The sequence below is a fragment of the Etheostoma spectabile genome, chromosome 9 (assembly GCF_008692095.1).
Source record: "Etheostoma spectabile isolate EspeVRDwgs_2016 chromosome 9, UIUC_Espe_1.0, whole genome shotgun sequence".
Classification (NCBI taxonomy): domain Eukaryota; kingdom Metazoa; phylum Chordata; class Actinopteri; order Perciformes; family Percidae; genus Etheostoma; species Etheostoma spectabile.
Genome location: NC_045741.1, coordinates 35,325,606 through 35,469,784, shown reverse-complemented (window position 1 = coordinate 35,469,784; position 144,179 = coordinate 35,325,606). Strand labels below are relative to the sequence as shown.

The window sequence follows — 144,179 nt, the reverse complement described above, 5'->3', positions numbered from 1 at the left end:
GGTCCACCAGAAGATCCTTAAAAGCTACACATCATGCCGAGACCCAAAAAAATTCAGGAACAATTGAGAAAGAAAGTAATTGAGATCTATCAGTCTGGAAAGGGTTATAAAGCCATTTCCAAAGCTTTGGGAATCCAGCGAACCACAGTGAGAGCCATTATCCAAAAATGGCGAAGACATGGAACAGTGGTGAACCTTCCCAGGAGTGGCCGGCCGCCCAAAATTACCCCAAGAGCGCAGCGACGACTCATCCAAGAGGTCACAAAAGACCCCACAACAACGTCCAAAGAACTGCAAGCCTCACTTGCCTCAGTTAAGGTCAGCGTTCATGCCTCCACCATCAGGAAAAGACTGGGCATAAATGGCCTGCATGGCAGAGTTCCAAGGAGAAAACCACTGCTGAGCAAAAAGAACATCAAAGCTCGTCTTAATTTCTCCACAACACATCTTGATGATCCCCAAGACTTTTGGGACAACATTCTGTGGACCTATGAGGCAAAAGTGGAACTCTTTGGAAGGTGTGTGTCCAAGTATATCTGGCGTAGAAGGAACACTGCATTTCATAAAAAGAGCATTATACCAACAGTAAAATATGGTGGTGGTAGTGTGATGGTCTGGGGCTGTTTTGCTGCTTCAGGACCTGGAAGACTTGGCGTGATAAAAGGAACTATGAATTCTGCTGTCTACCAAGAGATCCTGAAGGAGAATGTCCGACCATCTGTTCGTGTATTCAAGCTGAAACGAACTTGGGTTCTGCAGCAGGACAATGATCCTAAACACACCAGCAAGTCCACCACCGAATGGCTGAAGAAAAAACAAAATGAAGACTTTGGAGTGGCCTAGCCAAAGTCCTGACCTGAATCCTATTGAGATGTTGTGGTATGACCTTAAAAGGCCGTTCATGCTCGAAAACCCTCTAATGTAACTGAATTAGGACAATTCTGCAAAGATGAGTGGGCCAAAGTTCCTCCAGGACGCTGTAAAAGCCTCATTGCACGTTATCGCAAACGCTTGGTTGCAGTTGTTGCTGCTAAGGGTGGCCCAACCAGTTATTAGGTTTAGGGGGCAATCACTTTTTCACACAGGGCCATGATGGGTTTGGATTTTTTTCACCTTTAATAATAACACCTTCATTTACAAATTGCATTTTGTGTTTACTTGTGTTGTCCTTGACTATTGTTTAAATTGGTTTGATGTTCCAAAACACCTAAGTGTGACAAACATGCAAAGGAACAGGAAATGAGGAAGGGGGCAAACACTTTTTCACACCACTGTAGTTGAAGTAAAAACAGTACTGGGTTGCACCTTGTGGCCGTGTTGGGTCCATGTTGGGGAGCATGGGATGTGGACCCGGTCCACCGCCTGGGGGCTGTCAAGGATTAAAAACAAAGACTCAGTGAAACGGCAGGTGTGTGTGTGTGTGTGTGTGTGTGTGTGTGTGAGAGAGAGAGAGAGAGAGAGAGATCTACCTGGTTTGCCATCCTGATGGGGGGACCTCTTGGGCCTCCAGCGAAGCGAGGAGACATGAAGGACTACAACAGAAACAACATTGCTCCATGAGATTTCAATTAACAAGTGACAAACATCTCTCAAAATGTAGCAGTACTATTGAAAATCTCAACAGCTTGTTTTTGCAAAAATATTGAAAGCAGCATAAAGCATAAAGCTGAGACGAATGCCAAAGCATGAATCATCAGCATGGAGAACCAGCGTTCCCAAATGACCGCAGAAAGCAAAAACAGAAAAAAAGGAGAGAAAGGGGGAGCGTTACCTGACTGTGAGGTCCCATCATACTGTTAGGGGGAGGAGGCTGAGGGTGAGGAGAGCCTTGGGGACCAGGAGGACCCTGTGGCATCGCACAAAATAAAGAGGCAAGGAAGGAGGGAGAGAGGGGAGGATAAGGCGAAGAGAGAAAGAGGGAGCAAATAGCAGAAGTGACAAAAGAGGGGCAGAGAGAGAAGCCGGGTTACTGCCGGGCAGAGGACAGTTGGAGTGCAAAAAAAACAAAGTGTGGCGCAAAAATGTACAAAAAATAAAACGCTGATTTCCAAGTAAAAAAAAAAAAAACTGAGCAGAAAAGAGCAAGCAAATGACTTGGCCTTGAGTGAGAGAAAGCCTTGCGTGAGAGAAAAGAGACCGAGAGATGGAGATGTGTGCTCTTTTGCCTGTCAATCAAGTCATCAAGAAGCCTGCTGCATGCAGCATGTTATCAGTGCCAATTTCCCTGAATTGCCAGTGTCAATTAAGCTCCATGCAATTAGCTTTATAACAACACTAAACACCGGCACTGTGTCGCTAATGTTGCTGATCAGACAGAGAGTGAGGGGTCTAATTGAGCCTCCTCCAATGGATTCTGATATGGAAAGTATTAGTGTGTCTATGTGAAAATGTCTTTCCTGATATTAACATCATCAAATGAGTCACGCCTTTGTGGCTTCCAGTACATAATAAGCTGGTGGGTTTGAGATTGGTCTAGTGGAGGCAGAGCAACACTGCAATTGTATGTCACCTCTTAAGAGTCTGTTCCACACAGTTGCCTGCCAAGAGTTTATCCTCACAAGATATTGATTTACAGTAGGTGCTGCACCTTTCGATTTCTCCATTAGGGAAAATGGCCAGGCCACGCCTGCCTGTTTACAGCACTGGCGGGGCCCAGGCAGACACAACGTCTATGATGTTTTCTACATGCTCACTGAGCAGAGTGGAGCAAAACAAAAAGACAGACACAAATGTGGAGACAGACATCTTCATCAGATATACAAAACCCTGACAGCATTTTAAAGAGCGGGAGTCTGCAGAAGTGCACCCAGCAAAATGACCAGTCCATTAAATAATTTGGCCATCCAAAGGATACCAACTTATGACAATTCTGATAATTTACTGTGAAGTGCTTTATCAAGCGAAAACAGCAAAGTGGGGCTGGAGTCTACATAATTGTACTCCTAACAGTAACAGACAGACAGCATCAGTGTGGTGATTGGCTGACCTGGAAAAAGCCGGGTGGCATGGGTCCACCTGGCATGCCCTCACCAGGGGGCATTCCTCCCATCACAGGACTGGGGGCTGCTGCTGCACTCTAAGAAAAAAAGAAGACCCAAAACAGAAACATTACAATTGTCGCACACCATAGGTAGACTAGTTAAGACAAACTGCAATCTCAGTACCTTTGTTGAACTTTAACATGCAGAAAAAAATGTTATTGTTGGTGATCTATTTTATCCCTTCATGACAGCGGTTCTCGGCACAGCTGGCCACAGGAGGAGCACATCTGAGGGATAGGAGGTTCTAACTCAGCTAAATCTGTGGTGGTTGTCAATCTGAATGAGTTAATGTGACCAGTCTTCTTGACCCTTGTCCAGTCTTGTGAATTAAGTAAGGTTACGTTCCATGCTATTGCTGTTTAAAACATTATTTAACGCACCCTAACGCATCTAAGAAAGAGAAAGAAACGAGAGTACCATCATGGATTGTTTAGACCTGCATCATTTGTTGGTCTGGGGGTCCTTTTTGAGGCGTCTGTGTCCTGCTGATCCCGGATCAGATAAGTATCAGTGGGATTCACTGAGTCAGTGCATTCAAAGTGCTGCTACACAGCAGGGGCTTGCTGAGCCGATTTCCTGCTCAAACCGCCGCCCTAATTCACTAATGTGCCATTTGCTTCGGTCGCACACTCCTAATTGACTGAGTTTTTCTTCCCTGTAGCTGAGGCAATCTGAGATGGGCTAATGTCTCTAGAGCTGTGGGGTTTAGATTCCAAAGAACAGCTACAGAACAGGAGAAGCTCCGTAAGTCCTATTTCTTAATGCACAGCTCACTCACATTATACTGTAGATGTACGCAAACAAGCAATGACTACTACAAGGATGGATGTAGCAGCACCCACACACACACACACAAAGCTCTACAGACATCACTGGGCAATAGCCAACACACTCCTTGGTATCGACTGCTCCCTCCCTAATTATATCTGCTCAGGCTGCCACTGCAGGGTCACTGTGAAATACCTCAGCAGGGAGAGAAGTGAGACCACAGAGAGAAGTCACATCTCATCAGGCCCAACCACCACTGGGACACAGACCCAGAGAGCATCTAAATCCAGCTTCTTTACTGAAATGTACTGCTATACATGTGTAGGAGAAGACATTTCCAGCAGATTTCAGTTAATCCGCGGACCACATTTGCACTCCACGTATGTCCTTGTCCATCTTGACCAGTTACACTCACCCAGCCCGTTCAAGTACAAATGATTGCTCTCAGAATTTGGTAAATCTGCGTGAATACATTTGAACTAAGATTCAACGTTAAATTAACTTCCACTCTTTAAATTACGATGCAGATGTGTCACACAATGCATACTTCTAGACCTGCCATGACTCAGTCTAATTCACAGCCTGCTGAGGACCTACTAAAAAGCTTTGGATTTTCTTTTAAAAATGGCTCACATACCCAGAAAACTATGAAACTTAGTCCCACTAAGGTGCAAGCAACACGTACGTGTTTAGTGACCTGACTGGTCTGTGTTGCTTTCTACCAAAGGTACAAGAAACAGTCATCGCTCAGTGATGACAGTTTGTACTTTTCTCCCAAGTTATTAATTTGTCTCCAATGTACTTCCTTTATTTTAGAACACTGAATGCATTTCAAACCACACAACACCACACACACAACACCACACACACACACCACACACACACACACACACACACCACACACACACACACACACACACACACACACACACACACCACACCACACACCCCCACCCCCCCCCCCCCCCTTGGGTAGGATTTTACCAGTATATCAATATGTATGATTTTCAACTTATCCATACACATTTATTCAATAGGTTTCTTATCTCTGCCTGACATGATGGAACATACTTGCCGACATCACATGGCTAGCGAAATAAAACCTACACACAATAACACCATCTGGTATCAAATTATTAATGAATATGTATCTTTTTGGCATTTAATCTGCTGTCAAAGTCAGCACCGTATTGGGTAGGAAGTCCAGCACTGCCTGGATCAAAATATAACCAAATCATCTGCATAAATAAAGCACTACCTGTTTTTGCAGGAATTGAACTGCCCAGGCAAGTCATCCCTATGCAAATCCTACAAGAATGAAGTCATCATTAGTACTGACTAGGAAGGAGAAAAAAAAAAAGTATTTTGGGTAGTAATATTTAGAACTCAATGAAGTACTTTGGGAAGGATACTAGCTAGAGCTCATGTTATCACTACTATTTTACTGTCTTATACTATTATACACTGTGTTGTGGTTTCTGACAGGAACTAAAAAGCACTGAGTTTGAGTCAGGGACAATGCCATGAACTGGGAAACCAGTAAAACAAGTTGCAAGAAGAGTAACAAGTTTTGATGAGAATGTTTAGATGCAAGTTTTGTGATCAGGTCCCCCTTGGCCTTATAACATCGAGCTTTAGTTTCAGACGCTTCTCGAGACGTTCCTGATTCTGAACTCCGTAAAGTCTATGTCGTCAAATAAACTTTTTGCCTTGCACCCTATCGCATTTACCATAAAGCTTCCGCCATTGCCTAATAATTTCAATGTTTACGTTATATACATTTAGTAGTGGCGGCCTGCTCAATGAGCGTATTATTTAAAGCTTGTGTCTAAAGATATCCATCCTCACTCTGATAACATGCAAATAGCATATAAAAGTAGTTCAACTTCAGAAAAAACATCAAACAACAACAAAAACATTCCAGATGCAACTGGAGGAAGAAGTCACTCCGTGTAGTAAAGGTTCATCACAGTTTATGGCTGGTCTAATACTAGAATGGTATATAAATGTCCATACAACCACACTGCCTGGTGCCTTTACAGTGAAACACTAACTGTGGTTGTTTTTTTGTTCCTCTACCCTTAAGTAGCCCATTCCTGGAATGAGGCCTGCAAAATAATAATGAAGTAAAACACAGCTGCATTTAAGGTATTGAGTCATAAAACGTCAACAATCTGCATAGCTTTGTAGAAGTCAGAAACAACGTGCATGGTGGGTTTCTAGGCATGTTATGTTAGATCGTGTCATGTCTTACTAAAGCACACAGCTGTGCTTGCTGGACTGTTCCAAACAGACTGCTGCTGCTTTCGGTCTGTCCATAGACTCTCTGGTACAGGAAAGGGGCAGATGTCTCAGCCCTGCCCCGGGCTATGAGGCTCTTGTCTGGGGCCTTCCATACAACTTCCCAGGGGACTTCTTTTCAGCCAGACTACCCCCCACCCATCATGATTCAGCATGTACACAAGCAATCCCAGCCGGACAAATTTCCCCTGAACTCTTGAATCACTGAAAGAGGTTACAAAAGGGCAAGAGTGGTGGTGGTTGTGCTTGTGCTTTTTTTCCAAAAACATAGAGAGAAGGGAACATATGGGGCAGAGAAAGGAGAGTGAGAGAGCAGGATGAGGATGAACAAGAGTTTAACCGAGGTAACTGTGAAAAAGCAATGATATACACTAAACACAGAGCAATACACAAAACAAAAGACTAAAAAGGAGTACAATATGTGGGGGGCAGACCACGCATCCGCCGGCCTCTGACCTAGCGTGCTCTTAACAGCCTCACTTCTTCCACTGGAAGCAACGCTCAAAAGAAACCAGCTCCTATGTTTAGCTTGTAAATGTTTAACCATCAATCAACATAATAAAACCCACTCTGGATCCTAACTGGATTCTCTCTCTCTCCCTCTCTCGTTACTTCTAGCAGGTCCCTTCCACTTCTCATCTCTCTCTGGTCCCTTCCACTTCTCATCTCTTTCCTCTCTTTCCACCCACCCCCTTCCTCTTTTTATTCCCTCAGCTCCTCTGTGGTGGTGGATGCTGGGCATATGCCACAATGCCACTCCCCTTTCCTTTTTCCAATCTGCCCCTCAGCTCCGTGACAGCCATCAATCAGCCACTGACGCCATGGTGACGGGGCCCCTCGGGGAGCGTTCGTCAAGCCCAGCGTGAATACGCCAGGGCTTTACGAGCGTGCGAGCTAACAGAGCAGCACTCACCTCCCCCACACCTAGACAAAAGCTAGGGTCCAAGGACATGTACTGTCCACGCACGCACACGCACGCACACACACGCACACACACACACATTTGCCTGACCCCAACATCCACATATGAACACAAGGTGAACCCATGTCAGAGGGAAGGGCAACCACAAGATGTCGGGAAAAGCTAACTGCACAAGAACTCTCAAAGCTCCCTGCCACAGCAGCAGCACACCTCCCAAACTGACGATTCACTGTTCCCTCATTTGCTTAATGTTTTTCATGTTATGAAAATTGTCTCAGTCCACCACGAGCTGCAATCTAGCTTTTGTGTTGTTTAATCTTTCCAATCAGTCGTAGGATGTCTCCTCATTATAACACAATACCATTCCCCCCCCCTAAAACAGATGCAGAGTTCTGACATCTGTGACACTTGTACAATTTAAGATACAATCACACAATACAAAAACATCCAAAGACATTGCAATCAATGCCCATGCTCTGTTCATTAATGCACTCATTTATCTGTATGAGAATAATAAGGAATGTGGTTATTGAAAAGGGCAGAACAACGCTGTAGCCTCTCTCTTGGCTCCCAGGTCACCTGCTAGATCAGGAGGCCTGTTACCCTGACAACCCTATCTGCCAAGAGCAGGACCAACATCTCCGTTTTAACCCCTTCCTGTCAGATACATCAACAAACTACATACAAACTGGGCTTTGTCTCCATCATCTTGAGGGGACTCTGTAACCTTTAATGTCTTTTCCTTGGCTGTGCTTGAACAGCAGAAGGCAGTGACCAGCAGTTTGCACTTTTTTTGATCTTCTTGAGGCTCTTTTTGAATGCTGACTCAAAGTGTGTGTGTGTGTGGGGGGGGGATGCAGCACTGTCTAAAATGGCATAATTATCACAATGCAAAACACCCACACCATGCAAATATGGAAGTGCTATCATAAGAGGAGCAATGTGCTACCAAATGATGGCTTTGTCCAAAGCGATATTTAATAGATTTTAGATCTGAGACTGCCTTTACAGTTCTTCAGTTTCAGACTCATTAGGGTTATGTCACTGCGAGATAGTATGTTTCAATACTTGAACTAGCACACATCAGGGCAGCTGGAGGTTCAAAGTCTTGGAAGTTGTGCCGAAAACACAGCAGTTTCTTTTTTGTCTTCACAGCTGAAGCAAGGAGCTTGAGCGTGGCATGGATAGGGGGAGTGCGCTCGCAGGTCTGACTCAGAACATGCTGATATCAGCATCATTTTCCCAGAAGCCTATAAAGCTCACTGTTGGACGCATCATTCGACCCACCGACAGGGCAAGATGACCGATCGTAAATTCAGGAGAAGAAAATAAAAAAAAAGATACTGTCCCAAATTGCATTAGGTAGTTAAATACAGCTATAAAAAAGGTGCAGTAGGCAAAATAAACATAAAAAAGTGCAAAACATATTGAATAAAGCAGAAAATTGCAAAAAAACAGAGAGGTACAATTTCAGAGTAAATCATGATCATTCTTCAAGCTAAAAGGGCATCACATTAACCTGAATCTGTATCATTCTTGAAGGAGAATGTGGGAGATTGTCAGGACTTGAGTGTTGAGAAACAGAGATTACGAGTACTTTGCACTGATAAGTCCAACAACAAAAAAACTCCTGCGCAACGCGAGTTGGAAGCCCATTATTTACACCACTTCTCAGCCTTGACAGCAAGGTTGCGATCTTCTTTAGCAGAAGACGGAGCAATATGTGCAACAGTTCCCATGTAAGCACTACTCACGTAATCATGGAAGGCTTTTGCTTCACTGGAGTGGTCACATGTCTCTCTCCTCTCCGGTGCAGCACAATACAAGTCCCAGAAAACACTGTGGACAAGACAGGTCATGAAGCGAACAAAAAACCACAAACAACCCCTGGACATGTTTACAGGGAGACGAGAACATTATCACTTACCACCACCAGGAATGTAGGAATCCAGGGGGTTCTCCGAGCGTTATGTTTTTCTCCCATCGTATCTAGGAAAGGGGGGGGGGGTTCAGTAATTATCTATAGCTGTCAATCAAAAACATTTTAATATTGTGGCTCCAATAAGAACATATACACAATTTACGTAAAAGTGTTTAAATATTAAAAAAAGGATATAATTGTATGGCTGAACTTTTGCCCAAATGTTCACATACCTCTGATAAAAAGGTCTGTGCAGACTTCTGTGCTCCTATATGCAACAAATACTCATAGACGTACAGAGCCAACCTGAGTGAAAAATAACAAATAAATGTGGTGTTTAAATTTTTAAAACAAACATGGCAAACTGGCAAAAAATAAACGTCAAACAGCAGATTCAAATCTTCTTCAACGGGCACTCTCAGTGACTAGAGTCGGGCACAGGCCCTCTGAACAATGGCTGCCAAACAGCCGATGCCAAAATGCTGGAAAATTTAAATGGGGACTGTGCAACCAAGCCAAAACCAGTGTAAGATTCACTACAATGAGAAGGCTAAAATAAAGTGCTAACGAAACAGTTTAATTTAACGTCGTGTTGTGAAACGTAAATAAAATAAATAAATGAAATAAAGCATACCACCAGCCTGCTGTGTATTAGCTAGGGTACAGTATCCTGGTGGCACTGATGGGGCTGAGGGAAATTAAAACGGAGTCTAACCAGAGCGCAACAGAGAAACCAATGTACTGTGTAGCAAGACGGTGTTATTGTTTTCTGCTCTCCGTGCTCTCGACAGAATAACCGCAAAAATATGAGACAACCAACGGTCAAAACCCAACCAAACTGAACAAAACGCCAAAAAGATAGCAGAAACACCTCAGGGGAGGAATGGCGAGCAGACGAGGCGGTTCATTCAATTCCATTCTCGGTAGGAGGAAATCGCCTCTCGCTAGTCCGTCCAGCGAACAACAGAGAGCAAGAGGGACCAACTTACGAGGCAAAATACCCAATAATAAACGTTTCTGAGCTTACTTTTCACGTGCTTGGCCGTCCGACGGCACCGGGGTGCCTTTGCCTTTGGGGAACATGTTTTGTGTGGGTGGACGACCGCCTTCTCTTCCTTTTTTTCCGCTATTTCATCTGTCAGATCATCGCGGCCGCGACCCTCTAGCACTCCAACCGCACTCCTCCTCAACCCGACGACTCAACCGAGCCTGGTCCGGGGCGAAGAGGCGGGGCCAGGCCTGATTGATGCAGCCCACAGCCAATGAGAGTACGCGATTAGCCTTAAGGTCTGCCTCGTCGTGCTTTCAGTTTGCTGTTTCGACGTTGATAGCTGCGATGTCGATAAGTGTAATTTAATAAAGATTAGTTAATGGTTCCCCTGTTGATTCGGACCCGTGAAGTGTTAATGAACTATTCTAGTAATTAACCAAAAATGGTTTGTTTTCCTTCGAAATTAATATTCTACAATAAAAGAAATGTAAAGAGTGTATTCGAAACATTTGTAATATAAAAGAAGACCCCTGTAAGTGTTTTCTGTTTTCCGGAGGTTAAAGGCAACGTTTATTTCGTCCGACCCTCCAGTCCATTCTATTTATAACAGTGTTCATTTCATTACATCATTCCGTAAACCTGGCTCCAAAACAAAAAAAGGCCATTGTATATTATATTGACTTTTTCATTAATATCAACTTATAGGTATATAACAATCAGGTTTGGCTTCATCCGAACGAGAAAAAGGTGATGATTTGGGATAGAATAATTTAATTCATTCATTTCATTCAATTAGAAAATGTAAAGATACACAGCAAATTAAAAAAGATATATAGGGCTTCTCAAAAGAGCTCATATATCTAATATTTTATATTATAAAGAAGATTTAATGGAGTTTCACTTTTCAAAAGTCACTTGTGTATGGAAGAAATTAAAATGCCCTATTCCTATTGAAGCAAAAACACTGTTTACAGTCATTCTAGTAAGCTATCCATAAAAGTTTGTATGGTTGTTTTATTTGATTGTAGTTCCTAAGCAGCCTCTAGCCCCTGCTGAACATGAGGTAACTACAGTTCCACCTTAAAAATGTGGCCGTGTGTAACCACATCCAGGGGCTGGTCTCTCTCTCCCTCTCTCTGTCTCTGTCTCGGTCTATGTCTCTCTCCCTCCCTCCAGCGGTAGCGTGTGTTCGCATGTGTGTGTTTATAAAGTTGTTGAGGAGTGGGGGGGAAATGAAAAGAGGTCCGGTTTGCAGGCTGCTGTTAGTCAGCCGTGTCAATGTTTTGTAGCCGACGGTTTATTGGCACTTGAATGTCTTTATCGTCATTCCACCATCAGCAGTGACTTGGATATTTGGTAAGCCATTTTATTTGGTTATTTCGGGGTGACGTTGTTGTGCATACGTTTACTGCTACGACTTGTTTTGCTGAATGAACAGCAGTGTTCTATATTTATAGTCCGCCTCATGTGTTCTTATCATTATGCAACAGAAGTTAATGATGAATGTTGCGGTATGTCTAATTTTACTTGAAGTCTACTTGAAGTCATTTTAAAGGTCACCGAAGCTCCTGACACTTAGGAAAGACAGGTGACCACCGCGCCCCACTGGAGCGACAGTTATGGGCAAACAACGCATAGTTTCCATGAATACCTCATTTAAGCCGCATGCCTTAAAATAGTTGGCATGTGCTTTGAAATAGTGTTAATGATTTAGCGGATTAAACATGTTCTAATAAGACAAGTCCCATGCTACATTTTCAAAAACACTGCATGAAAAATTACTTAATTTAAACAGCTGAGAGGCATTTCATGTTATATAGTTGCAATTACATAAATCCGTTTTTCCCCCTTATCCTTGGGTTGGGGGACAAATTCCTCAGACGACATACTGAGTTACAGATTATTTTAAAGCGTCTTATGATGCAGCAAGGGTCCAAACGGAGTCCAGAACAAAGTCTGGAAACTTCAGTCTTTTGGAAGTTGTGCCTCTGACTCAACACTTTGTTGTTACTGCTGTAAGATGTGGGTGGGAACAGCTGTGTTGCTGACCCCCTGAACCACAAAATGGATAGTTTATGTCAGATGAAAGTGTCCAAGAATGAATCCCAAACATCTGATTTTCATCAGCTATCCAAGAAACACTTCTAAACCTGGAACTGGTAATTATACATCAGGACATGTTCTAGGTTTGAAGCCAAGGAATCAGTAAACCTGCCCCTGTTTTACTCCCTATGGTCTACAGCTGATATAACCAACTGTCTGGACAGCATCACTTTCATTGACTTTCATGGGTCAAATTTGACCCGAGGACAAGAGGAGGGTTACTCCTCTTTGACCCGTTTACAAAAACTTTCTATATCAGAACTTTTACAAAAGAACGTTGAAAAGAGTGACAAATTTTGAATCAAACAACAATAACGCAGTGAAAAAAAATCCACAAAAACATTATTCTTTTAAATGCTGAAAAAGTGACCAAACAAATCTGAAAAAGTGACAAAAAAACATCAAAAACATCGGAAAAAAGTGACAAAACAATTGTTAAAAAAATGACTAAAACATAATTAAAAGTAACGTATAAAAAGTGACAAAAAATTGAATAAAACTGACAAAAACGTTGAGAAAAGTGTAGAAAAAGAACAACATAAAGTTGCGGGTCAACGGGAAAACAACACAAAGGTTAAGAGACGCAGGTTCTAATCATATTTGTATAATGTTGGTGATGTGGTAACCATTTGGTTTACATTTGGATCACGTGTAATGATTAGATTCAACTTAAGTTTGTGAGTCCAAATCAAAGTGGGCAGTGTCTTGGTTTTACTGTAACAACTCCTGTTTTCCTGTCCGTGTAGTTGCGAGTTATGACGTCAGAGGGGCAATATGCAGACACCATGCAGGACCTGTTCATTGAGGAGAGTGATGAAGTGTACAGAAACCCCACTGAAGTGAAGATGAGTCAGATTGTGCTACCATGCCACGCCAATCACTGTGGCGAGCTGAGTGTCGGACAGCTACTGAAGTGGATGGACTCCACTGCCTGCTTGTCAGGTAGGAAAAACATCAGAAAACCTCTCCCTTTTCCTTTCTGTACATCTAGAGGCACATAATTACACCTCATAAGCCTTCACTTTGCCTGATTTGCTGATGCTTTGTGACTTTGTGTTGCACTACTCAAATATTTTGGAATCTCTCCTCTCCCAGCTGAGAGACATGCAGGTTGCTCCTGTATCACCGCATCTGTTGACGACATCCATTTTGAACACACCATAGGGTAAGGTATTAACTAATGCTACTCTGCCAATGGGTACCGCCAACTGATTATTATTCAATTCAATTCAATTTTATTTATAGTATCAATTCATAACAAGAGTTATCTCAAGACACTTTACAGATAGACCACACTCCAGAATTTACAAGGACCCAACAGTTCTAATAGTTTCCTCCAGAGCAAGCACAGTGCGACAGTGGCGAGGAAAAACTGCCTTTTAGGCAGAAACCTCGGTCAGACCCAGGCTCTTGGTAGGCGGTGTCTGACGGGCCGGTTGGGGTTAGAATGAGAGTGGCAATAAAATAGAATAAATTAGTAGTTTGTAGAAGTTCTTTGTAGTAGTTCATGGCATAGCAGGACGCTGTGCGGCATTACAAGGCACAGCAGGACGTAGCAGGACGTTGCAGGACGTAGCAGGACGTAGCAGGGCACCGCAGTGTAGCAGTTGAACATGGCATCACAGAACGTGTAGCGGGACCATGGCGACAGCTGCTACCCTGATTTCGGAGCCTCTCTGATCCAAGGGAACATGCTGGTGAAAAAAGAACATAAGGACTCCGGGGAATGACTCCCCAGAAATAGGTTAGTAACAAGCATTTCTGGGACATGGATGCACATAAATGAAAAGATAGAAAGATAGAGGAGAGAGGAGCTCAGTGTATCAAAATAAGTCCCCAGCTGTCTAAAACTATTACAGCAAAACCAAGAGAGACGAGGTAAAGAGAGCTCCAGCCCGGCCGGGCCAGAACTCTCCCCAACCGGATCGGGCTGTATGCCAAGTCTCCCTTTAGTTCTATTATATTCTTGATTATATGATAGATAAATCTGAAAACTATGTGACTAACTACTACTCCCTAACAATATTCGATTCTATGCCCTAACTAGTGTATCAAAATAAGTCCCCAGCTGTCTAAAACAATTATTACAACAAAACCAAGAGAGACAAGGTAAAGAGAGCTCCAGCCCGGTCGGCCAGAACTCTCCCCAACCGGATCGGGCTGTATGCCAAGTCTCCCTTTAGTTATATTATATGAAACTATGTGACTAACTACTACTCCCTAACAATATTCGATTCTATGCCCTAACTATAAGCTTTATCAAAAAGGAAAGTCTTAAGCCTACTCTTAAATGTGGAGACGGTGTCTGCCTCCCGAACCCAAACTGGAACCTGGTTCCACAGGAGAGGAGCCTGATAGCTGATTATGTCTCACAGCCGAGATGTCCTGATCGTGTTGATACTATCATCACTGCTCTGTGTTGATAGTAAAGATAAGCTTCTCTGTCTGTCTACTCCAGGGTGGGACAAGTCGTCAACATCATAGCAAAGGTCAACAGAGCCTTCACATCCAGTATGGAGGTTGGTGGGCATTGGTTTTGCTTTCAGCATAGTGAACATTTTACATGTCAGACAAATCAAATGCATGTGGTGATTCTTTTCATTTCAGGTGGGTATATTGGTGAATTGTGAGGACCTTTACACCGACAGGCAGTGGAAGGTTTGCCATGCCTTTGCTACTTTTGTCGCAAGACGAACTGAAGCTGGGAAGGTAAGGCACAATAACCCAAAATATGCATTCTACTGAAGGTAGTTCAACATCCTCTGAGTTTGTGTGTGCTATGTGTGCATAGGTGCAGCTAAAGCAGGTGCTTCCTCACACACAAATGGAGCAGATGGAGTACAGCCTGGCAGCGGAGCGGAGGAGGATGAGGCTCATCCATGCCGAGATCATTACAGACCTACTGAGCAGCAGCACAGCTCAACTGGGTACAGGGTGTCAACATAGAACTTTATAACACAGCACAATTGCACACAAGCACCATTTAAAATTGGATTGATTAAAGCTTCTTGTTTATGCGCTCTCACCAGGAGAATGCCAGGAGTACCAGGACGCTGTGCCCGCTGAGCGGACACGGGTGGAGAGTGTGGAGCTGGTGCTACCGCCGCATGCCAACCACCAAGTCAGCACCTTTGGGGGCCAGATCATGGCCTGGATGGAGAATGTGGCTACAATTGCAGCAAGGTATGTTCCTACTTGTCCAGTTTTCTTGCTAGACTTAAACTAGCTTTAAAGGAATAATTTGACATTTTGAGAAATATGCCCAATCGCTTGCTTTCTGTGTTATGTGAGAAGGGACGAAATCACACACACACACACACACACACACACACACACACACACACACACACACACACACACACACAGAACGTCGAAGGTGTGTTGCTTTTGATTCTCGACATGTGGCCGTTGTCAGAAGACAAATTTAGTTTCAAAAGAAGCTGGAGGCGGCAAAAAAAAAAACACTGGCTAACCCCCCGTCTGTCGCTAGCAATTACGCAGTGAATAGTGACGATTCTCTCGGACCAATCAGACCCTGCAGGTTTTCCCGTCACCTTTTGGTATTGCCTCAGCTCACCTGGAACCTCAACTGAGGTGATACTAAAAAAAGTTTGCAGGTACCAGGTACTTTTATTTTTGATGGGAAAACCAGAAAAGGCGAGTAAAGCCAAGACAAGTCAAGTAGGTACCATACGCCGTATGAGACTGCAGGAAGTCACTGCACCCGGCAGAGAAATAGACCCATACAAAAACCCTATAAAACCCCAAATAGTCTTTTTTACACTTCAGTATTTGAATGGATACAACAAATGAGATATATAAAATGGTAAATAGTGAGCTATAGAGATGCTGGTAGGTGGGTTTTGTTACCGCTCAGGCAAGCTGTTTCCTTCTGTTTCCAGTTTTTATGCCAGGCTAAGATAAACGGCTGCTGGCTGTAGCTTCATATTTAACCAGGAGATATGTGAGTTGTATCGATTTTCTTACCTAACTCTCAGCAAGAAAACAAATAAGTATATCCGTAGTATAATTCCTAACAAATGCTAGTATGCTCAGGCTATTTGTAATAAGACCAACGTTAAAAACAGCATCATGCAAACACCTTCTTCCTTTTTTCTACATGTTTTGATCTAGTCGCTTGTGTCACGCTCACCCAACCTTGAGGAGCATAGACATGTTCCATTTCCGTGGCCCGTCTCACATTGGTGACAGACTGGTGCTGAAAGCAATTGTAAACAATTCCTTCAAGCACAGGTGAGTCTACAAAGAATGAAGCAAATCACTGTCAACTCATCTAAAACAGACTTGAAATGTATCTCCGTAACCGAAACATGTACAAGTGTGTTTATACTGTAAATCTGTGTAAATGCACATTTTGTTCTGAACCCGCGTGCCTGCATACATGGTGTGTTCTAGCATGGAGGTAGGAGTGTGTGCTGAGGCCTACAAGGGTGGAGAACCTCTGCGCCATATAAATAGTGCCTTTATGACCTTTGAGGTTCTGGACAGTGACAGGAAGCCATGCATGCTGCCACGGATACGACCTGAGCCTGTGGTGAGTTAGTGTCCATAAAGTTTTTTCTGTTTCTATAAAGTATAGAGACAGAAAAGGATCATTTTTAGTGTCCAGTTCAAAAAGTAGGCATCCTTTTTATGAGGATTTTATCAAAGGGATTTGCCATGTTTTACAGGATGGAAAAAGACGATATCTAGAAGCTGTTGCCAGGAAGAAGATTCGCCTTGATAGGTTGGTATCTCCTCTTTAAACCATTTGCACTGATATATCAGAGGATATTGCACATGGGTAAATTATTGTCAGTGTAAATATTGCTTCATATGAAAGAAAATGTATTCGCGATCTCCCAACAGATTCACAACACCGTCATCTGCTCCTTTAAAGGTCCCATGGCATGAAAGTTTCACTTTATGAGCTTTTTTTAGTGAGTGGCTGGAAATGGTGATAGGTGTAAACCGAGCCCTGGGTATCCTGCTCTGCCTTTGAGAAAATGAAAGCTCAGATGGGATGATCTTGAATCTTCTTTTTATGACGTCATAAGGGGAAAGGTTGCCTCCACTTTCTCTGCTTTTCCCACCCAGAGAATTTGGCCCGCCCATAGGAAAGGTTTGCACCCTCCCCCCTTCCCTCTCCTCCTCAATAGCATTTAAAGCTACAGACACAGATATGGCACGTCCTAAGGAAAGCACATTGTGGGACTGGCTCTAGTGGCTGTAATTCTGCACCACGGCAGAATTTTGGGAAAGAGACTTTAGATATGGTATTAGGGTACCACTGCCTATATAAAAGCATCCAAAAAGCAGCATGTCATAGGACCTTCAACGACATTTATGATATTATTATGTTAGGAAGGGTATGTTTTGAGCCGAAAGTGGCTCTTTGTCAGGTATGAATGAGTCACTCATAGTGCATGGTTGCAGTATAAAGCACTGGAAGTAATACAGAACCAGTGTCATCATTGCTTCGTTTGTCCAGTGCTGTGCTGCAGAATCCATTGTTTACAATACTCTGCAGCAGCACATGACTTGGCAGAGCAGCATATCAGAGCTGAGCAGACTTTGGTGCAGAGTCTGTCAAGCATAATAAGTTCATTGTTCAACTGTAAAATACCCGGCCTCCAGGATAATCTTTATTCCACTATTTGATGACCAAATGTGTTGGATCATTGCAAGTACAAACAGCTTCGAATTATGATCAGGTTCTCAGGTCTTACTTTTGTCCCTGAATGTAAATCATCGTTCCCTACATGTTTACAGGAAATACATTATCTCCTGCAAGCAAACTGAAGTGCCTCTCTCTGTGCCCTGGGATCCAAGTAACCAGGTATTGCAGTTTCTGGGAAACAGATGCACACATGCTTAGTGAGGCGTATAAGATATTGCCGGCAGCTGTATTAAAAAGTTCAGGCAGTCCTTTTGTTTTCTAGATGTACCTGAGCTACAATAATGTATCAGCACTGAAACTAATGGATGCCAGGAACAACTGGGTATTAACGTTTGAGAAAAACAAGGTCAGTATTGTTTGTATTGTCATCCAAGATAAAGCTTGTTAAATAGATACAGCTGTTGTGATTCTATTGCATTCTGATCTGTATTATTTTGGACAAGCTGCATAGTCACAGTGGCTGCCCTGGAGGTAGGCCCATATTGCTTTAGTTAAAATGTGGAATATTGCAGAATAAGTTAGACAACTTGGTCTAAAGCTGCAACTTCAAACTTACATCTGCTCCGAAAGTCATTTTCAGAGATTTAGAGAATAAGACCTGAATATAGTACACCCTCAAAATATGTATAATTACCATATTTATAATCTCTCATGCACCCACCAGTTAATGTAGCAGTTTTGACAGCACTCAAACTCATTGTGTGCACATTATGATAGGAATAAATCCTATTTATAAACATAGAACCCATCTCCTTTTTGTGGATGTGCTCCATTGTTAGGTCAGACTGTACACACTGGAGGAAAACCACATGCTGTGTTTCAAGGTGGAGATGCACGTCAGCGTTCCGGCAGAGCAGACGTTCCACCTACTGTCAGACCTGAGCAGGAGAAAGGAGTGGGACCGACACTATGAGTTAGTATGAGTAACTGTATCTGGATCAGCAACTTCCAGTTAATCCAACAGCAGAATAAGCTTAAAGGATAATTCTAATGTTGTTCTATGTTATTCTTATTGTTAATAAATTACAAAAAATACATCCAAAACCCACTTGTTTCTACATAAGATGTAAATCCTTAAAACAATTGTCAAAAATATACAGTTCCATTTTTTTTTTAAAGGTTTAGTAATCTCCGAAAAGAGCAGGGCACTGTATTTTTTAGTAAACTTTACTGAAACAGGATGAAATATAATGTTTTTTTAAGGGACTATTTTCAGCCACGGATAAATACACATTTGGTTCTTAAGTAGGTGTTAACGTCAAGAGGACGATGTATAAATGAGATACACTCCAAAACTGCAGTGATTGTTTTCATGGTAATGATGGGACATGGCACCCGGTGCAATAGTGGGGTTTATTGATATTAACTGTGGAGGTCTATTGCACAGAGGAATAAGGATAAAACTAATTGTTGGTCTTTTTTATTGGATTTGTTTACAACAGGAGAAAACAAACACACACACACACACACACACACACACACACACAAAACCCATTGATAGCTCACACGGTGATGCTGCAGCAGTTACAGTATGTGGACTGGCAAACATAATTAATTCAAGAAGTTACAGAATTACTTATTTATCTTATTTATTAGTGACAGCAGCATGAGACGCCTATTTTAATATTTGCGTTTTATCAGATGCTCATTACTTTGTGGCCACTGCAGGGAGTGTGAGGTGATCAACCAAGCAGACGAGGATGACACCCTTTATCGTGTGGTTACACCGTCTGTCACTAAAGGTGGCAAAGGCCAGGACTTTATCTTGCTGGCATCCAGAAGAAAGCCATGTGACGCCAGGTATTGTAACACACCAAGCAATAAACATTTAGAAATTACCCTGCTCCTGTTGTCTTATGTGTTGTTTGTACCTTCACTGCTGTATTTTCTATACTATCCTGTGTGTTTCCTCATTTCCCTATTCCATCTAATTTTATATTTGTATGCCACTAGATATCGCATTTTTGCCTTCCGCTTGCTCTTTCATTAAGTCTCATGATGCTATACTTATTTGTCCCTCTCAGGGACCCATATCTGATCGCTTTGCGTTCTGTCACTTTGCCCACTCACCCTCCCACTGAGGACTCCACCCGGGGAGAGGTGCTTTCTGCTGGCTTCACAATCTGGGAAGAGTCCAGCACTGTTACCAAGGTTGGCCAAATGAGAAGGGAACACAGTTCAGCATGCGTGCTTGCTATGAGCACATTATTGCATCCTAACACTAACAATTCACATCTGCTAAAGTAACTCCATTACAAGATGAAGTGGTTTACTGCACCACATTGTGACCTGATGTGTTTTGTTTCAGATCACCTACTACAACCAGGCCACACCGGGTATCCTCCCCTACATCTCCACAGACATTGCTGGCCTCTCCTCCAGCTTTTCCAGCACGTTTTCTGCTTGTAGTCACTTCCTGGAGGCCAACAAGGACAGCCTGGCTGCTCTGCCACACTCTGCACAGTGACACATCAGTGCTGCCATGGTCTCCCTACCAGAGGACCAGTAGCATCGGTAGGAAAGATTCAGATCACTATCTTCATCCCATTTCACCTCTGTTGTGGATGTGCTGTTCTCTAAGAGCCCATAGTTGAATGTAAGTAGCCCACTCTGAGATTACAATGGTTTTTGCAATGAATTAGTTACTTTCTTTCACGTATTCAAACCTCAGTTCTCACTGTATAACTTTGTTCATTCTGGGCAAATTTCTCTTTTATAAGGGTGAAAATATAAAGAAACTTGCTGCTTTTTTTCAGCAAGATTAATAGGTACGAAGCAAGACTGCACAATGTTTCTCTTGGATTTTAGGCCTGTTACATTTTATTAGAGCTAATATATTGTGAAACACTCCATGCTAGTTTATGGATCAATGAATGAATCATATTTTGGTACCTTAGTAATCTATTATCCTTAGACAGCCATGTTTTTAAGGGTATTGCCAGTCTTTTAGTCTCAGCTGAGATGTTTCAATCAGCCTCTTAAAATTTAAGTTTCTACCTCCTAAATAAAGTTTTTAAGCTATTTGATGAAGACTTTAACTATGAGTAAGCCAGGATGTACAAATAGAGTGTAATGTTGCTGTTTTATTTTGAGAAAATGTATAGTTTTAGAGGACAACTCTTGCACTGATTGTATGATATGTTGATATTCAGTGGCCAAGTATCTCACATGTCGAGCTGTCTTCATTTGAACTGAAACAATAAAGACACCAGACCAGTGGATTATGCTCATTTGAGCTGTTGTGTTCGTGTTCACCTCCCTGACCCTGCATTCCTACCATTCCTTAACCATTTTTATGAAGAGAAAGCAAAACACAGCTGACCGCTGTATCCCACTGTAAGTTGGGATTTTAGTGTAATAGGGGGACAGGCCGGCAGAGGAGTACGATGGAGTCTTAGTGAAACAGAAAGCTTCTGATTGGTGTTTAAAGGAGATGCAGCTATGCTTGCTTTCCAGGTATTGTCTTTGTTCCATGATCATCCTGTTATGCTCACACTGCTTCCCGGACAGCAAAACAGGGAAGAGCATAAGCGAATGCATCCGTGCTGAAAAAAGTACTGTATGTGATTGTGATTAAAGTGTGAAATGTTAGTTAACGATGAACTAATTTCACATACCAGCCAGTTACTAATGACACCTGGGAAATGAATCAGTCCAAAGCCTCCTCTGGATGTGGGAATGATGTGTGTTGGCCTGCAGCTTGACACTCAATGCCAGTTCACACCCATCTGGAGGTCACTGAACAGCGCCTGGTGTGATGTGTGCTATTTATGTCCCCCCGAGGGCTGTCATCAGTGCCCACACCCAAGCCATCCTCCTTGTCCTCTGTTATAGAAATGCACCTGCCCATCCCCGCTGGCTGTAAACACTTTCAGAGCAACCTGCATCTAAGCTCCAAACGCTTCTGTCAGAGTGCTTTCTCCCTGTTGTTCTTGATGCTTTAGCTCCATAAGCTGGCTTACCAATTCATTTGGCTCATGGTCCACCTTCAACTTGTTGGCTGTCATCTGGGACTCGAGGCAGCCTTGTCTACAGAGCTCTGAGAGCCACAAACAGCCTCATGTTAGCTATGCTGGAAGGATGATGGGTCGGCTGTGGCTCAGTGGGAGAGCGGTTGCCTGCCAATCGGAAGGTTGGTGGTTCGATCCCTGGCCCTGCAGTCCCATGTCACAAGACACTGAACCCTGAGTTGCCCCCGGTGCTGTACATCGGAGTGTGAATGTGTGTGAGTGTTTATCTAATGAGCAGGTGGCACCTTGTACGGCAGCCTCGGCCACAGTGTATGAATGTGTGTGAATGGTGAATGTTTCCTGTAGATGTAAAAGCGCTTTGAGTAGTCGTTAAGACTGGAAAAGCGCTATATAAATACAGCACATTTACATGATGGGGGTGCTCCCGGTGTACAGTAACCTAAGAAAACAAATCATATGAAAATGAAATACTTCAAGTAGTAAGTATAGATATTTAATTATGTTTAATGAGAATCTGTTTTTTTCATCCTTTTTTTTTTTTAATGTGTTTTTTGCTTATGCTTATTAAAACCAACTGCTGATTACAGAGTATGTTGCATGTTGAAAAACAAACTATGACATTCCTGTCCAATCAGTATGGAAACGGACTCTAAAACTTGAATATATCCTTTTTTTTTGCTGACATTGTCTGAGCTCTTGTATACTCTTACATACCTGTCGTCTGCACATTCTATATTAACTGAACTTTGGCACATCCCTTGTTACTTGCTATCGCAGAGCTCCATTTGCATGTGAAAACAAGATAAAACACAGGACACATGCACACACAGCAAACCACAAAAACAAATATGACAGCAGTCTTAACATCCCTCAACACACAACTTATTTGTTTCTATATTAATTATTTGTTTATTTTGTATCATTGTTTATTATGTTTATGCACATCCACTAAGGCATTTTCTTGTAAGTGTTACTTACTTGGCAATAAATCCTTTTCTGATTCTGAGTAGCTGTAATTGTGTCTTTAACTTTGCTTTTTAGCAACACTGAGAAATGGTTTTTGGACATTGCCATAGATTGTTGTCATGGAGATTTAAGACCCATGGCACTTGCTTCTTCTTATAACACAGCCTCAGGAGTGTGGCTTGTGTGAAAGAGAATACAGTTGCAGCAATGTGCAATCTGATGTCATCAAGCCTCAGGATGTTCTCAGAGCAACTGATGCGTGATGAGATGTGAACAGTGACAGTCACACGTTGTTAAAAATAATACTTTTGTGTAAGAAAGTGCACCTTCTAATGATCACACTTGTTACCAATGGATAAGTTGGTGTATGCAACAGACAATAAGCCAAATTCTGAAAATTAATTATTTGCTGACTAGACCTGAGTCTTTGACATCAGGATGCATCTCTGGTAAAAAATAAAACCACAAAAACAACATTAGTACCTGTAAAATGAGCTCACTAGGCCGTAGCTACCACTGAGGGACACCAAAGTCAACACTTGGAATGATTGAAGTTCGCAGAAAATATCATTGCACCATTGAATGAACAAAAAGAAAATGGAAATTAAATAAGAAATGCTACCTCTACATTATTGTTGGTGGTTTGTAATCTTATTTCTTTGGTCAAATGTTTTTTTCCTTCTTCTTGCCACAACACAGAAAACAACAATAATACAGGCAGAACACTGTAAATAAGTTCAGTACATCTTTACATTAGAGGTCTATTCAATATCAATAAGAAATGTAAAATAAACCAGTAATACTAAAAGGACAAATAATTAAAATAAGTTAATTAAAATAATAATTTCACTCTCAAAATAGACTCCGATCTTCAGGAAAATACTTCTGGAGTTCTTTTCTTTCTGTGAACTGGAAGTAGAAAACTTTAATGATTAAACAGTTCAGGGTTAAGGAAGTCCACTAGAAGATGTATTCTTGCAACTCATCTGACAGATGTGTGTATTCTGTTTTAAAGATAAGCTAAACGTCTAATTGACGAATCTGGAACTGTTGAAATGTTTTAGGCCATTTTGATCAAACTGATATAATAAAAGTTCCTATTAAAATACTAAAACATCGACGAAATTATTGGTCATCTTTTGTTAAATCCTCAGCACGTGCTCTATCACTCCGCCTACGTTGTAAACACAGCGAACCACGTGACGGCACCCGGAAGTGAGAGACGGAAAGATTTGCTACACTGGGTTAACTCTCTCTGTGGTAACTACAACCGTTGTTATATCACTTACTTACTTATCACTTCTCTTATGTGGCCCTCCAACGACTATATTTAATCGGCAGTATGAGTCAGAAAAGTATCATGGAGTTACAAACTGCAACAAGAGAAAAACTGAGAAGATTTAACGCTCTGCGCGGTGAGTTTTAGATCTTGTCTGTCTCGTGGGACCGTTACAGTAGGGTTCCTCCTCCTGTGTTCAGCTTGTAATCATCATACCTGTATTTTTTTTAATTCCCTGTGTAAAGTGGCATGCTTTTTCTGTGCCTTCAGCTGAAGAAGTGCAGCCTGGTGAGTTTTGGGACGTGGTGGTTGTGACAGCTGCGGATGGGAGCCAGAGAGACGCGTACGAGCTGCAGATCAGAGAGAAGGTTGACAGAAAAGAGCTTCCGCTCGGGGTTCACTACCAGGTCTTCTCAGACCCGCCTGGATCGAAAATAGGTGGGTCAGCACTCACTCTCCACTTTCATCTTACTGTCCTCTGTTTATTGCAGAGGTGGATCAACAAAGCACAACATTATTATTATTATTATTATTATTATTACTACTGATTTGAATGACATTTTGTTTTCAAGGGAATGGGGGCTCCACTCTGTACGCACTGCAGCAGCTGAATGACATCTATGGGACGGCTCTGGGCAGGCTGAGAGTCATCCTCATCCATGCAGGTTTGAGATTTCAATGTCCCTTTGTTGATGGATGAGTACTTGTATACTATAAAAGTAGCGCTCTATAGACAGACACCAATTAAAACCAATTAACGCCCATGAACTGTTAAAGCCACTTGCCAGAATCAGATACCAGACAGCATTACTCCTCCTTAAAGAATAAGAAACTACTTTACTTTATCATGGGGCCTTTTAAATGTCATCACTGCTGCTTGACTCACACGTGACACAGTCCAAATCACAACACCACAGTCACTGTTGCTTTTTTTTTTTTTTTTTGCACATTTAAGAAAACCCAAAAAATAAAATGGGCCAACAGCACAGAGTCTAACATGAGGTCAAAGAGTGCACACTAACTCCCTACAAGTTTTAAATTCTCTATCTCCACTGGCACCTCTAGCAGGGGATCACCAGTAGGGCTGGGCAATAAATGGATATTATATCGACATCGGTATATGAGGCTTGATATTGTCTTACGTTTTGGAAATCGCAAAATCGTAGTATGACACCGGTGGTGTCTTTTCCTGATTTTAACGGCTGTATTACACTAAAGTCATCTCATTTTCGGATTTTTACCAGTCTGTTTTAGCCATTTTATTATTCGCCTTTACCCACTTAGTCATTGTATCCACATCATTGATGATTCTTTTTCAAAACTGTCATTGTTTAAATATTTTGTGAAAGAACCACAAGTCAATCCTACAGTATCGCGGCAATATCATTATGTTTGGTCAAAAATACCGTGATATTTGATTTTTCTCCATATCGCCCAGCTCTGATCATCTAATTAACCCTTCCATGTGATGTTTCCCACTTTAATATTTCTGTTCATATCCTTCCAGGCGGGTTGAGTCAGCGTCTGCCCAGTGCCAGCGCCCTGGGGAAGATCTTCACCGCCGTGCCGCTGGGTGACCCTCTCTACCAGATGCTGGAGCTCAAACTGGCCTTGTATGTGGATTTCCCATCCCAGATGAAGCCTGGTGTACTGGTGACCTGTGCAGATGACATAGAGCTCTACAGTATTGCAGAGGATAAGTGTGTAAGGTTTGACAAACCTGGCTTTACAGCTTTAGCCCACCCCTCCCCACTGTCTACTGGGACTACCCACGGAGTGTTTGTGCTGGATTCAAATGAAAAGTCTACTTACTCTGAAGTGGCGAACATTTCCTGCCTGCGCTTCTTGCACAAGCCGAGCATCAATAAGATGCGAGACAGTGGAGCCGTTTGCATAAGGCAGGGTGGTTGTTACTCTCTTTCTGACACAGAGTTTGTCTACACAGACAGCACCTATTATGTTGATTTTGATACTGCAAAGTCTCTTCTTAATCTGCTAAAGGAGTTGGGGCCCTTGGACTGCGAGGTAGACGCATATGGGGACATTCTCCAGGCACTCGGCCCTAAAGCCACCATAGATTACACCAGCAACACTGCAAATGTCACCAAAGAGGAGAGCAGTCTGCTGGAAATTCGCCAAAAGATCTTTCATCTTCTAAAAGGGACTCCGCTGAATGTCATTCTCCTGAACAACTCCAAGTTTTATCACATTGGGACTACATCGGAGTACCTCTTTCACCTTACTGAAGATGTGGCGCTGAGCAGTGAGCTGGGTCTCCTGTCATCTGCTTTCAGCGTACATATGAATGACACCACCTCCTCGCAATGCTGCGTCATGTACAGCATCCTTGATCCCAGTTGCTCTGTGGGAGCTGGTTCAGTGGTGGAGTACTCCAGGCTGGGAACAGGAGCTTCCGTAGGTGGCGGCTCCATTGTCAGCAGCTGCTGGGTCAGTGCAGGCCTCTCCGTGCCTGCTGGAGTCTTCATGCATTCTCTGTGTGTGAATTACAAGCACCAAACCAGGTTTGTAACTGTCGTCTTTGGGATTAGTGACAACTTGAAGCACAGCGTGGTGGCCCCTGCACATATGGAGGAGCTGAAGCTTTTTGGTCTCAGCCTGGCAGCTTGTCTGGCCCACTGGGGGCTGAAAAATGAAGTCCTGAGGTTCTCTGGGGATGCATCCAGCTGTAGTTTATGGAACGCTTGTTTGTTTCCTGTTTCCTCTGATCAAAAAAGCTCATTCTCACAGTCTCTGGAGATGCTGCAGGCCGCCCTGAGCGGCTCTACATTCATTTTACCCAAAGACACAAAGCTGATGTCTATGCAAGAGGCCTTACAGTATAAAAACCTGGAGGAGATGTTGAAGTTCAGGAAGGGACTATATGAAGACATCACACAGAGAAAACCCAACAATTGAAGGACTATAGGCTTTTTGTCAGCATTTAAGATATTGTTTTTTGTCATCTGATTTATTGTGGTACATGTCATAAAGTTCATCCTTGCATTTTTGTTGTCACAAGTTTCATTTTAGTCATTACCTCATTCCCAGCACTGCTCTACACACAGATGTGCCCATTACACAAAGGGCACATGTCTGCTGTAAAAAATGGCAGGAATATACTGAAATAAATATATATATCACCGTCACACACACACACACAGATCGGTTGTCATCGTTGTTTGGCATTCCACTCTGAGGTGTTTATTTTTAGCCCACAGCCATGATCCCCCTTTATCTGGACTTGGGCAATTGAGGCAGAGTGAGAGATTGTATTACTGCTTTACCAAACTGTACAGCACAATAGTACAAGAGAAGAGAGATCTTATCAATGGGAAATTACAAATCAAGACCGTCTCAGACGTGCACAGGTAATGGCTTGGTGTGTTTGTGATTGCATGGGAATATTATCAGTTACAGATGTATCCACAAGGACTGAGAACGAGGATTGAATTAAAGAAGAAAATCCTGGAGGGGTAAGAGTTACTGTTGGTTGTCATCACTCTATCACAAACAAGTTGTGCAAGCCTTTTTAGAAGTGTGACTGACAGTATAGTAGACCTCAAATACAGATGTTTGGACTCTAAAATATGAGTATTCCTGCATATTGGCAACAATAAGCAATGGGAATTCTATTATTAAATTATGTTTATGATGATGTTGTATGAAGACGAGTGGAAGAAGAAGGTGGGAGAGTCGTACTCCTTGATTGTTGAGAAGTTGGAAGATGATCTTCAGCTCAAGGACAGCGAGATCGTGAATCTCAAACTTGCATTCAGGTGACAAATACATTTTCTGTTTTTCAAACTAGAATTCAGCCATTGTGTAAACTGCATTTTATTGATCAAGCAGTGCTTTGTATGCCTGCGTTGTCTTCCTTTGGCTCACTTTTCTCTGTGTCAGTCGAGCGTCACTTCTCACAAGCAGGAGATGCTGGTTTTCTGTCTCTCAGCTCTGATGAAGCGTTTCAGAAAGTGAACTTGAGCTACCGAACAGAGAAGGGGCTGTCGCTGCTGCATCTCTGCTGCGTATGTGGAGGTATGCGTGACTACTGCAGTCTATTAATAACCCCACAAAATGTGGCAGTGGAACAGAGGATTACTACGAAAATGACTGACAGTATTGTCTGAAGATGACCTCTCTGCTGTCGGTCACATAACAGCAAAACAGTAGATTTGAAATAAATTGTGCATGAAGATGAAATATAAACCGTTAAAGTGAAGAAAGAAACATGAATGTGTCATTCACAATGAACATGAAGTTCTGTTGACAGAAATATTTTATCAGCACATAAAAACTACGTACTGTATTCGATACCAGGGAACAAGACACACATCTGCACCCTGATGCTCAAAGGCCTGCGCCCTTCCAGGCTGTCCAGGAATGGATTCACTGCGCTCCACCTGGCTGCTTATAAGGTGAAGAGAATTAATGTAAAGGGCAATAAATTCCAAATTGAAATATTTTCAGAATATGTTTCAATGAGCAATCTACATCTTTGTCTTGCTTGTGTTGTTATGTGGTGAACAGCCTTCCTACCACATGGTGGAGTGCAAGTACCAGGGGTGGGAGAAGTACTCAGCTCTTTTACTTAAGTAAAAGTAGCAATACCAAAGGCTATAAATACCCTGTTACAAGTAAAAGTCCTGCAATCAAAAGTTTACTTAAGTACACAAACACAAGCATCAAAACATACTTACAAGTACAAGTCATTATGCAGAGTGGCCTATTTCAGTATTATAGTAATAATAATAATTTGGATTATCATTATAGATCACTGACATTTTAACCCTGGCTTGTGAATCCCCTGCACCACAGGATAATGCTGAGCTGTTGACTGCGCTTCTCCACGGAGGGGCGGACGTGCAGCAGGTGGGCTACGGGGCCCTCACTGCTCTGCATGTCGCCACGTTGGCCGGCCACCATGAGGTGAGAGCTGGGCTTTTTTTGGTCTTTCATTACCGTGAGGGAAACTATCAATAGCTCTGGACTTTCCATTGCTTCTATAAATTGATAATGTGCCATTTCCCCCACCCACCAGGCAGCAGATATACTCCTGCAACATGGAGCTAATGTGAACGTTCAGGATGCTGTGTTTTTCACCCCTCTGCATATTGCTTGTTATAACAGCTATGAGCAGGTAAAGTGCTTTTATTTTAGCACCTATGCATTCCAAACTAAGAGAAACAAAACACCTATTTGTCATTATTATTATTATTATTAACACTTCTTGTCCAATTTACAAGTTTTCTCTCATCTCTCTCTGTCTTTCAGGTGGCAAAGCTTCTGCTGAAGTTTGGGGCAGATGTGAATGCGAGTGGTGAGGTAGGGGACCGGCCGCTGCACCTGGCTGCAGCCAAGGGTTTCCTCTGCATCATCAAGCTGCTGATGGGAGAAGGGAGCAAAGCCGACGGTGAGGCTTGAGTGTCCAAGAGTGCTTCCCCACGTTAAATTACCATTCACTTAAGTCTGTGTGGGAATGTAACCTTGCTGTTCTTCTCCCCAGTTAATGCCCAGGACAATGAAGATCACGCTCCTCTCCACTTCTGCGCCCGCTTCGGTCACCATGAGATTGTGCGCTTCCTCCTCCAGGGCAACTTTGATGTGCAGCCTCACTCTGTCAACATCTATGGGGACACACCATTACACTTGTAAGTGTTTTGCAGTATCCTTCGTTTAAGTTGTTTGGCAGAGGACACAACATGGAAATGAAATGCTGTATTGAATGTGTCATCAGGGCCTGCTATAATGGAAAATTTGAGGCAGTGAAGGAGATCATACAGCTTTCTGGCCTAGATAGTCTGTCAAAGGAGAACATATTCAGCGAGACGGTACTTCACAGGTACTGTCTCACGTGCTCTATGTATTTATAGTCTGATAAACACAAACGCTGATACATACAAATACTTTACATAGATGTAAAATGGTGTTTGGCACAATGTTATGTATTCTTTAACCTGTGATTCATGTTGCTCTGACTTGATAATGTCTTGTGTCACAGTGCATGCACCTATGGTAAAGACCTGGAGATGGTCAAGTTCTTGTTGAGCCAGAATGCTATAAGCATCAACAATCAGGGTAGAGATGGACACACAGGTGACTCTCCTTCAAAACTCCTCTAATGTGCCGGACCAGCTGTGTTTTTACTTAAAAATGTGTAATAAATGTCCCCGACTACTCTCTTTAGCTCTACACAGTGCCTGTTTTCACGGCCACATCCGCCTGGTGCAGTTCTTGCTGGACAGCGGGGCAGACATGAACGTGGTTGCCTGCGACCCCAGCAGGTCCAGTGGGGAAAAAGATGAGCAGACCTGCCTGATGTGGGCTTATGAAAAAGGTCTGTATGTTTATGATGAGCTGTCAGAAAAATATTGCATAAAAACTTATGTCCTTGTTTTTTTTTTCCTCAGGTCATGATGCCATTATCACCTTACTGAAACACTACACACGTCCAGATGACTCCCCCTGCAATGAGTACTCCCAGCCGGGAGGGGGTGAGTCCCACATCTCCACTAAAAAAATAAATAGTAATAATTACACAAGCCCTCCCATTACTCTGCTTGAACTTGTCGTCTCTCTTCCAGATGGGTCCTACGTTTCTGTCCCATCTCCTCTGGGAAAGATCAAAAGCATGACTAAAGGTAGTGAGGCGGAGTGAAGCAGAGCCGCTTTTCCCACACTTCACATCACTGACAGCTGATATGACAGCACACACACTGTCTGTTCCCAAGAGAAGGGGCTTAACTGATAACCTGGCTGATGTCCCTATCACTGAAACTACACATCTGTCTTTGTCTCTGTGTTAGTCATACTTGATGTCTTAGAAACTATCGATCTGAATTGGATGAAAACCATGTTTAAAGCTCATGAACATCAAGGGTAAAAAATGAAAAAAATTATAATGCCCCAAGGAGGGCACTGTATACATTTCTGGAACTAACACAGATTTGCCTTTATTTTAGGCACTGAAGGAGAAGCATCAGAGGCAAATTACAGTATTTCACATTAGCGGTAGTTATTCAAACGGTGGTGCACATGCCTTACACCTAATTAATGACTTACACTGAAGAAGATGATGACTCCATAACAATAAACCACTTCTTCTCTCAACTTATCTTTGTAGAATAACATTTCTGTAGCTCCTAGAGACTAAACAAATCTACATTATGATGCAACTACTAGTTGCATTAGAATCCATAGTGTTCATAATTCTACCCCAGTTTTATTAATATACCCTGACCATTATCTTAGTTATTTAATCTCAGTTCTAGCCATGCTTTTAGAATAATACTTTATATGAAAATAAAATGACTCTCTAATGTGCCTAGCGCGGATTAACCTGGGGAAGGCATTGAACTGATGATGCATTAAACTGCAGTGCTGTAAATCCTTCCATTGATGAAATCAAGTTTCCAAAAAATGTTGCGCTCTGATTTCAGAGAAGGCAGAAGTTCTCCTGCTCAGGGCCAGCCTCCCATCTCATTTCCATCTTCCGCTGTCTGAGCTGGAGTTTAATGAACTTATTGGATCAGGTAACTCTGTTCATACATTTTCCGTTTTCAGGGTTCAGATGAATAATCACATAACATACCATCAAATCTGTTTCACACTCAGGCTCCTTTGGAAGAGTCTACAGAGGCAAATGCAGAAACAAAGTTGTTGCCATCAAACGGTACTGCTCCACTTCTCCACAAAATACCCACATTTGTTTATATTTTGCATCCCATCCCCATGGGTAAGGTGAAACTGATGAGTTCTTCAACGTCCACTTTTGTTTGCAGCTATCGAGCCAACACGTACTGCTCTAAGTCAGACGTGGACATGTTCTGCAGAGAGGTCTCCATCCTCTGTCGCCTCAACCACCCCTGTATCATCCAGTTTATGGGTGCTTGTCTGGACGACCCCAGCCAGTTTGCCATCGTAACCCAGTACGTCTCTGGAGGCTCGTTGTTCTCTCTGCTGCACGAGCAGAAGAGGTGAGGAAGTGTGCGCTGCACACTTGAGCTTACACTATACTGTAGTCTGTAATAGGTGCCCATTGACCAGCAAATAAAAGTTTTTAAAAATAAAAAAGGAACATTATTTCTGGCAGAATAAAACTACTCTGGGCTAGGTAACTTTACCAGAAAGGCTCAAGATGCTGCAAATGTTAGTGTAATATGAAAACGGCTGGTGGATTTAAGAAAAAAAAATGTTTTGAATGAATCAAATTTGAACATAAGTATATGTCAGTGGCTTGTTGAACTTTAGATTGTCAGTTAATTTGCTATCCTGGACTGGGGTACATATTCATACCATTGGATAAAGCACTTATTGGACTTTAACTTATCATTGCGCGTACAATATTGAGCGTAGCTGTCCTCAATTTAGGTCATCCTGTTGGTGTCAGCTCCCGTTTTTCCTGCATCCACTGTGTGTGTTTTTGTGTGTGTATGTGTGTGTGTGTCAGTCGTGTGTTGAACTGACCGGCCACGCCCGCTGCAGAGAGCCGACAGGATTGAAACAACAGCCGCTTCAGCGACGTCAGAGTAAAAAAAAAATTACAACGTACATTAATGTTAAAATGTATACAGGTTGACAGGACGGTCTGACGTGTTTTGCACGGTCTTTCGCTGTACGTTTTGTTGGTAAATGTGAGATGTTCGAGTCACACACGTCTCGTCTTCATATCAGAAACAAGGAAATAAATCTGGCAACGCACTGTACATGTTTTTTGTCAACCCGTTCTCACTCCCGCTTGGACAGTGGCTCTGGGCGTCACATTAGGGCTTTCCCAAACGATTCTTTTTTAACGATTAATCTAGCGATTATTTTTTCACTTAGTTGACAAATCTAACAATTCATTTTTCAATTAGCGATGATTTTCCCATTGATCAATTAACAATTTACGCAGAACACATTTCAATCAAATCAAATCAAAGGTTAAAATCTCTATTTATTAAACTTGTTTGACACTGCACTGTTCAAATAAAATGAATTTTTAGTGCAACCTGAAGCCAGATGTAGGCGATCAATCCAGCAACAAAATGAAGTGGAATGGAATACACAACTAATACTTCAAGTAAACAGAGCAAGAGCAAAAAGAGTGGCCTGTATTTGCTTTATTTTAACAGTAGTAGGTGAAATAATGAGTAAGCTCTTGTTTAACATCCAAGCTCTTCTCCATTTAATAATTAGTAAAAATGTGCAATTTTAGCACTCAGATGTATCAAATAAATCCAACAAAAAACAACTTAACATTTCAAGTCACTTTCAGGAGGAATAAACAAATAAAATAAAAAAAAAAAAAACAGTAAAAAAAAATCGGAATCGAATCCCACCCCTAATTGCAATGCACTCCATCATAAATGTGTTTCTTCTGTTAAAACTTCTGTTATATTTAACAAACAAAGTTTAAAAAAAACAAGACGTTCATGCGGAGGTGGGTCAACATCAGGTCTGTTTAATTCTTCACACACTTTGACAGCGACTAGTGTCTCACGAGGGCATGTTTGCACAGCACAGCCGACTGTTTCAGGTCTCATTAACCTCCACGGAAGCGCCCCCTCGGCCGGGATCATCATTGATCCAGATGAAGTGTTCCGCTAACTGTGTGGCCAGGTGCTGTCTTTATTGACCATCCTATTGATCTGTGTAAAGTGCTGTGCTGTGTGATTGGCAGGGACCATTGATCTGCCACTAAGTGACTGCTGCTTTAATGATGTGTCGATGGACAGGCTCATCGACCTGCAGTCCAAGCTCATCATCGCCATCGACGTGGCCAAGGGCATGGAGTACCTGCACAACCTCACCCAGCCTATCATCCACAGGGACCTCAACAGGTGGGTGCCACAGCAGCAGCGTGTGTGGAGCAATGGTATTGGCAGGCTGAAATATCTAATACTAATAACACACATGATCCTTCCAGCCACAATATCCTGCTGTACGAGGACGGACACGCGGTGGTGGCTGATTTTGGAGGTAAGACACATTTTGCAGTGTACAAGAAAATTGAAGCAGCATTAGCCATTTTTTAAAAGAATAAATAACTTTTAAATTTGTAAAAATTGAATATGTATATATTTAGCAGTAAAACTCACCATAATCCACTCAGGAGTTTTGCTGCCACAGCCTTTCTCGGTCTGGTGCGACCAGTACGGCGGGGAACAAAAAAACCATACAGCATAGTATCACGATATTTTCCGTGACATCACTGTAACGACACACAAGTATAGATCTATTATTATATACAGTATGTGTTGGTCACTTTTTCTGCTTGACTATCCCATCTTGCAGCAATAAAATTGAAGTGAGATGAACAAATGTATCTTTTTAGATAAAACAGATGTTGACAAACGTTTCTTTTTAGGGACATCATTAGAAAACATTTGGAAGTTGGAAAAAAAGGTACTACATTACAATTTATCGCAGAATATTGCAATATGTTTAAAATCGCAATAATATCGTATCATTACAGAAGTATCGTGATAATATTGTATCGTGAGGCCTCTGGTGATTCCCACCCCTAATGACCAGTAGCTAACAGTAGAGTAACCCACCTATCCCCAGTGTAGTCAGGGGAATGTTTGTTAAATTAGTTAACGTAATTTACAATAAAGTTCTTTTAGCCACCTTAAATTATCTGTAACAACTACTATCAGGCTTGGTTTCCTCAACCCACTAAATAAATCCACTGTAATGGTTTTTAAGGAATTAGCATATGGCAATTAGATATATCACTTATTTAACAAACATACTAACTTTTAGCACCTCAGCTTGAAAAATTCTAGTTAAGAAAATAACCAAACATCACACTGTAATCACTTTTAGAGACAGTTAACATCCCATATTTACTTTTGAAAATGGCTAAATATATCAAATGAAATGAAATTTTTCCCTTTTCTTCAATATTGAGTTACAGCAAAACAATAATAATTTCCTTCAATTGGAAACAATTAATGTAAAACCATAATAATTATTCCCTTTAACTGTAAACACACACACACACACACACACACACACACCTTAAATCATATTCTAGTTCCCACTAACCCACAACATCACAACAAAGCACAGGCACTTAAGAAGATCTTGAACGTCGTCAAGGAAAATGGTTATTGTTGCCATGTTTTAGGTTGTAACAATAGGTCAGACCGAGAAAAAAACATTTGGAATATTATCGACTTCCAAAAGTTATTCAAAACCAGGGAGAGGAATGCCACAAGTTATCAGAGGAAAGGAAGTGCTTGTGGGTGGCAAAGCTCAAACTCACTCAGGCAGTGTAGATAGCAAACTCGGGGTCTCTGAAATGACAAAAACCCAATTGAGAGTCACTTGGCTAGACCTTGAGTATCACAATGATGTCCCACTGTTAAGGTTAAGTTGATTAAATATGTTATTTGGCCTTCACAACACAACGGTCATTAATGACTTGGTACTGTGTCTCCCTCACTCATCCACACACCATCTAGTTATTGGCCTCCTAACCTTTGTAGGATATAAGGTCTGCAGCTGTGTATGGGCTCGGTGAGAAAAGCAGGTAATTGACTATATCGGGATATGCGACTGAAGGAAGAATCATACAGAAAACGGGTCGTCATGGATCTAAGAAGAGGGAGCCAACGCGTAGGGGTCAGCACCGCCAACAAAATGTAATTTCTTGAAATATTGCACCTTTTCTTGTAGTCCAAGTCCTTCCCTATATGCCTTTGCATCTTGGATGCTTTTCTGTTGTTTAGACATGGATACATTCACTTAAAGTATCCAAAGTGCCCACTGTACTCTGTTCAGATGTTTACACCAAGTACCTCCAATATGGCCGCGCAGACTGCCCAGAACGTGACGTCGGTGAAAACCCTCAATAGCATTAACTCATGAATTTTCAGGTTCCCTTGTTGAAAACACTGGACTGGAGCCAATAGCGTTAGCTGGGCTAGACTATGATGGCTAAAGTCCATTCACTTTGCTAATGCAAAGAATGCAAACAACACACACCAGACACTTAGTGGGTAATGAGCAAGCAACACACGTGAATCTGCCCGATAAACTTTGAGTAGAAACATATTTAGCTGCTCGGAGAAGAAATGTAGACTGAATGTCTGGGCGAAGACTGGCAGATAGACAACTACATGCTTTTTACACAAACGTTCTCACACTTGTTTACTTCCTGTTTACCTGTGATCCCACCCACCTTAACCAATGAACCAATGGATGAGCAGTACTCTAATTCATGAACACTTCCTCTTACAACAATGAACTCTTCAAAATAAAACTATATATATATATATATATATATAATATATATATAATATATATATATATATATATATATATATAATCTGTCTTTTAAACATTTATCACACTGTACTTTTTAACCCTTTTATGAAATGACTTTTTAACTATATTTATAACAATACTTTGTGTTGGTTTTTAACTAAATCACATATGTAATCAAATACAGTACCTTTAGATGAACATCATATTTATGACGATGTCTAGTATTTTTTAACCTGGTTACATATAACTGACATCACTGAATTAGTTCCCTTCCTTCAGGAGTTTTCTTTACTTTTACTTTTGTTGTGCTTTTGGGGATTTACCATCGTTCCCCTGTGTCCCGTGTGTAGTTGTCACCTGTAACCATGGTGGCTGCTGTTCTGCAAACGTGTTTATAGCTTCACTTTATTGCAGCTTTAAAGCCATTGGCTTGCTTAAAAGAAAACAAAAAAACAGATAAAAAGGAATCAAGGAATGAAAAAATGTACTTCTTCTGCCCAGGTAGTTTTGTTCAATTTTCTATGTGCCATTACCATGCAGTTCAAAGAAAAGTTAACAGCATCAACTAGTTCAACTTTTCTACACTCAGTGGATTGTTTTAGTCTGGCGGCCATGTTTCTGTTGGTTTCACTTCTATTTGTTTCTGGCAATCAAAGATTCAATTAGATTAGCGGATCTTTGATCCAAGCTCAGTGTGAGTGAGCTTCGATCAAAGATCAACGAAATAACTCAAACTATCAGTGGATGTACATTATTTGTTTAATTGCATGTTCTCCTCTTCCTCTGCAGAATCTAGATTTCTACAATCTGTGGCCGAGGATAACATGACCAAGCAGCCGGGGGTCAGTGCTGTTTACTCTTTGATTTATGTAATGACGCACAAAACCTTTTGGAATGAGTTTTCCTCCAAAATACTCTCACGCCGAATGCAGCCTGCATGGCAGCAGAAGGCACTTTACATATGCTGTTCTTTTGCGGGAGTTCAAGCAAGACCTTCTGCTGGCACCTGCCATCAATTATCCACCAGCTTAAGAAAATTGCGTTAATGCAGATTTCGTCTCAATGCGCTGACTCACCACAACAAAGAGTGCTTGGCCTGCAGTTTTGGTTAAGTATGTTACATCTCTTGGGAACTGCCTGTTGTGAGAAACTACTTGCCGTTGCCGGGACGCAGTGTTGATGACAGTAATTGGACTTCATTTTTGTGTGTGTTATGATTTTTTAACTGTAATCACCGTGTGTGTGTGTCTATCTATGTGTGTGTTCGCACAGAACCTGCGTTGGATGGCTCCTGAGGTGTTTACCCAGTGTACTCGCTACTCTGTGAAGGCAGACATGTTCAGCTACGCCCTCTGTCTGTGGGAACTGCTTACTGGAGAAATTCCCTTTGCTCACTTAAAACCTGGTATTTCTTAATCTGTCATGGCATCGTCAATGGTTAAAGTGTGTGTGTGAAGATTGGAGTTCAAACTGAGGGGAGACCCCAGAGAACTCTGACATCAAACACCATTTTCACCTCAGCTATTTAGACATTTCCCAGCAGGAAAAGCACAGGTGTAAATAATAAAATGAGCACCTGATGTTTAAATTGCAGTAGCCTCAATTTCAGTTTCAGAGAATCCACCCAATATCACTCAAAACCACAAATGTCGACCTCACGGTGGAACTTGCAAGGAAAAGTCGGGGGATCACCAAGGTCTTTACGATTATTTGTAATCATCTGTCCACCTTGGGATGTCTCTATAAAATCTCTGGCAATCAGTGTTATAGTTTTTGTTGTTGAGATGGTGGGCCGACAGTCAGGCAGATTGACATTTCTGTCTGCTAGCATGACTAAAAGTTGTTTAGTAGTGTTTAAATTTTACAAAGACAAAATACATACAAGCTACTACAACAACAACAACAAAACAGGGCACAAACACAGAAGGCTGATTAGACTAAATTGAAGATGTACTCCTGTCCACAGCTGCTGCAGCAGCAGACATGGCCTACCATCACATCCGGCCTCCTGTTGGCTACTCCATCCCCAAACCCATCTCTGCTCTTCTGATGAGAGGCTGGAACGCCAGCCCAGAGGTAAATGACACAATTTCCCCTCTTCTTCAATTTTCATTTGAGCTCTGATTGTCAGAAATAGTCACTTCTATGAAACCATCCGATCACGATGGTTTTGCGGTATCCTATCATCTGCTGGCATGACCTGCGTGAGTTATATCTGAAAGCGGAGAACAAAGTGACACCAAGCAGGGTCCAGTTCACAATGTGAAAAAGGTTTAATGAGACACACACGAAAGAGAGAGTAGAAAGGTAAGAAAGAGGCTCCAGAGGAAAGAAGGAGTGGTTCAAGGTACCTTAACGCAGATAAATCTTCAGGAAAGAAAACCGTTTAGGATACCTGAAACAGCTTAAAACAGATGAGAGAGGCTTTGTTCAGAGTTTTTACAGAATGCATTGTAAAATATTCACAACATTCACTCAAATTCTCAATAAATGTACATTACATTTCATTCAATGGTACACTATGTGCTGCACTGTCCAGCATATACTCAACCAGGGATTGCTTGGCAGTTTCAATCTGTCAAATAATCTTACAAAAAGCATCATTTTAATGTCATTAGCTATTTAGACAGAGAGGTAACTGACGCTGAGTCGGCTACTCCTGTGTCCCCAGACGCTAGATTATTGCACGGCTAGCACACATGGCCTGGATGATCCTCCCTTAGTGCTGTGATGCTCATTACTGTATTAGCCAGTCATGAGTTTGTTCTTGGCCTCACTGAGACACATTAAAACCGAGCATGTTGGGATATTTCTCCCTCTGTGGTACGGCTCCTTCCTGTTTGCTCCCTCCCTCCCTAGGGGGAGGCTGTGATCATAATAGGACGTCACAAAGTTACACGTGTTTACAGTAACATGCATTTGGTAAAGCCTGAGAGAAGCAGATTTTTACAACACTGCTCTCAGATGTGTGACACCATCGGAGATTTGTAAGTGCTCCTACAGGAATAGGCTTATAAAAATCACCACATGCATGATCATAATGGCTTCTCGACCAGTAGGTTGCAATGTTTTTTAACAGAGCTTTCCATACTAAAAAAACAGTAGGGGGAAAAGTATTTACTAAGACCAAAACTGAAAGATCTTCAAAAGTTTGTCATGTGTTTTGATCTTTACTGTGTCGTCCTAGTAATCTTGTGTATTACAGCAGACCCTGGCCTCTCTCTGAGGATGTGGGGTATAATTGAACAGCTCCGGGGGGGCAGTGTTTGTTCTTTTACAGTGAGGCAAGAGATCTAAGGGAAAAGGACTGCTTTTGAAGTTCACCTTTGCTTCATGTGTCATGAGTGGGTGGACTGAAATGAGCACATTCAGGACAGTGTTTGAGAGAATACACGTCTGTTGTTGTGGGATACATGTGATGTGTTTGATTGGTCAGCATAAATGAGCAGAAATGAATTATATAGTGTTAGCTTTTTCTAATTTCAGGACAGGCCCGAGTTCTCTGAAGTGGTTTCCAACCTGGAGGAATGCTTGTGCAACGTCGAGGTATATCATATCTCACATTTTTTCTTCATCCTGTTTAACACTGCAGTGCATGGCATATATGTTGGTGTTTTGCGTGGCAGCTGATGTCTCCAGCCTCCAGTAACAGCAGTGGCTCCCTGTCGCCCTCCTCCTCCTCGGACTGTCTGCCCGGGCGAGGAGGACCCAGTCGGAGCCACGTGGCCGCCCTACGCTCACGTTTCGAGCTGGAGTACGCTCTCAACACTCGTGCCTACGCCTTCTGGACTCAGAGGTAAGAGAACTCAAGCACTTTTACAGACAGGTGAGGATGAAGAGGGGGAGAATACTGTACTGCACTACAGCCACATTCACACTCACCCAATAGCCCAACTATTAGTCGTAACAGAGTCTGGGTCAGGTTTTACTGTAATCAGATGAAGATGTTTGCACAAAGCTTTGAAAACCCTGCTGGTGTGTCTTCATAGTTGATCATCTTCATTGTGCATAGCAACCTTTCATTTTTTTTAGCTGAGTCTTGATCCATAGAAAATGTTTGTTGTCTCTGCAGCCAAATAAATGTGACAGCAAGCTTAATATATAGATGAGGTTTTTAACACATATTTATTTATTTATTCAAATGATTTGTATGGTTAATTGTCTTTATAATTAAGATGTGGAGGAGCCTTAAAAAAATCGCCTCAAAAAGTAGTTTAAAGTGCCCATTTTAGGAAAAAAAACCACTTTTTTCTGGGTGTTATTTTGTGTCTCTGGTGCTTCCACACGCACACAAACTCGGAAAAAAAAACTATCCATGCTGTTTTGAGTGAAATACAGGTTTCTCAATGTCCTCTGCCTTCAGTCTCTAGGTGAGCTGTTCAAAATTGGCACGGCTTTCTATGTCACTAGCCGAGATGAGATGGCTAACTAGCGCTAGCATGCTAGCTCGTTTTCAATGGTAAAACACTACTTACATGTCCTTGTTCTGCAGGTATTTCACGCAAAGTTGAAAGGGCGCCCTCTTTTAGAAGAAGTCTGCCGCCTAATCCTGCCTTGTACTACTGAAGTTGTAGAAACAAATGATGTGATCTTACCTAGCTACTGCGCATGTGCGCCTCCCAACAAAGATAGTAAAGAAGTGAGATGTCTAACTCTGGAGCTAAACAGAGACCCAAACACACAGGGAGAAAGCAGTAAAAATAAGCTGTTTTTTGAAAAGTTAAACCATTTAAACCTATTCCAGTACAAGCTCAAAATACAATTAGGAACCTGAAAATGAGTATAATATGGCAGCTTTAGAAAGCTTTAACCAAGACATCCGACGTTGTTTTCCACCAGGGGAAGTTTAATTGAATGTTTTTTGGCTTAAAACCCTAAGAGGAATTCCACAAACATCGTGTCTGGGCTTGCTCTAATTTGACCAGGCTTCATAGAAACGACTCCCTCTGAACAATTGTTGTGCCAGTAGCATGTAGACCAGTTAAGATACTGCAACGGTGAGGAGTGGAGTTGCTCGGATACCAAACAGGAAACAAAGGAAAGCAAATGCAATAAAACATGCATGGCATTCTGGCCGAGGAGGAAGGTCTCTAGATACCCGGCTTTCAGCCTCTGTGATATGTGTGTCTCTCTGTGTGTGTGTGTGAGCCTAGTAACAGTCACTATGAACCCAGAAATAGGAGGTGGGGTCAGTAATTTCCTGGTGCTCTATCAAAAGTTAGATAAGGCCTTTCTGTGTGTTTACAACCCAAATAAAAGTGTAAATTCATTCAGATTAGACTTTCACAGATCATGAATATAATGTACAAAATGCAACCTAAACTTTATTCAGATTCTGCCGCGTCAAACCCGTCATCAATTTTGTATACTGAACTCCTGCAGAGAAAGTGAGAGCAGCCTGGCATCAGGTCGGACATTGCATATTGAATTTCTCCAGCTTCTATCTGGCTGCATCTCATCCGTCTTTCTCCATGTAAACAAAGCTGTATATATTTCTGAACTAGTGTTGTTTTCGAGTGGATTCATTGGTAACGGCTGATTTGATTTTTCAGTGAGCGGCGTCGTGCATCTGGAGGTCTTTCATTGGAGGAACTCAGAAGGAACATGCAGTTTTCTCCTATCGATCGCAATGGTGTGTTGCAGAATGCATGCGCACTGATACTGTGTAGTGACAGTAATTGTTTTTGAAAGTAAAGCAGGTGTAGTTTAACACTTCATTCATTCTTCATTCTCCGGTTCTCAAAGTGTGACATCCTGTAGGCAAATTAAGTATCATCTTCAAATGTGCTTTTTACCTGAGATTATTGTTTCTTTGTGTCTCTGTTACATTTTAGCATTTTTAAGTCTACATGTTCATACCTTGCAAAACAAACTGTATATTCTGCTGGTGCTATTCTAAATTATTTTGACATCCCTACCCTATCTGTGGCAATCAGCTCAAAATACACAGACTCAGTAATTCCTAAAGCTGCTGCACACTGCTGTTTTTTTTTTTTAGCAAACATTTACATTACAGGAGGAAGGGTTGCATTTGTTAGGGACTAATTTCAGTGGCGGATAAATACACATTTGTTGCTCTAATGAGTATTTGTAACAGCAGGACAGTGTACATGGTAAGTTTGGGTTCATTTATTTTAATCAAGAATAATATAGAATTTCACCAACCTTGTCTTTTAAGTTGAGAGCAGTACTACTGTTGTTGTCAATGTTATTCATTATGAATGGAAGTGAATGAAATGACTCAAAGTTGTCATTGATTTGACTCTTTTCCAGGCTATGTGTCTGATCCCATGAGCACCATGAGATTCTGCTCCTCTTACAGCAGCAGCGGCAGCTTCGAGGACAGTAACTAACCCCTCTCTATTATTTCCTTATTATTTCAGACATTTGTTTTTGACAGTACATTTAAAGTAAAACTCCATCAATAGATGGTTGAAGTAGTTGATATTGCTAACCAACTTTCAAACAAACTATTTTGTTGTAGCATACTATAGTTGGATGAGTTGTTTATGAATACATTCTTAGTAGTTCCCAATATCTCTAGTCTTGTGTTAATTGATGTTATATGACTTTTTTTTTTTTAAAGCTTGTTTTGGTGTAAATACTGTATGTGGGACAAGCATAATTGTTTTTTGTGTACATGGTTTGATAAATAATAAATAATTCAATGTACACACATCTTCATTCAAGTAAAAAAACAAACAGAAAGTAGCTTTCCATCTAGTCTCGCTATATCTAGTCTAGTCTCGCTAGGCCCTCCTCCATAGCACTCTGAAGGAGGGTCTGGCTAATCCACATAGGATTAGGGGATGGGATGTTTAATGGCATTTCTTTAAACCAATCTGAATCGTCATGGGCGGTACTAAACTCCGCACAGAGCCGCTGCAAAATAGTCTGTCTTGATTTACCATGCAGAGATCTGAGGAGCAGTTAACCATAGTCCTCATTAATCCACCAAATTTAAAATTCCAACACAAAAACAGCGGAAGGAAACGGAGAATACATGCATCTGGCAGAATTTCCTGCAACACCAGAGCAATCCCCGAAGTGGAACGCAAAGGATAGAGACTACTTTCTATCTAACAGTTTTTAGTCACTAAAAGATATCAAATGAAAAGATGGAGGCTCACTAACCCACACGCCATAAAAATCATGTGAAAAGACAATACAAATAATGATTATGTATATTTCTTTTAATGAGAGGTAGTGTTAGCAGCAATGACACAACTCAGTGCCTAGATGTAACATTTCACATTGTTGCCACTGTTTTATTCGACTAATTGGTAGCCTAAGGATGAATTATTAACCACATTAGCTAAGGTTAGCATTCTTGTTGTTCAGCTGCATTATTGTCTAGATGTCATCTAAATAAATACTAAAACTGTCATTAAGACGACAATCCTGTGCAATTACAGAAGCCAAACTACTGTAACATCAGTGCAAATGTCAAATGTAGTTTACGGACAAACTGATAGCCCAACAACTATGAATTATTGAATCCCTTGTGAGCGTGAGTGGAAGAGTATCTGTTTACAGGTAATAGGTGATAGCCGCTGCACTTGATACCTCACACAAACTACGCCTCTTTGGTAACAACAATAGGAAGAGATGGTCTATTGTAAACATTTTATGCAGCAGTCAAAACTCCTCGTGCAGCTTCTTCTTTTTGGTGATTGAAGGATGAAGAGGATTTGAGAAGCCATTGTAATGTAAACACAGAAACCACAAGACACTTGAGGGCCTCTGTCAAAACAAAAAGTCATCTTGTATTCACTTTTGGGAAATTGACCAAAAGAAACAAACAAAATACATTTCCTGATCACTACAAATGTTTCTATTTCCTAATGTAGCTATCTGGCTGTCTAATTACGGTTTTCTTTTTTTAAATATTCACTTTTATACACGTTTTCATGTATACCAAAAAAGAAGCAAGTAAAGCAGCACTGTACCTTGGTGCTTCTCTGAAGTGTGCAGCTCTAATGTCCACTCTCTGTCCTCGCAGCAGTCAGCAAAGGATATGGACTTTGCGCAAACAGTGTTTCATCCACTGAGAAAGTGCTCAGTCGGTCTTTACTCAGAGTGTGTTTGATGTCTTGGATCAGCTGCATGTCTCTTCTGTCTCCGCTGATGCTCTCGTCTGACGGTTTGTGTTGGATGTCTTCATGGGGGGACTCCTTCTGGCTTCCGTCGTCTGACTTGGACGTCGTAAAATCAGTTATTTCTGTCACTTCTCGACTTTGTTCATTGCTGTTTGCCCATGTTTCTTCGGTATCTTTCGGTTCATCTAGTTTGGAGAGCCCCACTGGACTCGTCGTTTGCTCGTGCTGCTCTTCTGTTTTCAACGAGGGCAAGAGATCTTTCACATCTTCAACTGCTGTTTGTTTTTCGTTCAGCTCTGGACCTGCATCTGTAGTTTCCTCCTCAGTTTGGTTCTCATGGACACTCTCAGGTCTTCCGCTGGTTACGGAATGATGAGTATCGGTAATGCTTTCCACTTCGGTTATGGAAAAGTCAGTTTGCTTAGCGCTGTCCTGCATGAAACCCTCGTGCACCTTGTCTTCGTCTACAGATCCTGGGCTTCCTTTGTGCTCCTCTGACCTCGTGTCTTGCCCGTTCACAGACTCTTTATCGTTTTGTTCGCTCTCTTCTTTTGCTGTCATGATTTCTACCTCAGTCTCCTCCTCCACTTGCAGTGTGTCTTTCTCACACAGTTCACCATCTTCAGAGTGATTGCTTTCAAGGTTTAACACCACAGCTTCCTCTTTGCTTTTGTCCTTTGACTCATTGACATCTTTTGGCGTGAGCTCTTGTTCTGCATTTCCAGTCATCTTCGCCATCTGAAGTGAACTCTCTGATCTCGGCAGCTCTGTAGATTGCGTCACTTCTTCATTAGCGTCAGATACTTGAGCGTCTGAAGCAGATTCCTTTAAGTCTTCTAAAGGCTCAACAAACGTCTCAAAATACTTTGATGTTTGATGCATGGTTATCCAGTTTGTGACCAGATCTGTGTTGTCTTCTCTCGCTAAGGCCTCTGGCGTTGCTGTAACTACTGCAGCGCTCTCGTCTGTGTTATCAATGATTTGCGTGAGCTGTGACGCCTGCGCGTGAGGTTTGAGCAGCACACTCGCTCCTTCCTCCGAGGCCTTGCTCGCTTCCTCCGTGTCTGCTCCGTTTTCACCATCGGTAACAGAGAGCTCGGCAGCAGCAGCAGCATTTTCATCAACGTGGGGGTGTTTGTCAGTCTCAGCGTCAGATGGTGCAGTGGACTTGTCTAACTTGTGAGCTGTATGGTGTGAATCCACAGCTGTGGGTGTTATAGATTGTGCCTGATCCCCTGAAGAAGCAACTATCACCTCAGTGGCATTACTCTGGATGTTGTCACTCTTTTTAATCAAATCTAATTCTCTGTCTTCATGATCAGGGTCAGATAGGTTTCCTTTTTCATCTTGTTTGGTTTCCTCCCCGTCCTCTAATTTAAATTCCTCTTTTAATTCCCTACCAGCTGTCTTTGGCTCGGAGTAATTTTCAATGGATTCATTTTGCTTTTCCGCACTGTCATCCCCTTCCTTAGCGTCACTTTGTACCACATCAGTGTCAGGGGCCTCATCGACGTTGTTGTCCTCATGGTTTTCAGCCCCATCTTCAGAATCAACAGTCACTTCTTTTACCTCTGTGCTCTCTCCCGCTGCTGGCTCCTCTGTTGTTCTCTTGTCATCTTTGCCCTCAGTTTGAGCCTCTCCCTCATCCTCACACGTTTTGCTAGCTGCTACGGTAGAAATCTCTCCATTTTCAACATCAACTTCTCCCTTTTCACTGTAGTCACTTCCTCCTTCGGTTTCTTTCTCAACATCTTCAGCCTCCATCACGTTGCTTGGCGTCTCTTCAGCCGTTTTCGTCCCGTGTGCTACATCTGCTGCTTCACTGTCAGCGACATCCTCTGACTGAACAGTATTTTCATCAGGTATTTTCACGTCTTTATCCAAGTTTGCATCTGCACTTTTCTCAGATTCCTCTGTTATCTCAGATATTTCTTCTCCCCCTACAGTCTCATCAACTTTTCTCTCTTGACATTCTTCATCACCTTCATTCTTTGCAACAATCTCATCCTTGTCCTCATTCTGATCTTTCTCTTCCTGTTCCGCTTCATCATCCTTTTCTCCATCAGCAGCCGTTTCCACCTCATTAGTTTCATCAGTTGCGGCTCCGTTTTCTTCAGATTGTTGCTCGTCATTTTTATTACCAATGCTTTTGCTATCTTTGTTCCTCTCTGTATTGTCTGACTCGTCTGCCTTCTCTTCATTTGCAACATTATCTTCGTCACTGTGGGTTTTCTCAGCTTGTTCTTCATTTGCCTTTCCTTCAGTGTTTGAGACACTTTTAGTCAACTCTGAATTGCTGTCCTTGTTTTCCATACTTTCCGCCATCTTACTCTCATTCTCTTCCTCTTCTGTCTTATCTGTATCATCCTTTTTACTTTCCTCTCTATTTTCACCTTGTGTTTTATCATCTGGATTAGTTTGCTTTTCTTTCTCCTGACCTTCCTCCTCACATTTCTTTTCTACCTTATCCCCCATTTCCACAGGTGATGTGTCTGTCTCCTCTTTGCCTAGATCATCCCTTTCTTGTGGACTGTCATCTTTACCAGCCTCTACTGCTGACACTTCCACTTCTTTAACACCATCTTTACTGCTCTCATCTTTTGCATTTTCCTCACTTATATCTGCTGTTATATCTGCTGTTTTTTCAACGGTGGTGTCTCCGCTCCCCTCCATCGAGCTGCTTGAATTCTCTGCTGTGACTTCTGTCTCTGATGCTGCGTCTCTGTCCTCGCTGTCTTTTTGCTGCCTCTTTTCTTTGTCGGTTACAGGTGTCTCTTCACAGTTGAGGGCCTCTTTCTCCTCAGAGGGCTCTGCTTTCATCTCCATTGTCTCGCTTGCTGTCATCGCCTCTGCCTCCGCATCATCTGGGGATGCTGTCTCATCAGTGTTTTTATTCAGCTCCGATATTGATGACTCATCCTCCTCGCTGCTTTTTGCCTCTCGCCCAGTCTCGCCAGGCTGCGTGTCGACCTCTGCTGCAGTTTTCTCTTCGCTTTCTTTGTGTTCCTCTGCAGCCTCACCATCAGCAGATTTAGTTGCTGCATCTTCTTGAGGTTCTAAACTCTTGTCACCATCAGCCATTTCCTGTTCAGATACAGGATGCCGAGCTGCATCTGTATCTTCGGTGTCCTCTATTTTATCATTGTCTGTGTTTTTGTCTTCTTCTGATGCCGTCTTTTCATCACCATCTTCTATTTCCACCTTCTGATCTTGGGGCTCTTGTTGAGTTTTGTCATCCTGTCCTCTTGGTTCAGACATCTCTTCATGATCCTGTACCACTTCATCTTCACGAACATCTTCCTCACATTTTGTTTCCTTTACAAGTGTCTGTTGCTGTTCTGCATCTGCAAATACAATATAATTTTTTTTAGGAAAGTAAGTATTTTACTCTTGTGTAGTTTGTTGATTAGTTTGAATAAAAAATGAAAGTCAGGTACCCTTGCTGTCTTGATTAGACCATTTCTCGATGGACTCCTCCTCCTCAGTGGTGGTGTCGCTCAGTTCGGGCTCGGAGTTGCACTGGGACTCCTTCAGTATGGCTTCTGCCAGCTTCTCCTGCACAGATTTGGCTTGGGAGAGAAAAACAGACATGGCAGTGATACAAATTCATGTTTAAGCAAGCCCAGGATGAACTTTTGTGAGCCACTCATGGTAACAAATCAAAATGTTAAAAGGCTATGAATAAAGCAGTATTTGAACAACGCATGTGCAATGAGAAAACTGAGCCAATGAAGAAACAAACGGCAATGAACAAAATGTCTTTAATCTTACCGGGTGCAAACAACATGCAAGATGATAACATGCACAGAAAGAAAATTCAACACATCAACAAGCATGATTCAGTGAATAACCAAAATGAAAACACAAAGCACACTCTTAAAATACCTATTTTAAACCTATTTTATGTCACTTTAGGATGTCAATTTGAAACTCTAAATGATAAAAGATTAAAAGAAAGAAAGAAAATCACTGAACTTTGGCACCAAAGTGTTTTGTCATACATTTTAAGAAACAATTTGAAAACCCACAATTCCTGTTTTATCAACAATACATTTTCATGTATTAACATGTATGTTCCTTTTTTTTCAGAAAAAGAACGCTGTAACGTAGAACAGATGTGATTGTGTAGATTCTATACATTAACACTGACATGCTGTGTGATGCACTTTTGGGACTTTAGGTGTGTACAGCTTCCTCCTCCTTTTCTGATTGTATTTTCACCCCCGACAGGCTTTCCCATTGTTTTACGAACTATATTTTGAAATATCTATTCGTTCCATATCATTTTGCTTTAAGAACTATATTGTGCAGCTTTAAGACAGATACATAGAGTAAAAAGCAAACATAAGTTATAAAAGACTTTCTCTAAGCCTGAAAACATTTGTCAGGAGAGATACAAAATACAATTAAAATATCTAGGTGAGAATTTCTTATTAACATTCCAACATTTCGCAAACTCTTTTTGAATAAAATGGAACTTTTACATCCACAAAAGTGGATCAGACAGAAACACTTCACACACAAACAAAATTTAAAAAAAGGACAAAAATAAAATAAACACACAAGTTTTTCCAGTATCAAATTACAACAATGTCATAATATTACTTTAAATATCACAAACTGACATTATGGTACTGTGATACTGATTTAGTTGTTATCAGGGCTGTATTACTGTATTTACCTGCACACACACACAACACACACACCACATAAAGGGAATACAGCCCTGGTTGAGGTGACAGTGGAAAAACCTCCATGCAAGATGGACTAATCCATTTCTCTCTCAGGTGAAAGCTCCATAGTTGTATTTGTTGGTTTATACTCACCCCTCTCCTGTTCCAACTCCTGTTTGCTCTCATCTAGCATTTTCTCCACCTCCTTTTCTCCTAAGGTGTCTTCACTCTGTTTATTCTCATTCCCTGAGGAGATGCTGTAGTCTATCTCCGTGCTGTCCCCCGCACTGCCCTGTACCCCGGAGTCTTTTGGCGCCTCAGCCTCAGCCTCAGCCTCAGCGGCTTCTTCTTGATTTGGTTCATTGTTTTTTTCATCTGGTAGAACGGTAGTTTCCTCTTGATCGACCTCTTTAGGTTGCTCTGCTTTCTCGTCTTCTCGGGAGTCTTTGGTGGCTTCCGCATCACTCTCCTCCTGCTCGCTGCCTGAGAAGCTGGATCCTGAACGAGACTTCATGTCCTCTGTGCAAGAAAAATGGAGCATTTTAAATTCTTTAACAGAAAAGTGAGTTCCCAAACATCCAATTTATTTTGTAAATCAGAGATCTTCAACAGGGGGTACTGCAGGAGAGGGGGGCACCAAATTATTGTTTATTTAAACAAAATTTTTTAAATGTCTTAACATGAATCCAAGCCCCATTGATGATAGGCTTACTGGCCTATAGGTAAGGTAAAAACTAAGATAGCCACACAATCCTAAGAAGTCACTGTGCACAAGTATTTATTTTAAACATGATTTATAAAATTATGCTTATTAACAGCTTAGTATTCTATGCTCTAAAAAAGTACGCAGGACGCCCAACACATTGTTGTAGGCCCAGTTTAATATGGAACTTATTTTATACAATCTATGTAGTAGGGGGTCCCTGCTCCATCTCACCTTCAGTTAAGGGGTCCTTGGCTTAGAAATGCTGTAAATAAATAGAAGGAGCAGTTCCTTTCAGCATCTCATTGAAATCTAAGCTCCAGAGATCTGCTGCAATCAGTATTTGAATGCCCTCTAAAAGATACCGAGTGATTCTGTTTTGCTAAAAGAATGAGTAAATTATGTGATGAAATGCCACTTCACTCTTGTTATTTTTTTCTCTCGCAATACTTGAAAGATGTGTTCAAACAAGAGATTTCCCCCACCATCCTTCTCGTCGTCTTCAGTCTCAGAGGCGTCTCTCTCCTCTTTAACCTGCCTTTCAGTTCCACGGGATGGAGACGAGGATTTCTTTTCTTTTGCCCTGTCATCGTCTGCAGGGCCCTCGTCATCTGCTTCAAAGTCTTCCTCATAATCTGAGGAAGAAAGAAAATTCTTTGGGATACATTGTATGGAAAAGATCTGCAAAAGCTCTCGCTTAATGTATTTCTCCTTAGCGTAGTCATGTGTTCTTTGTCCTCAGATGTTCCAGTCATTATACCATCTCTGACTTTGTCCTCATCAGCAGTTTCTTTTTTGACTTGAGTCTTCACGTCCTGTGGTTGGCTGGTTTTACACTCAGAGTGGGATGAAGCATTGTCTCCAGTCCTCTCTGTCTCCATCTCAGCACCACCCTTTGGGCTTAAGACTGTCTCTTCTCTTCCTCCATCCTCTTTGACCCTCTTTGGTGGAGGGGTGGGCTTCTTGTCCAGTCCCATTGCTATGATGCACCTGAAATATATATATATCAGCATGATATACTGTATGAAGTTTAGCAGAATAGTTCAATTTTTGGGGGCTTTTGTGGCCTTTAATTAATAGGATGGCTTAAGGGGAAGAAGAGGGGGGAAGACATGCAGCAAAGGGCTGCAGGTTGGATTCGATCCCTGGCTGCTGCCAAGGACTCAGCCTACAAGGAGCACACTAAGGGTACTGAGCTAGAGGTCGACCCAGATGAGTTTGGTATTTTGACAGATTATAATCAAGTTAACATGGCGACGTCGTTAGCAAAGTTGTTGGCGAGTTGAGTGGTATCAATCTTCTCATCTAACTCTTTGTAAGAAAGCAAATAAGTATATTTCTTTGTTAAAAGGGTATAACATTTTCAGACTCACAATGGACCATTTTTTAAGAAAGGCTGTCTTTTTTTATTCCACACTTTTTTCCATGTCAAAACCTTGTGCCCACGTTACCAAAAATGCAACTCAACCGCTCACCGTTGAGTTGGAAAGTCAGGTGTGTTGTGTTAGAAGCGTCTAATGTAGCCTTGAGTTGCTAGCCTCAAGCAGAGATGAGCAGCAGGTTAGAGAGGTCTGGTAAGCTCACGTATTTCTAACTCTCTTTTTTCATTTTCAAACTAACCACAAAAGGACTTTGACAACATTTTTCACACATGCAGTACTACTCCCCAAGACATGTTAACAGACTTTGACGTGTACAAGAAATGGAGTTCCCCTTTAAAGACACAGTACGCCTTTAAAAGAAGACCTTACTTGTAGCATGGAGAGGCCCCCTCTACACCACAGAAGCCAAAGTGTCCGTGCCTGCCACCGAGTCTGGGGCCCTTTCTGTGTTTGAACTCGCAGCAGGAGCTCAGGCGCTCCACCTGCAGCCCGTTCAGATAGAAAGTCAAGCTGAAGGGGAAACCTCGGTGTCGCCTTGAAATGAACTGGAAAGTCTCTGAGGGAGAGATTGAGGACGAAGGTGTGAGGAAGAAACATTTTTAAGATTCAAGATCAAGATAGAACAACTCAAACCCATCTTAAATCCTGTGAGGTATTTTGACGTATTGCTACATGTGGTTCATGTAAATAATAATGATACAGAAATATTCTATAGACTGGGGGCCCTTTAATAGAGGTAGTTTGTTTCAGAAAGGCTATTTTACACACTTACGTTAAACGACCTCCCTCCCAAGATTTGCTCTTATTTGTGTACACAAACACCCATACAGTATCTAACAAACACAATCACAGATCATCACACTGACCTCCCTCGTGGAGCATTCCCTTGAAAACACACAGGTTCTCTCCTCCACAGTGTTGCTGAAACACTTTGACCTCATCCCTCATGTCGGTCAGGTCGTGGGAGAGATGCACTGTTTTGCCAAAGTAAATCATGTTCACACACACTCGGCTCTGGAGCACAGAACTCCTCAGCATGGGGGGGTCCTGGATGGGAAAAAGGGCAGGTTGGAGTTAGTTTGATATCAATTTGATCCAGTTTAGGAACTCTTTGTAATTTCTTTACTGATCTACACAGGTAGGTGTTATCTGGATGAAATTATCTATAATAATATATACTGCTTTTTACAATACAATATGTGACATAAAATATCGTCAGGATCCCTCTATGCTGTTCTGTATTTGAAAGTTTAGACATTTTTTTTTAGACATTAGACAGAAAGATTTATGAAAGACACACACAAAGACATAATAGAACCTCTTCCTGTGAGGTGCACCGCCTAGAAATTGTAAATGGTGTTTCTAGTTAACCCAAAGGGGCTACAGCTTGTAAGTTTGTTGTGGAAGGTTTTGTTGCCAGGAAAAACATAAAGAGAGATAAAGACCTCAACGAGGTCAGCTCCGCTGGAGGCGGTGGTAGGACGCAGTCTGCGGCCTCGGAGCGTGCTGCTGAGAGGGACCTTTACCACCCTGTCTTTCCTCTTTGTGGCTGGAGGCACCGGGGTGACAAAGTTGTTGATGACTGGGAGGCAATAGGGTGAGATACCACGGTAGGGCTCCATTGTGGTCAAACGTCTCCGGGACTCTTTGTCCATCTGGAAGAGAAGTTAAAGGAGAATTCCGGTCGATTCCAACACGTAGGTCTGTTGTTTGTGAATTTGAAGTGCTGTCAGTAGAGAAAAACAAAACCAATCAGTGCTGCCTACACCGTGTTTCCCTCCTGCTAGAGTTAGCACCCAACAGGCTTAAACAGGGCACGTTTTAAACGTGTTTTTAACCTCTAAACATGTTCAAAATGTAATTAAAAGTGCCTAACCAAGTGATTCCTTCCAAGTGAACACAGTGAATCTGACTGCTGTAGATGTAAAAGAAATGCATAAAAGTTGTGTTAATTCAGCTGTGTTTAGTTCCTGTGTTGCGACGGCAGTTAGAGTGCTTAGGGACCGTCTACAAACTACAATACAGAAAAGAGATAATATATAGAGATTCACAGTGTTCACTCGGAAGGAATCACTTCACATGGGTAGGCACTTTTAATGACATTTTGAACATGTTTAGAGAATAACAACACATTTGAAACTTGCCCTGTTTAAGCCTCTTGGGTGCTAATGCTAGAAGGAGGATAACACGCTGTAGGCAGCATCGACTGTTTCATTTATTCTCTCTACTGACAGCACTCCAGATTTACAAACAACAGAGCTACGTGTTGGAAACTCCCCGATGTAAGCAGATTTGATTAGCGCATGATGGAAATCATTTCAAAACTGTTTTAGCTATCTATGGTTGTTTGATTTCTAACATTAGCTCAAAACGCCATTCCAGTGACAGCCTTTGTTGTGTTTGATTGCTAGCTTGTAGCCAGGAGTGAACGAACTTTGTTAAGTAGGTCCATTTTTACTGTATTGACAAAAGAGAAGTCTCATTAGCATCTTGTATGCTACTTGTCGCAAAAGATGAATGTGCAACTCAAATCTGCACTCAACTTACATTGGGGAGTGACAGAATGGACGGGAATTCTCCCTTAACAAAGTCACATTGTCACACTGATGAACTATTATGTTTATTTCTATGATTGTAGTCTCTAATGAATGTGAATAAAGGTAAACAATATTGCTATCTTATAATATATAGCTATATTGCTATCACTATAGTTTAAAACCAAAAGAAAATGTGATTTTCTCTGTAAGGAAAAACAGTCTCTCTAAATAAGTAGGCACATGAATGAGTGAATGAATGAAGGTGTCTCATGTGTCGCGGCCTCACAGTGCAGTTGAGCAGCTGGTCGTTCTCATTGGAGGACTCGGGGAGTCTGTAAGGGGAGCTGCGTCTGAGCGAAGCTGTGGTGCTGTTACTGTGGATCGGCTTCAGACGCGCCGGCCTCTGCATTGTCCCTGGAGCCGTGTTGGGTCGAGACGAGCCCGGCTGCAGCACCAGTAACACACACATAGTCAGCATGCTGCTAATTACAAACACTGTATATGTGTTGCTATGGAAACCAGTACAGTGTGAAATTTGTTTAATACAGTCTGTACAAGAAGATGATAAATGTGTCTGATTTGAGTACAACTAAACTGTCAATTAAACATACAAATTGATCAGAACCTAAGCATGTTTAAGGCTGACATAAAGGGAGGAATAATGCTGCTCTATAAAATAAAATTCCTTTATTTTAATAACATTAAGGTTGGAAATTCATTCTTGACCTTGGCAAAAAACTTTTTCCGACATATTGTCCATAATCATTGTGTAATTTATTGTTATTATAGGATATTTTATATTGTCAGTTTGTGGTCAGCTATTGGGGTTTGCACATCGTCTATGCATGTGATATAATGTTGCACACAGTATGTTCAATTTAATGTAATCTGCTCTAGTTCTCATTTACATCTTTATACATGATCATCTTTATACGTTTCATCCTAGTTTCCAGTTGGGGATATTTAAAGTTTTCTCTTACTTTGATAAATCCTAAACTCTTTTAATTGAATAATGATAAATTACACAAAGTGTGTGCACATGCACATTAGTGTCATTGTGTGTCCTTGTGCATCAAGGTCAGTGACTTTTGATGTTTCAAAGATAACCGACTTTTAAACCCAATATTTTACTTAAATCACTCTTTTCAGCGGCTGACAACAGAGATTTTCATTACAGACAGAAATTCCTTTCCTGAAAGAATGTCTTGGACTTAGACACTGCTCAACTCTAACTGAGTTTGAGCGATTAAAACAGGTCTTTATTTCCATATATTGTATGACAATTAATGTGAAATAGTGATTTTAGGGCGAAAAAGATGATGCATCATTAATATAAAAAAAATATACTAAACTTCAACTGGCCAAATTTAGGTGCTGCAATTAAAGAAATAGTTCAGCATTGTTTGAATGAGAAGATTACATTTCTGTATGGTAAGGGGGACCAGATTTCCCGGAACTAAAATCGGGACACTTAGCGTGTGACCGTATTGATCGTGCAAGCACACACTTTTAACGTGACCATGTGCCAGCTCAGGTCAGACATAGACACAGACAGATTAGACACAATTGTGCCCCCAGCACACGTAGGCCTACTGCTCATAACATAATGGAGTATCTCAGTTAATATTTATTAATTGTCTTGGTATGTAGCCTACAGTACATATCTAAGAATATAGAGTTTCGTGTGGGTCTAACTTTATTTTTTAGAATTAAAGCATTCTTTTGGAAAATGTATCCTCTGAACTTCTGAAAAACTTTGTGAAAAGGTATTTTTCATTGCATGGCTATAAACGATTAATTTGGAACTGCTGCCACAGACTTGAACTAAAGTTATGGTAACACTTTACTTTGAGGGTACATGAAATGTGAATTCATGCATGCATTAGTTCCTGATTTGTGCATTACTTCATTCCTTTATCTCTTATGAATCATCAGGAATTTACATGAATTCATAGCCTCTATGATTCTATTCATGACCTAATGCATGACCACACAGCATAAAGCATTACATCACGTAAGATGGGTACATCACTATGCACAAGTTGTGTTCAAATCAGAATTTGCATACGTCGGCAAATTCACTTCCTTGTTTCTGATATGACGACAAAACGAGTGTGACTCGAACATGTCACATTTACCAACGAAACGTACGGCAAAAGACATTTCAGACCGTCCTTCCAACCTGTATACATTTTAACATCAATGTGCGCTGTAAGATTTTTTCACTCTAAAGTTGCTGAAGCTGCAGCTGTTTCGATCCTGACGGCTCTCTGCAGTGGGCGGAGCTGCTGCTCAGTTCCCCTTGCAACTGACGTGTGCACACACACACACACACAAACACACACGGTGGACAATGACCTACATTGAGGACAGGTCCCGCAAAACCAGGCACTTTGGGCTTCAACAATTTTTTTAAAAGGCCGCAAAATCCTGGAGGGATTGGTAAAACGAGACAGATAAGAAGAGGCATTGCAACAATGTTTACAAATATTCATTGTAAACAATTTTGCAGACCGCCATGATTACACACACACACACACACACCACACACACACACACACACACACACACACACACACACACACACACACACACACACACACAACACACACACACACAATAGACTGGGTAAACCCCGCCCACTCTGCTGGCGATTTGATTTTGCCCTGCAGCTCGGTCTGGAAATTCTCCTACTTCAGTTCACAATTTTGCGAGCAAGCAAGACTAGCAACACAAAGCTCCCAGTCAAGAAAAAGTCGTTTTTTTCACTTTGGTTTTGTACAAACTAAACAAGATAAAACATGTCACTTAGTGATGTTTAGATGTGCTGTTGCCTTCGCACAGGGCCAGGCTAACATTTCTCCTATCTTTATGCAAAGCTCAGCTAACTGGCTGATGGCTGTAGCTTCATATTTATATTTAAATTCAGACATGACAGTGATATCAGTCTATTCAACTAGTTCTCATAAAGAAAGTAAGTGTATTTCCAAAAATAATGAACTATTCTTATAATTAAATGTCAACATGTTAACTACAAACCCAATATATTTATCGCTTGTGAAACACAGGTCTGATAGACCAATCCATCTAAAATTGATTGGTCTAATAAATTTAACTTTAAGGTTGAGGTTTTAAACTCACATAATATCTTAGAGACCATTTGGCATTTAAAAACCTTCTTTCCAAAATGGAGATGCTATAATTAAAGGTCACATTTTAAAAGGCACTTGATTAAGTGCTTGGATCCGTGGTTTATTTTGTTCCTGGTTGGCCACAGGGGTGCCTGTATCATTCACAGGTGACAACATATGAAATGTGATGTTACAACAATAACCACTCAATCTACTGGTGCACCAAGACAGATGTTTTGACTCACGGACTCCGAGGATTCAGAGTTCTCCCCCTCCGGCCCAGAGTGTTGTTTTCGGATAGCCCTCGCCCCCGTGGGTGGATGTGGAGACAGAATACGGATGATGTCTTCTTCGTACTTTTTAGAGCGCTCCACCTTCCAAACAGGGTCAGTCATCAATATTGTTGCCATTTTCTTGTGTATATATGTTTGTTCCAAATTGAGATATATTTGTACACTATCATCTACAAGGAAGGCTCTGTCAATAATTAATAGTAAATGCTAATTGTTTTTTGTTGTTGTTTCATATGATTCAGGAGTCATACGGTTACAAAACAGCAAGCAGCAAAGCAGTGTTCAAATGTAAATGATGTACTTTGATCTTATGTACTCTTTCCCTTCTTGCAAACTCCTCCAGTTTCCTTTTGATCTCTATTTGATGGACACGCTGTATATGGGAGGGGCACAGAACAAATTAGCATCATTTAGTATTCAAGGAGAAGCACAGATTAGCTGACAGTGAGACCTTTTTGTCTCTGGTATATTTTGTTCTTCCCACCTCCATCTCTAGCACCTTGTGGAAAATGGCCTGGGCCAGGCATTCTCGAATGTGTCTCTGGTGGGCTTTCTGGATCAGCTTGTGTCTGTATTCCTTGTCTGGAACAATACGTCCACTCCTGGTGATCTGAGAACAACAACAGTCACAGCAGGGTTCAAGCTACAATATGGGTATTTGAAAACGGTTAACAGTGTTTTAAACTGAGGTCACTAGTATTGCTAACAATACAAAACCATCAAGGTAATCAAAACATATGTTTTTTCCTATCAGCTTCTTACTATGATAAGCAATGAAAGCGTATACAAAACGACTAGGGCTGGGTACTAAATTCAATACTTTTAGGCCCTGACCAAATTGGCTCTAAAGTGTTGAGTTTTGTTGAGTATCCCAAAATGCTTTGTCATTCAATACCCAATCTCATCAGCGTCAGTGAGCCAATCAGCCTGCAGCAGGCTTCTACCAAGATCCAATAATGTCTGTGATTGGGTGTCTAACGTACACGTCTCAGAGACACGCAGGAAAAACTCTACGCTACACATAGACGGCTCCTGTAGGAGTTTTGCATAGCGTGTAATGTAATTTATTTTTGTTAAAATGGATTTAATAAAACTGTATCGTTTAGGAACCTGTATGGAAGTCACAGTTTTGGTGTCGGTATCACATTTTTTTGAATGACAGCCCAAGATACAACACAATTTCACAAACACAAAGTCTTTGTGTGTTTTTTCACAGGTTTGAAGTTGGAGTGTTATTTAGCCCTTTTCCCAACAAGCTGACATGGTTGGTACCAGTGGATGCTCTCGATTGTCTACTTCCGTATACCAATATCTTCACTCTAGTGTTAAAACTGAGCCCACTAAAACCTCTTAAAGACAGCAATGTTGGCCGGTTCGATGCAGGAAGTCAAAAACTGACCTCATTTCATTCCCTGTGACCTATTTGGGACTGAAAGCGGCAATTTTCAGCGAAAGTTTTTGCATCCCTGCAGTCCCATGTTGAAGTGTCCTTGGGCAAGACACTGAACCCCGAGTTGCCCCTGATGCTGCGCCATCGGAGTGTAAATGTGTGTGAGTGTTTATCTGATGAGCAGGTGGCACCTTGTACGGCAGCCTCGTCCACTGTGTGTGAATGATGAATGGTTTCTGTACTATGTAAATGCGCTTTGAGTAGTTGTTGAGACTAGAAAAGCGTTAGATAAGAACAGTCCATTTTAGAGTCCAACCGATAAAGCATTTTTAAGACCAATAAGGTATATACTTTGTAAAATTCCAGAACAGAAACATTTAAACACATTAAAGTTCTGATAAATAAAATGTATAAAAGTACAAACTTAAGATATGAAACTTAAAGTCCTCTGAACAAAACACATTAATAAAAAAATAAAAAAATAATGAATTAGTAAATAATCAGTGTTGCCAACAGGGACGTTGTAGAGGGCCCTTTGGTGGACAATCTAGGCAATGCTCATAACATGGTTGACAGTCCGTTTTTATTTTTTAAATATTCATTTATCAGAATAATTTATTTGTCATTATAAATGATTCTAATGAAAGAATATTAAAAAAAGTTTCTTTTTAAAATCGGCCATTATAAATGCCAATACCGATAGATCGTGAAATGGCTAATATCGTCCAATAATATTGGCCCGCCGATATATCAGTCGGGCTCTAACCATTTACGTTTACAGCCCTGATCATCATCATCAACAACAACAACCTGTTAACGCACCAGTCCAGCTCTCTGCAGGTGTCTCCTGATCCGAGTGTTGCTGAAGTATCCAGCCAGATGTTTGTCTTTGAGACTGTTGTAGGCTGAAAGAAGTCTACAGAAACAAGACACTCAATTAATCCCAGCCAAAGAAACTTAAATTAAAAAAAAAAGGCTTCACTTCATGATGGACATCCAGACTTTAAATCTTGTCTTCCATTAAAGTGACTTGAGAGTTCTTGATTACAGTTCAGAGAAAACCAGAATCCCAATCAAAGTTAGTGCACCGCACCACACCACGTTTGTCGGTTGTTGTTTGTTGTCCTCATTAAGGAGACATCAGATCGTCCAAACCCCGGCCTATCTGAAAGTGTTTTTATTTCCTCCAGCGTTTGTGTACGGGACAACAAGAGCTTACAACTATGGGGTCTGTTACCGGTGTCTGATTACACACAGGAATTACAGGGGATGACACACTTAACCCTATCTGCCTCCTCTTTGTGCACCTGGCTTAGTTGTTTATGAACCTCTAGCTACAGCTTTGGCTGCAGATTTTTATTAATCTTAATATCATTTTTAATGGTGCAACAACACTGGTACAAGTTTAAAGTCTGTACAAATCACAGTTTTTCCAAATTTGTTTCCCAATTAAAAATTCAAAACAGTAAAACAAGGTAAAAAAAACCCAAAAAAAACAGACATCAAAGATGCATGATGGATTCTACCTGGGTAAGAAGTTAGCATTAGCATGAACAATGACTAATTACTGAGTACACAGGTATAAGCAACACAATTTGCTTAAAGTATCAGAAGTAAAAGTATGCATTATGCAGCAAAATGACCCGTATCAGTGTTACAGTATTATATATTCATACATGCCATGACTATTAACAGAGTACGTAAATGTGCTTTAAAAGTAAAAAAGAATCAGAATACCTCTTTGACATAAAAAGAGAGATTTCATCGCTCTCCATCTTGTTTCTGCTGTTTCGTCTTGTCTTTTCAGGTCTTGTTCACTGACATGTGTTGTTCACAGTGAAGCACTTTGTTTGACAAAGTTTAAAACGTTTTTTAATCATGTATTAGTTCATGGTGGATTTATTAGTAGGGCCTTGCCTAAAAGTAGTAAATGTACTCCCATTTTAAGCTCGTTTTGAGAAGTACTTTAGCTTTAGCATAATTTCAGTCAACTAAGAGTAGTTAATTTGGCCACGCTCGTGACTATATTGCTTGACATTTTACTCTCATGACATTTTGTATTAATGAATTTGTTTAATTGTTTTCAAGTAATTACAAAATTAAGAATAGGAAGATTAAGTTTAACAAAAAGTAGACTAATCAGCTAAGCCCCCCTCTTAGCTGAATATAAAACATTAAATTGTACCTACCCTGGGTTGAGATGACTCATGGTGTTCCGCTCGAACTCTCTTTAATGTCGCCCCAATATTTGAGGCAAGAAGGGCCGTGGTCTTGCTGGAGGACTCCTGGGCCGATTTAAAGTCAATTTGAATCAGCAGAGTTGTTATAAAGTGAGTCAGTGTATTTTCAGTTGAGTCGCACTGAGGCTGCTCTTGAGAGCGGAACTGATGACACTTACCGGTTGCCATGGGAGGTCACGTGACGATGTTGCCAATGAGACTAGTTTCCACTTAGAGAGAGAGAGAGTCCCACTGACGTCTAAGCCAGGATAACACACACTCTGCACATGTTTTTAGACGGATTCATTACTCAGTTTACTTCACTTTTTATCTCTGATCATTTGATAAGTAGCCTACTAGCGTGTCGACTCTTTTTAGACTGGTGCAGTTAATTGATACAAAGCTTTAGTGGTAATAAAGTACTTAGATTATTAAAAGTACCAGTGCAGTTTAAAGACACCTCACAAGTAAAAGGCATTCAAAATCCTTCTGAAGTAAAAGTAAATGTACTCGAGTATCTGAGTAAAATATTCTGCAGAAACATGATCCCTATGAGATATATTAAGACAATATGGTTAAAACTGATGCAGCATTTTCCTGCTGTGGCTGGTGGAGGTGCAGCGATGTTTGATCTACTTCTTACACGGGCACGGGTAGTTTCAGGTAGTTTAGTCCAGTGGGACCCACCCTAGTGTTCTTGCCCCTTCCAAATGGTCACAAGATAAATCTGTGGGCTCATGAGATGATTATTAGGAGAGGAAAGGGGGAAAAAGTTATGCAAAAAATATGTGTTCTTGTTTTGGTCTCTTTGGCTTTTTGTGAAATATTGGATGATTATACCGTCATGGCCCATGGAGAGTTATTTAATTGAAACTATCTGTGAAGTTTAAAGGAAAATCACTTACTGGTGTTGTATGTTATGACTTTTTTTTTTTAAATGTAAAATCATAATCTATAAAGTAACTAGTAACTACAGCTGTCAAATAAATGAAGTGGAGTAACAGGAGGGACAAATCAATTCTGTGGAGCGTCAGCAGTTACTTTGACTTAAGTTAGAACGCGGCTGGTCTATTGGTAGCTAACAATAAAGTTACGTAGTACAATGATCTTTATATGTAAATTATCTTTTGAATGTAAAAAAAATAAATGTCTCATCTGCTCTATACTGACGTGTGGGAAAAGATGCCAGCCTCCCTGGTCACTTTGGCCATTTTAGTAAAGCAACAGGTGCTGCACAGCTAATAAATGATAATAAATAAATAAATAGTTTATAGATAGACCTATCTATAAAGATAAACTTTATAGATAGACCACACTCCAGAATAAATTCTGGAGTGTGGTCTATCTGTAAAGTGTCTTGAGATAACTCTTGTTATGAATTGATACTATAAATAAAATTGAAATGAATTGAATTGCATTGAATTGAATTGAATTGAACAAGTTTCTGCCCACACGTGGCAAAATGTAAACAGTACCCAGAAAAGATGGCCGACAGTTATTCCATTAGTCGTCATTCCATGATGTCATGTCACATCTACTGTTTTATATCTATGACTGAAAACAACAAGCTGATATACACTACAGCAACAGTGATCCTAGAGATGTTTAACTACAAGATGAACATAGGCCATGTCCTGCATGGAGAAGGCGGCTAGAAGCTAAGATCAAGGGAAGTCAGCCAGCTATCAGAGGTACAGAAATCATGACAGCTACCATAAGAAGACACGTGGCCCAATACATGAACAGTGCACCAGGGGAGAATCTGTATAAAACCAAGCTCACTGCCTGGATTGATGACAAGAACGTCTGAGATCTCTGTCCAGAAGAGCGCAGTCCTGGGAACAGCTAAGGCCTCTGGTAGAGGCCCGGAATTTAAAGTAGGAGGACCCCCAAAAATGGGGCGGGTGGGGTATTCATTTTTTCACTTATATACAGTATATTTTTTTATTTTTACATATTATGTATACATATACCAGTCAAAAGTTTGGGGTCACTTAGAAATTTCTATTGCACTCCATTACAGACAGAATACCAGCTGAGATCAGTCGCAATGTTTTTGTTTTTTTTAACCAGGGCAACTGTTTTTAGATTACATTGTGTGCTTACATAATTGCAAAGGGTTCTGTTATGTTTTCTCAGTTAGTTTTTTTTTTAAATGGAGTCAGATTAGTAAACAGAATGCGCTGCCTTTGGAACATTGGAACAGTGAATGAATATATCTACATTGCTGATAATGGGCAATGTAGATATTGCATTAAAGATCAGCCACTGATCAGATGATAAACCTTTGATGGGTAGTGTACATATACATTATATATATATATATACACAGTACATATATACACAGTACACACACACACAGATATATATATATATATATATATATAATATATATAATATATATATATATATATATATACACACACATATGCATTTGAAAAAAATACAGTATTGTTTGCTTTCCCTGACTGGAACACTAATATCAAATATCTGCACTAGCCTCTGATTTCACAGGTAGACCGCACAGCACAATAACACCGTCACAGTGGAGAAAAAACACAGTTTTCACCTTTTCAGAAAATAGATTCACAGATTACCAGTTTAAATTGCACGTCCTCTGTGGCCCTCTTGTGGAATTGTGGGGAACAATTTTTTTTTGCCAGGATTCAGCATCATATTCACATTTCTATCGTCAATACACAAGCCATCGTTTGGAGCTACATTAACTCAGATAGATCATCATGAATGGTATGTCTGATCAAATGTTTACGTTCTATATTTATGATACCTGTACGAGTGGTGGCTTAGCTGTCTGCCTTCAAGTGTCTCACCCCCGTGATGCTGTGTTGAAGTCACAACATGTCAGATGCAGTCTTTGATTTTTTGTGGCTTAAACTGCTCAGTTTCATAATCAGTTAAATTTTTTTGTCCGTACCAGAGTTGACCAGTAAGAGTAGCCACGTTTCTGTCTCAGTACGCCACAACGCTTGTCTTGCCACTTGAGGATCACTGATAAATAAATTGGTAAGGAAGAGGAGAAGGTTGTTCTGTGCTTTTGTCTTTTGGTGGGTATCTTGTTCAATATTCAACAGGATATACAGATACATATGTAATATAAAACTTACAGGAAAGTCTGGGCAGAGTGACATTTTCCCTTCAGGTGGTTGGGGTTCAGGGTCTTTGTCAGGAACAGTTGAGCTTGAAGCTCGAGGTTGAACTGCGGATTCTCTCCTCAACAGGTTGTCTGGCCACAAAAGAAATGGAATCTTCAAAATAGGGTCCGTGACCCCTGTCCGTGACCCTAATTGTTAATTTAGTTTTTTCAATACATCAAACTTAACATGAATCCAACATATTATTAGCATATATATATATATATAACCCCCAACTGATGATAGGCATACTGGCCTATAGGTAAGGTACTGTAGTCACTAAGGTCATCCACAGATACAGCTCATCCTAGGGATTCACCGTGCCACATGTATGTGTAACATTAAAACATGATTTATAAAATCATGCCAACAATTCTAAGGCTATTTTAAAAGATGAGTATTTTAAGCAAAAAAAGGTATGTATAAAGGCTTCAGGAAACCCTACAAGTTATTGTAGGCCCAGTTTAATATGCATCTTTATTTTATAAAATATCTGTAGGAGGGGGTCCCTGCTTCGTCTCTCTTTCAGTTAAGGTGTTCTGTTGTAAATTATATTTAAACATTTCTTATTTTGACTGACACATTTTGGGCATGATCAACATTTCATTTTAAATCATGCAAAAGTTGGATCACAATAACACAAATAATATAACCAGCAATTTTCTTACAATTCCAAAGTCGCTCATGTGCCACAATGCAAGGCATGGCAGCTTTGTTTGTATAGCACATTTCAGCAACAGGTGCATTCAAAGTGCTTTATATAAAACATTAAAGAGTAGATAAAAACAATCAAAAATCAAGCTAATTAATTGAGAGGGAGGCAAAGAGGCTATCTGCTACATTTTGATTGACCACTTATGCATAGTTTTTATGTGGTGTAAATGGCTGCGTGCAGCACACAAGAACGCTTGCCTGTTTATGTATGCGTGCCTGTGCATGTGTACGGGGTCAATCTAGGTGCTTAAATGTAGAAGCTATTCTTTTCAAGTCATGACCATTTGCAAGATGTAGTAAGACACACACGGAGGTACATTTCTTATGAAAAGGCACATGAACGGTGGAAAAAGCCTTGAAGAAAAAGGTCTTGTGATTTAGTTGAACTTTCAACACTGAGTTTGATTGGGATTCATCAAGCAGTACAGTGTGTAAACTGCAGAGTGGAGTGAACAGCATGTAAACAACAATGCAGTTGACTGCTAATAATGATAATAATAATGACAAAAAGAGAGAAGAAACTGTGTTAGCACTACCCTGCTTCAAGGTTACAACCATCTTCTACATTTTTTCTTCTTCTCCAAGCATCTATTAAAAATACACACAAAAGCAAAACAAAGCAAGCAAATATAAAACCACTAAGACAAGTTAATTAATTTAACATAGCCTATGTTATAATTATTATTTTCCACCTGGTTTATTTGTTCTCCATCGACTGGCCGAGGTTTGCGTGGTGGACCCAGACCAAAGGTGCCTTCTCGGTGTGGTTGTTGCTCATTTACACTGAACAGCATGTCTGCAAGTCTCTCCTTTCCTCTTGTTTAACACCAGGACACCACCAACACACACACCTGTGGATGTTTGAAACAACCAGGCTGCACAAACCCGAGGAAAAGAGAAAAAGAAAGTGGGGTGGGAAGGTGGAGGAGAGATTATAGGAGACAGGGAAAGTAGAAAAGGGGGAATAAAGTGGAAAATACACATAATGTGAATAGGTTAGTGCAACTTTATTATATGAAGAATGAACACATTTATCCAAATAACATTGAGAAGTATCCATACTACTGCTACTGTTATTAGTGGTATTCCATAAGTATAAAAAGAATGATGTAACAGTGTGTGCTGCCAAATCAAGACACGCATGATGTACTGTGTGAATGATAAATTTGTGTTGTAAAACGAAACATGATTCAACAAAATGGGGGATTGAGACCATCGTTATAAGGATGAGACTGAAACTAACCTAGTTATTGCATATCAGAGTGTTTCATTAATCATCAGAGCTGCATAGAACATTCTTTGCAGAGCTCAATCACATCTTACCTTCACATGTACAAAGGTGCACTGCAGGTCTCTCTCACACTGGGCAGGGGACAACTAGTGTGCACAACCAGGTAGACAGACATTCACTACCTGTTATTCAGGAGAAATTAAGATGGCTATGCCGCCAATGTTCATAATAAAGACAGTAATCAAGACAGACATTTCACCTCCACTGAATGCCTAATACACAACCCAAGTATTAAAATAACAATTAGTGTAGAAATAGGAGAGGAGTGATTATAAATTCCATTCAGGAAAGGGTCTTGGCTGTAAACTGGAAGGTGGCAGGGAGATGTCGGGGAGTCATGCGGTTCTGAGATGGGAGGGGGGGCAGCGGTTCTTGCAATCAGTGTTAAATAGAGCAGTTGTGTGCCTGTGTGATTGTCAAGTGGGCCATTACTCGTTGATAAGAGCACTTTTTCCTTATGTCGCTCTGATTGGGCTGAGCATGCTGCTCCCTCTCGCATGCTGTCCCAATGCAATCAGGCCCCTCTTTCACTGCACTGCCATTTTCACTGCTGTGATTTCCACCCAATCCGCCATCGGCCGCCCCAGCCAACACAACTCCCCCCCCAGCCCCCCCACACCCCCCCCCCCCCCACTACCACCAGCACCCCCATCCCTCCACCAGCACCCCAACCTTCCTCTTCAGATTCAATGAGTACCCATTTAAAGCAAGGAGAAAAGGTCATGGCAAACTGGTTGTGTCAATTGTAAACCACCCCAATTCGGACTGATTTCAATGAAATAAATGAGTAGGTGCAGCCCCAGAGAAAGCAAAGGTCCATGTGGAAGTAGCAAATTAGGAGATTTTCTCAGAGGTTCACCGGGGTTCATCTCCAACATTCCTTGTTTTTTATGTATTTAAGCAACCTGCATATCTTTTGAATTTAACTTTTACAAAGAAAAACAACGTATCACTTTGGATGTAGAAACATGCTCAACAGTGCCAATTTTGTATCCTGTAAGAATGAAAATTGTCTGATACAACAAAACAAAAAAGTAACCTTTACTACATTACTTGTTTGGAGATATTGGTAAGGGCTTGTGGAACAGTGAGAGTTATACTGGGCTCTACTTCTTAATTGTATTACTGGCTGTACTGTTATTTCTTTCTTCCTTCAGAAATTATGTAACTATAGTGTAATGTTGATATGGGCTTTTCTTCCTCTGTTTGCATTTCTTTTTTATTCTATTATTATTGCATTTGCATTTCTTTTAAAGGGCACTATGCTATGGACGCAGCGACAGTGGCTCCGCAAAAAAGTCTCAAGATGGGGCTAGTTTTGGTGGAACATTTGTCAAAAGAAAATGCCACATACAATATTAAATGAAGTTAACTGTTCACACAATACAGTAATGTGAGCTTTTTTGAATGGGCTGGATACATGATTAAACACAATTTGTCCTTACCAGTGTATCACCATGTGTACTTTGTCTGTAGCAGCCCCCACCATTCTGTCCCAAAACGTCCCAGTTAGAGAGTCAATGCTGTAAATATATTTCTTGTAAATCTTTAAAATCATTCACTGAAAGAACCAAGCATGCCTGCCTTGTTGCACGATCACAATTTCTTTCAAAACTTGCCATTTTCAGCGTGTAGTTTGCTAGCTCCAACTTTGCTGTTGTTACCTGAAGAGAACAGAGTTAAACAACCGCAACACACAGAGAGCGGAAGGCGAGGGACAGGCATTTAACCTGGAAATGTCCTTCTGTTGATCCAGACTCGGGCCTCACAGACTCCACTGCTGTTTGTGTGAAAATAAGAACAACTACAACATGTATTTATCCTCTTTTAAATGTATATTTTCTTTATTCTTTCCTCCTGACCTTTTAAAACCCAAAATGTAGAAATCAATCAATCAAAGTGATTACTCTTCCAGCAGGACTTGCACATTTGATGTAGGTGACAAAATACAGAAATTGCAATTTACACACTTTTTACTTTTAATATGGGTTTGCCAAAGAGTCCTTCACAGACAAACAATTGTGACATTTTTACTTTTTGTTTTTAGGTCAATTAGACCCCAGAGAGGTCTAACATACATCAGTTCAAAATAATGTTCAAAATATTGTTCATTATAGTTCTCATACAAATGGGGTAAGTCATGAAGTATTAAAGTGATGAAACAATCTAAAGTATCTTTTTGAGATGTTAAAGGATTTCCAGTATCCCAAAATGAACATTAGGATTAAGAAAAGTTGTTAGTTACAGTAACAACTTTTTTTTTTCCTCAATCGTATTGGCACGATCAACAAATGACAATTTACCTTTGTCAAAATATAGGACAGTATAGTATATGTCGGTTGTTCACATGAGTGTAGTCATTTGTCATTACTTTGGCATTAAATACATTGAGTAAGCCTTGCAGATCAAAATAGTTTGCATTCATTTGCTGTTGAATCACATTATTCTCAAATGCAATAATACACATGTTCATTGTGTAAATCCCTACATGCAAAATCAACAATCACAACGACCTGTCACATATACATGTATATTAGATACATAATAGGTATGTGATTTTGTTGTAAAAGTTTTCAGATGAATAGACTTAGGCTAGATTGGGAACATTTCCTCACCAGTTAGAGCAACTAAATGCAAACAGGTGACAGGTGAGGATATCACAGCATATTGTAGTGGGGGGGGGGGGGGGGGGGGGCTTTATCATGCCAAAAGTTTTTTTCCCTTGTTGCACTGCGAAGGAGTGCAGGTGTGATGTTGATAAAATCTTGTGGCCAGACAGAGAGGAGATTCAATGACCCTTGAGGTTGATACATTTGCTCCATATTTTTTTTTATTCTTGCACATTTTCTACAACAGTTCCTGATCATCGTGCTGTTGTATGTCTTTTTTTGTACAAGCTTCCTTTGTGTAGTTGTGGTTGGCTGGTGTGTAACACATTGAGAAAGTACAGCATCTATAGAAAGATGTCTTTGCGTTTTGACTTTGTCTTGGTCAAAGCAATGATACAGGAACCTTTTGTTTTAATGGCAATGATTTATTCACTGATAGATTTGTTTACATTTGAAACAGGAAGTGATGGTTTTGATTGAGCTATCACCTTTTGCAATTCACATAGAGTGGTGTGCTGAATGTACGACGTGCTGTGAGGATTGTTCTTTGAGTTTTGACTAGGGCTGTCAACCAATTAAAAAATTAATCTAATTAATTACATACTCTGTTTAGTTAATAAACAGAGTATGTAAGTAGTATGTAGATTACGTTTTGATCTAAAATAATTGCATACAAACAGAGTTTTTGTGAAACTCTTTTTATTATTATTTTCACTGTTTAAATAATGGCCATAACAGTAAAATGTAAATGTAAATGTAAATGTATTTTATGTATATAGCACCTTACATCGACCGATAGGTGAACCAAAGTGCTTCACAACAGATAAAAGAACAACACACCAATAACAAAGATACAATAATAAATGAGAAAAGTAAGAAAAAGATAAAAACAAATGAAATCAATATAAATGTGCCATCACATTACTAGGTACCAAACGCCACTTTAAAAAGACGCGTCTTAAGTGTTGATTTAAAAAGGCCCAGGTCAGTAACGATACGCATCTTCCAATCAATGATCCGGGTTCTCGTCTCCCTCCTTCATTTTACAGTCGAATGGTGGCTAGAACGGCTCCAGGTCAAAGGTCAATACGGAATGGATTAAACTGTGTTAGTCTTTCTACTGTGTTATTTTATCTCAGATTAGTTAATCGAAATTAACACATTATTTTGACAACCCTAGTTTTGACAATTTAAAGTTTGTTGCAGTAAATGTGCTAAAGTGATTGAAAAAAACTCTTCCATATTGTTCCTATATGCACTTTCTCGCCAGGAAGACTTCATAAAATGGAAAAATACTAACAAAATTCACTGTTGAAGCAGTTTTTATTAAATGTAACACTATGAGTTCCTAGATATCATAATTCTCTGAAGCTGTGTCTGCATATTCGAACCGTCTTGCATGCCATCATAATCACTGACCTACTTCCTACCTCTCATACCCATGGATGGAGAATTTATGGATCAGACTGTGCGTAGCAGCCTCACACACAGCCAGACGTAAAGAAGCAGAGCAGCAGGCAACATTTGTTGGCAGATAAGATATTGTTTTTGTCTGGTCCACATCACGCAAAACATTTAGGAAGTGAGCCATGCAATGCAGAAAACGAAAACATGCAACTGATGTTACACATTAGGTTGTAGTTCTCTCCCAACATCTGTGGTCATATCGGGTATTCTACAGATGGTGCGTTGGCGTGATAAAGACTTTCATGTCTGAGAAAGGATCAGTCTTTTCACAATTATATGCCCTACAGGGGGGTATTATTTCTTTTGATATTATACTCCACAGTGTCACTGTCTTGCTGGCATTGCGTCTCTCCTCTCACCTTTGACCTCTTCGTCGGAACTCGTCACAGTGGCCACAAGAAAGCCGTTTTTTTCAGTACTTTTGTGTTCCTGCAGTAATACAAGGACTGAGAAAAGAGGGATTGTCTCAAAGGCTGCTTCAGTGAACAGTCTGCTCTGCAATGTTTGAGATTTGTTATCCGATAAAGAGCATTTATCTCCACCAGGTGGAACAGGACACATCTCGATGGAGGCACGCTAACTCCTTTATACCTCTGCGATGGTGCGATACGGACGCAGACTCATGCTGGTGCAGGTCCGACTGTTATCCCATCAGAAGAGGGCCTTTTCCTTTTTGTGTGTGTGTGGTGGTTGGGATGGAAGGGTGTGTGTGGAGTGATGATGGGTGGGATTGCGTGAGCTACTGGGTTCACTGAGTAACTAAAAAATAGATTTAAAAAAGTAAGCAACTGTGTGTTTTTTTTCTAGTAACTCTAAGAGTTTGTTCATGAGACTCCTGCCCCTCCCCCTGTCATCCTAATACGAGTAAAGTGTCTGAAAGAACATCAAGTGTCCCCTGGCTGTCATGACTAGGATGTAGATAAACACAAATTGCATACTGACTTAAAGCGGAACTCTTGCCAAAATGCAATCTAGTGTCTTTTTTTGTGTACCCGAGTCAAACTTTAGTTTAAAAGCATATTTAGGACAGAAGTGTCACTTTTAAGATTTACTGAACTCTTGTTTTTTGGTCAAATGGCCTTTTGAATGGGAGTCGCAGGGACACTTTTGCGCTAGCCTCAAAATGGTTTTTAAAACACTAAGAGGGCTCGACACAACATTAAATTTAGCTTGAAGTATCACCAGGGGCTCTGCACATGAACTCCAGCATTGAGAACATCCTTCATGTACACAGAGTTTACTAAATAGAACGGTTTTGAGTGTCTCACTGTAGCTGTTGTTCTTCCGGTCGCCGTCCATCGAGCCAGTCAAAAATAGTCGAGGGAGGAGAGTAAAGATGGAAAGCTCCTAAAGCTCAGTTCCATATAAATGCACGGATAATTCGTTGTTTCGTCGTTGGTGAAAAACAACATTGACCTTGTAGTTGAAAAAGGAGGTATGAGAATGACATTTTGGATTTGGAGATCACCTATTTTTGACTGGGGAAAAAGTTGGACAGCGTAAACAACAACTGCTAACGTGAGTTGCTCAAAACCGTTCTTTTTAGTAAACTCTGTGAACACAAACAATGTTCTCAACGCTGGAGTTCATGTGTAGAGCCCCCGGTGACACTTCGAGCAAAGTTTCATGTTGTGTCGAGCCTTCTTAGTGCTTCAAAATATTCTGAGGCTTGCGCAAAAGTGCCCCTAGCACTCCCATTCCATAGGTCCTTTGACAGAAGAAGTTAGAATATTCAATGTCAAAAATGACACTTCCGTCCTAAATATGCTTTTAAACAAAAATTTGACTTGGGTACATACACAAAAAGACACCGGGTTGCATTTTGGCGAGAGTTACACTTTAAAGCAGGTAGTCGGCCATTTTTTATGCACAGGATGCAAACTCACTAGAGGGCGAAGAGCAGTGGTGGTTCATATACTGAAGTACATTTAACCCTTGCATTTAGTTGACTTTGACTTTACTTCCTCATTGTTTGGGTTCCCACAGACCACACTGCTGCATGTGTCAAATGGAAATAATTGCAAAATCAGCCAAGATTTTTACCCCTTTTCTTCAGATCTTGCAAATATGAAAAATCAAAATCAAAAAAAGAAGGAAAAAAGTACTGAAGGCTAACGGTTTCCTTTGCCAGGCTTGGTCATTTGATAAGAAAGCAGAAAAAAAAACATTTTTCTGCAACATCAAATTATTTGCATTTTTTCCCCCCAATTTTACTATATTTGTCTTTCTTTCTTCGGGATTATGGAATCATCTGTATTCGGGCCTCTTCAACTTATTCATATTACACAAGGGTAAAAGATGAGGGTCTGCAAGTAGGCATTGCTTCGTGTAAAGGGACCACGGGACATTTAGATTAGGAAGCACTGCCCTGACAGGTTAACCTGGCCATGGTCCAAACTGGAAATAAAATGTATACAGTTGTAGTATTCTCGAGGTCAGGTACTTTAAGTTCAACTGAGTGAAGTCGGGGGACACTGTGGGAGTAAACTGGCAGACTGTGTTGACAGCCTTCAATAAACAGGTACATTATGGATTATCATGTTCAAGAGATAATTACCAGGGGTGGAAGAAGTATTTTGATAACTACTTAATTCCAAGTAAAAGCCCTGCATTGAAGGTTTTTACCAAAGTACAGAAGGATTACCAGAATCAGAATACTTTATTGATCACCTCAGGGAAATTATCAAAATGCAGCAAAATGCATTCAAAAGGCCCCTTTCAGAGTTTTATGTTATTACCTAAACTCTAACATTACTGGATCATCATGGTCAGGTTGTGGTTGAGCTAATCTGAAGTGTTTATACTGATGTGTGTAGTTTCATTTAGAAAAAGGCATCATCCGCATTTTTTTATCTAGGCTATATGAAAAGTAACCAGTGCTTAAAAGCAGTAAGATAAATTGTGCAGTAAAAAGTACAAGTAGAGTAGAGATATAAAGTAAATCCTTTAATTCAAACACTCAAGTAAAGTTACTTTCACCTGTGGTTATTACCATTAAAATGCATTATGTTGCCTGTGTGTTATTTCACTCAAATTGAAAAATATCAACTAGACACCCTCCCCCCCCCCCAAACTCCCATAAAACCTCACAATAAGTGTATTTCCAAAGGGAGGCGCGGCCACAGAGGACAGGGAAATATGAATTATGACCCGCCCTCTGAAACAGCTCAGGGCAGAGCGACAGACACACAGGGATCCTGGAGGAGAAAGAAAGATTAACAGCACTTTTACTTTGGAAGTGGGAAGCTTCGCACTCCCGGACAGACATGCGCTGGAAAAGTGAAGTAAAAGTGGAGTGCTGCGTTGTGAACGAGAGTGGGAACGGATCGTCCAACGATGAGGTGAGTACCAGACGTGCAGCCTGTGTGTGTACTCGGCAGGTTGAGGTGTGACTCAGTGTGGCTATAGACCGTATCGGAAATTAAATATTACGCCAAATTGCTTTGCCAATTAAATCAAAGTGGGCTTCCGTCTGTCATTAAAGCCGGCCTTCCACACGCTGACAGCACAGTATTTTCACAATTTGAAGAAATGTCGACGCAAATTACCCCTCCCTGAATTCTGCAATTAAAGACTCAAGTAGTTAATGAGACCTCTTCACCTTTTGGTTGCCCCGGGTAGACGTTTGTGGCGAACTTAGCCTTTTAATTGCCGTTATTAAAAAAATCAAGCCTCTTTTCCCCGAGACCTCGCGCTGTTTTGTGTTGTTTTGTTTTTGATTGACACGTGGAATTGGCGTGTCGGCGGTGTCACGCGCGCGCGCGCGAGCAGTTGCTGAATCACCAATGCGGATCTCAAGAACATAATGCGCATAGGATGGGTATTAGCTCAAGTGTTGTCTGTTTATGTACGTAATGTCTATCCCGCTCTTTTAAAATGTCATTTTGGTAATCGCCGGCGTTGTCATGGTGAAAAGTGAAACGCATGATATTTATGGGAAGGAGCAGGGGGCATTTAAGGCAGCTGCGCCAGTCTGACAGACCTCCATCCTCTTCCCGCCGTAGCTTCTCGTCATGTGTGAAGATTGCAAAGGAGACGAAGAGCTGCTAGGCCCATGCACTGAGGACAGGAGAGACATTATGGTAGGAATTATTCATTGTTGTAGCTTAAACTTTTTTTTTTTTTAATTCTCCAAAACATGTTGAGAATGAACGAGAGGCCATTTCCCCCCCCCCCCCCCCCACGTTTTCAACCCTCCTGTTGTCCTCGGGTCAAATTTGACCCCTTTAAAAAAATCTGAAATACGGGTTACTTTTTTACCAAATTACCACAAAACGATGGATTGGATTCCTTACAACGCTCTTTGCCAATACAATTGATCACTTTCATTCCTGACTAAACTCATCTGTACGTTATTAGTCAAAATAATTCATAATTTCAACTTTTTTTAACGCAAATATTAGGTACAATTCTATATAAATGAGGGTTATTGACCATGAATTCCAAAAAGTACTGGAAAACTAGTGGTAGTAAGGTGGTGTTAGTGAAAACTAAAAAAAAAAAAAAAGTTTGAAAAAGGGACAAAAATGTCACATTGTTGTCCGTTTTTGACCCGGGAGGACAACACGAGGGTTAATATTGGTTGTCTGTGGACATTAAAAGGAGAACACGAATGTGACGAATAGCCTATGGAACATCGGCATTCGGTTTGAGATAACGGCTGCACGGCTTGTTCTGTCAACTGAGCTTATTGTGACGTGTTTTAAGATACATCACTGTCACAAATCTTTATTTCTGAGCCAGAAAACTTAGAATCTGCAGAGAGTAGTTATCAGTAATAGAACAGAATCAGTTTGGTGAGAGTGAAGGTGAGCTGCGGCCCGTGCTGTGCTGCAGCGTGGCCCCTGGGCACTGCGTCCTTCCTTTTCTAACCGCAGGTGTGACCCCTTCAGGGCGCGTCGGTGGAGGTCCTGGATGAAGACGCGTCGTCGCTGCAGGCGATGGCCTCTGCGCCTCTCTTAGGCAGAGCAGTGTGCGCGAGCTGCGACGAGGACATTGTGGATAAATATTTATTAAAGGTAACAACTTTTTTTTTTGTTGTGTGTGTGGTGTGTGCAAGATTTATATTTTCTTCCGAGGACTGTTTTTATTTTAACTTTGGATTATGGGTAATTTTCTTCGTTTGCGTTTGGATTTCTGTGGGTTTTTTTTTAAGGCTCGCGCTGGTATTCACGTGGACCTGATTGACTTCTGCTAATTTCTCCCATCTCTGCTTTAGGTTAACGACTTGTGCTGGCATGTGCGTTGTCTCTCCTGCAGCGTGTGCCAGACTTCACTTGGCAGCCACACGAGCTGTTACATCAAAGAAAAAGAAGTTTTCTGTAAACTGGATTACTTTAGGTATGTGCAGCGATATTTATCAGCGCGAGCTACCGAAACGAAATTATTGATTGGACAACGTCAGAATTAGGCTACGTATTTCATATTGAAAATTGGGGAATGTTGACAAAAAAAATATGATAATAAACATTCTCGCAGGACTTGACATGTCACCTTGCTTTGGAAAGATATTTATTTCTTACATTTTTAATTGTTTGGCCTACATTCCGTTAATAATTCCAAACTAAAACTTTACATAGGCTATATAAGATAGACAAATATAGATGCAGATTTTAAGTGTTGTTATCATTGGGTAAGATATTGTGTGACTATACTAGGAGAACGCTAAAGACTAAAGTTTAGAGTCACTTTAATTAGGATATAACTCTTTGATTCATTTAATTGAGTTTACCAGGGCCTACTTTATCTCTGTAGCTGTAGCGGAGGTTTCCTGCAGTGGCGCAGGTATACATTCTAGGCTAATTCTGGGGGGGAACACTAAATTAGCCTATTTCGTTCTTGGCTTAAAGAAAAATTGGCATCAGTCAGTAAAAGGCCGAAAATCAACACGTGTTCGTTGCTGTCAGCCTCATGCCCTCGGGCAGCTCCTGCACGCGGGTGTCTAACTTGCTCACCGTGACGTTCACCTGCAGAAGATACGGCACCTGGTGCGCGTGCTGCGGCCGGAACATCCACTCCACAGACTGGGTCCGCCGGGCCAAGGGCAACGTCTACCACCTGGCCTGCTTCGCCTGCTTCTCCTGCAAGAGACAGCTGTCCACCGGGGAGGAGTTCGCCCTGGTGGAGGAGAAGGTGCTCTGCCGGGTCCACTACGACTGCATGCTGGACAACCTCAAGCGGGCCGCGGAGAAAGGTGAAAGACTCGGTCCATGCTCCGGTATTTTATTAGTCTTATTTTAATTACTTCAGCACTTTGTAGAGGCCGGGACAGTTACTTAAAGTACTTCCAAGACTTAACAGATTTGTTACATTTTGACATAAAAACACTATTTCCCTTATTGCCAACAATAACAACAACAATAATAATAATAATAATAATAATAATAATAATAATAGGCTCAAATAATCACTTAGGACAAAACTCAAAATGAGTCATTCCTTTCACTTCAAGCTGCTGAGAGAATGATATGAAATCAGGAAATTAGGTCTATATGGAAATTATTAAAAGGCCTAAAATCCACTTTAAAAAAACCATTTATAGGCTATTAAGTCCCGAGAATAGTTATCTATTTTAAATCAAAGTTAACTTGTCCCCACTATTTAAAGGCTTGGTTTAAATATGTTTATTGCATTTTCTTCTTTTGATTTTAAAATGCTGCACGTCAAAGCAATGTAGATTTTCTGTGATAAATATTTCCAGATCTTTTAATGTGAGAATCTTCTCGCAGGAAACAGTGTTAACATGGACGGGGCTGTGCCCACTGAACAGGAGCTTAACCAGCCTAAACCCTCCAAGAGAGCACGGACCAGCTTCACCACGGACCAGCTGCAGGTTCACCTCCATCCTCTTATAACAGACGGCACACAGACCAACACACACATGTACACAACACAATTCTGCTGGGGAAAACACTGAATTCTTATATTTTTGACCTAAAATAACTGAGCCAAAAACATTGGCCTCCTCCTTTAAAGTGATATTTGAATTACAAATGTGTGCAATAAAGGTTTAGCATGCACAGTAAAAGTAAAATCAGGTGTCCATTTGAATAAACTCAAATGTAGTACAGCATTTATTAAAAAACCCCAAAACAAACGGGATGCAGGTACAATGTCAGAAACAAGGATGCTTGTTTTTGAATTGACTTTGTACAGTTTTTCCTCACTTAATAATAATAATAATAATAATAATAATGTAATAATGTATACTTTATTAGTCCCGCAAGGGGAAATTACAATTTACACTCTGTTGTTATAACGCACATTACACACAGGCCTGAATTACACACACATGCTCAGTACCTTTACATGCACTAATGGAGAGATACCATAATAATAGTATTTTTTTTCCACAAACATGTTTACAAAACCAAATGCTGGTCAAATCTCCACACAGCAGTCAATACGTGCATCTCTTCACACAACAACAACGTGAGCCTGTGTGTTATTTAACGGGTTGTCTTTTACCTCGGGACATGCAGGTGATGCAGGCCCAGTTTGCTCAGGACAACAATCCAGATGCCCAAACCCTGCAGAAACTGGCGGAGCAGACGGGCCTCAGTCGGAGAGTCATACAGGTCAGTGAAGGGAATATGGATGATGGAATATACCGAATAATCCTACTACTTAGAGAGAAGCAAACGTTTAGACTTAACTATCTGCTTATAAACCATGTACAAAACCAAAAGAAAAACATCAAATCTAACATCAAATGAGCTTTTATCTGTATGAAATAATACCCGATTGTGTAAAATTATACTGAGCAGCAGAATAAAGAAAAGAAACGCAAATAGTCAACTTATTGTTTGCACATCATATATTATTTGTTTATGATTATTGTGCATTTTAATGGTGTGTAGTAGTGGTGAGGTTGAGGTCAAGCTATACTTTATATTCTGCCTCACAGTTAAAGCCAAAGCTATTTCGCAAGATGTTTTAAATGTATGCAAAATATGGACTGCCAAAGTATCTAGTAATTGTTGACAAGTGAGTCTAAAGTACTACGTTTTCCTCTGGAATGTAGTAGTAAATGCAGCATGAAATAGAAACTCAAGTAATGTAAAAACAGCTCAAATGTGTACTTAAGTATACAGTAATTGAGCAATTGTACTCAGTTACTTTCCAGCACTGGTAAAAGCTGCATGTGAGAACCAGAACACGTCTTTTTTTCTTCCTCTATTCTATTGGATAGAATCAGCTGATTTTCCAGTGACACACAGATGTAAATTACTGGTTGAGACCTCAACCAGTTTCCATTGCTAACAATGTTTTGATAGTGACACTGGTTTTACCACAGGCAGAAGTGACTCCTTGACAGCGATATCTTGGCAGAGCGATAAATGCTGACTTAATTACCCAACGTATTCATCTTTGTGTTTTGTGCTTCTTTTATGGCTTGTTACCATGAAATGCATCCCTACAAAAAGGCGTTTGTCCTGTTGCTCAACAGGTGTGGTTCCAGAACTGCAGAGCACGCCACAAGAAGCACGTGAGCCCCAACCACACGTCCAGCACCCCCCTGACCTCCCTGCAGGCCAGCCGCCTCTCGCAGCCCACACCGACCCCCGAGGAGCTGCAGTACACAGCTTACGGAGGCCCGGAGGGATCAATGCTCTCTGCACTGCACTCCTTCATAGACAGTGAGCACCGGCCTTTTCCCGATGATACCGTTTACAGGGGTTCGCTGCTTACTATGAAAAATGTGTCAAATTCCTATTTTAACATTTGAAATATTATATTGTTCTGGTTTCTTTAAATGGAACTTCCCCCTGAGTATTTTGACTAACAAAACGGCACTAAGAAAGGTTGCCCCCAACATTATAATATTTTATATCTATGGTTGTTGCCCCATTATCTCCCTCTTTTTCTAGTTGCGTTAGTGATTGGCTTTAAACATTGGTTCATTTGCAATTATATTTAAGTCATTTTAAAAAATCCCTTCCAAAAAGGTAAAGGAGAGCCTATATGATTTTGCAAAAATATCAGGTTGGAAGATGAACATTGAAATGGATTTAAAGTTTTCAGAAGGTAAAAAATAGAGATTTTTGAGGTTGCTATATAAAGTTCAGAATATAATGTATCCAAAGATATCTTTTTTTTCTATTTGATTGATTAACCTAAACCTAATTGGAATGATACATATTTAAAATGATGTGGTTATCCACAAACTATGCTCATGAAATGTACGCTAGCTCTAATGACTCAAGTGCTTTCTCTTTGTGTGCCCGCAGTCCACTCCCCTCCATCCATGTTTCAACCGCTGCTGCCAGCCCACACCATGACCTCCCTGCCTGTGTCTCACGCCTGAGTGCCCCCCCCCCCCCAACACACACACGCACACGCACGCACGCACACGAGCGGTCGTCATTAGCAGCAGCAGTATGCAGATTTCCATGGTAACAATAATTTAACCAACCATAAGACATTTCCTTTACTTCAGCTGTCAGTATACTTCATTAAATGTTGACATTGTTTGAAAACACTAAATTCACGGTAGAGCATAACAGATACTATAAGTTGTACTGTATAATGCGGAATCAGAAAGGTTTTATTGTACCTCATTGGATTGTGACACGACATTATAGATTTATATTTGTTTGTGTAGTTGGTGACACAGTTTGACCGTGCTCCTCTAAGTGAAAGCCCCCCCCCCCTCCCCCCATGTCAACCCATTATGAAGGTGAACTTGAAATTGTTTGTATAGCAGTGTTTGTATATTGCAATTTTATTTATTTATTGTATGTGAAGTCTGTTTTGAAAATAAATGTCTAATTTCACAAACCCGGGATGAATGAATGAAAACAGATAGCTGGTCAGCCCCAGTGACAGCTCACATGCTGCAGTGTTAGGACCTCTATGTGCATGTTTAGAAATTAGAAATAAAGTACACGCATAGTAGAAAAAAATATTTATTGATGAAAACAGAAGTACAAAAACATCTATATTTGAAGGCAATATATTCTGTTAAAAACACACATGCAATCTTTACTGTAAATAAATATATGGAGCGTTTCTACTGTCAGCTTTCTGCACAAATGAGCCACAATAAATAAACAGTTTGGAGTATCGACAGGTTTGAGCACTGCATCTTCAGAGATTGACTTTTAAAAGTTTGTGGTAAGAGACGCACGCACATTCTAACAAGGAGAGCAGTTTTACTTGTGTCTACTTGTTGACTGTGGTTGACCAAAAGAATCTAATTTACAGACATGCCAGGGAGGGGGGAGGCATATGAAAACACAGTTTTTACTTCACTTATCAGATCTTAAGCATTCACCCTTATGAGAAATTAAACTGATGTGTATGAACATAAAAAAAACTGGGAGACTGTCATTCATGCTACACGCGTAATATGCCACACTGAGCACTACATGCATCATTTCTCTCCTTTCAGATACACAAGCAGAGTTGTTTTGCTTTTACTGAACGGTTATGTTGTACGTGTCCCAGCGTGTTCGGCTCAAACGGCGGCAGGAGGCGTGTGAGCATGGCGGTGCTGTCACTGAGGCACCATGAGGGCAGGCTCTCAGGTTTGAGAAACACGGTACAAAGACTCCCAAGCATGAGTCACATCTCAAAGACTTCTAAAGGTGAGCATCATCCCAAGTGGTGCATAGATCCATTTAGGGGAAAAAAAAGAAAGAAAACTTCATCAGAAGTTTGGTGTCTGTGGAACACATGGCCCCAGTGTGTGATCACTCGCAACAGCTGTGTCACGCATTTCTTTATCAGTCACTTTACCAACAACCTGGTCACACCCAAACCTGTGAATAACTCACTTTGCAGAGAAAACCTTCCAGACAAGACAAAAAAAAAAAATATATATATATATATATACATATATATCAGGATTTCACCAACTAATCAAAACTGTATCCACATTACTGGCTCACCAGTAACACAAACAATCAGGCAAACTGACCTCGACATGAACGCTTTGTCTGATGCCAGAGATATACTTTAGAAAGGAGTAAGAAATGTTGCTCTGCTGTTTCGTTCAATAATCTTCAGAATTAAGGGGATACTCTACCCAGATCATGAACCTTTATCCTTTGCAGGAGTGTGGTCGTTATACTACGGAATAAATCTAAAAATGATCATAAAAAAAATCTAAAACCTCTTCAGCAGCTTAGACAAACTTCTCTGCTCTCCATCAGATGTCCAGTCTGTTTGAGACACTCGTTTTGTGGGAACGGCTAAATATACTGCGCTTGTAGCTTGTGCAGTTAGTTGTATATGTGTTTGTCAGATATTGCTTTCATTAAAGTAAAGTACATGTGACAAACACAAGCCTCATATTAAGCCATATTTAGGTGTGGGGGAAGCATTTACTAGTGTTGTAATTCACATCACATCATGATGACCACAGTCACTGTTCTGTGTAATGGAAGACACTTTTTTACAGCCATTAAAACCTCCTTTAAAAAGGAGGGGACTCGTTAATACTGATAAGATACTTTTGGGGAAGTATGACTTTAAGAGCACGGTAAGGACATGAGTAAGACCTTCATGTTTTGCATTCTTTGCTGGTTGGACACACACATCCTTCCACGTCACCTTCCATTAAAACCCTAACATCTGGAAACCTGTCACTGGCTGCTGACTATCCCTATAACAAGATTTTTTTTTTTTTAATAATCAAAGAAGCTTCTTCAAATAAACTATGTAAAAATAAACTTCAAGTAACCAATGGTAGCACCAGGATGCAATTAGACACTCAATGTGGCAATTCTAAGAAGAAGGCACTTAAAGAGTGAAGCACTTTGAACTGCTGTGCCATTATGTCCTTGGGAATTAAATATGCAAACAGTGGACGATGAGTGGCAAATACGTTTCTCAATGTGAGACAATGGGAGGTTCAAAAAATATTGTGATAACACAATACACGGATGAGCTGAAGTTTGACCATTTCATGGAAAAACTAGTTCAATCAGCAGTGCATTCACACCCACCTCAACAAGAGTCGACATAAGACGTCTACTAATGACTGGCGCCACCAAGTGGTAAGAAGGGGCAACTACAACAGATTGGGAGCAAAAACAGCTGATGTCTACCACAATCAAAAAGAAAGAAATCAATCGTTCCAATAGGAACTTACTGTGTAGTACGACCGTGGCTGTAAAAAGTATACACACACACACACACACACACACACACACACACATATATATATATATATATATATTCAGTTATAACAATAAAATAAAAAATGAAATATTTACAAGAACTTGGTGCGACTTCGTACACCTTTCAAACCTAGACTTGTTTTGACTATCAAGTTCATAACTTATGAGCATGTGGGAATCTAATTATTAGAGGTTTGCTCATTATAGTGCACAGTTGCAACTTGTGTAAATTACATTTGGCAAAGTATTTAACGCCACATGGGCTTGTACCATTCCTTGGTACATGACCTGAAGTCTTTCTTCTCCCCCCACCTTTCGTCTTCTCTCTATTTCCTGCTCGTCGTCTTGACGTTCTTCTTGTTGAGGATGTTCCTCAAGGTTTTGTTCATGTAGAAGGGCCGGGCGGGAGAGCCGTCGTTCGCCTCCAGATCCCATACTAGGAGGCAGCAGTAGCAACATGTTAAAAACGGAGATGGAAATTGCACTGGACAAAACGTAATCCATTTACCTTTATTCAAAAAAAAAAAAAAAAAAAAAAGATTCACATTTTCATTGGATTTCATTGATTGAAAAAATTCTCCTATACAAAAAGAACACATAACCTCCAGATAGATGCGTGTATTATACTTAGTATTAAAACAGCAATACATTTGAAGCATCCAATAAAAAAATTTACCAAAAATGGCTTTGACATCCTTTTATAAACTGTATCGCAAAAAGTTTCCTGGAGTAAGGTCTAAAACCACAGAATAAGAGGAACAATTTCTTTTTTTTTTTCACAACTAGGCACATAAACTAGTGGCTGCATTCAGAAGTGTCCTGAAAACTGTCAGGTTCTATTCAAATCGTAAGCAAAAATCAATAAAGTGTATTTTAAAGTCTTAACCTCCCACAAAGTCTCTGTCTGGTTTATAGAGCTGATCTTTATAATGGAAACTTTGAAATGAGTGTGACCGTCTTTTCTTTTTTATAATTATGTAAAATAAGAGAAAACGGTTTTGCTAAGTGCAGAAATACACACCATTTTTGGATCTGTGTAAGTATAAATACGGTGGATCAAAGCAACATATAAAGCCAATGGTAAATATCAACAGCCAGCAAAATAATCATGCTTGACAGAAGAAATAAATCACATGGTTCTTTTCCCACATGTGAAAGTGCATACAAAACATGATTTTACACTAGAAGACCAAAGTGCGACAAGAGGTGTGCCCCATAGGTCCACCACTTTTTATATTAAAGACTTATGCCATACATAGTCCATCAGTGGCATATGTACATCTTAAGGTCCTTATGTTTGTTTGGGTAAAAATGCTCATGTCATATTCATCTTAGCCTGTGCGTCCGTCCTGCGAGTTAGCATGTACCCTCTCAGTAAGGCAGAGGTCAGAAGAGAATACAGAGAAGAAAAAAGAAAACAAGCGTGGCAGAAAAAAAGGCAAGTATCTGAGTTGACTCAAGAGAGTGAGGAAACTGGTCTTTTCTAGTCGCCCATGCCTTTTCTGGGAGGAACCGAAGTAAAAGCATGTCCTTTCATGTCCTGACCAGGCTGGGATGCATCCAATTTTGATGTTTAGCCCTACAGTACTCGCTCTCAAATGTCCAGACCCCAACACATACAGTAGCTATGGAGAAGTGAGTGAGAGAGTCAACAGTTATGGTAGCAGTAAATAGGGCTGCACATCGCTCAAGAGGCAGCGCATAATTTGGCACCCTCCTCTCCTTTGCGCAGGATCTTGTGCAGGCCAGGAGACATGTAGTAGGGCCTGGAAGAGGAACCATCATTCCTCTCTAGGTCTTCACCTGAGACCAGGTTCCAGCACAGCAGAAGACAGGAGGAGCAGGAATAGCAGACAGAGTGAAAGCCAGAAAGAGAAAGCAAAGCAAAGACTTAGAGAGAAATATTCAAAAAGGTCATGCAGCAATTAAAGAGCTGAATGAGCAGGAATTTGTTTTCGTTGTCATTAAGAGCCCATTTTTAAGCAGAAAAGAGTTATTTTCAGCTGCTGACAGGCATTTCATTTTTAACCATATTAGCAGTGATTGGTACAAGTCATGTTCTCACACTGTGTCATGTAAAGTAATGAAACAACCAGCCGACTTACAAAAGCACAGGAACAGCGTGTCCACACACATGGCATAGACGTTTAAAAAGCCATGTGCAATCATGTAGGATCCAAATATCACCGTCTGAAAGAAACAACAGGTTGAAGTCAGTATGCTATACTGTCAACATCTATTCTGAAAGTCTGTTCTATCATGCGAGAACTACAATCTGCATTCCAGCAACCACCAAAAACATCAAGAATATAATTACCACTAAGCCTTCAAAAAAACTAATTACCTTGTGCAACAATCTATGCAATCTGATCTAAAGAACTGAAATGGTGTTAAAGGCAACTTTCCACAATTAAGACAAAAAAAAACAAAGTGTGCACCCAATGAGCATTGATCTATGCCACAAACTACTTACAAACTTAGAAGGCTACATTTTAAATTCATTCTGAATTATTCAATTTAATCAGTGTCATCTGTGTGCAAAAATGTGACAAATGTAAAAGGCACAAGATAAGCTATATACATATTGTACTGGTATATTCGCTGAGAAAAGTAGAAGAATTTCATTTAATATATTTGCCAATTTAATGTTCCTGCTGCATTTTTTTAAGATTATCTTTTGGGAATTTCTTAGGCCTTTATTGACAGGACAGCTGAAGAAATGAAAGGGAAGAGAAAGGGGGCCGCAGGTCGGAGTTGAACCTGGGCCCGCTGCGTTGAGGAGTAAACCAGGAGCTCTCTATTCAAAGTTGAAGACTGAGCCAGAGACGTAAAACAGAGGAATGGTTTTCCACTATACTAAAAGGAAGGTTTTGAATCAATCAAAGTAACTCTGAGCATCTGGATGCAATCTTTCATGTGCACAGTGAATCGTTCAAGTCAGAATACAGACATACCTCAACCTCCCGAAGAGAATTGATTTAGTCGTTCTTGCTGGTACAGTTACTCATTGAAAAGTCCACATTTTAAATTCCTTACCAGAAGGGGGACCCAGCAGTAATTTAGGGATGGCGCGTCCCCTTGAATGACTGGTATTTTATGTGTGAAGAAGAAAAATGCAAGAACACCTGGAAAACATAAAAAGCATGGGAGTTTAATTTCTTGTCCAATCCTTTAAAAAAGGTTACTTAATAAATCATTTAAGATCAAACATTAAAAACATAAGAGATTTTTGACAAATCAAGCAGCATTGTTTATTCTAAGATACTTTTTAAATTGGTTGAAAGGGGAAAATTACCGGTTTACAAACAAACACATTTAGATCAATACATCTTACATAAGTGAATATAAAAGGACAAATAGCACACTATTTTTGATGTACAGGGATTTGTAAGGGTAACTTCTAGGATTAATTTGAATTTATGTTTAAAGTAAGTTCTCATTACTTGAACTGAATTTAAGGCCTCCTAAAGAGACTTATATTTTTTCACAGACCGGCAGAAAACATGTGCAATGGTAAATGTCAACTTAGAATGACACAAACTGAGTGGAAATTAAGTATGTGCATGGCAAAAAAAAACTGGGAGTGAGAAGATTTATCATCCAACTTTACAGATTAAAGATAACATTACAGACTGCGAGTGGCATAAAACTCACCAACACTTCCTGAAATAAGCAGTTTTCCCAAGAAGAGCAGAAAGTCTGTCACCTTGTCGAGGACAGCCACCCTAAAGAGGAGGCAGAGAAAAGCCAGAGTGGAGGAGAGACAGAGTCACAAAAAGTGCACACACAGCATTAAATACATGAGTAGGCTAATGATCTTTTATTTTTCTTAGCCTTGCATGTTAACGGAGTGTGACTTAGCAGCAAGTCAGTGCAGTCTGATCTCTTTTAGACGCATGGATCTGACACAGACCTACAAGATAAGGCCTTACCTTATAACGTTCCTCATCAAGAGAAAGAAAGCATCCTTGGAAGAGGTGCAGAAGTTCTTTCCATATATTGCTATCTGTTTGTGAGAGAAAAGTAGAGAGTGATCAAGCATTGAGGCACAAGCCAGCTCAACTAAAGACTGAACTGCGAACAGATACTGGCAATAAAATGATCCATGTCGATTTCTCGTAACTCACCATAATGTATGCGTTTCTGTTTATAAACCTGATGAAATGTTCCAGGCACCAGAAGCAGCATTTGAGGCAGCAAAGCATGAATCGAGTGCATGCATTTTGAGAACCTGGGAAAATATCATCAGTCATCAACATCCCATTGAAAATAAATTGTGTAAAGATTAAGGTTAGTTAGTGTTATATAAGAGTTACAGCTTACCTTTCAGTTTGTGATCCAGGTACTCCAGAACAATTCGGAACATCTGGACCACAGAGAGGATCAGAGAACCAAAGGCAAGAGAACCTGTGTGGTAACTGTGACGCCAGAAACCAAATGGTGCATTAGACATTTTAACACTTAAATAGATTCTTTGTTGATTCAATAGATGCATGTATTGAGAAATCCTTTCTTTTGATCCTGTCGTTCATGGATGTTTATTCATATCGGTCTTTTTAAGAGTGAAGAAATATGAGTACAGCAGTGGACAGCTTAACTTTGACATGGACAATGGTGGTTTGTTACAGCTCCCTACCGTATGGCTCGGCTGAAAGAAGAGTAGAGGGGGCATGCAGGGATGTCGTTTGGCTTCTTCAGGGCCCAGTAGTAGGACGCGAAGGCCCCAGCCAGGGCACACTGGCCCAGCGCCATGGTAAAGTTGACCAGCCAGAGGAACACAAACAGGTTACACACATGGAGGACTAGGATGTAGCGATGGTACACACTTTCTCCACCGTAGAAGGCAAACATGCACTGTGACCCGGGGCACAGTTTGGTAATATTGGTTTGATTGAACGTCTGAAAGAAAGCAACAGATTTGATCTGGATGTGTAGTCGGATAAGAGTATCATGATCTAAGATTTGCTTAAGTACTTTTACACTTAACTAAAAACAAGCTAAACTACTCAAAGAAAAACACTGGTGTGACTTTTAAGCATCAGTGACTAACGTGAACTCTATTTACATCAGCATTAGATTTTAAAAAGTCACGCTCAGCTATTAGATTTTACTTGTAGGCAATAAGAAGAAGCTGTGACACCGCTATAACGACTAACCTTTGGACTGCATGTGAGGTTGGCATACATGCATTTATCGTCAGCAGGAGCAACCTTGTAGACTGCATTACCAGATGATGCTAAGAAGCTGAGGTCAAACCAGTTAAGGGCAACACCAAGAGATATTTCTTCCACACAGCAATCCCTGAAAACACACTCAGTTTTGTTTTAATACTTCAGTTGTGTGCTACTTACACAGAGTCCTCTTGTTTCTCCAGGCATAACAAGCCTAGGTCTATGTTAAACAATTTATTGAGACACAAGAACACATGCTTGTTCCCATTTTGCTTTAAAAAACAAAAACAAAGCACCAATTGAAAAAAAAGCCCTACCCATTTTCTACAACTACATCAACTACACCATTGCACTGTTGCACTGTGTTTACTAATTGATTTTTTTTTATATGATATTGCAGATAATCCTAATAAAGTTGATGTAGTGTTTAAACTACTGCAGACTGGATGAACGCAGTAGAATTCTTTGAATGAAAGAGTTGATCGACGAAACCAGCAGGTTGAAGGATACACTGCTGTGACGACCCAATAAGCAATGCAGATGGCCAGAAGGAGAAAGGTGATGATTGGGTAGAAGAGAGTGGACATGATGTAGCTGATGGCCCTAAAAACAAGAAAGATAAAAACAACTTTTATTCATTTTTCTGTTTCCCATCTACCAATCAAAAGATTAGGGTCACTTAGAAACTTCCATTGCACTCCATTATAGACAGAATACCAGCTAAGATCAGTTGCATGTTGTTTTTTTTTAACCAGGGCAGCTGTTTTCAGATTACATTATGTGTTTATATAATTGCAAAAGGGTTCTCTAATGTTTTCTCTGTTAGTTTTTTAAAATTATGTCAGATTAGTAAACGGAATGTGCCTTTGGAACATTGGATGAATGGTTGCTGATAATGGTCAATGTAGATATTGCATTATAGTTCAGCCACCCACACAGATCAGCTGGCATTCTGTCTATAATGGAGTGAAATGGAAATTTCTAAGTGACCCCAAACTTTTGACCGGTAGTGCATACAAACATAATTCAAAAACACTATTTCATTTTCAAGTAATCAACAGAGCTTTTATCCTTACCTGCTTCCCTCCTTCAATAAAGCAACAGCGATGCGCAGCCTTGTCCTCAAAATATCAGCAGAACCACAATGATGGCCTCAATCACAGAAAGACAGATCACTACAAAAGAAATGTTTTATTATTAGTCAATGCACATACAACAAACATGTTTTATATTGGTTTTACACAAGTTAAAAAAAGATTTAAATCACTGTGCTAGCATTTGCTCCAGAAGGTTTCCTTTTCAAAACCTCAAGTCTACAGGGATGGAAAAATGTTGTTTATATAACACGGTTGAGCAAACTGCACTGTGGCTATAAGGGTTTGGGTTCACATAATAAAATCTAAAGTGTGAGGTAAATGTATGATAGTGGATGACAACATACTGAAGATAAGCCACGTCTGTCTGAGCTGAAGGAAAATGCTCAAGTCTGTGTGGAAGCCGATATCAGAGATGGTGATATTAGCGCCTGGCTTCCCGCTCAATGTGCTGTACTCCCAATAGCAATGCCAGATACCTGGGGACACAGAGAAGCAGAGAGAAAGAATAAAAGCCAAGAAAGGATGCAACAAGGTAAGACAAATCTAAATCTGCCAGTTTTCCATGACAACAGCTAATGGCAAGCTAGGTGAGAAAGTCATATGTAAAACACGTGGGCAACATCTCTAACATGGGTACCATGAGTACAGTAGCCACTGGCAATGGGAGGTATCCGTCTACGGGGAATACTCACCGTAGCCGATCGCAGTGATCACACTGAAGACAATGAGCCACAGGAACACGCCAGCAGTGTAGCGCAGCAGCAAGATAAAGACCAGACTGACCGCCATGGTTATAACCAGACCACTGCAACAACACAAACATGCATACTGGGAACTCACAAGCATTTGACAGCTAAAGAAACAAATCTGGATCTTGAGAATTCATTCAGAAAGACGTTTTGAAAATAGGAATGTATCAAGTGCAATTTAAAATTGCCTACTGTTGTAAATTCCAAGTAGTTATGACGTCATCTATTTCACTGATGGAGCACAGATTCTGATTCTCTACCCACAGAAGCACAAAATCAATAAAAAAAAGGGAATACACCAAAATCCCAAAAAGCCACAGCGTATACTTACATGAGGATCCAGTTCCAAGAATTTGCATAATCCTCAAAGATCTTCATGCCAACTTCTTTGGCATTCAGCAAGGCTGGCGATACCTCTGTGATGGAGTAACAAGGTAAGATTGGAAGGAGTGGGAAAGAGACAAGGTGTCAAAAAAGGGATTTCATAAGGATATGGAGAAGGACTGTGACAGATTTGTGTTACTGTGTCTAATAACTTAATTTCTAGGGTTTCTCAAAAACATCTTGACACTTTATTTATCTTTATATGCTCCTACTATGGAACAAAGATGAATACAGTTTCAAAATGCTTTTGATATTCTCAGGTTTTGAGACCTACTTATTGGGTTATGAGGGACTTAAGAAAACTATTCTAAGTTTCATATCCAGAAGCCACAAAACAGCATTAGTGTTACTGAAGCGCTATGGAGCAATAGTACCTTCAGTATGGCGGTAAATGGTATAGCAGCGTGTTACTGGATGTGATAGGAGCACCTAGTGGAATAGCACATATTAATGGATGTGTCAGATCAATAACCCATATGTTTCTGTACACTGTACAGGCAAAGTGCTTGATAACCAAAAAAAGTGCTTAAAATGCTTAAAATGCTAAAATACTTTTAGTTGTCACCTGAATTAATCTTTAAATTTTATTTAAAAAAAATCTCAACCAAAGACAAATGATTGAGCATGAAACCATATTTTTGTCTAATTCTATCAGCGTGTTTAAGGACCTCTATAGTAAAGGGAAATCACAAACACACTCTAGTGTTGAGTCTCCACAGGGAAAATATAACTACAAGACTTGTGGCAATATCAGAACATGACTACTGCAAAGTTTGACTGCATATACCCTGTCCTATGACTCAGATGCATCTCTAAAGTACAGACAGAGGAGGGAAAGAGGACAACCTAACATTGCCGAGGGATAGCTGTGAAAGCTGTGAACCAACCATATAATGAAAAGTTCTACATCAGATCACTAAAAGGTCACTGAAACCCTGTCTAAGTACAACAGTTTGGATCATATCCAGCCCTGTTATGCAAACCTGTATTCATTCTAGAGCAAGGGAGTAAACCCTAATGACCACCAGGGGGCACCACAACACTCTCTATGTTGTTTGACACTCAAAGTAGTAGATGGCTGGATGTTTGGAAGTAGATGTATGCCACAAACAATTGTGTTAATCTGTCCTAAATCCCTGTCCACTGTTGCAGGTGGAAGGACACAGGAGCAAATTGTTCATGATGAAGAGGGAGGGTTAGTCCACACAAAGCTACTGGCTACAGCGGAGACAAAGCTGAAAAAAATCCTTTCTGAGACCTTTCCACTCCTTGCTGCATGGCAGTTACTTTGCAACAGAAAGAAAAGCATTAAAAGCACATTATATTTTAGGGCCATTCAAACAAAAAGGTGATCACAGCAAACACAGAATCATGTATGTCTATAATATCAGCTCGCTGGTTTAAATACATGATTCCCCGCTTATCCGAAGTTTAAAGCTTACTCAGCCCATTAAAATGTTGAGTGCGTAGATTTACAAAGCAGCTGCTGTAAGCTTGTAGGTACTCCTGAAGTTCTACTCTTGAACTTGAGGGTAAGTTACATTTTCATGCAAGAAACATGCAAATGACTTTGAATGTGGTTGGACACATTCCTGGGCATCAGTGATGTCAGCAGACATGCCCACTTGTCCTACCCTGAAATATCTGTCCAGAGCTCTCTGGGTGCCGAGCTGGCAGCCCTATTGACAGTATAACAGTTTTAAAACACTTTATTTTACAGGGTAAATGATTTTTGCATATTCTTTTACTACAGCAAGAATTCCCATTCTCCATCTAATGTACATGTCTTTTTAGTTACATAACGTAATTGGTTGAACAACAAGGTTAAAGAGTCACGTTGCAGGGAAGCAGAACTTACTTGGCAGCATCTTTTAGGTCGTTGACACTTCTCTGGTTGTTGTCACCGTCTTTGAAGATGGTCTGATTGGCTACCATCAAAACTCCATTTCTTGTAATGAAATCAGGGAAGCACCGCTGAAGGACTGAAACACATTTTTAGTTTTGTTTTTAGTGGCTTGGCAAACAAATAGTGAGCTACTGTGTGTTACTGTGTTCACAGTTACTCAAATTGACTCACAAGGTCTGCTTGGCACAATTATAGACGGGCAGTCTTCATCCCGTATGACTTCTCCAACTGACTGAAAGGGAAATAAGGAGACAATGATTCAACAATTGAAAACAAGAGATTTATTTTAGCATTTATTATAGTTAAGAGACGGTGTGGAGGGCCTTTTCTGATCTTTCCGTTGATTATCTAAATCTGTCCTTCTTCATAGTTCTTTTTATTGAATTTTACATTTTTCACATACAACATTCTCACCCTGCATCAAACATCCCCCCCCCCCCCCCCACAGCGTAAACAATGCAAAAGCAAGGCACTTAGTATTGCACAGTGACTTTGAAATGTGAAAAGACATCAAGGCCCAATAGGCGGTGAAACAGAGGCAGCATGTCCGGTCCTGGAAAGTCAAGAGTCACATCCAGGTGTGTATTAAGGGTAAGACATGATCATTTGATCATTTATTCCTGTACCAGTGTGGAAGGGGTTATCAGAAAAAAGTCATAAAAAGATCTCCAGACTTTGATACATTTCTTTTCAGAGCCTCGTAGTGTACATCTGATTTATTTCAAGCTTCAGATTAAAAAACACATCCCTTATCCAGTGGGAGACTAAGGGCGGGGCAGCATCCTTCCACTTCAACAGTGAGATGTGCAAGAAGGGTCGTAAAGGCAACTGAATTGAATCAAGAATTGAATTTGAATCAGAGAGTGTAGAGCACACATCGATGAGGAGTGAACTCTTCCCAATATCTTAGCCCAGGTCTCCTTATCGATAGTTGCCTGAATCTCCTGTTCCCACGCAATTTTTGACTTTAGACAAGGAAAGGCCATCCAACCTGGAGATTATTACTAGAATAAATGAAATTGCACCCTTGTCTGAAGGCTTGGAGGACATGATGGCCTCAATAATTAGCTAAATCTGTCCTGTAGGTTTCTGTATTAGTGTAAAGTCTTGTGTGCCTGGCAGCCCATTTATAAATTGTCTTATGGACAACTGATTTGAACTCACACTTAATAAGCCGTTGACGTAGGTTCTCACTTATTAAATACTCTATTACAACAGATTCGCAGTTTAGTCTTGTGAACAAAATAATTACCAGTCACTTGTATATTATCAGTATGTTTTTGAAAAGAGTTTCCTATTTTCAAAATAAAAACAATCTCATAGATCTTACTCAAGCAATGTTTAATTTCCGGTGATTGTAGTGTTGGCATTATTAATATTATTATTCCTGAAGATCAAAGAAGTCAGATGAAACAATGTTTGATTAAATCGTGTCTGCTGTAACACTGTCATACACGGAATGATGTGGGAGGGGAAATAAATGACTGCGTTCAAAAAGTGTGACTGAGCTGTTAGGTGCTCCCACACACCACCTCACTTTCTGGTTCTCACACCCCACCGGGCCTCCGTCATTGCGATGCGCATCAGTGACAGCTAGCTCACTTCCAGCAGTCTCTCAAAACACATTCAAATGAGCTCTTTATCAGAACCACTGTACAGATAAAAGTGATAAAATCTGAAAATGGATTACTTTTGTTTAAAAACATATTCTTATACAACTATATTTTCAAAAAGTGAAGGGACCCTTCTGGGGACATGTACAGTAGAGCCATGTACAACACCTGCCCAAAGAAGGTAAAAAAAAAAAACATATACAAAACATATTTCATACCTGACCTTGTCTTAAAACAATAGTGAGTAAGCATTGCATCCAGAAGAGGCATGGGGTTCAATAAATGCATTTTCATCTAGTCTGCAAAAAAAACAAAACGGACCACTAACCACGGTCCTCTCACCTTACTGCTAATCTCAAAGCCTGGCTTGCAGAATTGCTTGTAATACTGCCAGTTGTTGGTATTCCACGCATCCAGGAGAGTTGAGAATCTGTCAGGGCACTTGGAGACACAAAGCTGGAGGAGACACAACACATCCTCTTAATGAAAAGACCCATCAATCTTGCATAATCAAGCGTGGAGGAAAAGCTTGGAGAAGAACACAAAAAAGGGCAAAAATGTGCTGCTAGAAAAAGGGTCTGCATTCAGTCTCTTACCTGGGTTGTAGGGCACTGGAGGTTTATCAAAACTGCAGGATTGGCACATTTCAACATGTTGAAGTAGAATAATATGGCTTTGTTTCTGTGGAGACAAATGAAGATAAAGAAAAGAGTATTATTACAAGGATTCAAAAGACAGAGAAACCAGTGCATTACTGCAATGTTTTATTAGCAAGCATTTAAGCACACACATGCACACACTCAGAGAGAGTAGAGAGTGTTCCGCGCAGGAAAGCCTGCCATAATTAGTCACAAACCATAACCATTTATTGTGGTCAAATCCTTTTGTGTTTGTAACAATAACAATGGAAAGCTGACAGACAATTTTGGGAACATTATTATTCTTGTAGTACAATAATTTAAGAAAGATATTTTTCCACTCACGCGTTGGGGGTGTCCTGGTGGCCACAGAACTGACCGTGGCTGTCGGTTGGATAGACCACCTTCCTGGGGTCGCCATGAATCCAGGCTGAAAACACAGCACGACAGCTATTTGTTTGAACTGCATGGATTTTAACATCTGTAACCATACTAGATACATGCTCCTGAAACTGGCAGTGGTACGATCTTGTTCGACCTACTGGAGGTACACAAGACCATTGGTCAATACATCATCCTCCTTTACAGAGCTTACGTTTTTTGATGTAAAGAGGAAATTATTAGCTGCCTAAAGACAGCTGGAATAGAGTCCTATATGAATCAATAGGAATCAAATCTATGAGCAAATCAGGCCACAACCAGGTGTGTCTCTCTGTATACACACAACCCAATTAACAAAACAATTGACATTTATTTAGAGAAATGCATGCATGTTAATTTAAAAAGAAACATCTACATTGATAAAAAAATAAATGATCAAAATCCATCCAGTTTAATTTGTTTTCTTCTGTGTCTCTAAACAGAGTACCTGCCTTCAGGGAAGTTAACACTTGTCAATGGAGAGTGGCCAGACTCTCTGTACAAATGAAATGTACAAGAGTCTGGTAGGACCTGGCTAGATAGGAGTAGCAGTAACCCTGAAATTCAATTATATAAGAAATTCTTGTGTTTAATTTGCTTGCCCAACCTGAACAACACAGAGTTAAGGTCTTTCACCTTGCCAGTCAATGAAGGATTGTGCTGAACTGAAAAATTACACATAAAGAACACAGAGTTCTTCAGCTGATAGCAGACATTACAGTCTGCATTTGAAGTCCCAGCCATTGCCATTGTTTATGCTCTATTTAAATGATTGGAAAACAATAAATCCTTCCGGTGTCCAGATTTAGACACGACACCGCTGACAGCTGGCAAGGGACGGCATTTTGGTGACAGAATTGGGATTTTATTTTCCCCTACTTTATGATGTATATCATACGTGTCTGTGAAAGAAGGAGGGAAGAAATGTGCTGGATAAAACAGGATATGTTTTAGAGACAAAGTGGACTCTGTCACACTCGAGGTAGTCCATTTCCTTTGCGTTCCACTTCCGCGATTGCTCAGGTGCTGCAGGAAATTCCGCTGGATGCATGTATTTTCTGTTTCCTTCCGCTTTCTTTGTGGTGGAATTTAAAAGTCGGTGGATTTATGAGGACTAATGATGACTGCTCCTCAGATCTTTGCAGGGTAAATCGAGACAGACCTTTATCCAATCTGAGTTTACTCTTGCACAACTATTTGCAACTACACTCGAGGTAACTGAACGGCTTCAAGAAAATTTGAATGAAATGAGAGCCAGAGGGAATCGATAGTCACCCAGTCAAAAACAATCAACAGGGACATCACAACAGTTTGATCAACACAATTGGCTCAAGTCAAGAATAAGCCAGAGTGAGCCATAGAAGCTGCTGTTGTGTTGGAACTCCCACTCCCACTTATAAAAAAGGCTAGCCGATTCTCTGGGGGAGCTGCATATTTCAACTCCCCCGCAATTTTAACTATCAGACATTTTGTTGAATAGCCCACCATGAAATTACGACTAAGTCAAACAAACCAAAAACTGCTTATTTTCTTGTGCAGTGTTGGTGCATCCTGTGGAGCAGGTTCTATTTGGTTTGTGGTACATTAAAATGTTGTAAAATTATTGTCACAGGCAGACATTTTTCACTCCCGACCAGACCAGTTTGTGGGTGTAGTGTGCGATTATGAAAATTCAGCAACAATGTGTCAAACTCACCCACGGTACCCAAAGCGATGTAGCCAAGGATGACAATGATGAAGATAACACAGCAAACCACATCAGTGCAGCACCTGGGGGGGGGGGTTAAAAAATAAATAAGAGGTCACAGGAAAGATTGAGAAAATTAAGGTGATTTATGAATTGTTGGTTGTTGAATGCCGTGTTCCACCTCAATATCATGAAAAAAATACATGTACTAATGATTCCCCAGGACGAACTGGCCTCATCCCAAGGAGAGTGTATTGTACGTGTATTGTATGTTTATTGTATGTTTAACCATTCTGTTGTTGGTAATCATGACAGAGCTGCTGTTTGGCAAGTGAGTTTGAGCTTTATATGTGGGTGTAGCACTTGCTACCAGGTATAACAAGGTGTCTGTATAATGCGTTTTCAGAAACGCTTTAGTGGAGGTCTACTGACTTCCTAATAAAACACTGAATCCCAACCAGAGTTAACTGTCCCACAAGCACAGCGACAGCTATTTGAAGATTGCTCTTCTCTTCAGTTTCCTCAGTCAGCTAGTTTAAAGCAGCGTATCAGAGTCTCTCTTTCTCCTTCTTCCCTGTCTCTGTCCAACAACAAGCTTTCTTCCACTTCTTTACACTCGGAGAGAAGCTGTCAGTCAGTCCAGCCCCTTCTTAGACCTCTTTCAAAACTATTCAGACTATGAGCCCAGCCTTGAATAGAGCCAAGTGTAATCCCCTGTGCCCAGTAGTACCATGCAAGGCACATATGTTAGACTCCCGCTAACACCATACGCTATACACAAATTGACTTGAGAACCTCATTTTCTCCAGCTTTCAACCCTTCTCCTCTTTCATCCAGAAGAGCGGAGCCAGAGTCAAAAGAAGGCCTGAGCTCAGAGATGTGACAGTGTTTCCTCTGTGTAGTTCTTTGAAGAGTGGATTGTCCTTGTTTTGTATTCAGCATGGTTACATGGTTCTACACAGGCTCTTCAGCCTCCAAATACAATTTCATGATTAAGTAGCCGACAGTGAAGACAGACTAGAGCACTGATGTGCACAGAGGATATCAGCTGAAGATCAACCCATACAAAGAGGGATAAAATAGCTTAAATAGACACTAACAAATTTACATTAGGATGCAAACAAGAAACAAGCAGAACTATTTAAACTGTATACTCAGTGTAGCCTCTCAGATTTAGGGTCAGCTGTGTAATTTAGGCTTGCGTTGCAAATTATCCCAGACTGCTTGACAGTGCAGCTGCAATTAAGAGCTACTTTTTATTTCCTGCATTAATAACCGCAGTAACGCTTGCTATCTATGTTAACAGGCTGCTCTGGTAGATTGGTTTGTTAAACTTGGCAATATAGAGGATTGGAATGTTTTCGGTCCCAGCGGGGCTGCTAATCCTCCTCGTTTCTCATTTCAGAATAAGATGACTCCATTATCGCCATTCTTATCTGAATTACATTAAGACTGCAGATACCTGCAAATTGAAAATGTGATATCGCCACTCTGACCATCTGCTCTGTATCTTCTGGCAAACATGCCAACATCAGCCAAAACATCCAATAAATGACACTGAATGACAAAAGACAAAAAGAGCAGTTGGTTGCCGTATGAAATAAGGCTTAGACAATTGGTGTTTTTTTTTTCCTGATAGCACAGCAATTATTTTTGGGAGATAATAGAGGAACAACGGCAGCTAAAGTGGGCACAGCTTTGCCTGGCGAAGACAACCATAGTCTCACACTGACAGTGAATCTGAGGAGTATAAAGACAACAAGCCACATTACAAGAAAAACTGTTGCTGATATTGTGCATATTATTAACAAACAGAGACAAGGGAGTACCATTTCATTTAATTCAAAAAAGAAAAAGGAGAAACAGCTGTCAGGGTTGCCATGGCAATGGTTGCTTTCCTTGTCTTTTGAATCCATCTACATCCTTTAACTGGAAGATAAGTTAGCAATCACTCGGCAACACATCCTAGATGATTAAAAGGAGAAGATCTGAGGGGTGGAGGTCTAAAGCTGGCCTTGCCTCTCCTCCACCATAATGTGCTACTGTAGATCTGTCTTCTTCCCAACTTGCTCATATAGAGACGACTGCATTATTAAGACAAAGTGCACACGCAGCACCGCAGTGCTAATACAAAGTCACCTTTGATGCACGCAAAAGGTGCATGTTGAAGGGAAGCTGACAAAGAAAGGGGAGTGAAAACAATTCTGCTTTGTTCTCTTATCTCAGAAAAGCAGGCCACATCCAAAAATATAGTCAAACCGCAAATCTCTTTGGACCTCAACCTGGCCTCTTTAGATGTCACTTACGCATACTTTCACAGGGTCCAAAGCATTGCCCTGCCTGTGTTCTGTACTGTGGCAGACAGAACTACTTTGAAATAAAAAATAAAATAAAAAAAATCTCACACACACACACCCACGCACGCACACACGAAGCTCTGTCAGTGCAATAAGAAACATTTGTGTCTGTGTTATATTTGCCAGGGCTGATATTATGAGGGAGCCAAGGTGACATAGATGGCAGCAGTTCCACAGAATACCATGGGTGCCGGTCCCTGTTTTGTAACAGACAATAACAGGAAGAGATATTTGGAGGGTGAGATTTGCACAGTCAAAGGGATATTTCTCATTGTCACAAGAGCCAAGGAGGAACATCGGTTCAAGTGAGCCGCTTTCTGACAAACACAAGGCTCCTTTTGGTAAGTTGTCACACATGCTGTGATGGCAGCAGCAATTGCTTTATGGTTATTAAGTTAGCCTGCAACTGCATATTTAACAAGACATTATAAAAAGCATTACTACGTTACACAACGCTTGTGCAGTTGTGAGTTTATATTTTTGACACAGATTATAATGTGTATTATTATATTGTTTATAACTGGAGTCAGTTTAAATTAACACTACACCTTGTCCACTTTTGTATGTCCTTTACAGGAGTGCTCAATAACCACAGATACAGTTACTTAATTTAGGCACCGAGCTTGCATGAAAACAAGACGACCACAGAGTCGGTTCACTCCCAGTTCTCATTAAGAAAAGCCTTTGAGCCACAGAAACATCAAAGCATCCTTGGTGCCTTCACCCAGCTGTAGCAGTGAAATGGGCTGGAGAGGGTGGGATAAAGAGACACAGGAGAACTGAAACATGCCGTCACAGCAGCCTGCCAAACTGATATTATAGAACATAAAATAGATAAAAGCATACATTACATCACAATATTACTAAATCATCAAAAGAAGCCTGTGGTGATGCCCTTGAGGGTTTTTTGCTTTATTGCAAAATTTGGCTTTCATTCTGCTGAAGAAATTTGGTAGTCTCAAAATGTAGACTTCATTTTAAAAATACCATACTGTATATTCAAATTTTGAAAAATGCTCAACCTAAAGTTTATAGTTCTGTATTTTTAAATGAGGGTCGTCTGTTAAGCACTATACCTTTCTATTTTAAATCAGGGTTTTTCAAATCATTTTGGCATGTGACCTCCTCTTCCCCTATGTAATCACAAACGTTGGATGCCTATGTTATCGCCAACTTCAAGTGAATTTTCATATCACATCTTTGTCTTTTATTTTCAGTATATAACATAGAAATGATTGCAAACAGCAAACAATAACATGTGATGTGATGTGTATAGAATATAGCCCACACGAGGCAGATAGACTGCAGTTCATCAGGAGAAGTGCTTCTGTGCTGCTGGTGGAAAAACAGGAGACATCTCCCTGCAACAGCCCCCGTAATGTGTGGACTACGTCGGTTTGGCTGTATCTGGCTGGTTAATAGGGTGTGTCATTGGTCTAACTCCAGCCACCATCTTGACTTATGGCCATTGATCTGTGAGGTGGAGTGGAAAGAGCTGCCAGAACTCTGCCTCAATCTTTATTAACGTGGCATGACAAATGATCAATCTATCAGTGTTTCGACTTGGGTGTGTGCCAAAGACATTACACAATAGGCAAAATCAATAAACATGGAACAATCAGATGTTGGAAGACCATGACTAGTAATAACAGGTTCACCTCAACAGAATTAATTTTATTTACAAAGTTTTAGTGGTATTTAAGTGTACATATAGTTTTGAATGTATTTAAGTTTTGAGCTCTGTTTCTAAGATCTCTGCCACCATTCTAAGACAATGCAAGTGCATTGATATTTAGATCTTCAGAGATGACGAAAAGGTTTCTCAAATGTGTTTGCAAACAGATTTGTAATGCAGTGACTTAATTATGCATTGCAAGTGAACGAGATTTAATTTTTAGTTTCCTTAAACTGCTACATTATCAAATGCAACAACTCCAAAGCCATAAGTTGATGATATTGGGTATGTGTAGTACCTTTTGTGAACAGGTCCTCTGAACTTTGGGTCAAACTTGCGCGGCTCACCTGTAAGACAAGCAAGAGTGTGTTGAGATTACAAAAACAAAACAGACTGACAGAAGGCATATACAGAACATAGCCAACAAAACAGGTAAGTGTACCGGCTGGTTCCCTTACAAAATAAGATAAAAGACTGTAATTTAAAGCTACATTTCTCCCATCTAGCGTTGAGATCATATATCGCAATCAACTCTCTCTCGTCACGCAGTTCAAAGTACGTGTTGCAGCTACGGAAGCAGTCACGCTTCAAAAAGCGAAAGTGTGCAAAAGGCAGTCTATCAGCCGTGGTTGTTGGAGTGCCTGTCAGAGAGTGGAGTGGACGCACGCGCCACCCGGTGGAAAGGAGAGAGAAAGAAAAAGAGACTGCAGTGGTACGGAGGATAATTAACTAGTTGGCATTTGATGTGTGTGTCCAAAGCAGCTTCAATGTTTACTCTTTTTTCTGATGACGCCAGTCTCTTGCTCTTTTAAATATCCGTTTTCTTTTTCTGGGCGAAGAAGAAGACTCCTGTTCTTGAAATTGGGATTTTGAATACATACGGTTCTCCGCGTTTCCTTCTTCAAACTTGCCGGGGCTGGGAAGAGGCAATGCCCATTAACAGCAGCTGTGAGTCCAAAATGCGAAAGGCAGAGCAGTGTAGCCTGTATGTTCCTTACTGGCTAATGTATTTTAAGATGCCGCATGACTATGAGGAGTCTACCCCAGTTCAAGCGCAAATGTAAAATTTCAAGCCAATAGAAATACTTAGAATTGATGGGGGTGGTCAATATTCATAAAGAAGGACAAGTCTGTGAAAGGGCAGCACAGATTTTGATAATGAACAACTAAAAATGTACACATTAAAGCTTTAAAGCAAAAGGAAACATAGACGCAGACACATACAGTACACACAGAGAATAACACATCTGAACAGTTATGAGCAACATTTCATATCAATGACACCATACACTATGCAAGTAAAGTGTACCTGTAAAGATACCTGCTGTGCTATTCAACTGGCCAAGATAAACTAACTAGGCCATTTCACAGTGTAGGTCTCCTAGCAGGACTGGAATTAAGAGGGATGACGACGCTAAGATAGAGCACCAAAAGCCAAAACAATGTAGTAAACACAGAAATATAATAAATCATTTGAATAACTCCTAAGCCAAACAGCTTATCTGGGCCACAGTGAGGATTCCCCATTTGACCCAGCAGAGGAAATACTGAACCACATTTGCAAGCATCATCAGTTACCTGAGGGGCTAACTCAGACTGTGTGCACGTGTAGGTGTAAAGAAGCACACGCATTTGCATTCATCACTGGCTGCTTCTTTGGTGCCCAAGTAGTCTCTGACCCAGTTGAAACTAGGTATGACGTGTTCCTGAGGAACTATTACTCATCACACATGGAGGGTACTATCTCCAAGCAGCTGGGGCAGACTAAGGAGCAGCATGAGCTGGCCTATCTCCCATCTGCTCATTACCCAAACTGATCCTGTCGAGAGACGTACATCCAGCCATGCTTCTAAAAGTGTGAGGAATGACTACACTGGACTGCGTAAATACAAATCATGTTTTGAATATACTATAAAATTGAATAAGTCCTGAATTTAACAAGCACAAAACCTTTTTATTTGTTATCAGCAGATCAAATGAAAAGACCAAAACCAACAGCAAATGTATCATAATAACAAGCAGAGGTGGGTAAAGTAGCCAAAAATTACTACATTAGTTACTTCAGAATAATATGACTCAAGTAAAAGTAAAAAGTAGTCATCCAAAATAATTACTTGAGCAAGAGTAAAAAAAGTGCTTGGTGAAAAAACTACTCAAGTACTGAGTAACTGTTGAGTAACGTCAGATTTGTTTTTTAACACAAGCATTCAATCGGACATAATGTAGCTGCTGTTTTGCACTTTTACTAAAAGGTAAACATGCTTTCATTATGAGGCCAGGGGTGTTCCTCCTCGTCTGTGTTGCATTGCCGACGGTTGATTCTGACATTATTGTTTATAACTGTTTTACTACGACTGTGAAGCTAACCTGTCCCGCCGCTGAGATTAGGGTTAGGGTTAGCTTGGTAATCATTCTATTAAAAACACATTAAAAAGCCATACTGTTGCATTGGGTTATGTAATCTTTCATTACAATGGACATGGCCAGTGTAGTTTATTCTTAAACAACTCCACAACGGCATTTAAAACCAGCACTGACAACTCGGACTGGGCACTGATTTCAATACTTTTTAGGCACCGACCAAGTTGCCTCTAAAGTATTGAGTATCAAAAAATGCCTCGTCTTTCAATACCTAAGGAGTTGATCTTGTCGGCATTAGTGAGCCAATAAGCCTACAGGAGCTAACGTAGAAGGAGCCGAAAAATAAATAAAACAGGTAAAATTGTTTAGGAACCAGTATCAAAGTCACAGAATTAGTATTGGTATCATATTTTTACACACATAAAAGTCATATCACATAGTTGACTTTCCATTTTATTGGATAAAGTGAATATGATGATTTGATCATCACTTTACTGGAATAAAAAAGGTGCAAAAAATGCTGCAGAGGTGTACGGCCTTTGACATATAAAGCAATTGTAAGTCGCTTTGGATAAAAGCGTCAGCTAAATGACAATGTAACTGTCCGCCAGAAGGTTTCAGTTGAGATCATTCATTATAAGACATTTTGACATTTGCACATCTATTCAACTGTAGCTTAGGAATCATAATCCTATATTGCCTGAACTGGACACAATTGCAACAACAGACAGTTGAAATATGAGAAACCCTATAATACAACACAGATATGCAAAAAACACAAAAAACTAACTGATTCAGCAGAGAAAGGTCTGGCAGCTGCTTTTCACAAACCGCCAGCTCCACATCCCATAGTGACTGAGTGAATTACCACAGTTGTCTGGCTATGGAGGAAATCCTTCGGGTAGTAGCAAACAAGATATCCAAAGACAATATTTCTGCATGAAGATAAGGTAGTAAAAAGCCAAGATGTTACATACATTTGCATAGTGTGAAAGCAGATGTTCATGCCTGTCTTTCCCCACTGGGAGTTTTTTTTACCAGCCTCCCTACAGCAAGGTTAGTCTGAAAGATAGAGATGCTAAATTGCTGGGCCAACAGTAAAACAATGGCAGGAAAAGTGAGGAATAATTACCAGTACCCTTAAGCTGCAGAGTCAGCAGCAAAAACAAAAGGCACTGGACCAGAAATATATATTTTAATCTAGGTGAGTTTGTTATTGTCACATTTCTGTTTTTGTTCATTCTTACAAAGTGTATATTGGAGAGTTGTTCGAATTATGTCAGATCAGGCGGTCGGTAGCTCACCTGGTTGAGCGTGCGCCCCATGTATCAAGGCCCAATCCTTACTGCAGCGGAGCAGGGTTCAATATCAACCTACGGTCCCTGATGCATGTCGTCCCCCTCTCGCTCACCCCTTTCCTGTCTACAGCTGAACTTTCAATTAAAGGCCAAAAAACCGCACTGCTAACCTTTCTTTTAAGATACTTGATATGAGAGGCTTCATGTCTCTTATTCTTTTGTTCTATTTTACTCTATTTTAGAACCATCTGTTTGGCTGTCACTGAAAGCCACTCACTTGAGCTGTGTTTTAGGTCTAAAAATGGGAGATGTTCTAGTGTAAGTGTGTGAATTCCTCAGCCAAGGACACAATGTCACTAGACCAGGTGCTCACTGCAGCATTTGCAGAGCACAAGCACTGAATAGAATAGGATGCTACACTGTATTTCAAGTGATCTACAATGTTGAGAGCTCAAACATGTATGCACAAATGACATATAATACACATAATCCTGTATAATGATACAGTTTCAAAGTCAGCAACTGTGCATAATGGACTCAAAAAGTGAACTTCTCCTCCTGTGTTGTGTATGAGGTTGCCTCCGATTGCTTCAATATCCCAGTGGTTGTTGCTACACCCACATAGTCAAGTACACATGGTAACTCACACCAGAGCTACTTAGAAGTACAGCTGCTGGAGGTGAACAAGATATGAAGCTAGCTAGTGGACTCGGGTCAATGTAAGCTGAATAAAAAAAAAAAAAAATTGTTCTGTCAAACGATTAAAATATTTAATCGCATTAATGTCATAGTTAACTCGTAATTAATCACACGTTTTTATGTATTCAAAATATCCCTTGATTTCTTTTTGTCCCATTACTTTTTCTCATTTTAATGCTCTTATCAACATGGAAAAGTGGATCGGCTTGCTTTGTGCAAATGCTTTTTTCTTAAATTGAAAACAACATTGACACAGGCTACTGTAGGGTTCAATTTCACACGTAACATTCTCACTTGGAGCAAATAATCTCTCACACAGTGTAACACTGTCCACTGTGTGCTTGGCCATCAAGTGGTATTTCAGACTGGACGTACTGCGATGATAGTTCAGTTCACAACGACAAAACACATAGATCACTAAGGTCTTGTCAATGGAACCATTTGGCAACTATTAAAAGTAAACTTTCCATTCAGAATCTTATTGGCATCCATTTCCTCGTCTCGCGCTCGCCATCCACTCAAAATGTATTGTTATTACTCTGTGGCTTGCAAGCCCAAACAAGTGTGTGCGGCGTGCCTGTTGTTTTGTTTCCGGTCTAGCTAGAGCCGGTTTGGTGTTGTAGTTTTTTCTAAAATTACTAGTTGTTGCAACAGCATTAAAAAGCATTGTTTCATTGATTCTCGTACGTTGTGTGAATATTCAAAACATAATGCAGGCCTCCACAGTGTGGGAGCGCTTGTGACACAAACAGGTCAGTCCATATGGTGAGCACAAGTTGAATCACACTGAGATCTAGGAGAGGCAGTGGTGAGAGGACAGATTGTGGTGCAGTGAGTGTCAGGGAGTAAAGCTTTTTTCAGTCATGTCAATAGATTATTGATCAGCCTACTGTTTGGATTTGTGGAGCCTGCCAGTGTCCAGCAAGAGGACCAGCAGGCAGCATGTTCCCCCCGCCAACTGACGAAAAATGAGGGCAGTCCTTATGCTGCTCAAAACCCAAAAAACCAAACGGTCAATACAGTATGATGATGGGAACTCAAAAATACAAACATTTGCATACTCTCCTACAGAAAAAATATGTTACAATATAGTGTACGGCATGCTTAAATATCTTGAGAATGGTACTTTGTATTAACTATAGTAATAAATGTTAAAAAAAAAAAAAAAAAAAAAAAAAAAAAAAGGTTTTAACTAGAGATGTTCCAATAGCAATACCAGTATTAAGTCCAGGTATCAGAATCGGTATTGAGAAGCATAAAATGGTATCAGACCAACTCTAGTTACCATCTCTAATAACATTCAGGTGACAGAGCATGCGCTTAGTCAGCAAAGCTAAATTTAGCGGCTGTTCTTTACTCACTACATGAGCTTGACTACGTCCACCAGTGATTTTTTTCTCAGATTTCAATGATGGGTTAAAGAGAGTGGTGAAAAATCATCAGTGATGCCTGGATACCAGCAGACTCAGCATTAGATGACAGCTGTTTAGACTGCACTGCAGTCTGCCAGTGCAGGAGATGAGGGTGGTGGACTGCATGTGTGCTGCTGGCTGTAGTCAGGCTGAAAGAGGGTCCGTTGTCAACAACATTTGGAAAAAGCCTGGCAGGCGTTCCACAGTGGGGCAGCTAAAGTCTCTTCTTTAGAAATAGTGTTAGATAACACCATCGTGTCCTGCTGTGATTGATAGATTTACGCATAACAATTGCTGGTAATAAAAGGCTCTGAGGCAATCAGGCTGGACAGAAGGCCTCCACGATTCGGGGAAAAATACGAAATACGAATCACAATTTCTTTGCTTAGAATTGATATCTCGATTCTCTGTTACGATTTGTTTTGACCATGACAAAACAAAACAAATTGGCAGTACCAAACCAATTATAGTTTTGCATTTTTCATTAGTTTTTATTTTTATTTTGACTTTTTGTTTTCAAATTCAGTTAAGTTTGTATTAGTTTTAAAAGTGGGTTTTCTACTTTAGTTCAGTTTTTATTTTTTGAAAATGCTTATTTTAGTTTAGTTTTTAGTCTTTTTTTGTAATATGGGTTATTAGTCGGGGTATTCAAAAAGGTCAGAAAAAGTATTGCGTAATAATAACTAAACAAAAACATCAAACAATTTTAGAAATATGAATTCAATAACACCAGTACAAACAATGTACATATGATAATGAGCAGACATATGTAAACAGTCAACACAAGACTCCGCAGTGAGTGCAGAGTGTGTTTGACGTGTTCCAGGAGAAAAACCTAAAACAGCCAACAGACTAAAGAAGACAGACATCAACAGGTGTTTAAACTTTGGTACGGGTAGAGAACTTTTGGAAGTCAATGGACTCACACAGTTGTGTAGACATCCCAGAAATAATCCACATATTAACCCACGTTCCCTTCCGCTTTTGGTGTTCCTGCGTATTTACTAACCACCGGTGAAAGCCCGCCTGTAGTATTCTCCGTCATGCTGCTGGCCCTACGTGTCCGTACATCCATGCTTTCTGGTTTTTCTACCTACTGGTTTCCGAGCCTGTCCAGATGCCGTGTAAACCTATCAACGACTACCTGCGTCGACAGATTCAAAAACATTTTACTGGCCTTCGCATGTCGCACCTCATTCTAAACTGTACTGAACTGAATAACTGAGCACTACATTACTACAACATTCTACCACGGGAAAAATGTGTTTTAAAAGAATTTAGGATGATCCTTGTCGCGCTGGATTTGGACCCTCGTCAGCAAAAAAAACAACATACAAAAAAGCTTCGCTATCCACTACACTATCAATAATCACATTAAGGTCCAACATTACTTTATTTTTTCTCAGTAGAAGGCGATGAATCACTTTATCGGAGTACTCCAAAACAATAGGTTACCTTGATTTAGGCTTAAAAACATAACTATTTCGTGCACTATAACCTTCTGCTACACCTCTGCGCTATCCATGTGCAAGGATTTGTCATAAATTATACCAGACAGCACACGGATTCGGAAACAATGGGTCTGAAACAACTGGTTACCCTGGGCTGGAAACGCATGAACTTGAGGCTATATAGGTATATTGAGGTGCGACATGCAAAGGCCAGTAAAATGTTCATGAATATTGGTAGTATATATGCAAGTCATTTAAAAGAAAGATATATAAAAAAAAAAAATCAAATTCCTTTAAAAATGTAATCGTGAACAGGGTGAATCAAGATTGCTTATCAGGCTATGCCAAAAGCTATGGTTGTCTTCGCTCCCAAACCCCATTTGCATTCACAGCTAATCTACCATAGCACCACAATCTATGGATCGATTTACAGTGGCGAGAACCTAACACCATAAACTAAGTCTGTGCCCCACATACACATTTTGTGATGAAATTCCTTCTTCCAAGAGAGGTATATTAAAAAAGCTCTTAAAAAAGATTGAAAGGCACTGTGACAATGCCTCAATTTAAAGTCTGTGCTTCCTTTCAGACTGATTCTGGAGTATGTGCTGAGATTGACTGCTGAGAATCAACTTCAGAGTGCCTGTGCAGGGAGAGAGTCAGATGTAACAACCCAGAATGGAGTGATAAAGCTTCAGGGGAAAGTCAAAACGCAGTTCAACGCCTTGTATTTCACAATTTGGGAGGAGACAAAATTGCACACTTTATCTCTTGCAGCTCACTTTATCATAAGGTTAGACTGCTCAGGGATTATGTGCACATTTATGGAGCGACACATATCACATATCAATGCAGATACTTTGAGAGCAAAGCTAGCCAAGGAATGCAATGACAGCAGCCTAGAGTAAATATAGAAATCTTTAAATCCAAGACAAGAATCCAAAGCACATAACTGTCAAATATAAAATGGGTAGTAATGCTAATTATACAGTACAGTACATCACAACCTCCAAGTAAAACTTTCTTCACTTTCTCTAACCCGTTTCCAGAGCCCCCCTTACTTCCCATCAACATGGGCAGACACAGGCACCAGTGTGCCAGGCTGCGCTGTCCAACACAGGCTTCTTTCATACCGTGGTCAGGCAAACAGCTCGAACACTGCAGGTGCTCTACACGGATTAGGTCACTGGGTCCTTTTGGAAAGGACTTTATTTTGTTGTTTTCACTCTGCTGATTTATAAACATTTCCAAGACCTGGAGAGAGTGGGGTGCCGTGAGATTGCCCTTCTGTCAAATCTATGTTGGGCTCAGATCCAGCTACAAACTAACTAAAAAGAAAAACTAGAAATGTTAAAAATTCAGCATAATGATGTTGCTCAGTAGGGTAGGCACAGCCTGTGAGTCTGAATGCTGTATACAGTATGCTCATTCATATTTGATGAAAGCACTGGCTTCTGCCAATCCAGAGAGGAAAGCAACATCAGTAACATGGCTTTGGGGCTTTGGGTTTTCCCTTTAGTCGGTATTTCAAAATTAGCATTGTTCAGGTTTCTCCTGCAATACTAGATTTGGGCACAGTAACAAACAGGGCCGGGTATCGTTCAATTTTTATTATACACTGTGACTTTGGTACCGGTTCCTCTTCCTTACCGGTAGAGTTTGCCCTGCCTGCCTTTATGACGCTTAATGTAAGACAGACAATCGCCAGCATTATTAGATCTTGTTAGAATCATGCTGCATGCTCATTGGCTCACTGACACTGATGAGATTAACCCCCTAGGTATTGAAATTGGGAACTGAAGGACGAGGTACACGTGGGCAATGATGGAGATACATGGAGAAGCGTGATTGGGAGAAATGGCCACCCTGATCTAAACCAGAGTGGTTGTCTGTTGTTGGACTTCTGTGCTAGTCATGGATTGTCCATAACAAACATGGTCAAACATAGGGAGGCTCATAAGTGTACGTGGTACCACAGCACCCTAGGCCGAAAGTCAATGATTGATTTTATAATTGTTTTATCTAATGGCGTAACTTCACTTGGGTGAAGAGAGGGCGGAGCTGTCAACTGATCACCATCTGGTGGTAAGTTGGGTCAGGGGGTGGGGGAAGACTCTGGTCAGACCTGGTAAGCCGAACGGGTAGTGCCGGTAAATTGGGAATGTTTGGAGGAGGCCCCTGTCCGACTTCATTCAACTTTTCATGCATCCCTTTGAAAGCTGGGGGCATTGAACCTAAGTGGACAATGTTCAAAGTTTCCATTGCTAAAGCTGCGGTGAAGAGCTGTGTGTCTTAGGGTCTTAGGTGCCTCAAGGGGCGGTAACCCACAAACACCCTGGTGGACACCGGCGGTTAGGTAAGCCGTCCAACTGAAGAAGGAGTCTTTTGCTATCCCGGAGGGATCCAGAGAGATCAGCAGGAAACCGATGGAGCGCCTACTCCATGTAGGGAATGAGTCCTTACCCCAAGTAAAGTGAAGGAGTTTAAATACCTTGGGGTCTTGTTTGCTAGTGAGGGGACAATGGAGCGGGAGATTGGTCGGAGAATTGGCGCAGCAGGTGCGGTATTACAATCAATTTATCGCACCGTTGTGACAAAAAGAGAGCTGAGCCAGAAGGCAAAGCTTTCAATCTACTGGTCAATTTTCGTTCCTACTCTCACCTATGGTCATGAAGGCTGGGTCATGACCAAAAGAACAAGATCCAGGGTACAAGCGGCCAAAATGGGTTTCCTCAGGAGGGTGGCTGGCATCTCCCTTGGAGATAGGGTGAGAAAGACATTCATCCGTGAGGAGATCGGAGTACAGTCGCTGCTCCTTTACGCTGAAAGGAACCAGTTAAGGTGGTTCGGGCATCTGGTAAGGATGCCTCCTGGGCGCCTGGGAGGTGTTCTCGGCACGTCCAGCTGGGAGGAGGCCTCGGGGAAGACCCAGGGATTATATCTCCAACCTGGCCTTGGAATGCCTCGGGATCCCCCAGTCGGAGTTGGTTGCTTTAGCTAGGGAAAGGGAAGTTTGGGGTTCCCTGCTAGAGCTGCTGCCCCCGCGACCCGATACCGGATAAGCGGATGAATATGAATGGATGGATGAACGAGGCAATTTCCAATAGTCTATACTTTAGAGACAATTCGGTCAGTGCCTGACATACCGAACTGACATAAAGATAAAGGGGGTCAGTAATTTTGTGATAGGATAAGACTCTAGGCAGAGGTCACAGGGTTGTCTGTAGGACAGAGATTCACGGTCATTTGAATTAGAATAAAAAGACACATACACATTGAGAGGGTCATGGGAAGCAGACATTTACTGGCAAGGTTTCTCTTGAGTCCGGCGACACACTCACATCCCACTAACTCTAACTCACACACAAAAAACCATAAACACATTAAGAATTGGGAACCGTATTATGATCACTGAAGTCTCCGACACTGCCCAGAAAAAAAAAGTGCATTTGGAGCTCCCCTCTGAAACAATCAAAGCAGTTAAAAGGCTCCAGATGGCTTCCCTTCTTCATTCTATTTTGAAAGATAATACACACAAACACTCTCCATGTAGCACCCTCACTCTTTTTCTCTCTCTCTTTCTTCTATCAACCTTCTGTATCAAAAAATATCTTTCCTGCCTTGCTCTCAATTCCCCCCCCTGCCCCCCCCAGACAACAGTACAACCTTTAAAGTGCTTGTCTCCTTATTGAGACAGACAAAAACAGCCATCCATCTCTGGTTTAAGTTTACTTTGCAGAGCCCCTTGGGATCCTCTCAACTATTAGCAGATGCTCGAGGACTGAGTACATTGGCTTAGGTAGCCCATTGGGCTAAATCCCATCAGTGCACGAACAGTGTTTACTGTGTATATTTTCAGAGGGAAGCAAAGACACAGTGCTTGCTGACATTCCCTCAAATGCCGAGTATGGTGGTATCCGGGTTGGGATTCGACCCCCAAGAGGGGAGTTAGCATCCGAGTGTGTCAGATGCTGACAGCTAGCCTGCTGCTCCAAGCGGACAAGTGGCAGTATTGTGGCTGAGGCTCTGTGACCTTGGTAACTTCTGTAGGAGCCTCTGGGCATGTCAGTGACAGCCATGTGTTCCTGTGAAATGAGGCTTGCTACTGCTACTGTAGATCAGTGACAGGCTCAACTGGCTTTGGCCTGGATTTATAAATGTTTAAACATAAGAAGATATCCCACATCACTATATTAAAAAAATATGCAATCAGTCCGTCAAGGATTTAGCGATGTTGCGATCGCGCCAATTCAACCAATCACCGCAACGTTTTTGCAAATTTGACCAATAACCAGTTTCCCGCAACTTCAACCATTCCCAGCACTCATATGTGCCCAGACTTTGTATCAGTATGTGACTCTGAGAGCCAATGACCAAGAGGGAGTGAGAATGTCACACGTACGTTGCCAAATTCATTTCCTTGTATGATGAGACGTGTGTGACTCGAACATCTCACATTTACCAACAAAACGTACAGCGAAAGACCGTGCAAAACATGTCAGACCGTCCTATCAACCTGTATAATTTTAACATTAATGTACGCTGTAATGATTTTTTACTCTGATGTTGCTGACACGGCTGTTGTTTCAATCCTGTCGCCTCTCTGGAGCGGGTGGGGCTGCTCAGTTCTCCCGTGACTCAAACACAGACACAGACACACACAGACACACGGTGGATGCTGGAAAAAAAAACGGAGATGAGACCAACAGGATGATCTAAATTGAGGACAGCTACGCTCGTTACTGTACGTGCAATTATAAGTTAAAGTCCAATAAGTGCTTTATCAAACCGTATGAATGTGTGTCCCAGCCCAGGATAGGAAATTAACTGACAAAGTAAAGATCAACAAGCCACTGACAGACATGTTCAAATTTAATTAATTCAATACATTTGTATATTTTGTCTTAAATCCCCAAGCCATTTTCATATTATACCAATATGTGCTGCATCCTGAGCCTTTTTGGTAAAGTTACTAGGAAACTCAGACCACAGTAGTTTTATTCTCTCCAAAAAAAAAACTTTCACCTTTCTCTGTCTCCCGGAACTTCATTGCACCAAACAACTTTTATTGCATTTTTTTGTGCAAAAGCTCCCGCAACATCAGGCATTTTGGGCCGCAACAATCTAAAAAAAAGTCGTTGAAATCCTGGAGGGATTGTGCAATACACCCACTAAGGTAAAGAAACACATTTATACACACCTACATTTGTACGCATCTCTCCACACTGTTAGAAATGCACAAACAGTATCCTTTAGTCTCATACTCAGTATTCAAGACTTGCCTTGAAACTTCCACAATTGCTCTTTTTTCTTATACAACTTTCTGAAAAACCAAGACAGAATAAGGCAGATTGCTCCATTAGTATCACAAAAGTATGTACAAATTAATCTGCACTAAAAACAACTGTTCTGTACTGTACTGTTCATAATCTTAGTCTTCGGACAGATTTGGGAAAATAAGATTTTCAGGACTGGACTAAAAGACTAATGGCAATGTATTTCTTGCCATGTACTGCATGCTACCACAGAAATCCACATCTTATTTTACACATCAAAGTTTTATGTTGGGCAGGATGCAACAGAGGCCATATTCCTAATGGTAGGACATGGAAGTAACACTTTCACACAAATTTAGGTCCACAAAGTTAATCTATCACCAACTGTGGCTTTATACAGACTGATCTCATGAAATGGCGTTTGTGACACGCCAATTTGTGTGCATTTACTGGCGTGGTTATCAATGCCGTTTGGCCTCCATTGACTTACATTACCTGGCGAAAGCATGTGAATTAACGCCATAGCTAGTAGTATGACAGAGTGAACATCCGCATAGTGAGATTGGTCGTGGTGGTGGATGGGTAAAACACAGGACTTACACCCAGGAGACCACGTTTCCTTCGTGTCCTGTGTGCCACGTTTCCAAAACTTAACACTCACTTTCTTCATTTACTAAAGCCAACCCTGTTCTTCTTTTCCTAAACCCAACCCGCGTGTCACGTTTCCTAAACTCAACAGTCACTTTCTTCTCGTGATAACGTGCCAATTGGCGTGTATGTTTATGTTTGCTGTATAGAGTATAGACATACAAGTGGATAGCTCAAAATGCAAACAGATAACACACCACTTGGCTTAAGAAAGTCTGCGTGTATGTTTATACAAAGTCATGATGTCATCTTGCTTTATATGAGTGCATGTGTGTGTCACAGCACGTCACAGAATCTTGATTCTTTGATTACAAGAAAATGGCAAGAAATGTTAATGCACTCATGTAATTTAATAACTATGTCAAAAGGTTTTACAAATCAGATTTCATTAAACAAGTGATATGGGCGAGCCAATGTCTGGATTTGGTCATTTTGACATAAATTCCCTGTCTGTGTTATCAAACAGGCAATCCTCGTAACCTCTGGCTTTCAACATTCAGCAGCACACGACAAACTCGGATCAGCCTTAAATACACTAAAAGCCTAATATGTCAAAGCAAACCTACAAGGTGCAATGCAAGGCCCTCACCTGTGCAAAAAACATGTCTCTTGTGGCAACATCATGTCTCTTTTGTTCTTAAGATAATAATTAATTTGTTTTGATCAAGCTAGATGCATCATTTAGCACACTGAATTAGCAAAAATAATTTCAAGTCTCACTGTGCACCCGAGACGTGGATGAATGTGAATGTGCTATGAACGCAGCTTTATCTTGTGTTTCAGAAATCCCTGTCAATGTCAGTAAGCCTTGTAGCCATAAACAAACAAGACTATATTTGTACGTCAGATTGGATATTTAAAGTCCCCTTGCTGTTGCCCAGAAGCCTGTTCACAGCTAAATGTCCCATTTTCACAGACTTAAACAAATCAACATCCAGTGCTGTGCAGTAGTAAATCTGAAATTATTTACTGACTCACCCTATCATTAGTGTGAATAATATACTTCAAACTTCCAGGCCCTGACACAGCTATCTCTTGGGGAAAGACACAAATTAGTAGCAAAAGAACATAACAGTGTTAAAAATAATGAGCAGTTATGCCATAAAGCCTGATAAAATGTGTAGAAGCACTACAGAGTGAGCATTGGTCCTTTTTGAGACAAGTATTTGCAGAGGACAGTGACACTTAAAAGCCCACAATAACACTTAGTTCTGGGTGCAAAATGGGCCATTTGAGCCACAACCTTCTCTGACTGCAATTTCACAGGAGGCTGTGAAGGTTTAATTCTAAACCTAGGCTCCCAGCTTTCTGTCAAGACTCTGCATTGACTCAGTATAAAAATGCAGCGTTTAGGAAAGCTGTCCATGCGAGAAATTTGTTAATTAACAGTTGTGCCCGGCTCAACACTTCATGTGGTGAATGGAAATCATATTTAAATTGTTACTTACAAACCTGTCAAAGAATGATAATGAGCTATTTTTCTATTTTTCCTACTGACTGAACATTTTAGCAGTAAGCCCACTAAACACTTGCTGCATAGTTAGAAGCGTTAATACTTGCCAGTAGAGTGCACTGCAATCCTGGATGTACAGCAAGTGGAGAACTGCTGAACGTGAATGATGGGATGTTTGACCACCAGCTTCAAACAGGGCTCACTTTGAGTGCTCAGGTGTTTTTTGCTGCTTTTTAGGAGGGCACATGCAATTTATGTTCATAAAAAGTAAAATCCAACTGTGTATTATTGCTGCAATAATTGCATATTTCAAGAACAGGCGTCTTCTTCTTTGCCCAGAAAAAGAAAACTGATATTGAAAAGAGCAAGAGACTGGCGACATCAGGAAAAAAGCCTCTTTTTTTTCTCTCTTCTTTCCGTCAGGTGGCGCGCGGGCCCGCTCGTGGTGTGAAGCAAGCGTCCACGCCACTCTCTGACATGCACTCCAACAACCACGGCTGATAGACGGCCTTTTGTACACTTTCACTTTTTGAAGCTCTAAACTGTGTGGCGAGAGAGAGTTGATTGCGATATATGATCTTAACGCTAGATGGGAGTAATTCTTACACAATGTAGCTTTATTGTGGAATGGCATCATGGCAGTCCCTCATCCTGCCTGATCTACCTCTGCTTCAGTAGGGATTTTGCTACATTTCCCAGAAATATATAACTTTCAAGTGAGTAGGAGGGTTTCCTGTTGAGGAAAAACAGTGAGAACACTAGCACTTCTTCCACAAATCATGCCTAATGGCAGTTGTTTATAAACAAAACTGGTGTCTGCTTTTTTTATTTCTTCTTGTGTGACATCTGAGGGTAGCAAGTCCAGAAAGAAACCCTTATTCTTTGATTCTGCAGAACTGACATCAGAATTAACTGACTACCAGCCCTGCTGTTGGACAAGATCTATCAAACTAGCTGAACTGTAAATGAATGATATACTGGACAGAATCATCCACTTTATGTTTTGGAATAAGAGGGATAAACCATTAAAGAAAACCAGAAATAATGGGTACACTAAAAGCAACAACAAATGTGATACTCGTTACTATGCACTCCACATTTAGTCCACATTTAAATAAAATGCAGTGAGTGAAACATTAGCTGGCGAGGTGATTTGACAACACTACCAGGCAGAGTATGCTGATGTGAAATGTGCCTTGTTGTTCTCTGTTATGAAACCTAGTCTGAATTGCTCTTTTGCCAAGCTAGCTGACAAAAGCACGAGGGAGCCGATAACATAAAGCAGCTGACCTAAACACAGGGAGGCCCCATAACTCCATCCCATGTTCCACTAGCTATTTGGTAAGATGCTGTTAAACTAAATTGTGTTCCTTTATTAAACTGTTTCAAAATAACCTATGTAATTCTCTGGAGAATAACACTGCAAGTTAAAGCAATACTAATAATACAGGTATATTCAGTATATATTAGCGTCTGTTTGACTCTATTTTGTGTTTCACCTCCTATCTTCACTAAGCTGTTTACTTACAACACTTTACATACTAGTGTCGTGTTTATGTTGATATGGTTTGAAGGGCCCGGTGGTAAACTGCATGTCTGCCGAGAGCAGACAGAATCAACTACACATGACAGGTTGCAGTCGTGATTGGCAGAGTGCTGTGGTCATGAGGTCTGAGGGACACATGGGGTCAGCATGTTGGGAAGACACAGTAGCTTCCCCCCCCCCCATCAATAGCCACCACGAGCAGTCCTGACAAAAGCCTGTGTCACTCTAAAACTGTACTGCTTCTGTATCTGTAAGGATCAAGCCTCCCTCACAGTCATTTTGGTTATTATTATTATTGTTATTACATTCAACGAGCTTGGACAGAGTTGATATGATATGACACATTTGTAACTGAAAATGATGCGGAAGGCTCTGCTGGCACTAATAAGCATGACATGAGAAAGTTAATACTTATATAAAAGGTGTTATAGCTGGGGTTGGACTGATTAGCCGACCTTTGCCTTTTTGGTGAATAGGTGAGATTGGATCTACCAGCCACATAAAAAAAAACTTGTAAAAGCTGAAATGACATTTTAATTTTTTTGAGAAGCTTAATTGTTTTTGTAACATTTTGTAAAGAAATGTTCCCTTGAAAGGAGACATTAATTGCCCTGTCACCTAGTCCGGGTTTCAATAGTTAGTTTCCCATTAGTCTTGTAGTAGCCTGAGAACAGTTGCACACGGACAACAAGAATTACATTGTTAACAAAGCACTAAATAAGTATTTTCTAATGGTTAAATGGAAGATTACTAAATATAGAGAGGATATTTTTTAGCTGGGGAAGTATTAATATGGGAACCCAACCTACAAAAAAGCCACCGGTATGGTTAATATTACCAGTGTAAGAGACTTTTTGTGTCAGAGGAAAGACACTGTGTGGCATCTGGTGGTGATAAAGGATTAAATTGCTTTGATAAACAACATGATTACTAAGACAGTCTAATGGACTGAAAATCTGCCCATGTATTGACTATATCCATATGGAGCAGCAAAAATGCCACTTGGAGACAATAAATCCTTTGTTATCAAAACCATACACAGCGAACATCTTCATTAATAACTACATGAGAGTTGTTACAATGGTGTAGTTATCCTTAATGTGGGGTAAGTGGAGATAAGTCTTATTGTTGTTAACAGTCTCTTACACTCAACACATGTAAGAAATACAAAGCAAAACATCACATCACAGAAGATAACCATGGCTACGGATCATTTTTGACTAGTTAAATGTGAGCCATAAAGATAACGGTCCAGTTAACTAGGTTAGCTAACTAAGGGGCCAGAGATTAGCTGAAACGATTAGTCTATTAGCTAATCGATTAACAGAAAATGAATCGAGATCATTCTTAAGACATAAAAAATACGTTATGCTACTTTTTAAAATGTAAATTTAACCGTTTAAAACGTTTTTCTACCGTTACATGCAGCTATTCAATATCTGATCAATGAATGGTTACGTTTTTTTAAGATACAATGCCCTAATTCCAGTTTCTCAATGTTGAGGAAACCTGCTTTCTTTGTCTGAAACTGAATATGAACAAAACAAAGAAAGCTGGTGGCATCATCCTTATAGGAACTGAATTGAAGTGATTCTGATAGTTTATAGCAAGTGATTCTGACAAACGGTGAATCTATCAGTCCAGAAAAGAATCGTTAATCGATAATGAAGATGGTGTTAACGTCATATTCTGTTGTCATGCCGTCACAGAGGAAAATATATATATATCTGGGTTTACAACAAAGACGAAGTGACAAGTGGAGAAGGAAAGTGATAATGCCTTTTGTGAGGACTTAACGTATAGCTACGCCAGGTAAACACAAAGGGAAAAAATATCACATCACTACGTTAACACAAAAAGACGGTAGCTAGGCTAAGGCTACTTATTCAAACGTAAATGGCCGTTTAAAACATGATTCTACCGTTAACGTTATACCCGTTGCTGCGCATTTGATGTAAACCGTTAAAAAAAACTGAATTTAGCAACTGACCATGTAGCTAAGCAAGCTAACGTCCCTGTAAATTATAGCAGGGGGTTAAACATCATTCGGGCTAAAGAACCCACCGTTATATCATGTTGTCATAACGTTAACGTTACACAGTGCAGAGAAAAGATATGTTGGCGTTTACAACAAAGACGAACCGACTCACCATAGTAAGAGGAGGGGGTGTCCGTGTTCCTAGCCATGGCACTTAGTAGGAAAATTGCTACAAAATGTCTTGGTTTTGGAGACCGCATATGAGACTCCAGGTGGACCGCAGTTTATTTGAGTGCCTTTCAGCGGTCCCGTCGAGAAATAACGCTAAACTCAACAGAAACCTGGAGATGTCTTGGGCGCTTGGTGGATGCTTTGGCCACGCAGCTGAACGTCAGTCGTGTTTACAGCGCGACGTCATGAATTATTCCAAAACTGTTTTAAAGGGGACGTACACCGCGGACGGTGCTGCTAAAATTCCCGTTCCCCTTTGTTAGGATGCGTTTTCTAAAACACATCGTTGTTGTGCAGTTTGTCTGCTGGCACGAACACTTGTAGGACTTATATCAACGACGCTGCAGAACAGAAGGATTAGTATACTGCCCGTGTCAGCAAGAATAGTTGTGATCCAGGTTGCTTTTTTTAGTTGATTATTAATACAGCCAAAATTGTAAGTAGTGGGAGGCAGTGCCATTTCTGTCTACACTGAGGAGTCTGGTGGAGAAACACTGACCTCAGCTGGGGTTTCTGTGACATTGCAAATATTTCTCTCTCTGTCTTTCCCTTTCGTTTTAACTTTGGCATTAATGTATTTGTCACTACTCGGGAGGGGTTATTCTGGCTGATTGGTTTAAAGTTGGGCGGAGCTATGGTGGAATCACACAAGTTCACCAATTTTCAAGAGCTATTAATTACGATGAAGGTGTAACTTCTCCCCTCCAAACAGATGCAACAAGAACACATTATACAGCCTACGTAGCTCCTATTTCGTGTGTGACTAGTAATGTTCTAGAATTGTGGGTGATGTTCTCACTCAGGCTACTCATACAGTTTGTAATTTTTGTTTATTATAATTTAAACACGTCCCCATTTATGACTTATGTGTTTTGCATGTAAAATATTGTTCTGCAAAGTAAATGTAGAGGAGGAAAAGCTGCATTTCCCATTTTAAAACGAGGAAACACTTAATAAAAGAACTAAATCATGCGTGTGGTACTCCAAAATTTGCCTTTCATAGTCATATTCACACACAGCACACATTGATTATGGGTTTTTGTGAGTATGGCCAGAACGTGGCAGCAGAGACTGAAAATCATGCACAATAACTGGGAGATCCAAAAGCTGCAGGGTGGGATTTTCATAAAGTAAGATACAATAAAAGAAAGCATGTTTTATCTTTGAGAGCTGTAGCCAAAGTGTTTCAACCTGGATGTTGCCTGAATAATTGCACATCGCCAAACATTATCTCTTTTGAACGACAGACAGAGTATCTAAAATGTTAATATTCCATATTTTAATGTATGATTATATTAGAAATGGTAAGTGATTTGTATTACACAATGACATCTTAAAAGTGATATCTCTCTGAGTACTCTGTGGATGAAATCAATAGGATCTCATTAAGAAGGGATTGAATTCGCTGGGACGGATCATATGTTGATGTGACAGGATCACTGCCAATTGCACATGGAGAAAATCAGGATCACATTATTGACCAGTGCAATGCAATGAATCTAGAACCAATTGTCTTGGTGACACAGGCCAATATAGTGGTTTTCAACCTTTAATAGCCTAGAACTGTTCCTACAGATTTACATCCTAAAGAGAACCAGAAATGGGAAGGATTGTTTCTCAGTTTGTCTTTTTCAGCCCTACTGAATGTTTTTCAGGGAATTTGCAACATATCTTTCAAACTTCTCTTCATCGATGTCTAATTCAGTTGAGTTTTGATGCTATAAATAGAATGATACTACAGCCAGATGGACCCTAGATTTTTATGGCTCAGTTAGAAACATATTGCCTGCTGTTGTGGATATTCCTACATTGGAAGTGAATAGTGTTGGTGTGCTGTGTCTTACTATGTGTATACCTACAATAATTAGTGAGTTAAAGGAGAAAAGATTGAGGTTGGGGAATTTATTATCTATCTTCCTCTGTTCCTTTTTCCACTAATTTCTGTTTTATTATGAACAGGGCTAAACTATTACACCAGAATGTTATCACATGTCACAAGGTCAAGTAAAGTATGTGTTTTATTGCCAGCCATCAGTGGGAGGGTTCTTTAATCCTGCAAGGATTGCAGAAGGACAATGACACATTTTATAGGTGAATTGTGTTTCCCTCTAAGAATAACTGTCATTTCCAGAGTTGCCGGCCCATCTGCTTGTCATTCAGCGAAAATGACAGATGCCAACAGCTTACTAATTACATAATTGAGAGGGTACACAACAGATGCAGTCACATTTTGTGCTGGTTTGGTTTGGAGCTTTTCTCCACTTTCTAAAACAAAAGATAAGTTCTTTCATTGTGGCAGTCTTTTTGCTGTTTGAATATTGAGTTTTATTTTTATTTTTCATGATCAGAGGCAGAAGGAGATACTCATAACCCAATCACTCTTTGCTTTGTTCATTCAGTGCTTCAACCCTGCTGACACTTCACCAAGTCTAACCATTAAAGAAAGTGATTCACTTACGCTGTAACGTGCAACAGAGATCCAACTAGGGGATTGCAGATCCTTTCACCCCCAATCATTTGGATAAACACAGCACTTCTAAGAAACATTATTTGGAACTGTGAAATTGAGTTTATTGGTTAGATTCAGCGATGATCAAGCTGTGAAGGGAGGCAATTACCAAAATAAGTGTTGTTTCTTCTGTGCCTAAACCTGAGCACTTACAGCTGTAACTATCCCGGAGTGATCCTTTACCTGTAGTGCAGCTAAATGCACACTTGGTATGGACTGGTATATAAACACCCCCAATTTAACAACACCGCATCTCCACTTTTTTTTGAACAGTTGCATGAGATTTATTGGATTAAAGAGGCAGTTAGATTCAAATCCTTTTATGGGCAATTTACCCTATTAACAGAAACAGGTCCAGCTCGGTCTTTCTTTATTAACTTTAACACCCTTACAGAACATCTACTTGGAAAGCCTACCTAAGGTACTTTACATTCACGTAAGGTCAGTAATTGTCTATTTTTTTAATTTTATGTTTACGAACATACTCAGCCTTTCACAAGCCATCTTAGGATCATTTTGTTCTGTTGTCATTAATGATATGTTAATGGCATTAGTATAACACCTTTTTTAGTGCAAAACCACTGAACACAAAAGTCCGTAATGGCTTCTTATGTACAGATATCAGTAAAACATAATATTGTGCCCATAGTACAGCCCTTTGACTAAACAATCATTAATTGGAAATTACTTCAGTCCCTTGACGTTTAGTCTTAGCTTAGTTTCTTTGATACATAGGAGCATAACTCTTAGCTAAGGACAATTAATACAAAAAATGCTTTTGCAACCAAAAGGTCCATCAAGCCGCTATTTCAACACATGATTCCTTTGGCCAGGCGACACCGTCTGGCGTCCTCGTTCGATAGATTTCAGTTTATGAAATGCTTTGGTGTCAGTTGGTGATCCGAGAGTTTTCCGAGATGCACACAAAACCTCAGGGACACCTCTAATCAAACCACACAGACTGCAAACCACCTAATCCTCTGAATTCATAATGATGAGGTGCATTATGAGGCTGTGCTCCTCAGTGACTACAGATAATTTGTTGATTAAAATGACTCTACCAATGATATGGCCGTATGGAAAACAGAAAATGAGTAAAGTCATTGAAAAAGTCATGGTTTCATATGGAAATGTACCCTAACTACTAAACATAGAGTAGCTAGTCATTACATATTCTTTGCTCATTTCTCAGCTATTAAAGTTGAACTCAGACACTGTAACAAGAGCTTGAAGGGATGTCAGTGCCTTCTCAATTTTGGCAACCTCACAAAGGTGTCCATTTATGTGTAGGACTGAATTGATAATGTTATTGATCGTTGTCAAACCAACAAATGAGCTGACTCCATAATAGGCTCTATTTCCTGTCTGTTGATCTCAGAAGCCTGGATGTTCATATGTTTGTATCTCTGTTTAATGTAACTCTCCTACTGTACAGCTTGGGTATTTTACAGTACACGTGTGTTTTATTTTCTTGAGACAATGAAATAAATACTCATTATTTCCATTTAAAGAGTTTTTATTTATAGTATTACTACATGTATCCCTGATGTGTTTGTGCTACTGAGCATCGTTTGCCAACCTTTTTTGAATTGTGATGCAAGCGCTACTCGAGACCCATCGTAATATGTCTACGAGGGGTGGGAACTCCAGGCAAAAAGTGACGTTCATTTGAAAAGTTTGTAGAGAGACAATATCTTTCCTGTTGTTGCACAAAAGCCTGATGTTAAATCTAATAACCATACACTGTATTCAAATTTTTGTTGTAGCAGAAATCTATTATTTCTTAAGATTTTAATCTGGTTGCAAAGCATCATCCTGATGTCACATTAACTTTATCATCCAAATTACACTGTAGTGATGTTTCATATTAGTTTGTCTTGTTTCATATAGTATGATATCATATTGCATAACACCATACATTGCATTGCATTGTAACGGGCCTATGTTGTTTTATCTTTTGTCATCCTGTATCCCATCATATTCTACATGTAGCCCTGTATCAGATAGGAAGCAAATGAGTCTAAAAAGACAATTGTTTCCACTTTTGTAAAACTGGGCCAATAACATAAAAAGGAAGACGTGTTGTTCCCAATGTAGCTTTTAAGTAGGTTACCCTGATTTTTCTTACAGCATCTGGTTTGGCCGTAATATCTGTGATGTTTTTGAGATATAAATTACTTATTAATTCCCACAAAGCCAACACATACATTTCAGTTTGTAAAGTCAGATTTGCTGAGGAACGGCTCGAACATGAAAGACACATTTGAAAATGAACACAATGATAGCAGCTCAGAGGGCGTCTATAAAAAGACGCCTTCTCCATTTCCCAGGTCCTCCTGACTAGATTACAGCCTCCAGCAAATCTACCTCTCATGAGGAGCTTTAGGACCTGGCATGGCAACCTGCAGGTTGCCATGACAGATTAGTAAAATGGTTTCCCTTTCCTTAAATGGGATGTCTCCAAATTAGCTTGAATGACAAAAATGGTCATGTATAATAACATCATTTTCAGAACTATAATAATCTTATCATAACTTTTGGCAAGGTGCTATGCAATACCAAAACAACAAGATGAGGCATCAGCTTATAACATCTGCACACTTTATGAAACACTGTTACTATTCGGAACGACATCAGTTTTTTCTGAGCAACACTAGACGTGATCTGACCTACAAAAGGTTGTCACTCACTCAAAACATTTAAATCATGTTGGCATTCAAAATGAATATCAGCCAGTGATTCATTGCTGAGTGACTTTTCCTTTTATCAGTGCATAACTGAAGAGATCTAAGACATTGTGTCAATATGAGTAATTCTCAGTAGTAATCTCTTATGACGATTATCATCACATATTGTGTCTTAAAGAAGCAAGTTTCAAAAGTGTTCGTTCACAGATTTCTCCCAGTCAATGAACAACTTTATGGTGTATTGTAATATAGTATATACACAACACTGTGAGCACTTTACAGTAACAAATTTGTAAAACAGAAATAATACAATGATAATTGCATTGTGCTGTAAAGACAAATATCTGAGTAGAAAAAGTCCATTTGATTTAGGAACTATTGTAGAAATAAATGAAAAACAAAAATGTAAAATCTCTTAATCTCCAGCATTTTTATCTACCTCACATCTTTAGAACTATGAGCAGCATTCGTTGATTGCTTCCAGCACACAGACTAAAGTGTGATCATGATGGTGATTAGCATAGACCTGCCATCTCCTGAAGAATATAAATCTTCAAATGAATTGAAAAAACATTTTGAACACCCAGACTGAACTGGGGCATTTTAAAAATAACAGTGATTCTGCATGAAAGCAGAAAAGTTACTGTGTGGGGAAATCAGCAATTTGTTGAGAATAATGACTATCGTGTGATAACTGTGCCAAAAAGAAATTGGAAAGGAATAATTTAGTCAATTGATATGGTTAAAAACAGAGATACAAATGAGGTCAATAATGCCACTACAAACACACAGAGCTCCCTTCATATTGAATAGGACTGCATAGGACTGAATAGGACAATTGCAACATTATTATAATCTTAACTGTGTAAGTGTAAGTGTGAAATTGCCATCTCATGAACCCCCAGTGAACAGTGGCAGTGAGGTGCGCTGGGAAGAGGAGGGGTTGTTTAGGACCATGAGGAGCACAGTCAGTGTGGAGTGAGGCGAGCATGGGAGAAGAGTAGTGGAGCGTCGTCTTCTGGAGCTGCGCGCTGATCCTGGTGATGCTGCTGCTCAAGTGTTGCATGCTGAAGAGTCCCGACGCTCTGTGAGAGAGCATTCAAGGATGATAGGATGAAGGTTGGCAACGAGGGGAAATAAAGATGAAGATAAGAGTGGTAATTATGAAGAAGAGACATCACTGTAATGTTTATTTGTAGAGATCTGTAATGTTTTCTAAGAAGTGAGTTACAGGCTGAGCTGTCAGCATATAGCTACCTAATTGCACTTTGTGGTATTTAATTTTTTTTGTGTCTCACAGTAAATCCATGTCCATCAAATTAATGTATTTTACAGATTTATTTATTAATTAATTTGTGGAGATTATATGGGGGGGGGGGTGTTGGAACATGTTTGACTTCAGCAGCTATTTCTGCACCTCTCTTTAAAACATGTTGCCCTGTTGACAGCTGATGTTACATCTGCAGCCTCACATGAGGAAAGCAGCAGCTGCAATTTCTTGCGTCGCCTCTGCTTTGAAAGCTGACATTTTCATAGCAGGGATTTCTTGACAAAAGCAAATGCAGCTCTCGTCCTGAAACTGATTTTATAAATCAAGTGCTCTGACTCAATGTCATTTTTCAATGCTCTTTCTTTGAACTTAACGTCTTCCATGTGTCTCTCCAGTACCAAGGGGTTAGTGGCATCATCATCGTCACCATGGTTACCAGTTTTATGTTGGTGTACAACAGCAGCTCTGGTGACCGATCATCTTCGTCATCGCCCCACCGTTTAGATGCTGCTCTTCCATCCACAAAGACGCCAGGGAGGCCGCTGAGACTCCCAAAACCACCACTGGAGGGGTACACAGGTGTCATGGATCAGAAGGTAAACATGCACACTCTGTTATGTGAAGTGATCTGCCTCCTAATGCAATTTCGTACACAATGATGGTGTTGCAACCGGACCTTCCTTTGAAACACTTAATCATGTACCACCACCACCACAGAGACATACAGAAGGTAAATCCTTAGCTTGGTTGTGTTCCAGATGAAACATTGGTCGTGTTTGGGGTGAGGCATCTGGTTCTTTTCAGTGGTGACTGCATGGCGAGGTGAGTGGGATTTGGGGGAATAGCATTTTGGCCGGTGAGAAGTGGCTTTTAAATGTATTGGAGGGAGTACCTGGAGGCCAGCAATGTAAGTGACAAGGACAGCAGCATAATGTGACTTTGTCGTATTAAACCGAGGATAGAAACTACAGAAAAGGGAGCAGTAAAGTCACTTTAAATATCTTTGCATTGTCTGACATGTGCCTCGGACAAATTCAGCTTGACACACGGATTCAGTCCCTGCATTAGAAATAGTGGCTAACATGACAGTAGTGCCCCTACTCTCATGAATTTGAATTCACCCAATGCATTTGGACATATGCGTGACATATTTGTGTCAAGCTCTCAGCCCTTGAAAAGAACACTGATTGCTTTGGCACTCTTGCACATATGTAATACAACCTGCCCCTAATCTGTATTCTGCTGTCATCCAGGTGAAGCAGAGAGAAGAGCATATAAATGTAGGGTTATGGTATGCACTGAAAAGGTTTTTCCAAGCTTTGGGTGCTGCCCTGGTTTCAGGGAGCACTAAAAAATCCTCTTCTTTGTGTTTGACTTGTGTCCTAAGTCCTTCTCACAGCTGATTCTGATATCCAGGATTTTTTTTATTTTATTTTGGGCCATACAACGATTATTGGCAAATGTTTCACATTTCATTTTTTAATCTGATAGCCCAATGGAAGTTGTGTAGCAATTCCTGTTAATGAGGAAAAAGCTTCCAAATGAAATAGGAGTTTATTACAGGTTTCTTTCCCCCTGTGAGGCTACAATAATATCAGCTAATCTCTTAAATTGTAAAGTCAAAAGCTGCACTTGCTGCGGTAGTACTATCTCCACATTGTCACTGTGCTTTCATGATTCATAATTAATTTGCCAACCATGAAATATTTAGTGCCCGTAGCACTTAAAGCAGGATGGATTTCTACTAGAACAACTACTCAGCACCGTAATCTTTTGGTCATATAAGCACCACAGTCAGTGTTATTGCAATGCAAAGGCCTGTCATTCAGACCCAGCACAGTGTTACAGAAAGCTCATTCAGATAGATGGATCATTCAGACGACATCATGTCTGCCCTCAGTGAGAAAAGATATGCAGCGAGTCACAGCAGAGTGGAAAGTGCATTGCATTGCTCGGGCAGCACTGGGCAGGAGAGCATTTGGAGGGGGAAAAAAGTGTTATTTGAAGTTCACCTTTCAGTGATTAATGATCAATAATACAAGAGTGTGTGAGCGATGGTTTGATCCGGCTGAGGCCCCCTGGACGTCTTGATTCTAAGTTCAGGGTTCCTCTGAGGTGTTGTAGCCCTCATCAGATCCCTTTAAAGTCAATGAAAAATATTTTACAGGGGCTCTTAAGAGAAATGAGATTTTGGAGTTTTTCGCGGTGTTTGTGTGTTGGCACTACATTATTCACAGTCTTTCCTGACCATCTACCTCCTCTTGGCTGACAGCTGAATCCTGATGGATCCACACTGCGACATTTCCACACTGCTTAGTGTCACTCTGCCCCCACCTCCCATGGGGGCTTCCAGCTCTTTCTGCTGCTGTGGCTGCACTCTCCGACAGAGTCTGAGAATGACTAACCACAGCGGAATTGCTTTGGATCTGTGGAGTGGGTGGAACAGTCTGCACTGCTTCCTTCAGGGTCATCTGAGGTCTACTCTTGCTGGGAGGAATCTTTGCTTTATGACACACACATACACAGACACATACACACACAACACACACACACACACACACAAACACACATACCTAGGGATGGTTGAAAATGTGACGGGAGCTCTGCTGGACCTTGTTAATGGCCTGTATTACCTAAAGTGCATATCTTGTTTGCATAGGCTGTGATTTCACCAAGGTGGGGGACGATCTGTGGCTTCTTTGCTCATTTATGTTCCACCCAAGAGTTCGCAGAACACCCAGCGCACATTAATGACCCATCACCAACATTTGGCCTTTTCTTCAGTCCTTGTGGTGCTTAAAGATGATATGAAAAGAGCAAAGCAGTAGTGTTGAAACCCAAAAATCTATAAATCCAACTTCAAACTTATAGTGCACAACTGTGTGGGATATTTTGACATGCCAAAAGTTTCAATGTCTGTAGGTTGTTGGAAAATGTCCTTCTGTAGTATGTTTTTCCTTTTTCTTTGACAAGCTACAGTAATTAGAGCTGCAGAGTTAAATAGACTTTCAAATACACACACAGACACACACACACACACGCACACATGCACACACGCACATGGACGCACACATGCACACACACACACACACACACCACACACACACACACACCTAAATAGACAGCCGCTCCATTCTTCTGCTTTGCTCCTCTCTCTCTTTGATGTTTTGCCGATTCCAGTTAAAGAGATGTTGGCCTTTGAAGAAGTGTCAGGAGAATCCATCTACATTGGCCTATATAAGTGTTAATTACAAATCCTGTATGAGAGCCTGAACGTGGATTGTGTGCCCGTTTACGATGTACCTACTTAATATGGGCAATAACTCTCTGTGTTCTCACAGCCTTAGATTCAGTCAGTCTTGGAGAAATAGGTGTCATTAGAAAGTCAATTATGCAAAAAGAAAGTCTCCCATGAACACTGACCTCTTTCTTTGTAAACTGTGTTAGACATTAGGTATGATAATGTACAGCTTAACGGATGAGGTTTAAGGATATGCACATTATAATTACACACAAGCAGGGGAGCACTCCTGGGAAAACTATATATCTTAGCAGGTGCCATCCTCAGACTGATATAGCCCAGTTTATAGTCATGCTTAAATGAAGGTCCCAACTACACCTGTTACAGTAGTACTGTAACATGTCAAATGTCCGCTTGACATCCACTCCATTGGTCATTGCATTGCCACCTGGCATTTATGTAAAATGCTTACCATTTCCCAAAAATGTGGCCTGGTTGATCTGATCATGTTCCTGGAAATGTATTGGTGCATGCATTCACACCTGGCATCAACGTAAATAATCACCTTATTGAGATGCAGATTGCATTTTAATGCAAGCTGTATAGAGTACAACACATTCAAATATCTGTACTACTAGATGGACGAGGTGAATGGCAAGAGCTGGCAGGAAGTCCAGAATAGCATCTTCTTTCCGGTCATGGAAAGAACATCCTTTTGCATCTCCTCATCCATCCTTGCTAACAAGGCTATGCAATCTGGGGTTGTAATCTGAGATGCAGTCATCCCTTTCTCTCTGTCTGATGTCTGCATTGATTATCCCGCTTCTAATCCCCCAAATTGAAACAGAGGAAGTTTAGAATTGCGGTGTCAACCTTCAGGAGGATTTCGGTCTAATGAATTGGTCTCTGAGAAAAGAAAGCAGCTTTGATCATCAAAGCTCTGCCACACACAACAAGCATAGGCGCCAATTTATGTTTCCCTTCGTGGGTTCTCAAAGCCGCAATAAAAAAGTAGTCAAAAAATGTTTGCATTGTTGAAGGTTAGGAAATTGACAGCGGCCAACACAAACACACACGCCTATTAAGTCTTTCAACTCAGGACAGCGCCACTTCTTACAAATACAGATAGGATTGGAGATGAAAAGTTTAATTGACAAGTAACCGCTCAGCTTCGTAGAAAATGAAGAATCAATGCCACCTATCTTGAAGTGGAGCGACGTAACCAACCACACACCAGTTAGGACCAACTGCAATGCTTAATTTTAAATTAATAGCCTAGTTTGGCATGTGTAAGCTCTCAGTATTTTCACCCACGGTATCTGTGCCAATGAAAACAGGTGCCATTTTAATTTACCTCTGCTCTCAGTTAGGCCATTAGCCCAATTCTAAACACTTTAGAAAGGGTACAGTTACAGTTATTATAATGAACAATATCTAAATAAATTGTGCAATTGTAAGCAAATACAGCCGAGTCTTCATGTTTGCACACCACTGCTCACATAAGAGGTTTGATATTAAAGGATAAGGTTAAAGATATTCCATATTTTTCTTATTATTCAGTTTTCCATATTGGATTGACTTTGTGGCTTTGGTTTTTAGTTTAGATTGTTGTGTGTGTAACAATGTTGACATATTGCACCCTTAATGCAGCTGAAGGGTCCCACAACAGTTATTTTTGCATCTGTAAAATTTGAAGCAATGCATTGTGGGATTGTTAGCAGAAAGTTGCATATTGTGCTCAGGTTTCCGAGAATCCTGACATTCAATAAATAGTGCACTATATTGTAAATTACATGGGATTTGTTGACAGTAAGACAATGATTGAAAAACACCAGCCTTATCCATGGTTAACAATGACAATATGGTATTTTTGCCCTTTACTAATGACTCCTCTCTGACCTCTTAATAGCTCATCCAAATCTTCTTTTTCTGTACTCGCTACCCTTCTTAAACTGAAATGGGTGTTGACAAAGGCTGCTCTGGTGTAACATTAAAGGCTGACGGATTGGGTTTGCTCTGAAAGCAATTATGATCCTGGGTTGCCCTGGGAAGTGTATCAACAGGATCATACTGATGAGTCTGTGTGGGCGGTAATTGACTGGGACTGGAACTGGAGCCATAGCCTACTCCTAACTGTTTCGTCTTCCAATGCTCTAAAGGCCACACCCCTCTCTCTTTCTCTCTCTCTCTCTCTCTCTCTCTCTCTCTCCTCTCTTCTGTCTCTCTCAACACTCTATTGAATTTATATGCAAACGAAGTATATCAATATACACAAACATGCATGGAAAAAGCCCACCACCACGACCATAGTACAAAAAACGTCTTCCTTCTGAAACTATTTTGTTTTCAAAGAGGATGTCTTTATGAATATGAATGTGCTCTGGGCCTTAGAATGAAATCTGGAATGATAAACCTTTCCCTTACCAATTGTTATGTATCCTTCTAACATCTATATTGCAAAGATGTGTCCACTGCAGAATTGCTATGCCTACATTACAGTAGGTTGCAGAAGATGGCTTGATGTTTGGTTAATTTATTAATATTTCCCCTTTATATTCTATGACAAAAATATATAATTGTATTCTTATTTATAGAAAAGATGAGATATATGAAATAAGAGCCTAAACAGTACTGGATGCATGAAAAGTAAATAGAGAATATGTATTTATAATTGTCCAAACCAGATTAGATTACTAGATTACAATAATACAGATTGCACAATAATGCCCTGCACTTACACAAACCAAGTGCAGCAAACCTAACAATGTACTACTGTGGTACCACACCAGTTAATGTTTACAATCTATTTAAATGTATTTTCAATAAATTACCTCCCAGGCATTACATCAGAGTTAATAGCCTTGTAAAGTTAAAACAGGAGGTTTTAGCTCATCAGGTCATGCATTAATGATCAAGGTAGACATCCCTCTGTCCACGTGATAAAGTGCAGACTGAGTGCGTGGTGTGTGTGTGTGTGTGTGTGTGTGTGTGGTGTGTGTGCATGTGTTGTGGGGGAGTCATCAAGTGTTCAAGTGCTAGTTTATTCACAAGGACCTCTGTGTTAGGTCAAGGTTGATCATGAGTAAAAAAACTACTCCACACTATATATACTAACGCATTCATTTATTCATTCAACAGTCCGTGGGCTGCATATTCAACTGCCTGCCGTTTGAAATGTTCTCCGTCTGATTCTGAAAGCCCCTCTCAATGGGACACGGTATATAAGTGGCTATTTCCTAGTATCATCCAGCTGTCAGAAGCACAGGGAGATGGCACTGGAGATTCAGCATCACTGTCAAGGACACTTTTAGTATTTCACCAATGCTTTAAATAACGACATTGTCCATGCAACCTTCAACTGCCTTTTACAAGTTTAACATACTCCCAAACTTAAAAAAAAAGAGTTGTAATTTTTTAGACTGTGCTCTATCTGTTGTTGTATGTAGAAGAAACAGGTAAAGGGACAAAAGAGACTGGGACCCCCCCCGCACACACACACACCACCCAGCTAAGGCTGGGAGGGTGTTTGTGATGTGAAACGTATAATTTGCTCCAGCCAACCTGTTATGGAGGGAGGAGGTCTGCATGCAGGGAGTGCAAACCCACTCCAACAATGTTTTGTTTTGGGCATTGTGTTGGGGATTGTTAATATCTGTTTCTCGTGTGTGTGTGTGTGTGTGTGTGTGTGTGTGTGTGTGTGTGTAGATGGGTTCACAACTGGTTTTGGGTCTTGACGCTTTTCAGACAGTTGCAGACTCTTGCCAAAGAAATGAGATTGCACTGTGAGTCAGAATTACATATCTGTGTCGACATCAAACTCCCCACAGAGATTTAAGGACATCCACAGACAGATAACACCTATACACACATAGATGCATCACACATACACACACCCTAGGCAATCATCCATTGTATGGGGTCACTGATAGTGGGAGAGTATTATAAATGTAGCGGTGGGAGCAGCACAGCCTGGGGCACTTGTAATATCAACTGTATGCACGCACCCACACATACACGCACACATTCACACACACACACACACACACACACACACCACACACACACACACACACACACACACACACTTGCACACCTCAGAACCTGATGGAGTGTGAAGCTCAGAGCACAGTTCAGAATGCCAATGTAGCTCTCTATTAAGGTGGAGAATAATTCATGTGAAGAGTCTGTGGGTCTTTGCTGTCGGATCACTCTATCCAATCTCGCCTTTTTCAAATTTAAAAAACCTAGTTGGACACAAGACACAAATATGTCCTGGTCAATATAATGCAAAACAACACAAAGACCCTGCAATACATACTACCTTGACAAAGCTTATGTGTTTGTGCATTCCTTGTTTTATCAAGGAGGACATTGCTCTGAGGTCGTGTTCGACTGAATAAATATACCGCCCTATGTGAATTTATGGTGTTCTTACAATTTCAAAGTACTGCACAGAACAGCCTCTGCTCCACTGTCAACCGGCAGTGCATTTGAATAATAGGATACATGACAGAAAAGCCCATTACCAGTAGCTGCTTGACACTGTGTGCCAGTTACACTTTCCTCAGGTCCTGTGTGGCTGCTGCAGATGACAGCATGATTATGGTTTTAAAAAGCAGGATATGAACTTTAAGTTGGGTTTTCTGTGTGTGTGTGTGTGTGTGTGTGTGTGTGTGTGTGTGTGTGTGTGTGTGTGTGTGTGTAATGATAACTACAGTACGTAATGTAACTGTAGATCTAAAAAGCCTGAAATTAAATTCCAGTTACATTATCCGAGATGCTTTATATCCAGCTTGCTTGTCCACATGTGCTGTTGTACAGAGTGTGCTGAACTAGGGCTGTGCAAATATTTAAATTTTTAATCGCAATTTTGAATTTGGCACCAAACGATCTAAAAACTTGAGAATAACAATTATTTTGCGCATTACAAATAAAATCTTGTTTTGTGCTGTGTTCTGAATGAATACAAAAGTTCTAATGGTAAAAGTATTAAGGGAAATCTCACAGTTCAAAGGGATTTCCCCGTTGAGTTGATTAACTGTTTCTCTGTTTTTTTTAATTCAACAATTGCATCATCAATGATTAATGATTAATGATTAATTGTGTTAAATAATTGCGATTTCAATGTTCACCATTATAATTGTGATCGTGATTTTTCCCATAATTGAGCAGCACTATGCTGAACTCTGTTCTGGGGTCGTTGTTTTTTTCTTCCTTTGCAAGTAGACTTGATCTTAATGGATACCGGGTGCAGATTTATCCCTTCTGTCTGTGCTACTTTATCTTTTTGCTTCCAGCAATGCTAGCGGGTGGCTCTACACATGGCAATGTCAGTCTTTCAGAGTTTGGTGATCTGCTGACTTTTCCTTTAGCACAACTATGAGGCTGACATTTGAGTGAAATGTCTCAGCTTATCTCAGTCTTTTATGGAGTTTTCATGTTCCCCTTGGGATGAATTATAACTCCCTCAACTTTTCTTTAAGTGCTAGCAGGTCAAATATTTCATTTGTCCAATAGGGTTTAGTTTATGGGTAAATACTTGCCAAATCAAACACTGTACCTGCTAAACATCAGTCTATTAGCTTTGTCATTGAGCATGTTAGCATGTGGTCTTGTCGTAGTCTTGTTCAGACACGCTGAACTTTTTATTTCCTCCGAGAATAGTTACATGCTGTAAACTTTTGAAGTTTATTAGAAGCAGAACAACAGAACTGATCTGTAGAGCAGGGAGCTTCAACTAGGGGGTCCTTGGAGTGGAGGGCCTCCAAATTGTTGTTTTGAACGTTTTTTTCAAAGATGGAAAAAGCCTTAACACAAATCCAACATATTATTAGCAAATGTAAATCCCCACTGCTTACTGGCCCATAGGCTATGTAGTCACTAAGGCCATCCACAGATACAGTTCGTCCCGAGGATTCACTGTGCCACATGTATGCTTAATATTAAAAGATGATTTATAAAATCATGCCAGCAATTAGTAGGATATTTTAATAGCTTAGTATTCTATGCAAAAAGGTATATATAAAGGCCCTAAATGTTGTTGTAGGCCCAGTTAATAATGCAACTTCATTATATATAATATATCTAGCAGGGGGTCCTTGCTCCGTCTCTCTTTCATTTGAGGGGTCCTTGGCTTCTGTAGAGAAGTATAACTGCTTAATACAACTACTATGAATTGAAAATGATCTTCAATGTTCTCTAAATGAAATTATAATTATTTCTGACCTTTAACCTTTGGCCTCCACAGCCTAGGCCCAGTTAATAATGCAACTTCATTTTATACAGTATATCTAGCAGGGGGTCCTTGCTCCGTCTCTCTTTCATTTGAGGGGTCCTTGGCTTCTGTAGAGAAGTATAACTGCTTAATACGACTGCTATGAATTGAAAATGATCTTCAATGTTCTCTAAATTAAATCATAATTATTTCTGACCTTTAACCTTTGGCCTCCACAGCCTATGAAGATGCACTGCAGGACTTGTGCTCTGGTGACCAGCTCTGGCCAGCTAACTGGGAGCAAGAGAGGTGAAGAAATCGACCGCTCTGAGTGCGTAATCCGAATGAATGACGCTCCGAGCATAAACTACCAGCAAGACGTTGGTCAACGCACAAACCTGCGTGTTGTAGCTCACTCCAGCCTGCAGAGGGTGCTGCGGAGCCGACAGGAGCTGCTCAATGCGAGCCAAGACACAGTGTTCATCTTCTGGGGACCCAGCAGCTGCATGAGACGGGATGGAAAAGGCCACGTTTACAACAACCTCAGGCTGTTGAACCAGCTTTTGCCTAAACTTAAAGTCTACGTCATTTCTCGAATCAAAATGCTGAAGTTTGATGAACTGTTTAAAAAGGAAACAGGGATTGATAGGTAAGCGTCCTGTCTCTGTGAGGTTGGTTTTCCAGACCTTGTGTGTGTGTGTGTGTGTGTGATAAGAAAAAACAACTTGAGCCATTTGAAATGAAATTTGCAGCAAAATATAGCAAAACAATAAGTCAGAAAGTTGGTCTAAACACTCATTCAGCAATTTCAATGGGTTTTAGATTAAAACTGGTATCTCTGAAAGGATTTTAAGGGATTTAAATCATGCCAAAGTCATAGTTGACCCCAAAATGCCAGGAGATTATTACAAAGTATTTTCTAATGTAGTGGTATAGCGTTAGGAATGAAACTTTTCTTCAACGATATTTTAGGTACCTCCCCTGTCATTACAATCCGAAAACAATATGGGGAGCAGAAATCCATATCTTTGAGTGAGAACTGACACATTGTGACAAATGAAAACCCTCAAATAAGAACACAGATAAATTACACATGACAAACACAAATGTGTCGTATCTGAACTTGATGTTAATTGGCAGTGGCTGGATGTTGCACTCTAACATACTCTGCCTGCCCTCATCCTGCTGCTCTGCTTGGCAGCTTCAGGATCTTTGTGCAAGGAAGTTCCACAGCTACCAAACGGTTCTTGCTATTTTTTTCTGACAGTATTTAGCTTCGTTATACCCTCACAAACATGAAAATCTCACTTAATGAGGTTTTTTTTAACATTATTTTTGAGTTCCCACAGCCTGCATGGGGTCCCCCAGTGACTAGAAATGGCATATGTCATGAGAGGCAAGGTTACTTCCACTTTCTCTGCTTTGTCCACCCAGAGAATTTGACCCACCCATGAGAGAGAGACATCATGGCTTTCAAAAGAGCAAAGTGGCAGTTGGTGGTGTGGGACTGGGTCTAGTCTGTAATTCTGCAACAAGGCTGAATTTTGGGAAAGAGTCTTCAGATATGGTATTAGGGGACCACTAAGGTCTATATAAAAGCATCCAAATAACACCATGTCGTGGGACCTTTAAAGGTGCCCTGTCACACATTTCACTACTTTGTTGTAATGTCTGACGTTCTACCATGGACTGTAAAATATTTTGTTGAAAAAAAATGCCTTGGTTACCTTGTTTTAAGTCATTCTAGCATGGTAAGCAATAGAAAGCCTGCAGGAAGACTCCTCTCGATTTGTGCCAGTTCTCATTAATATTCAACAAGCTAAGCTGCTTGACTCTGATTGGCTAACAGTTAGCCAATGAGAGCCTGGCTATCAGCACCCTTTACCCAGTGCAACTGGGCGAGCTCATGAATAGTAATGAGCTCAGGCAACATGACATCTGACCTGCTTTAGTAATTGGCCTGATTTCTCTGCTTATTTCTTTTTAGTGGCTAGAGCTGACAGAGGAGGTAACAGTTCATTTTTACATACACCACATAACACAAACACGTATGGACCTAACATATTTCAAAAAATGCAACTAAAAACGTTTTTGTGTAGCAAGGCACCTTTAAACATGTACCTAAATGTCAAACAGCACCCCGTTCTGCCGTAATCTTAACTAAGAGAAGCACTATGTGTATGTACATTTATAAAAGGAATTCATGTTTAGTTTGGATCAAACAGAACAAATGTTATCAACATAAATTAAATGAAGTTAGCATACCAATCAAGATTTTGATATAGTGAGATCACCCTACATTTTTGTCTTGCTGTTGCAAACTGAAGTTTCCCCACTGTGGGACAAATAAAGGTTTTCTTGGCTTATCTTATCTTAAATATGCACAATTTTAATACTAAATATGAAACAGATGCAAGTTTCACATGATAGTCACATGTCTCCTCTCATATTAGCGGTATGTGGCGCAGGTGTTTGTACTGCAGAAAAATGGCTGACGGAATATGAGCAGAGCTAATAGATAAAGACATTTTGAACTCATTTGCATGTGAACAGTAAACCAACAGGAAGATAAGAAGAAAATTGCATTTGAATGGAGAATCCAATCAATTCTGCCTTCATGCAAGCATTGTCAGTGTCAGAGTAAATGTCTTGCTCATTGATAGTTCCTTTATTGTTGTGCACAAGGCACAAAAAACAATCTGTCTTTTTGCTTCATCTGTGTTTATCTCTGGAGAGATGACTGATCAGATAAAATCTAGAATTATTCACATCACACTTTTATCCCATCTCATTTGATCAGTTAGTCTTTTGGAAGGAGTCAGTACTCACTATATGAGTGTGAATTTACTAAATATGACTATTTTCTCTCGACTTCCAGGAAGAGTTCCAACTCCTGGCTGAGTACTGGCTGGTTCACCATGGCCATAGCTGTGGAGCTGTGTGACAAGATCAACGTGTATGGCATGGTACCACCTGATTTCTGCAGGTAGACTATTTTTTATCAAGAAATGTTGCTTTTCTTTTATCTTTGTGTTTGGTCTCCACCAACAAGAGAAATGTCTGGCTCTTTAGCTGCTCCACTATGTCCTCCAGCTAGTCTCTAACAGTGTCTGTCTGCCATTTGGTGCTGGGCGGGTATAGTGTACAGTGTGTTTATCAGAGCTTTTTTGCTGAAAACAGCTGCTAACTATGAAAACAATGCTGATCAGAGCAGTGAGACACTGAAGTTGAGGCCAAAAAACAAACAAAACAAAGAGCTGAAAGACAATACAAAGCTCCCAAAAGCGGAAAGAAAATGCAGAGTCGTGTGATTAATCTCTGTGGGTTCATCACCACCACAAACACCTTTCACCTACACAAAGACATTAAGATTAATTGGTCATTTAAAAATGGTGATTAATGCAGCTTTAACTTTCTTATTCCAAAAGGGAAATTTGTCTTGTATCCAGGTGAAACATAAAATACAAAAGAAAAAACATCCAGCCATTATCATCCAAAACATATGAGCAGATCACTGTACCCAAATCAATGTTGTGTTGTCTCATTGGTGCCTTCATGTGTTTAGTGTTAATGTTCCAAGGAAAAGTGATGCGACTAAATGTTCAGAGTTCACAAGTTGAGAGGTATCTTAATACTTTTTAAGATGTTGGAGCCTATGAAGCTTCTTTTTATCATTATTTTATTATCAATTCTGTTTAACATTAAAACACAGAAATCACAAAACCACTAACCACCTTTGAAAAAGAAACAAGGCAATGTCCATTTCTTTGTTAGTAGCGTAGCAACAGTATTCAAATGACCACCTCAACACCAAGAATACTGTGATCTTGACTTTTCTGGTCAAAATCCATTTAATTTAAAGGCATATGATATAACATATAACTTAATTTCATACACTATTTTTAACAAATAGCAAAAAACAAGACATTTCCCACATTTTATTTCAAAATTCCGTTACTAATTTAGGTAAGAACATACGTCAGAAAAACAAAGAAGTAACCAGATGCAAATAGTAGTAGGCAAAATAATCATGACCAAATAATGATAAAATCATACTGTAACAGATTATATACATATATACAGTATATATACTGTATATACATAAACTTTGGACTACATCCTGTTTCATTTGTTCAATTATAGATCCAAGACACCATCAAAATTCCTTATCCTCAGGACTTTGTCACTTCCTGTTTGAGCAAGTGGGCAAATGTACATTAGGCAGATTTGACGCTCTCTTTTGTTGCAGCTCCACTCTGGGGTTTAGTGTGTGCTGACAGCATGGGTGTGTTTCTTCATAAAAACCTTGTCTAGTAGCATACATCTGTAATGATGTCTACACAATGTAATGAACATCTAATGTTTAGTCCCTGCAGTGACAACTTCAAGAGTCTTTTATTGCCTACAACGCTTGTTAATGACTGGTGATTTCAGCACCAGTGGAAATTCTACATTTTCACAAACAAAATAACACATTTTATTGAAGATGTTGCAAAGTACAGCTGTTTAATATGGCTTCATGTTTACTGGAAATAGCAGAATAATTTAGCTAATGTTGCTCTCACATGAATATACGAGACACATTCACAGAGAAATGCAGTCTTTTACTGGGTGCGGCGTGACCGTGAATATCAGAGGAATAAGATGGGGAATAATGAGCACAGCCCAGATTGTTCTGATCTTTCTGTTTTTCTTTGTTCCTTTTTTCATTTCTCCCCCACTGTGACTCTCTTCCTCTCTCCTCTCCCCCACCCTTATGTCAAAATTATCACCATTTTCCACAACTCCCTCACACTTTGATTTTCATGCCTTTTCACGCTTCACACCTCTCTCTTCTGCTCTGCTTGACTTTCCCATGTAGAGCTTCCTCTCATCCCTCTCTGCCTTATCATTACTATGAGCCCTCGGGGCCCGACGAGTGCTCCATGTATCTCTCCCACGAGAGGAGCCAACGAGGAAGCCACCACCGCTTCATCACGGAGAAGGCAGTGTTTGCAAACTGGGCTCGAACCCTCAACATCCATTTTCACCAGCCAGACTGGAAGCCAGCTACTCTCACTACCAGCATGAATAGCTCATACACTCCAGTTCCAGCTGGATCCTGAGGTTCTCTGAAGAGACGGCCCCCAGAAGTGTGGAATATGTGAAGGGTTGTGGAGGGTTTCCAGCGTGCTCCCTCTTTCTGGACAATATGAATGTATTAGACAGCAGTAGGACAGAACGGAACAGGCAACTGTTGTGGCTGAGCAGCTTGGCAGAATATTATTGCGTAAGAAAGAAGCCCCAACAATGTTTTGGAAGTGTAACTGTAAAAGGAGGAATTTAATTCTGAAATCAAAGCCATGGAGGCTGGCTCAAGTGTTAGTTTTTTTAAACTCTGTGTAGAGCTGCTTTAACAACACTCGAGCTGTCTGAGAGGAGACAAACAATGAGGCAGAACACCACTGCAATAACCGCAGTATGACTGATTCATTTCCATAAACTCAATACAGATTCAGTGAGGACACTGAGGTCATGTCCTCACTATTCTAGATATTTGGCAGTTTTAATGAACCTGACAAGGAGTTTATAACTTTACAATCACACACATTAAACAGTATTTTTTTTTCCAAATCTGACTGTGATGTTTTTTGTCCCTTTGTTTAAAATCTTCAACAATTGTGACCCTTTTCAACAATACAATATTCATAATGCAAACAGCAAGGACAACACAGACAAAGAAAAGGGTGACAGTTGAAATATTTGGGTTTATAGTAAGTAGTAGTAGTATAGTTAATAGTAACATACAACCTATTCATACTTCTACTGTATATGTCAATGACAGAACAAAGCCATCACGTTACACCAAATATTGCCAAAAATGGATTTTGGGGTCTATTGTAATAGTATTTCAATTATCAATAATGTATTAATATTTTTTGTCTTTTGTCTATTAAATGTCAGAAAATGCCCTTTACAAATTGTTAGTTCTATGTGAGGTTTTCACATGTCTTGTTTTGATCTGACAGTGAAAATCAAAGATTTATAAACAGTATATACACATGATGCTTTTATATAAACCCCAGTGGTCCCCTGATACCATATCTGAAGTCTCTTACCCAAAATTCAGCTTTGGTGCAGAATTCCAGCCACGACAGCCAGTCCCACAATGAGCTTTCCTTAGTATGTGTCATTTCTGAGTCTGTAGCTTTTGAGGAGGAGAGAGGGGGGGTTAAGTGGAGGCTTGGGGTGTGTCCTTGACCAACTCCAACTTTGCTAGTTTGAAAGCCATGATGTCCCTCTCTCATGGGCGGGCCTAATTCTCTAGGCGGGCAAAACAGAGTAAGGGGAAGTAACCTTGCCCCTTCTGACCTCATAAGGAGCAAGATTCCAGACTAGAGCATCTGAGCTTTCATTTTCTCAAAGGCAGAGCAGGATACCCAGGGCTCTGTTTACATCTATCGCCATTTCTACCCACTAGTGGGCCTTAAGCAGGCTGGGGAAACTCATAATAATGTTAGAAAACCAAGTGACATTATCATGCCATGGGACCTTTAATAAATTGCAGAAACAATTACAGTGATTTTTCTCAATTTTTTCAATTGATTTTCTGTCTATCAACCAGTCAATAATCGATTACTTGTTTAGTTTTGTTACAAATATATCAAAACACAAGTATGAACGTGCAGCAACGATTTAAAGAGATGCATGACCAGAATATATGGTCCACTGTTTCTCATGACTGCTGACATGTAGGTCAGCTGGCATCAGCGTTGGAATTGACAAACCTGTAAAATAAAGAAACTATCACATTCATAGACTTTAAACAGCATTGATATCATTACCATAGATACCATAGAATACAATTAAAAAATAAAATGTCAAAAATAGTCCTGGTGACAGCACAAGTGTATCTGGGAAAATGTGGCAAAACAACATTAAATCCTTGAATAATTAGGCAAGTGATTAAAATCAGTGAGGTTCAAATCAGACACAGATTTGGCATCAACAAAACCAACATGTATGTGTACAGTATGTACATGTACACGTAACGTAATGCATCTTTACACAACAACTAGACATTTTGTTCACAGAAACAAGATATTTGACACACATGGGACAAGAGAAGTAATTTGATCTCATTTCATTTTACATACAAAAATCGTGTGTAGATGTGATCCTCCTGAATCATATCTACTCAATCTAGAAATAAAGAGGCATGTTAATAAAACAATTTTTTGGTTTTCTTGCCCTGCAACAGATGGGCCCTCAGAAATGACCCGGCAGCATGTGTCTGATACTCAAGGGCATGATTTGTTCTGTTATGAAAGCCAAATGTCAGAACAAGCCCTCAAAGGCTTTTCCACTGTAATACTGATACATGTGATTTCATCAAAGTGTCCTGCAGCCTCTTCAGTCTTGACCCACAGGCTTCTATCTCAGCCTCTCCAGCACACAGAGGAGAGCTGCTTGTTAGCAAGGGATTATACTGTTACATCCAACCGGATCTCCAGGGTGAGGGGAGCAGCAAGACCATTGCAGAATTCAAGATGTCTAGGGTCTTCGAAAAAAGACATTGACTGCTGCCTGTTCCTGCACTCAGGTGGAATCTTAATGTTGTAATGCTCTCAGGTGCTCTGACAAAAGCCCTTGCGGTGCTGAGTGCACTAGCTGCTTCTAAGATATATGTGCTTTGTGCTCTGCACACCAATTACTGGCCCCTCAGGTAGAAAGGTTGGATTTTAAAGGCTTCAAAGGACAAGCTGGTTGCAAATAAGCGTGATTTCGCTGTCTTAAACGCACGCTCAAGGCGACATCATGATTTTCATTGACCTTGCAGACCTGAGCAGACAAACAATGAGACGGAGGTGCTTAGAGCCAGATGAATGTCACAGACATTTTAAAGAAGTCAGCCTACTGTCTCACCTCTTCATGCTAAGCTAAGCTAACCAGCGGCTGGCTTTAGCCAATTCTTTACTTTCCAAATATGACAGTGGCTTCATTTTTCTCATCTATCTCTAAGACACAGACATGTTTCTCAAAATGTCGGACCGTTCCTTTAAGCTTCAGCCCCTTGATACAAAACTGTGTGATATGTTAGAAAATATCTGACTAACAAAGATGGGATGATTCATAAAATCCACATTTTCAATTGATACCAAATAGTGTTTTTTAATGATTTAATGTTTTTTTCTTAAACATCTTTCATTCTTAAAGCAATGTGCCTTCTATTTTTAGATGATGCCAGATTACTTTAGTGGTTTTCCAGCAGCAATTAATACGAGACAAAACAAAATTAATTTAGCACTTTCCAACATGACAAAAATCAGATGTGGTGACAAAACATAAGGCAACTTCCACAGCACTGCATTCTTTGAATTGTGTGACGTGATTTCTTTAGCAGACCATTGATCTGAATTGTGAGCCTTGTACTACACAGCACAACATAATATAAGATATAATTTACTGGTGCAGAATTAAAGGTCCGACATGATGCTTATTTTTGGTCCATACTTGAACATGACTTGATGGTTTCTACTAGAACATGTTTACATGCTTAATGTTCAAAAACACGTTATTTTTTATTTTACTGTCCATCTTAATATTCACCCTCTGTGTGAAACGCTTTGCACCTGTCTCTCCTAAAAAATCCCATTCGGCTCTGATTGGTCAGCGTTTCTGATCTCCCGCATCTGGAATATTGGTGTTTTTGCACCATCATTGCAGCCGAGGAATGATTGTAACAGAACTTTCTACCCATATAGTATACTGATATCCCAACCGTGTGGCAGTCCTGACGACTTGTTCCAGCGCGATTTCTGAATATGGGCTGTTTCCAGTTCTCACTTTTTATGATACTGGTCCTTTAATCCAATTCTCATTCATTGGAAGCACTTTGGCTTGCAGACAGTGAAGACTAAATGCAGGTTTACAACAGTTTTAGGGCTGTTTAATCACAAACACACAACCCAAACCCCATCAGAAAATCCCTGTACTTTTTCCCAACTTCTTTATTTCCATTGGGAATGTTCCAATCTTTTGTGTATTTAATAGTCCTACTCATTCCTGTGTGTTTGGCTGTGACGCCTCTATACATAGAGCAGCAGTTTTATCTCATCAGCTGGCAATTTTTGTTGTGACATATCAGCATACACATTCGGTAACCACATTCCAGCTGTTGATAAGCACAGTATGTGGAAACTGCCTGCCCTGTTTATGATAGCAAGCTGTAAAGTAATTCTGGAACTTTATCACCGAGCCTGCAAAATACCATAATCTTCTAGAGATAAGAATTCATGAATGAGATCTCTCTGATATACAACATTTAATCAAGTAAGTGACAACATTTCGTCACGTAATCTCAAATAAATGAAGTGTTTTACAGCTAGAATTCACCTTTTTGTCTGTATTGAGTCTGCACTGACACCTGGTGGCCTTGTGTGTCTCAGCATTCTCTGTTCAGGCTCCACAACCTGAAACCACTGTCCACAAGATTACAAAAATCCTTTTTTTTATAACATGATATGTAAAGGGCGGAAGTGTAAGATATCAAGTGTTGTAATGTTTGAATGTAATGATGTCACATTGAAAAAAAGGCAATTTATAAACAATGTGGTTTAGAAACAAATGGGATGGTTCAGGGCTGTCTTTTACCCTTGTGGGCTTAACAGTGTTGCTGCTTTCTTAATCTGTATTCATGAGGTGAATAAAGATTAAATAAAGACCATTTTAGAATCACAACTCACTAATGTCATTAGCAAGTATTTTAATGTGTGTTGACTTCAGTGACTCCTAGTGGTAATTCAGAAAAAGTCTTTCTACTGTAACATCCCCTCAAAATAATAAAGGACGTGTTTTGACTATGTGCCTGTAATTTTGTTTTCAGTGGAAGTAAGATTGGAGTGCTTTACTGATGGCAATAACAACACATACCATTTACTTTCCCTATTTCTATTGAAAAAATGTAATCTCCTCCATTCTTTAATTAAATTAATTTCAGTATTTGTCTTCTGTACTGGTGAGATCGTTTTTAATATCAATATTTCTGCTCTTTTTGCATTTGTTTTTTGCATACGTTTTCATCATGAAAAGCTCTGGAATGACCTGGAGCTAAATTTCACCATGACTGGCATCTAAATTCATACTGCATCACTTAATATACATATACAATGTTGGCTGGTGAAAATTCTTCATTAGGAATAATCCCTTGAGATGTGACATCTCGTTTTCGAGGGGGTCCTTAAAGGCA

General features: G+C 40.4%; 8 protein-coding genes and 1 long non-coding RNA gene across 12 annotated transcripts in view; 5 read left to right on the top strand and 4 right to left on the bottom strand.

The window, feature by feature from the left end:
* LOC116695797 (single-stranded DNA-binding protein 3) overlaps nt 1-10,202 on the bottom strand; it is a 14,683-nt gene extending 4,481 nt beyond the window's left edge. Inside the window, 8 exon segments of the mRNA XM_074783870.1 lie at nt 1,306-1,369; nt 1,470-1,532; nt 1,772-1,846; nt 2,987-3,076; nt 8,787-8,871; nt 8,960-9,021; nt 9,187-9,259; nt 9,981-10,202. Coding sequence (XP_074639971.1) covers nt 1,306-1,369; nt 1,470-1,532; nt 1,772-1,846; nt 2,987-3,076; nt 8,787-8,871; nt 8,960-9,021; nt 9,187-9,259; nt 9,981-10,036 — 568 coding nt within the window. The 5' untranslated portion in view covers nt 10,037-10,202.
* An 881-nt stretch (nt 10,203-11,083) lies between these two features.
* On the top strand, nt 11,084-20,948 carry acot11b (acyl-CoA thioesterase 11b). Of its 2 annotated transcripts, XM_032526423.1 has the most exons (16): nt 11,084-11,300; nt 12,794-12,989; nt 13,143-13,212; nt 14,506-14,566; nt 14,655-14,756; nt 14,839-14,974; nt 15,077-15,230; nt 16,182-16,301; nt 16,464-16,602; nt 16,739-16,794; nt 17,820-17,886; nt 17,990-18,073; nt 18,507-18,640; nt 19,396-19,527; nt 19,752-19,878; nt 20,036-20,948. In XM_032526423.1, the coding sequence occupies exons 2-16, from the start codon at nt 12,803-12,805 to the stop codon at nt 20,192-20,194; spliced, it is 1,728 nt and encodes a 575-aa protein (XP_032382314.1). In that variant the 5' UTR covers nt 11,084-11,300; nt 12,794-12,802; the 3' UTR covers nt 20,195-20,948. The 2 variants fall into 2 exon arrangements, with proteins under 2 accessions (XP_032382314.1, XP_032382315.1); XM_032526424.1 differs by lacking the exon at nt 19,752-19,878.
* A 2,898-nt stretch (nt 20,949-23,846) lies between these two features.
* On the top strand, nt 23,847-26,950 carry fpgt (fucose-1-phosphate guanylyltransferase). The gene is made up of 4 exons (XM_032526384.1): nt 23,847-24,079; nt 24,214-24,381; nt 24,516-24,608; nt 25,451-26,950. The coding sequence occupies exons 1-4, from the start codon at nt 24,007-24,009 to the stop codon at nt 26,857-26,859; spliced, it is 1,743 nt and encodes a 580-aa protein (XP_032382275.1). The 5' UTR covers nt 23,847-24,006; the 3' UTR covers nt 26,860-26,950.
* Nucleotides 26,951-27,097: 147 nt separating this feature from the next.
* On the top strand, nt 27,098-42,780 carry tnni3k (TNNI3 interacting kinase). Its single transcript, XM_032526383.1, has 25 exons — nt 27,098-27,311; nt 27,611-27,719; nt 27,893-27,978; nt 28,261-28,358; nt 28,759-28,869; nt 28,982-29,080; nt 29,215-29,353; nt 29,447-29,591; nt 29,678-29,782; nt 29,942-30,036; nt 30,128-30,277; nt 30,351-30,434; nt 30,525-30,581; nt 31,380-31,472; nt 31,555-31,612; nt 31,722-31,916; nt 33,657-33,761; nt 33,848-33,900; nt 36,985-37,037; nt 37,468-37,600; nt 38,162-38,271; nt 39,682-39,741; nt 39,822-39,991; nt 41,748-41,827; nt 42,469-42,780. Exons 1-25 carry the CDS (start codon nt 27,272-27,274, stop codon nt 42,546-42,548), a joined length of 2,508 nt encoding a protein of 835 aa, XP_032382274.1. The 5' UTR covers nt 27,098-27,271; the 3' UTR covers nt 42,549-42,780.
* A 512-nt stretch (nt 42,781-43,292) lies between these two features.
* erich3 (glutamate-rich 3) lies at nt 43,293-60,853 on the bottom strand. The gene is made up of 15 exons (XM_032526382.1): nt 60,593-60,853; nt 59,226-59,319; nt 57,498-57,623; nt 57,315-57,386; nt 56,966-57,094; nt 53,876-54,034; nt 52,498-52,707; nt 51,919-52,099; nt 51,422-51,608; nt 50,431-50,660; nt 50,156-50,305; nt 49,121-49,486; nt 47,732-47,863; nt 44,145-47,638; nt 43,293-43,938 (listed from the first exon to the last, which is right to left on the bottom strand). Exons 1-14 carry the CDS (start codon nt 60,610-60,612, stop codon nt 44,172-44,174), a joined length of 5,523 nt encoding a protein of 1,840 aa, XP_032382273.1. The 5' UTR covers nt 60,613-60,853; the 3' UTR covers nt 43,293-43,938; nt 44,145-44,171.
* A 12,152-nt stretch (nt 60,854-73,005) lies between these two features.
* Nucleotides 73,006-79,250, top strand: LOC116695853 (LIM/homeobox protein Lhx8). Of its 3 annotated transcripts, none has more exons than XM_032526379.1 (9): nt 73,006-73,196; nt 73,860-73,937; nt 74,748-74,873; nt 75,074-75,195; nt 75,831-76,048; nt 76,584-76,687; nt 77,337-77,432; nt 78,305-78,494; nt 79,086-79,250. In XM_032526379.1, the coding sequence occupies exons 1-9, from the start codon at nt 73,122-73,124 to the stop codon at nt 79,160-79,162; spliced, it is 1,086 nt and encodes a 361-aa protein (XP_032382270.1). In that variant the 5' UTR covers nt 73,006-73,121; the 3' UTR covers nt 79,163-79,250. The 3 variants fall into 3 exon arrangements, with proteins under 3 accessions (XP_032382270.1, XP_032382269.1, XP_032382271.1); XM_032526378.1 differs by having other exon boundaries at nt 73,007-73,196; nt 75,828-76,048; XM_032526380.1 differs by lacking the exon at nt 73,860-73,937 and having other exon boundaries at nt 73,007-73,196; nt 75,828-76,048.
* Nucleotides 79,251-82,750: 3,500 nt separating this feature from the next.
* On the bottom strand, nt 82,751-118,237 carry slc44a5b (solute carrier family 44 member 5b). Its single transcript, XM_032526381.1, is given in 24 exon segments — nt 82,751-83,783; nt 84,086-84,170; nt 85,017-85,105; nt 85,635-85,705; nt 85,913-85,986; nt 86,108-86,211; nt 86,304-86,398; nt 86,617-86,879; nt 87,137-87,224; nt 87,662-87,754; nt 88,228-88,276; nt 88,279-88,326; nt 88,593-88,724; nt 88,941-89,053; nt 89,329-89,401; nt 90,790-90,800; nt 91,240-91,363; nt 91,459-91,519; nt 93,243-93,356; nt 93,497-93,581; nt 93,884-93,968; nt 95,655-95,728; nt 99,976-100,024; nt 117,972-118,237. Coding segments are annotated over 24 exon segments (2,184 nt in total). The 5' UTR covers nt 118,060-118,237; the 3' UTR covers nt 82,751-83,667.
* Nucleotides 105,700-112,884, bottom strand: LOC116695856 (uncharacterized). Its single transcript, XR_004333568.1, has 3 exons — nt 112,786-112,884; nt 112,560-112,564; nt 105,700-105,710 (listed from the first exon to the last, which is right to left on the bottom strand). It is a non-coding gene; the product is annotated as an uncharacterized LOC116695856 (long non-coding RNA).
* Nucleotides 118,238-124,152: 5,915 nt separating the features above from the next.
* st6galnac5b (ST6 (alpha-N-acetyl-neuraminyl-2,3-beta-galactosyl-1,3)-N-acetylgalactosaminide alpha-2,6-sialyltransferase 5b) lies at nt 124,153-140,489 on the top strand. Its single transcript, XM_032526371.1, has 5 exons — nt 124,153-124,383; nt 124,892-125,092; nt 134,191-134,600; nt 136,830-136,937; nt 138,813-140,489. Exons 1-5 carry the CDS (start codon nt 124,369-124,371, stop codon nt 139,054-139,056), a joined length of 978 nt encoding a protein of 325 aa, XP_032382262.1. The 5' UTR covers nt 124,153-124,368; the 3' UTR covers nt 139,057-140,489.
* Nucleotides 140,490-144,179: the final 3,690 nt, after the last annotated feature.

Coding starts and splice junctions, on each gene's coding strand:
- fpgt (XM_032526384.1), top strand. CDS start 24,007: ATGAGTCAGAAAAGTATCATGGAGTTACAAACTGCAACAAGAGAAAAA. Junction 24,080..24,213: donor AAGATTTAACGCTCTGCGCG/GTGAGTTTTAGA, acceptor CTGTGCCTTCAG/CTGAAGAAGTGCAGCCTGGT. Junction 24,609..25,450: donor AGTCATCCTCATCCATGCAG/GTTTGAGATTTC, acceptor ATATCCTTCCAG/GCGGGTTGAGTCAGCGTCTG.
- st6galnac5b (XM_032526371.1), top strand. Junction 134,601..136,829: donor AAGGAAACAGGGATTGATAG/GTAAGCGTCCTG, acceptor CTCGACTTCCAG/GAAGAGTTCCAACTCCTGGC. Junction 136,938..138,812: donor GTACCACCTGATTTCTGCAG/GTAGACTATTTT, acceptor TTTCCCATGTAG/AGCTTCCTCTCATCCCTCTC.
- tnni3k (XM_032526383.1), top strand. CDS start 27,272: ATGGGAAATTACAAATCAAGACCGTCTCAGACGTGCACAG. Junction 27,979..28,260: donor TCTCTGCTGCGTATGTGGAG/GTATGCGTGACT, acceptor ATTCGATACCAG/GGAACAAGACACACATCTGC. Junction 30,278..30,350: donor GATGTGGGCTTATGAAAAAG/GTCTGTATGTTT, acceptor TTTTTTCCTCAG/GTCATGATGCCATTATCACC.
- erich3 (XM_032526382.1), bottom strand. CDS start 60,612: ATGAGTCATCTCAACCCAGG. Junction 51,609..51,918: donor GGGAATGCTCCACGAGGGAG/GTCAGTGTGATG, acceptor TCTCTCCCTCAG/AGACTTTCCAGTTCATTTCA. Junction 47,639..47,731: donor GTCTAATCAAGACAGCAAGG/GTACCTGACTTT, acceptor TTGTATTTGCAG/ATGCAGAACAGCAACAGACA.
- LOC116695853 (XM_032526378.1), top strand. CDS start 73,122: ATGCGCTGGAAAAGTGAAGTAAAAGTGGAGTGCTGCGTTGTGAACGAG. Junction 73,197..73,859: donor ACGGATCGTCCAACGATGAG/GTGAGTACCAGA, acceptor TTCCCGCCGTAG/CTTCTCGTCATGTGTGAAGA. Junction 73,938..74,747: donor AGGACAGGAGAGACATTATG/GTAGGAATTATT, acceptor TGACCCCTTCAG/GGCGCGTCGGTGGAGGTCCT.
- acot11b (XM_032526424.1), top strand. CDS start 12,803: ATGACGTCAGAGGGGCAATATGCAGACACCATGCAGGACCTGTTCATT. Junction 14,567..14,654: donor CCTTCACATCCAGTATGGAG/GTTGGTGGGCAT, acceptor TTTTCATTTCAG/GTGGGTATATTGGTGAATTG. Junction 14,975..15,076: donor CAGCAGCACAGCTCAACTGG/GTACAGGGTGTC, acceptor CGCTCTCACCAG/GAGAATGCCAGGAGTACCAG.